The sequence below is a fragment of the Salvelinus namaycush genome, chromosome 12 (assembly GCF_016432855.1).
Source record: "Salvelinus namaycush isolate Seneca chromosome 12, SaNama_1.0, whole genome shotgun sequence".
Classification (NCBI taxonomy): Eukaryota; Metazoa; Chordata; class Actinopteri; order Salmoniformes; family Salmonidae; genus Salvelinus; species Salvelinus namaycush.
The window spans coordinates 48,726,168-48,870,346 of NC_052318.1; the positions used below are offsets into that span (position 1 = coordinate 48,726,168).

General features: G+C 41.0%; 1 protein-coding gene across 1 annotated transcript; it reads left to right on the top strand.

The window, feature by feature from the left end:
- The first annotated feature begins 11,640 nt into the window (after positions 1 to 11,640).
- Positions 11,641 to 113,703, top strand: bco2a (beta-carotene oxygenase 2a). The gene is made up of 12 exons (XM_039005962.1): positions 11,641 to 11,783; positions 38,285 to 38,501; positions 39,782 to 39,993; positions 51,702 to 51,817; positions 52,035 to 52,137; positions 70,847 to 70,975; positions 76,894 to 77,054; positions 79,744 to 79,911; positions 86,815 to 86,952; positions 91,680 to 91,862; positions 109,993 to 110,103; positions 112,210 to 113,703. Exons 1-12 carry the CDS (start codon positions 11,756 to 11,758, stop codon positions 112,342 to 112,344), a joined length of 1,701 nt encoding a protein of 566 aa, XP_038861890.1. The 5' UTR covers positions 11,641 to 11,755; the 3' UTR covers positions 112,345 to 113,703.
- Positions 113,704 to 144,179: the final 30,476 nt, after the last annotated feature.

A 144,179-nucleotide genomic window follows, 5' to 3' on the forward strand; every position in this document is an offset into this window, starting at 1 on the left:
TGTTGCAGATTCAAAGTCAGATTACATCATTGCCGAATGTATCCATAATCATGAATGAATAAGCCTATTTATTTGACAAGAATGCACCTACTCACTCATCAATCAAGTCAAAATCAAACAATTTGATTGTTTTAAATAAATCAAAATAGTAAACAATACAGACGTATGCCTTTCATACATAACATATAAACATCTGACTTTAAGTATAGATTAAATTATTTATTCATCAATGCCACAAACCTGGGACATCGAAGAGCACCATATGAACAGTCGACTGGTCGATTGTTTGGTCGATAGGCTGCTGGTCGACCAAGATGTTTTTTTGTTAAGCAGTAGCAAATATACATAGGGTGTATTTTTTTATGGCACACGACACACCTGTCTGATTCACGCCCATCTCAGTGAACTAATCCATTGCAGAGGTCGTGTGGATGGCACAGTCCAAGAAGAAGGGGATATGGCTCAAATGCATGTCTTTCTCCAAAATGTGCTCTCCTGCCAATTTGTGCACATTCATTGTTTCATGACTTCCTTGTGTGAATTGTTTGCTTTTATTATTAGTGTCTATCAATTCCCCATTACATCACCAGTGGTACATTTACCATTAATTCCTATAATTTCTAATCTACAATGTTTGTTTGGTTATGGCAATTCCTGTTAATGCATTCAATATATTATTATTCCAGTCTTTTAACGTTCTCATTGTCAGAGTGGACAGGTTGTTTGTAGAGCGCACAACCTATGCTACACTCGTGAGAAACAAGTCTTGGTTTATTTCATTCCATTCACAATTTTTATCAATTTAGTCATTCTCTTTTGCTTGGAGCACTACTGTCAATGTCTAGCTCTTTCCCTTTCCATGACCACCTAGCGTGAAGGGAAAAATGTAATGCTCTGATCCTGTGGAAATGTCATAAAACAGGCCTACCTGATGAGTTCTTATCCCAAATAGCCTACAGCTGTGTCTGTCCCAAGCTCACTGGCACAGGAAACTGAGGGCTCAGAATATTTGATACAATGTTTCAAGTTCGTTGGAGACATGCCATGCGTAGCCAATGTGATTTATAGGATATGTATTTTTTATCAGGATATGTTCTACCTGCAGGCTGCAATGTTATTTGTTGGCTTTGTAGGCAATGTTTTTATATACAGTAGTTGGCAATGGCAATAGAAGTTACTTTATAGGTTTGTATAATTTTCATTTAGATTTTGAGATACAGAGACGTTATTATAAATGAAATTAAACTGTTCCACAAAATGTGCATATGAAAACCATAACTAGCATGCAGATACTGTATGTAGAAATTGTAAGATTATTTGTCATTCCACATGAGAAAGGTTGCATACTCCTCATCCTCATACTCCTAGCCTATTACCAGCAACTTCAGGCAGGTAATGGTAGAATTTGCTAAAGCCTGCGGGAGCAGGAGGATGGTCGGGTTGGGTTAAGTTTTTTTTTTTTTATATTTGGTTATCTTGATCTCTGACTCCCTTTTCAGTAATTTGGGTCTTATTTAATGAAACAGTTTGCTTAATCAATTGGCCGAAGGAACAGACGCCTTTTGGTCAACCCGAGATTGTTTTTGGCAGCTGTTTTTTTTTTTTGGCAGCTGTAGGTCCATTTGAGTGTGTTTGGTCACAGGCCTGTACATCAACCAGAACTGGGACCATTGGAGACTTGGAATGCTTGCTCTCAAAGCGCTGCTTGAATGTCTTCCTGTCCATTTCTATAAAGGTTAAGTACAAAATGGAGAAATGTAACATTCTCTGGCTTAGATTGAATTTAAAGTTGACACAAATGATACTGTAAACCAATTAACACGATGCAACGGACTACTACACATGAAAGACTGTACTACACAGGCCTCTACAACAGCCTACACATGGAGAGGAACCTAAAGGCACATACAGCACCCACCAATACTACTCAACCAACAGACAGGGCAGGTGTGGACCAGTGCTGCCTTGGCTGCAGTCTTCTTATTAGCAGCCCCCACCTTTTAACTTCTTATGGCTGCAAGGGGCAGTATTGAGTAGCCAGTTAAATTGTGCCCATTTCAAACGGCCTCGTACTCAATTCTTGCTCGTACAATATGCATATTATTATTACTATTGGATAGAAAACACTCTCTAGTTTCTAAAACCGTTTGAATTATTTCTCTGAGTGAAACAGAAGTCATTCTGCAGCACACTTCCTGACCAGGAAGTGGAATGTCAGAAATCGATGCTCTGTTCAACTTCATGCCTATACATGGGCATGATACGTAAGAGTCTACATACACTTCATAGACCTTCCCCTGGTTGTCAAGAGGCGGTGAGAGAAAAAATGTCGTGTTTATCTTGGTCTGAGGTGGAATTAAAGCTCTTTGTTTGACGTGACCGTCCACTTCCTGTTTCTGGAGCGCGCGAAAGAGGACATGGATTTGGCTTCTGTTTTGCTCTCGTTATGGACGACTAACATCTCCGTCTTAGATTTTATTTGATACATGTGACCATATCATCGTAAAGTATGTTTTTTCAATATAGTTTAATCAGATTATTGAAATTTTTTCGGGAGTTTTGCCGTGTTCCGTTCTCTGACTTTGTTTACGTTGGAGAGATCCGTGCCACTTGGCAAGTGCGCTTCCTAAATCGAGAGGGAAAATGAAGGTTCTAAATCCAAACACCGACTGTTCTGGACAAAGGACACCTTGTCCAACATTCTGATGAAAGATCAGCAAAAGTAAGAAACATTTTATGATGCTATTTCATATATCTGTCGAACTGTGTACTAGTCGTGGGCGGCCAACGTTTTGGCTACTCTAAGCTATACCGAAGCTGCATAACGTAATGAAGTTATTTTTAGAATTCTAACACTGTGATTCCATTAATAACTAATGGATCTATCATTTCCTATACAACATGTATTTTTTAGTTATGTTTATGAATAGCTATTTGGTCAGAATATGTGTGTCAGAAAAAGTGTCAGTAAAATATCCGAACGTTGTGGGAAATAGTAGCTACGTTAGCATAATGGGTAACCACTGATTTCAGCTCTAAATATGCACATTTTTGAACAAAACATAAGTGTATGTATAACCTGATGTTATAGGACTGTCACCTGAGGAAGAAAATCAAGGTTAGTCAAAAATTATATCTTTTGCCTGTTTGTTACGATCGCTTACTTTTGCTACTGGGAAATTGCTTGTGTTTTTGGCTATTGTGGCTACGCTAATATAACGCTATATTGTGTTTTCGCTGTAAAACACTTGATAAATCGGAAATATTGTCTGGAATCACAAGATGCCTGTCTTTCAATTGCTGTACACTATGTATTTTTCAGAAATGTTTTATGATGAGTAATTAGTTATTTGACGTTGGTGTCTGTAAATATTATGGCTGCTTTCGGTGCAATTTCTGACTGTAGCTGCAATGTAAACTATGATTTATACCTGAAATATGCACATTTTTCTAAGAAAACATATGCTATACAATAAATATGTTATCAGACTGTCATCTGATGAAGTTGTTTCTTGGTTAGTGGCTATTTATATCTTTATTTGGTCGAATTTGTGATAGCTACTGATGGAGTAAAAAACTGATGGAGTAAGAAAAGTGGTGTCTTTTGCTAACGTGGTTAGCTAATAGATTTACATATTTTGTCTTCCCTGTAAAACATTTTAAAAATCGGACATGTTGGCTTGATTCACAAGATGTGTACCTTTCATATGCTGTATTGGACTTGTTAATGTGTGAAAGTTAAATATTTAAAAAAAATATCTTTTGAATTTCGCGCCCTGCACTTTGAGCTGGCTGTTGTCATAAGTGTACCGACGTCGGGCTTGCACGCCAAACAGGTTAATCAGTCAACAAGTTCAACTTTAACTTGAGAGTGGAGCCTGTGTTATACACTGATACACACTTGCTCTTTCCATTTCTTATTCTTATTATTTTTGTACCTTTTATTTTATCAGGGAGTCATACTGAGACTAAGGTCTCTTTTACAGATGAGCCCTGAATTACAAACAACACACATCAAAATATACATTTAAAATGCAAGCAGAAAGAAAAACACAGTAAAAAAAAAAAACACATTCATCAATAATAAGGTGCTCAATCAGCTTTCTGAATTGCCCTAGAGGCACCAAATCAATAAGTGTGCGGACATTTTGAAGATTGTTCCACAAGTAAGGTGCAGCAAAACTAAAAGCTGATTTACCTAACTCAGAAGAGACCAAAGGAATTTCTAGAGTTAGCCATCCCTGAGACCGGGTGTGGTAACTCGTATCTAAAAAGTTTGGTAATGTACAGTGAGACTTTTTGTGAAATGACTTTATAAATGAAAACACAGCAATGTATCTGTTAGGGGTGTGTACGGAGGCGAAGTCAGGTGCAGGAGATCAGAGTGAAGTAAACAGGCGCACTTTAATTCCGGTCCAAAAACGACAGCACATAAAAACACGCACGTGCCAAAAACACGGAATATAACAGAAGTATAGCGCCTGACAATATCCACATAACAATAAACAATTACACACAAAGACATGGAGGGGAACAGAGGACTAAATACATGTAGTGTGATTATGGAATGAATGGAACAAGACATGGAACAAGACAAAACAAATGGACATATGAGAAATGGAGCGGCGATGGCTAGAAAGCCGGTGACGTCGATCGCCGAACGCCGCCCGAACAAGGAGAGGAGCCGACTTCGGCGGAAGTCGTAACAGTATCAACCTGTGACATCAAAGCGGGCCAACCAACTTTCTGGTAGAGAATGCAGTGATACAAACATTTTACAAAAATTGTCTCCCGTAATAAAGCAAAGTGCACTATGATAGACTGGAACAGTCAGGTGGAACAGAGTAAATAGGCATTTTAACGTCATAGATTTACCCAGTGGTAACTTAGATTTAGCCTGGGATAACTTGTAGATTTGACACCGGCTGGAATGCGCTTTTAACCAATAGATATCCTACGCACATACATACACACGACCCCTTCTATCCATCAAACTGGTATTCACATCACCACAGATGGATCATGGCTAATTTAGTGATAATTTCCTGTAATCTGATGGCTTTAAATGAGCCAAATAAGCAAATTAAATGTTTTGATTTCTTACATAGGAACAAAGTTGACATTTCTCTATTGCAAGAGACACATCTTTCAAAGGATGATGTCCATACACTTCAAAAGAAGTGCTACAAACTGGCAGCTGCTTCCTGCTTCATATCTAAATCTAAAGGGGTGATTTTTCTACATAAACACAATCTACCCCTTCAATTGAAAAAAGTGGATATGATAAACAGGGCAGATTTAGTTACATACAGTGCCTTCAGAAAGTATTCAGTATTTTGTTACGTTACAGACTTATTCTAAAATGGATTAAATACAAAAAATATCCTCAGCAATCTACACACAATACCCAATATTGACAAAGCGAAAACAGGTTTGTAGAAATTTGTAGAAAGAACACTGTGGACTCCATAATTTTAAAATGGTTTTGAACCACGAAGACTCTTCCTAGAGCTGTCCCCCTGGCCAAACTGAGCAATCAGGGGAGAAGGGCATTGGTCAGGGAGGTGACCAAGAACCCCTCTGTGGAGATGTGAGAACATTCCAGAAGTACAGCCATCTCTGCAGCACTCCACCAATCAGGCCTTTGTGGTAGAGTGGCCAGATGGAAGCCACACCTCAGTAAAAGGCATATGACAGCCCGCTTGGTTTGCCAAAAGGCACCTAAAGACTCTCCGACCATCAGAAAAAATATTTTCTGGTCTGATGAAACCGAGATATAACTCTTTGGCCTGAATGCCAAGCGTCCCGTCTGGAGGAAACCAGGTACCATCCCTACGTTGAAGCATGGTGGTGGCAGCATCATGCTGTGGGAATGTTTTTCAGTGGCAGGGACTGGGAGACTAGTCAGGATCGAGGGAACGATGAACGGATTAAAGTGCAGAGAGATCCTTGATGAAAAGCTGCTCCAGGGCTCTCAGGACCTCAGAATGGGGCGAAGGTTCACCTTCTAACAGGACAACGACCATAAGCACACACCCAAGACAACGCAGGAGGGGCTTCGGGACGAGTCTCTGAATGTCATTGAGTGGCCCAGCCAGAGCCCGAACTTGAACCCGATCGAACATCTCTGGAGAGACCTGAAAATAGCTGTCCAGCAACGCTCCACATCCAACCTGACAGCTTGAGAGTATATGAGGAGAAGAATGGGAGAAACTCCAAATACAGGTGTGTCAAGATTGTTGCGTCATATCCAAAAAGACTTGAGGCTGTAATCGCTGCCAATGGTGCTTCAACCAAGGACTGAGTAAAGGGTCTGAATGCTTATGTAAATGTTTTATTTCAGTTTTTTAAATATGCTAAAATGTCTAAAAACCTGTTTTTGCTTTGTCATTATGTGGTATTGTGTGAAGATTGATGTGGGAAAAAACAATTTCATACATTTTAGAAATTAAAAATCTTATCACCTGAATTTTCTGAAGACCTGGTTAAACCCAGAGGCCTTTGTTCCTTGGCGTGCTTATAGAAGAGTCAATCGTTCTCCAATTAGATTTACTATTTTCTTGATTTACTCCCAAAAAAATTGCATTATTCTTTGGACCCATTATAGCATACTTAGTAAATGCGTTGAAAACTACAGAGAAGCATATGAGATCTAATCTTAAATGGCATTCATACTCTCCAATATGGCATAATAAAGAATTCTCAGTGTGTAAGAAACCATGTATATCAGATTCTTGGTTTAAGGAGGGTATTTATACTTTCAAAGACATATTCAATGTGAATGGACTCCTCAGTTTCCAGGAAATCCGCCAGTGTCCTTAATGTTGTCTTTACCTTCAAATTTGCCTATCCATGCAAGCCTATGCGGTCCCCCGGGGAGCAGGGGCAGATGCCCCTCAAAAATAGTTGTTTCTGATATCTATAGTCAATTAATACTAGCAGCACAAAAACGATGAACTCTATCCACTGTATGGGAAAAAGATTTTACACTTGCTAACAGACAAATAGATTGCGAGACAGTATGGAAAATATATATTTGGATCATCTAGATCCAATCACCAAATAATCACCAAATAATTCATAAAAAATGTGCCACAGAACCTATCCAACACCTCAAAAAAGACATCTCATGAGTATTTAGTCCATCGCCATTATGTGAGTTCTGAACCACAAGGGATCTTGGTACTTTTCAGCATGTTCTGTGGAATTTCCCGGGGTGGTGAATTCTGGGGGTAAATCAAGGATGTAATCTCTGTACTTACAGATAAAGTAATGCAATTAGATCCAATAGTGATGTTGCTTTGTGATGACTCTGATTTGCACTTGTCAGAGCGCCAACAGAGAGTGTGGTTGGCAGGAACCAATGAGTTTACAAAGGTGGATTCCACCTCATCAGTTACCATTGCACCAATGGCTGCTGACATTAAGGAAATTGTACTTATGGAGCTCTCCATGGCCAGGATCCACAGGGCCAAGGTGTCCACTCTGGACACATGGAGCAGACATTTCTGAGCTCTTAACCAACGGGCCAAACATCCATGAATGTGTATGAATAATTTGTCACTATTTCTGAGGCTATATGATATATTGTTCAGTAGATTTACTATGTCAAATTCATTTATTTGTTATCTCATTATTTATTTTACATGCTATCAGATTGTCGGTGGGGGATGGGGGGATCTTTAAAACTTTATAAATGTATTGTATGAATCCTATACATTGAAATAATAAAAACTTGATGTAAAAATAATCTGCTTGGCCTTCCGAGTGGCGCAGAGGTCTAAGGCACTGCATCGCAGTGCTTGAGGCGTCACTACAAACCCGGTATCGATCCCAGGCTGTGTCACAACTGGTCATGACCGGGAGTCCCATAGGGTGGCGCACAATTGGCCCAGCGTCGTCCGGGTCAGGGGAGGGCTTTACTTGGCTCATCGCGCTCTAGCGACTCCTTGTGGCGGGCCGGACACCTGCAGGCTAACTTCGGTCTTCAGTTGAATGATGTTTCCTCCGACACATTGGTGCAGCTGGCTTCCGGGTTAAGTAGGTGTTAAGGACTGCAGTTTGGCGGGTCATGTTTCGGAGGACACATGACTCGACCATCGCCTCTCCCGAGCCTATTGGGGAGTTGCAGCGATGAGACAAGATCGTAATTGGATCGCAATTGGATATCACAAATTTGGGGAGAAAAAGGGGGTAAAATACAACAACAACAAACAAAATATCTGCTTAATCAACATTTAATATATATTACCTTTTTTACTTAAAGATAGACTCATCAATATTGACCTCAAAAGACCAGCTTTACTTAATACTGGACTCGTCATTACCTCATGCGCAGACAACAGTATCCTTGATGGTGCTGATGAGTGCATTCTCTTTTCACACTGTCGACAATGTCTTTGGATTCACTGCTGCTCACGCTCATCATCCTGCTCACATCTTTCTGTTTACGTTTGATATGTTTGCATATGTTGTTTGTTCCATGCTTTTTGAAGCACTGAGATTTGTTGAGATTTGTTCGGAGTATCTGTGATGGTGCTGACGAGTGCATCCTCTTGCCTCACATTCTCTGGCACACTGGTGCTCATCATCAAGTCACATTGCTGAGTCTCATTTGAAAAATGATTTCTGATTGCCTGTGAACGTGGTGCCGCTGAGTCTCTACTTTCTCTGAGGTAGGCCTAGCTAATATCTCCCTTTCTGCTGTGTTGTTTGCAGCTGCTGCTGGTTCCAAGGCTGCGTCCCTGCACTGGACAGGTGAGAGTGTTGTGAGCCCACTGCTGCTAGTCGTTTCACTTTCCACCTACATGCACCCTGGGCCAGTGCTGGACTACTTTATGGCAGCTGCCCTCACCCTCCATGGACACTGGTAAGGTGGCTCTACTATGGCCTGAAAAGGGCTTTGGGCTGAATATCAGGGTTGGGATCAATTCAGTCAATTCAAGGTAGACTTGAATCTGAAAACTGAAATTACATTCCAAGGAAAAGTAGAAATGGAATTTCAGTTGACTTCCCAAATTGAAATGTCGCCAGTTGACCCCATCCCAGAATAATATAGTGTAACGTTCATGCAGTGGGCTTTATTGACCCGTATAGAACAGCTCTGTGCATCACAGGGGCATTGCTGACATACTATGTCCAAGGTGACCTGAAGATAAAACTGGTAAAGTCTGGCCTATTCACCACGTCCATGGGGACCGTTTGCCTTTTCAGCTACCATGATGTGAGGATCCGCAAGGCCGTTGCTATGCTGTGGGGGATATAGACCACACTGAAGGTACAGACACTGAACAGGGACCATATCATTCAGTGTACGTTTTGCCACATATGTCTGGACAATTTCATCTTTGATATCAGGAACTTAATAAACAAAGTCAGCCTACCGCGCCAATAGGTCCACAGACGACGCAATCGCAATCACACTGCACACTGCCCTAACCCATCTGGACAAGAGAAATACCTATGTAAGAATGCTGTTCATTGACTACAGCTCAGCATTTAACACCATAGTACCCTCCAAACTCGTCATTAGTCATCAGACCCTGGGTCTCGACCCTGACCTGTGTAACTGGGTCTTGGACTTCCTGACGGGCCGCCCCCAGGTGGTGAGGGTAGGTAACAACATCTCCACCCCGCTGATCCTCAACACTGGGGCCCCACAAGGGTGCATTCTCAGCCCTCTCCTGTACTCCCTGTTCACCCATGACTGCGTGGCCATGCACACCTCCAACTCAATCATCAAGTTTGCAGATGACACTACAGTGGTAGGCTTGATTACCAACAACGACGAGACAGCCTACAGGGAGGAGGTGAGGGCCCTCAGAGTGTGGTGTCAGGAAAATAACCTCACACTCAATGTCAACAAAACAAAGGAGATGATCGTGGACTTCAGGAAACAGCAGAACGAGCAGCCCCCTATCCACATCGATGGGACAGTGGTGGAGATGGTGGAAAGTTTTAAGTTCCTCGGCGTACACATCACGGACAAACTGAAAGGGTCCACCCACACAGACAGCGTGGTGAAGAAGGAGCAACAGCAGCGCCTCTTCAACCTCAGGTGGCTGAAGAAATGTGGCTTGTCACCAAAAACACTCACAAAGTTTTACAGATGCACAATCGAGAGCATCCTGTTGGGCTGTATCACTAGCCACTTTAAACAATGCCACCTTATATAATGTTTACATACCATACATTACTCATCTCATATGTATATACTGTACTCTATACCATCTACTGCATCTTGCCTATGCCGTTCGGCCATCGCTCATTCATATATTATTTACTTATTACTTATTTTCCACCATAATTTGCAAATAAATTCATTAAAAATCCTACAATGTGACTTTCTGGATTTTTTTTTCTAATTTTGTCTGTCATAGTTGAAGTGTACCTATGATGAAAATTACAGGCCTCTCTCTTTTTAAGTGGGAGAACTTGCACAATTGGTGGCTGACTAAATACTTTTTTGCCCCACTGTATAAGAGCATCTGCTAGGGTAAATTAACAAACTAGGCATGCATAGCTCGCCGCATGATCCTCAAACAAAAACTGACCAAAAGTGTGTTTCTAAAACTGAATTCAAAGGCCGTGTAGAATGACTGTATAGCCTAATAAGGGATTTTTCTTTTCATTATTTCATTCTAAGTAATATTTTTATTTATTTGTGCATTGGTTTTCAAGGAGTAGTAATAAATGTCCCAAGGTTCTACTGTACTACACTATGTAGCCATCATCTGAATAGCCACACGGGGGAGTTGTATGCTAGTATATCAGAGATGATCTGAACGTGTAACAGGTTTACACTGTCTTTGCGTGTAGCCTTTAGCCCATACACAGTATATGTCCGGCCATATATGTTTGACCCACTGACTGAACCGGGGAAAGTGAAGACCCCCAGAGCACATTGACTGCCACCAGTCTATTCTCTATGTCCATTTTCTTATTTTATTACAAAAGTATTTATGTTTTTCAGATATCCATAATTTGAACAGGCCAGCATCCTTCCAGTTGATTAAAAAAATACACAATATATTGGTTTAAATGTCCAGTGGATATATAGATACAGAGAACTATTATGCATTTTTCATTATAGTGCCATTAGAGAAGAGTTGAATACTAATAGTAGAGGTGTGTCTGTGTGTGTGGGATGAAAGCAATGAAACTCATTTGACCCTTGCCCCTGTGAGGTAAGCTGTACAAATAACCCAAATGTGGTCATAATCACTTCCCACCACAAGATGACTTAGCCTAAAGGTTCAAGTTCAAGCCTAAAAGCACTACACAACAACATGCAAAAGAAAATCAAAAAATGCTTAAAACTACAAGAATTGCCTGTGAGAAGCAGTCATTACATTCAATTCAGGAAGTAAACAAAAAAAGTACTACAGTGAAACAGGACCTATCACAATGGTTCTCTGCCTCTATACATTGAAATTAACCCCCGACCCTGGTGTGAAGGTCAGAAAAGAGACTGTTCTATAACTGTCCCTGTATTCTCCTCCCTGAATGATGCTGGCTCTCTTTCCACTCTCTCCACCCCTCCCTGTCCCATTGTTCCTCAGCAATGGGTTATATGCCAGGATTATATAATGCACCGCCTCCATATTGACTGCCAGTACAGTGTGTAGCTCACTAGCGTGCAGTGTAGAGAGCAACCAGCAAAAAAAGCTTTCTCTAAAAAAGGACAGTAGACCACTGTAGCTAACTGAATTCAACACACTGAATTATTCACAAAGCAGCAGCAGTGTTCTAAGCCATGCCACCAATAAAGCTTGAGGTATCAGGTAAGGTTATTCTCCTCTTTAAAGGTTAATCCTATATCTTGTTATTCTCTTTATCTATAACCTACAGCTACATATTACTTTTGTATCCTAGGCTACAGCTGAATATGACAGTTTTTCCCTAGGCTCCAGCTGTTGGCATATTAGTTGTTTCATAATCTACATATTACTGCGTATTATAGCTGCATGTGATTGCTGTTTCCTAGGCTACATATTACTGCATATTATAGCTGCATTTTACGGTTGTTTCCTAGGCTACATTTTACAGCATACAGCTGCATATTACTGTTGTTTCCTAGGCTACATATTAATGCTTATTATATCCGCATTTTACGGTTGTTTCCTAGGCTACATTTTACAGCATATAGCTGCATATTACTGTTGTTTCCTAGGCTACATATTAATGCTTATTATATCCGCATTTTACTGTTGTTTCCTATGCTACATTACTGCATATTATAGCTGCACGTGACTGTTGTTGCCCTCGGTGTGGGTGTGTATCCCGTCCTTACTAAAAACAGGTGGCAAATACAAATGGTAGTCTGGAATAGCCTGTTTGACTGAAATATAAGACATGTTGGTCATAGAGACTATAATAATGCTGGCTGAAAAAGTATGTTTACTTTCTTGTTTGCAATGGGAACATACAGTGCCTTCAGAAAGTATTTATTTTTCCACATTTTGTTGATTTACAGCCTGCATTTTAAATTGATTAAATTGAATTTGTGTGTCACTGGCCTACACACAATAGCCCACAATGTCAAAGTGGAATTATGTTTTTCTTCTTTCTTTTTTTTACAAATTCATTAACAACGAAAAGCTGAAATGTCTTGAGTCAATAAGTATTCAACCACTTTGTTTTGACAAAGTCAAAAATGTGATTAGCAAGTCGCATAAGTTGCATGGACTCATTCTGTGTGCAATAATTGTTTTTAACATGATTTCTGAATGACTTCCTCATCTCTGTACCCCACACATACAATTATCTGTAAGTTCCCTCAGTCGAGCAGTGAATTTCACACACAGATTCAACCACAAAGACCAGGGAGGTGTTCCAATGCCTCACAAAGAAGGGCACCTAGTGGTAGAAGAGTATGAATAAAAAAGTATACCTTGAATATCCCTTTGAGCATGGTGAAGTTTTTTAATTACACTTTGGATGGTGTATCAAAACACCCAGTCACTACAAAGATACAGGCATCCTTCCTAACTCAGTTGCTGGAAAGGAAGGAAATCACGCAGGGATTTCACCATGAGGCCAATGGTGACTTTAAAACAGTTACAAAGTTTAATGGCTGTGATAGGAGAAAACTGAGAATGGATCAACAACATGGTAGTTACTCCACAATATTAACCTAATTGACAGAGTGAAAAGAAGGAAGCCTGTACAAAATACAAATATTCCAAAACATGCATCCTGTTTGCAACAAGGCACTAAAATAATACTGCATAAAATGTGGCAAAGCAAATCAATTGTCCTAAATACAAAGTGTTAGGTTTGGGGCAAATTCAATACAACACATTACTGAGTTCCACTCTCCATATTTTCAAGCATAGTGGTTGCTGCATCATGTTATGGGTACGCTTGTAATCGTTAAGGACTGAGGAGTTTTTCAGGATGAAAAATATAAGGAATGGAGCTAAGCACAAGCAAAATCCTAGAGGAAAACCTGGTTCAGTCTGCTTTCCACCAGACACTGGGAGATGAATTCACCTTTCAGCTGGTCAATAACCTAAAACACAAGTCCAAATCTACACTGGAGTTGTTTACCAAGAAGACAGTGAATGTACCGGAGTGGCCGAGTTACTGTTTTGACCTCAATCTGCTTGAAAATGGCTGTCTAGCAATTATCAACAACCAACTTGAAAAATATAGTACAATGCAGGTTTGTAAATCTCTTAGAGACTTACCCAGGAAGACCCAGAATTGTAAACGCTGCCAAATGTGATTCTAACATGTATTTACTCAGGGATGTGAATACTTATGTTAATTAGATATATCTGTATTTAGTTTTCAATAAATGTGCATAACATTTCTAAAAACCTGTTTTCACTTTGTCATAATGGGGTATTATGTGTACATGTGATTTTTTAATTTTTTTAATCTATTCGGAATTCAGGCTGTAATGCAAAAACATATATGGAATAAGTCAAGGGGTATGAATACCGTCTGAAGGATATGTTGTAAACACTGTCTTACGGTATGCTTTAATGCAGAAACATCTGCTGATAGAATACGTTATAGGAATATTAGAATATCGGAATGGACATTGGTATTCGAAAACTTGTGTGAGAATTCATTTTTGTGCAAAAATAGTGGTTCTGTGGGTGTCACCAAGTAGGCTGATACTTTATACCCTATTTCATAGCTTAGGCTGTAAAGTCCAATATGTATGTTAAATACATAAAATAGGCTGAATGCTTAAAGTGGTTAATTTCGCACTGGTTTTTAGATTCCCAAAATAAGAGCTAAGACGCTAATATTTGTGTAAAATCAAATCAAATCTTATTTGTCACGTGCCAAATACAACAGTGAAATGCTTACCTACAAGCCCTTAACCATCAATGCAGTTTTAAGAAAATAGCCCCCAAAAATGTAAGAGTGCACTGGTGTCGAGGTAATTGAGCTAATAGGTACATATAGGTAGAGTTATTAAAGTGACAATGCATAGATAACAACGAAGAGTAGCAGCAGCGTAGAAGAGGAAAACTGCAAATAGTCTGGGTAGCCATTTGATTAGCTGTTCAGGAGTCTTATGGCTTGGGGGTAGAAGCTGTTTAGAAGCCTCTTGGACCTAGACTTGGCGCTCCGCTACCGCTTGCCGTGCGGTAGCAGAGAGAACAGTCTACGACTAGGATGGCTGGAGTCTTTGACAACTTTTAAGGCATTCCTCTGACACCGCCTGGTATAGAGGTCCTGGATGGCAAGAAGCTTGGCCTCTGTGATGTACTGGGCCATACGCACTACTCTCTGTACTTCCTTTCCGGTAGGAGGCAAAGCAGTTACCATACCAGGCAGTGTTGCAACCCGTCAGGATGCTCTCGATGGTGCAGCTGTAAAACATTTTGAGGATCTGAGGACCCATGCCAAAACTTTTCAGTCTCCTGAGGGGGAATAGGTTTTATCGAGCACTCTTCACAACTGTCTTGGTGTGCTTGGACCATGTTAGTTTGTTGGTGATGTGGACGCCAAGGAACTTGAAGCTCTCAACCTGCTACACTACAGCTCGTCGATGAGAATGAGGGCGTGCTTGGTCCTCCTTTTCCTGTAGTGTACAATCATCTCCTTTGTCTTGATCACGTTGAGGGAGAGGTTGGTGTCCTTGCACTACACTGTCAGGTCTCTGACCTCCACCCTATAGGCTGTCTCATCATTGTCGTTGATCAGGCCTACCACTGTTGTGTCATCAGCTAACTTAATAATGGTGTTGGAATCGTGCCTGGCCGTGCAGTCATGAGTGAACAGGGAGTACAGAAGGGGACTGAGCACGAACCCCCGAGGGGCCCCTGTGTTGATGATCAGCATGGAGGATGTGTTGTTACCTACCCTTACCACCTGGGGGTCCCCCGTCAGGAAGTCCAGGATCCAGTTGCAGAGGGAGGTGTTTAGTCCCAGGGTCCTTAGCTTAGTGATGAGCTTTGAGGGCAATATGGTGTTGAACGCTAAGCTGTAATCAATGAACAGCATTCTCACATAGGTGTTCCTTTTGTCCAGGTGTGAAAGGGCAGTGTGGAGTGCAATAGAGATTGTATCATCTGTGGATCTGTTGGTGCGGTGTGCAAATTGAAATGGGTCTAGGGCATGGGTGTCAAACTCTGGCCAAATTTGGCCCGCGGGGTAATTATATTTGGCCCGCGAGACAATACCAAATTACTACTAGAGCTGGCCCGCCGGTATTATACAGCGCATTCACCGCTAATACTACGAATCCCATGATGCTCTGCTGTTGTTTTCGCGCGCCAATCAGGACAGGACCCAGAAACGCCCTCTCCTCTGTGACAGTAGTCATAGCAACATAGACGCTACAACTGTCAGCGCGCTATCCCTTCCCAAAAATGGCGAAAAGAAAGGCAGAAAACAGGAGCTTTCTGGACAAGTGGGAGGCAGAATATCTGTTTACATATGTAAAAGACAAACCTGTTTGTCTTGTTTGTGGAGTCAACGTGGCTGTAAGTAAGGAGTACAACATTAGACGACACTATGAAACGAAACACCATGACAAATACAAGGACCTGGACATGACTCAAAGGAGCCAGAAAGTAGAGGAGATGAAAAGAAGTTTGGTTTCACAACAGAATATGTTCAAAAAAGCCACATCACAAAGTGAGGCTGCTGTAAAGGCTAGTTATATAGTGGCAGCAGAGATCGCAAAATCAGCCCGGCCCTTTAATGAGGGAGAGTTCGTGAAAAAGTGCATGATGAAAGTTTGTGACCTCGTATGCCCAGAGAAAAAGCAAGCATTTTCAAACGTGAGCCTGAGCAGGAACACAGTAGCTGATCGCACATGTGATCTTGCCACCAATCTGTATGACCAGTTGATGGAAAAGGGAAAAGATTTCGTTGCGTTCTCCCTCGCTGTGGATGAGAGCTGCGACGCATCTGATACTGCTCAGCTGTCAGTCTTCATCCGTGGAGTGGACTCAAATCTGTGTGTTACGGAGGAGCTATTGGGATTCAAATCAATGCATGGCACAACCACAGGAAAGGAAATCTTTGAGGAGGTTTCCAAATGTGTAACTGAAATAAAGCTGCCGTGGGATAAACTCGGTGGATTAACGACAGATGGTGCGCCAGCGATGTGCGGTAAAAAGAGTGGACTGGTGGGCAGGGTTCGGGAGAAGATGCGGGAAGAGAACTGTGCAGGTGAGCTAACTGTTTACCACTGCATCATACATCAGGAATCACTGTGTGCCAAAGCCCTAAAGATGGAACATGTTATGACCACAGTAACACAGGTAGTTAACTTTATAAGAGCCAAAGGTCTGAATCACCGCCAGTTTAAATTTTTTCTAGAGGAGTGTGGTTCGGAATACGCAGACGTGCCGTATCACACAGAGGTGAGATGGCTAAGCAGAGGAAAAGTACTGAACAGATGTTTCGAGCTGCGTGAGGAAATATGTCAATTCCTGGAAACCAAAGGGAAGGATACAGCAGAGCTCCGGGAGCAAAAGTTTCTGTGTGAGCTGGCCTTTCTCTGTGACATCTCGAGCCATCTCGATGCGCTGAACCTGCAGCTTCAGGGGCGTGGGCGCATCATCACAGACATGTACGCTGCAGTGAGGGCCTTTAAAACTAAACTGTGCCTGTGGGAGAATCAGATGCTGCAAGGAAACCCTTGCCATTTTCCCTGCTGCCAAACCATAAAAGCGCAGATCTCTACCGCCGTGTTCCCATGCGCACAGTTTGCTGAAAAACTCAGTGTTCTCGCCGCTGAGTTTAGCCGGCGATTTGCCGACTTCGATGTCCAAAAATGTAGGTTTGAACTGCTTAGTAATCCCTTCGCAGTTGATGTGGAAAATGCACCAACCAACATCCAAATGGAGCTGATTGAACTCCAGTGCAACGACACGCTGAAGTCAAAGTATGATGCTGTGGGCGCCGCACAGTTTCCACGGTTCATCCCTGACACAATGCCTCAGCTCCGCACCCAAGCTGCTCAGATGCTCTCCATGTTCGGCAGCACTTATCTATGCGAGCAACTTTTCTCCTCGATGAAGATGACCAAAACAACTCACAGGAGACTGACTGACTGATGAACACCTTCGCTCGATACTGAGGATTTCTTCAGCTCAGAGCCTGAGCCCAGACATTGATGAACTAGCATCCAAGAAGAGATGCCAGGTATCTGGCTTGGGCACATCAGATTAGATCAGTGTGCAATAATTAACGTTTTCTTTGTGCACTTTTTCTTGCTACAAGGCATGGGCTTGAATGGTTGATTAATTTATTATCATTTTATTTGTAAAATTATTAGCCAGTGGAAAAAGTTTATTTTGGTATTTAAATCAGAAGGCTGCAAATAGAAAAGAGGCATACGATTTTTATTTAAATTTTATTTATTTAATAAATGAATGCCATTGATGTGTTTTTTCATTTGAAATTCGATTTTGCATGTCTCCACTATTAAATTATATATTGTATGGTAATAAGCGATGCTTGTTCCATATTCAATGTTAAAGCAAAACTTGTTTGGGTCCATATTAAAAGGTTAATTTGTTCAATGTTGGCCCGCGACTTTGTTCAGGTTTTACATTTTGGCCCACTGGGTATTTGAGTTTGACACCCCTGGTCTAGGGTTTCTGGGATAATGGTGTTGATGTGAGCCACTACCAGCCTTTCAAAACATTTCATGGCTACAGACGTGAGTGCTATGGGTCGGTAGTCATTTAGGTAGGTTACCTTAGTGTTCTTTGGCACAGGGACTATGGTGGTCTGCTTGAAACATGTTGGTATTACAGACTCAGACAGGGAGAGGTTGAAAATGTCAGTGAAGACACTTACCAGTTGGTCAGCGCATGCGCGAAGTACACGTCCTGGTATTTTGTCTGGTCCTGCGGCATTGTGAATGTTGACCTGTTTAAAGGTCTTACTCACATCGGCTGCGGAGAGCGTGATCACACAGTCGTCCGGAACAGCTGATGCTCTCATGCATGTTTCAGTGTTACTTGCCTCAAAGCGAGCATAGAAGATATTTAGCTTGTCTGGTAGGCTCGTGTCACAGGGCAGCTCTCGACTGTGCTTCTCTTCATAGTCTGTAATAGTTTGCAAGCCCGGTCACATCCGACGAGCGTTGGAGCCGGTGTAGTGCGATTTGATCTTAGTCCTGTATTGATGCTTGCCTGTTTGATGGTTCATCGGAGGGCATGGCGGGATTGCTTATAAGCTTCTGGGTTAGAGTCCCGCTCCTTGAAAGTGGCAGCTCTAGCCTTTAGCTCAGTGCGAATGTTGCCTGTAATCCATGGCCTCTGGTTGGGATATGTACGTACAGTCACTGAGGGGACAACTTCCTCAATGCACTTATTGATAAAGCCAGTGACTGATGTGCTGTACTCCTCAATGCCATTGGAAGAATCCCGGAACATTTTCCAGTCTGTGCTAGCAAAACAGTCCTGTAGTTTAGCATCTGCTTCATCTGACCAGTTTTTTTATAGACAGAGTCACTGGTGTTCCAGCTTTAATTGCTTGTAAGCAGGAATCAGGAGGATAGAATTATGGTCAGAATTGCCAAATGGAAGGCGAGGGAGAGCTTTGTATGTGTCTCTGTGTGTTGAGTAAAGGTGGTCTTGAATTATTTTTCCTCTGATTGCACATGCTGATAGAAATTAGGTAAAACTGATTTAAGTTTCCCTGCATTAAAGTCCCCGGATGCTATGAGTGCCGCTTCTAGATGAGCGTTTTCCTGTTTGTTTATGGTGGTATACAGCTCATTGAGTGCGGTTTTAGTGCCAGCATTGATCTGTGGTGGTATGTAGACAGCTATGAAAAATACAAATAAACTCTCTAGGTAGATAGTATGGTCTACAGCTTATCATGAGATAATCTACCTCAGGCGAGCAAAACCTCGAGACTTCCTTAGATAGTGCACCAGCTGTTACATATATGCATAGGCCCCCAACCCGTGTCTTACCAGAGGTTGCTGTTCTATCCTGCTGATAGAGTGTATAACCAGCCAACTGTATGCTCTTAATGTCGTCGTTCAGCCACGACTCGGTGAAACATAAGATATTACAGTTTTTAATGTCCCGTTGGTTGGATATACGTGCTTTCAGTTCATCCCAAATACCCAAAAGAAAGACCCAAAACATCCACATCAAATGCAATGTTTTTCTTGACTAAGTAACATAGAAAACGAGCACTTTTTGTGGAGTATTATTTTACCATCCTTACAAAACACTTAGTACTTTACTTTGATAATCTGAATCAGCTGTATAGTGTTACAGCAAAAAACTAAATGTGCACTCCTTGGAGTCCTGAGTTTGGGAAACGCTGGTCTAGGCTTATATGTTCAGGACTATTTTCTAAGTAAGAGAATATCAAAACTTTTTAAACATTTAACCTGTCTTCTCTTGAGATTAAAGTATTTTACTGGAAGACATGAATTGCCACAATTGTTTGTTTTTAAAATTGTATTTTATTAAAAAAGAAAATAAGTATATTGCCCAAATTATCTTGAAGAAATGAATTTAAGGTTACAAAACAAATTGTGTGATGGGCACTTATTCAAATGGAACATAGGTCTCTAAAATAAACAACAGATGCTCATTTAAGTTCTGGGTCCATTCCTGTTAAGACGTCATAGAACCACATCAGTTAACTTCTTATGGCTGCAAGCCCGAGGTCGGTACACCTATGACAACATCCAGCTCAAAGTGCAGGGCGCGAAATTCAAAAAAATATATTTTTTAAATATTTAACTTTCACACATTAACAAGTCCAATACAGCATATGAAAGGTACACATCTTGTGAATCAAGCCAACATGTCCGATTTTTAAAATGTTTTAGAGGGAAGACAAAATATGTAAATCTATTAGCTAACCACGTTAGCAAAAGACACCACTTTTCTAACTCCATCAGTTTCTTACTCCATCAGGTGCTATCACAAATTCGACCAAATAAAGATATAAATAGCCACTAACCAAGAAAAAACTTCATCAGATGCCAGTCTGATAACATATTTATTGTATAGCATAGGTTTTGTTAGAAAAATGTGCATATTTCAGGTATAAATCATAGTTTGCCATTGCAGCCACCATCACAAATCTCACCAAAGCGACTAGAATTACTACAGAGAGCAACGTGTATTACCAATTTACTCATCATAAAACATTTCTTAAAAATACACAGCTCATAGCAATGGAAAGACACAGATCTTGTGAATTCAGACAACATTTCAGATTTTCTAAGTGTTTTACAGCGAAAACACAATACATCGTTATATTAGCATACCACATGTGCAAACGTTACCCGAGCATTGATTCAAGCCAAAGAGAGCGATAACGTTATCATCATATCACGTTTTCAATTATCTTTGTGAATTGCAGTATGTCATTTATTTATAAAGAAAACTCGAAAGGATCGTACTTTTTTTTTTCTCGCCTCAAATGACATACCCAAATCTAACTGCCTGTAGCTCTGGACCTGAAGCAAGGATATGCATATTCTTGATACCATTTGAAAGAAAACTCTTTGAAGTTTGTGGAAATGTGAAATTAATGTTGTAGAATGTAACACATTAGATCTGGTAAAAGACAATACAAACAAAAAAACATGGGTTCAAATCTGTGTGCAAAGCTATTATCAAGACAAAGGGTGGGTACTTTGAAGAATGTAAAATATATTTTGATTTGTTTAAAACTTGTTTGTTTACTATATGATTCCATATGTGTTATTTCATAGTTTTGATGTCTTCACTATTATTCTACAATGTAGAAAATAGTAAAACATTAAGAAAAACCCTTGAATGAGTAGGCGTGTCCAAACTTTTGACTGGTATTGTATATCAGGTTTATAACCAAAATTTTAACATTTATCTAAAAGTGAAGCTAGGTAATGGCTGCAAGGGTTAGTTGTAAAAACTTGTGAGAAAATGTTACAACTAACCCAGAGTAAAACTGGATGTTTTTGGTACATGCTTTCTTTTACTTTCAGCATTCCTACAATCCAGTGGTGTGAAGTACTTAAGTAAGAATAATTGAAAGTACTACTTAAGTAGATTTTTGGGGTACTTGACTTAACTTTACTATTTATATTTTGGAAAACTTTTACTTTTACTTCACTACATTCCTGAAGAAAATGATACACTCCATACATTTCCCCTGACACCCAAAAGTACTCATTACATTTTGAATGCTTAGCAGGACAATAAAATGGTCTAATTTACATACTCATCAAAGGAACATCCATGGCCATCCCTACAGCCTTTTATCTGTTGGACTCACTAAACACATGCATCGTTTGTAAATGATGTCTGAGTGTTGGAGCGTGCCCATGGCTATCCGTAAATAAATAAAAAACAAGAAAATTACTGTATGCCGTCTGGTTTGCTTAATATAAAGACTTTGCAATGATTTATACTTTGACTTTTGATTCTTAGGTATATTTGATCAATTAGATTTACTTTTGATACATAATTTAAATCCAAATACTTTTAGACTTTTACTCAAGTAGAATTTTACTTGAGTCATTGTCTATTAAGGTATCTTTACTTTTACTCAAGATCATGGAAAAGAAAGACATATAGGGAATTACTTCTCCACACGTTGAAGAGCGTCAAATTATGTAGCAGAGCAGGGGAAGTCAATCAGATTGGTTGCAAAGTTGTATGGTATATGTCATGTGACTCTGTACTTATTCTGCAAAGAGAGAAAGAAGCTACTGGAGAAGGGGTTGAGAGAGCTTCCTCATGTAGGCTACCGTAGTGGAAACAGGGTCTTCATGGATGAGCAGAAGTTGTCAGTATCTCTTGAGGGCATCTGATTTATCCACTGTGCCCGCTGCTATCCATCCCACCTCTCCAGCTGCCTCCCAGGCCACCTCTCTAGCTGCCTCCCAGGCCACCTCTCCAGCTGCCTCCCAGGCCACCTCTCCAGCTGCCTCCCAGGCCACCTCTCCAGCTGCCTCCCAAGCCACCTCTCCAGCTGCCTCCCAGGCCACCTCTCCAGCTGCCTCCCAGCCCACCTCTCCAGCTGCCTCCCAGCCCACCTCTCTAGCTGCCTCCCAGGCCACCTCTCCAGCGGCCTCCCAGCCCACCTCTCCAGCTGCCTCCCAGCCCACCTCTCTAGCTGCCTCCCAGGCCACCTCTCCAGCTCCCTCCCAGGCCACCTCTCTAGCTGCCTCCCAGGCCACCTTTCCAGCTCCCTCCCAGGCCACCTCTCTAGCTGCCTCCCAGGCCACCTTTCCAGCTGCTTCCCAGGCCACCTCTCTAGCTGCCTCCCAGGCCACCTCTCCAGCTGCCTCCCAGGCCAGCTTTCCAGCTCCCTCCCAGGCCACCTTTCCAGCTCCCTCCCAGGCCACCTTTCCAGCTCCCTCCCAGGCCACCTTTCCAGCTCCCTCCCAGGCCACCTCTCCAGCTCCCTCCCAGGCCACCTTTCCAGCTCCCTCCCAGGCCACCTTTCCAGCTCCCTCCCAGGCCACCTTTCCAGCTGCCTCCCAGGCCACCTCTCCAGCTGCCTCCCAGGTCACACCTCCAGCTGCCTCCCAGGCCACCTCTCCAGCTGCCTCCCAGGAAACCTCTCCAGCTGCCTCCCAGGAAACCTCTCCAGCTGCCTCCCAGGCCACCCCTCCAGCTGCCTCCCAGGCCACCTCTCCAGCTGCCTCCCAGGAAACCTCTCCAGCTGCCTCCCAGGAAACCTATCCAGTCACTTCACATGTATCAGGCTGTGGCTGGGAAACACCTCATTACTCTTCTGATTTCAACCCAGTTGAAATTACAGCAAGGAGTAGGAAGAGGAGAAAATGGATAAACCCATCAAGGAGGCACTGGAAGAAGAGCTTAAAAAGTCAAGCATTCAGAAGGCAAAAATGTACATTGCCCTGCCTAAGAAGCAAGCCAAGACAAACCACTCTGAACAACAACTGTCCTGCCTAAGAAAAAATCCAAAACAAAGTACATTGAACCAGAAGATTCAGATTACTCCAACAAGGAAAACTTTACCTATTCAAGTCCAAGGAGGTCTGGGTGCAGTGCTGCGAATGCAAGTTATGGGCCCACCAAGCCTGTGCCACATGACAGCCATACCACTGTCACAACGGTGATTAATTGAACATGTTCAACATTCAGTCACAAAGGCACACACACAGACACACACAACATAAATGTTCAGGTGTTTAGCCTAGTTTTAGTTTGGTTGAGAAATACCATTTAGTGGAGGGGAAAATAATAAGCATTTTATTATTTATATTTATTATTATTTCTGTGAAACAAAATGTAAACAAGACAATGTTGCTCTCATGGTCTCAATAAAGGTGTTCAATAATTAGTGATTTATCATTTAATAATTAGTGATCTATGATCTATGATTGATGCACCTTTTCAATATGTTACAATTCACCCCAAACACTGTTACAATTAATCCAGACCATGGAGTAAATTGTAACACTTCAAATGAAATCAAATTGTATTGGCGAGTGTAGCGAAATGCTTGTGCTTCTAGTTCCGTCAGTGCAGTAATATCTAACAAGTAATCAAACAATTCCCCAACATCTACCTAATACACACAAATCTAAAAGGGGTGAATGAGAATATGTACATATAAATATATGGATGAGCGTTGGCCGAGCGGCATAGGCAAGGTATAAGATGGTATAGAATACAGTATATACACATGATATGAGTAATGTAACCATTATTAAAGTGGCCTTATTTAAAGTGACTAGTGATCAACTTATTAAAGTGGCCAGTGATTGGGTCTCTATGTAAGCAACAGCCTCTCTGAGTTAGTGATTGCTGTTTAGCAGTCTGATGTCCTTGAGATAGAAGCTGTTTTTCAGTCTCTTGGTCCCAGCTTTGATGCACTTTGATGTACTGACCTCACCTTCTGGATGGTAGCGGTGTGAACAGGCAGTGGCTCGGATGGTTGTTGTTATTGATTATCTTTTTGGTCTTCCTGTGACATCGGGTGCTATAGGTGTTATGGAGGGCAGGTAGTTTGCCCCCGGTGACGCGTTGTGCAGACCGCACGCCTTGCGGTTGAGGACGGTTGCACTGTATTATGCTCAAAGATGGCAACGAAGGTGTTTAGTTTGTCTGGAAGCGTGACATCGGTGTCCGTGACGTGGCTGGTTCTCTTTTTGTAGTCCGTGATTTCCAGTAGACCCTGCCACATAAGTCTCGTGTATGAGCCGTTGAATTGTGACTCCATTGTGTCCCTGTACTGGCATTTCGCTTGTTTGAATGCATTGCGGAGGGAATAGCTACACTGTTCATATTCAGCCATATTCCCAGACATTTTTCATGGTTAAATGCGGTGGTTCGCAGTTTTAGTTTTGTGCGAATGCCGCCATCCATCCATGGTTTCTGGTTAGAGTAGGTTTTAATAGTCACAGTGGGTACAACATCTCCAATGCACTTCTTAACCTCTCTAGGGTACGTGAGACGGTAGCATCCCACCTCTTCAACAGCCAGTGAAACTGCAGGGCGCCAAATTTAAAACAACAGAAATCCCAAAATACAATTTACAGGAATACTCATAATAAACATTGCTAAAAGATACAAGTGTTATGCATGGAATTTTAGATGCACTTCTCCTTAAACCTTTTATGGCTGCCATCCCGCTACCGGGATGATATGACAACAGCGAGTGAAAGTGCAGGGCGCCAAATACAAAAAGCAGAAATCTCATAATTAAAATTCCTCAAACATACATGTGTCTTATATCATTTTAAAGGTAATCTTGTTGTTAATCCCACCAAAGTGTCCGATTTCAAATATGCTTTTCAGCGAAAGCACTACAAACGATTATGTTAGGTCACCACAAAACCACAGTAAGCACAGCCATTTTTCCAGCGAAAGATAGCTTTCACAAAAACCAGAAATAGAGAAGATTAATCACTAACCTTTCATGATCTTCATCAGATGGCACTCATAGGACTTCATGTTACACAATACATGTATGTTTTGTTAGAAGAAGTTCATATTTATATCCAAAAATCTCAGTTTACATTGGCGCATTATGTTTAGAAATGCATTGTCTCAAACAAACATCCAGTGAAAGTGCAGAGAGCCGCATCAAATTACAGAAATACTCATCATAAACATTGATAAACGATACAAGTGTTAAACACACGAATAAACATAAACTTCTCCTTAATGCAACCGCTGTGTCAGATTTCAAAAAGGCTTTACGGCGAAAGCACACTTTGCGATTATGTTAGGTCAGCACCTAGTCACAGAAACCCATACAGCCATTTTCCAGCCAAGGAGAATGTCACAAGTCAGAAATAGCATTAAAATTAATCACTTACCTTTGATGATCTTCATCTGGTGGCACTCCCAGGTCTCCATGTTAGACAATAAATGTTTGTTTTCTTCAATAATGTCCCTCTTTATGAGCAAAAACCTCCTTTTTGTTAGCGCGTTTTCTCCAGTAATCCGAATGCTTAAGGCGCGTGCAATAAGTCCAGATGAAAAGTTTTTTAAAAGTACAATAAAAATTTGTAGAAACATGCCAAACAATGTTTAAAATCAATCCTCCAGTTGTTTTGGTCATAATATTAAATAATATTTAAACCGAACAAAAGCTTCGTCAATAGGAAAGGAGAAACAAGAAAGGCGCGTTCCCGATCAGGCGCATGGCTGATGTCTGGAATTTTCCACTGGCCTCTGATTGAAAGTGCTGTATCTCCCTCATTTTTCAGAGTAAAAGCTTGAAACAATGCCTAAAGACTGGCCACATGTAGAGGAAGCCACAGAGCCCGTGAGCTGGGTCCTAAGTCTTTGTATGGTGGATAGGCTTTCAATGGAAAAACAGCCTTTTAAAATAATAGTACTTCCTGGTTGAATTTTCCTCTGGTTTTCGCCTGCCATATCAGTTCTGTTATAACTCACAGACATTATTTTAAGAGTTTCAGAAACTTTAGAGCGTATTTCTATCCAAATCTACTAATTATATGCATATCCTATCTTCTGGGCCTGAGTAGCAGGCAGTTTAATTTGGGCACGCTTTTCATCCAAAATTCTGAATGCTGCCCCCTACCCCAGTGAAGTTAGTCATGAAGCAAGCACCCCCATCCTTCCTCTTCCCAGAGAGGTGTTTATCTCTGTCGGCGCAATGCATGGAGAAGCCCGGTGAGAGAGCCATGTTGCTGTTAAACAGATCCCAAGAGAGCCATGTTGCTGTTAAACAGAGAATGTTACAATCTCTGATGTCTCTCTGGAAGGCAACCTTTGCTCAAATTTCGTCTTGTTGTCAAGAGACTGGACATTTGCGACGTGCACGTTTACAGAGCCTGACCAGGAGGCCGCTCCGTCTGCCCCTTCTGCGGCGCCATTGTTTTGGTCGGCTTCTGGGATTAGATCCATTGTCCTGAGTGGTGGTCTACACCTTGTATTTAAGACACCATGCACACCATGCATTTGCAGTTTGATTTACAAATAACAATTTGTAAAGGACAGATGTAGGTTGTTTGTATCAAGTTTTGAACACTCGATCTCTGAGAAACTGACGAAAAAGTGAAACGTTTTACCATCATCCCCAGTCTCCCCTATATTTTATTTGGTACATGGGAATTTAACATCAAAATGTATTTGTATGTGTATTATGCCATCACGCACAGCCTTTTATCTGCAATAAGTCAATTTGATGGAAACACCTGTCTGGTGGGAAAATGAACATTGTTTTTATGCAGATTTTTTTATATTTGCATGAAAATCTATCACCAATTGGATGGAAACATAGCTACTAGGCAGGTTTACATTGACCCAGGTTTATTAGACAATAGCAAAAAATCATTGTGATATCTGTAGTGAAAACATCATATAGCCTATATGAGACATTTTCCAAAGATCAACAACATTTTTAGCAGTTAAGAGGGTGAATTTTATTTTGGCAAACTTTCTTTGGCTGTGGTACATGCTGTCTTTCACTGGCTACTTGAGACATGAAACAGATAGGTGGGAAGGAAAAACAGGCTGTCGCCAATTTAATCATGCACAATTTTAAATGAGTAATGGAAAACATTTTTATTCAACGGTGTAGACCAGAAAGCACTGGACAAGTTGATGAAAACATAGCAACTGTCTGGCAAGTCGAAAATACAAACAATATCTTTAGTTTACTTGTCCCGATGCGATACCATGACATATAACTACGTTGTATGATTTATGAATGGCAAGGATATATGTCATTGATTTTATTCTGTCAGGTGAGTAAGCCACAGTAAGCCTATGCGCCAGCACTTTGTAGCTGCATATTCCAGAAATGTGACAGAAAACAACCCAGTGGGCATACAACATGATAAAGATGTATTTTACTGGTTGAAATCTGGCCGGTACGCCGTGTAACCAGATCACAACCAGATTAAGACAACTTCTTCATAAATAATGTTTTACTTATTTTGCTTGATATCTAGTTTTGGTTGAAATCAAATCAAAATCAAATTTTATTTGTCACATGCGCCGAAATAAACAGGTGTAGACCTTACCGTGAAATGCTTACTTGCAAGCCCTTGACCAAAAATGCAATTTTAAGAAAAATAAGAGTAATTTACTAAATAAACAAAATTATAAAAAAGTAACACAATAAAAAAACTATAACTATCAGTCTAATTTATTTATAAAGCCCTTTTTACATCAGCCGATGTCACAAAGCGCTATACAGAAACCCATCCTAAAACCCCAAACAGCAAGTAATGCAGATGTAGAAGCACGGTGGCTAGGAAAAACTCCATAGAAAGGCAGGAACCTAGGAAGAAACCTAGAGAGGTACCAGGCTCTGAGGGGTGGCCAGTCCTCTTCTGGCTGTGCCGGGTGGAGATTATAACAGTACATGGCCAAAATGTTCAAATGTTCATAGATGACCAGCAGGGTCAAATAATACTAATCACAGTGGAGCAGCAGCACAACCAGGTGGACTGGGGACAGCAAGGAGTCATCAGGCCAGGTAGTCCTGAGGCATGGTCCTAGGGCTCAGGTCCTCCGAGAGAAGAGAAAGAGAGAAAGAGAGAGAATTAGAGGGAGCATACTTAAATTCACAAAGGACCGGATAATAAAGGAGGCCCTAGCCCCCCGACACAAACTACTGCAGCATTATTACTGGAGGCTGAGACAGGAGGGGTCGGGAGACACTGTGGCCCCGCCCGACTATAGTCCCGGACCGGGCCAACCAGGCAGGATATAACCCCACCCACTTTGCCAAAGCACAGCCCCCACACCACTAGAGGGATATCTTCAACCACCAACTTACTACCCTGAGACAAGGCCGAGTATAGCCCACGAAGATCTCCCCCATGGCACGAACCCAAGGGGGGCCCCAACCCAGACAGGAAGATCACGTCAGAGACTCAACCCACTCAAGTGACACACCCTTCCTAGGGATGGCATAGAAGAGCACCAGTAAGCCAGTGCCCCTAATAGGGTTAGAGGCAGAGAATCCCAGTGGAGAGAGGGGAACCGGCCAGGCAGAGACAGCAAGGGTAATTTGTCGCGCCAGTGCCTTTCCGTTCACCTTCACACCCCTGTCTCTGACCATTTATCTAAATGCTACTCAAAAAATACAAACAAATCTATATAAACGTGTGCAAAGTGTTTCTGTGCTTTGCTACCATTGCGTGTAAGACACTAGAACCATTACAGTTATACAAATTGGAGTAATGTTATTTTTCAGCAGGGATTGCAGGATTCAGCTTAGCATACTTGGCAAACAACTGCTGGCAGAGCACACCAAAGCAGTGTAGGGTCTTGCGTCATACTGTACCCAGTCAACACACTGGGCTCGAGCATTTTCCTTTTGAGACCCGGGTGACTCAGACTCGGCATGGGGCTTCATGCAGGCCGAGCTCTTCCTGAATACATTTGATATATTTCACCTCCAAGTCATCGAATTTACTAGGTCATTAAAACCTCAAATTTGTGACAGTCACTGTGGTCCTATAGCTATCAGAGATGGTCCCGAATTTGGACTTCATGTTACACAATACATATATGTTTTGTTCGATAAAGTTCATATTTATATCCAAAAACCTCTGTTTATATTATCGCCATGTTCAGAAATGCCTCCAAAATATCCGTAGAAATTGCAGAGAGGCACATCAAATAACAGAAATACTCATCATAAACTTTGATGAAAGATACATGTTTTACATAGAATTAAAGATAAACTTGTTCTTAATGCAACCGCTGTGTCAGATTTCAAAAAAGCTTTACGGCAAAAGAACAATATTCAATAATCTGAGAACAGCGTTCAGCCACAAAGGGAAGCCATACAGTTACCCGCCAAATTGTGGAGTCAACAAAAGTCATAAATAGCATTATAAATCTTCACTTACCTTTGCTGATCTTCGTCGGAATGCACTCCCAGGACTCACACTTCCACAAGAAATGTTAGTTTTGTTCGGTAATGTCCATCATTTATGTGCAAATAGCTACTTTTGTTAGCCTGTTTGGTAAACAAATCCAAAGTCACGAAGCGCGTTCGCTAAAAGCAGACGAAATGTCAAAAAGTTCCGTAACAGTCAGTAGAAACATGTCAAACGATGTATTGAATCAATCTTTAGGATGTTTTTAACATAAATCTTCAATAATGTTCCAACTGGAGAATTCCATTGTCTTCAGAAGTGCGATGGAACAGAGCTCCCTCTCATGTGAACGCGCATGGTTCGAGCATGGTCAGCTCATGGCAGACCTTACTCATTCCTCACTCCTTCGGCCCCACTTCATAGTAGAAGCATCAGACAAAGTTCTAAGGACTGTTGACATCTAGTGGAAGCCGCAGGAAGTGCAGACTGACCCATATCCCACTGTGTATTTGATAGGAGATAAGTTGAAAACCTACAAACCTCAGATTTCCCACTTCCTGGTTGGATTTTTTTCTCAGGTTTTTGCCTGCCATAGGAGTTCTGTTATACTCAGACATCATTCAAACAGTTTTAGAAACTTCAGAGTGTTTTCTATCCAATACTAATAATAATATGCATATATTAGCAACTGGGACTGAGGAGCAGGCAGTTTACTCTGGGCACCTCTGGGCATCTTTTCATCCAAGCTACTCAATACTGCCCCTGCAGCCATAAGAAGTTAACATGCATGAAACCAAGGCTTTTACGGTTACAGAAGTCAACAAATGAGAGCGCCTGGGAAATGGAAGTGGAGCTAGGCACTGCAGGGCCTGGATTAACCTCTACATCACCAGAGGAGGAGTAGGATAAAGGTACGGCTAAAGGCTACAAGAACTGGTCATCTAGTGCATTCGGAACAGAGAGTAAAAGGAGCAGGTTTCTTGTTGCGGAAGAATAGATTCAAGGCATAATGTACAGACAAAGGTATGGTAGGATGTGAATACAGTGGAGTGAAACCTAGGCATTGAGTGACGATGAGAGAGGTTGTCTCTAGAGACACCATTTAAACCAGGTGAGGTCACCGCATGTGTGGGAGGTGGAACAAAAGGGCTAGCTAAGGCATATTGAGCAGGGCTGGAGGCTCTACAGTGAAATAAGACAATAATGACTAACCAAAACAGCAATGGACAAGGAATATTGACTTTAGGGAGAGGCCTAGCCTATAGTAAGCTGATGGAATCCTCTTCTTTTTAATCAAGGCAATCGGTCTGTTTTCTCACACAATTGCAAAGCCTAGAGAAATGTTGCGCCACATGAGCTCATGGGCTCTCATGAAGTGTTTGATTCGATTTTTGATCACATTTGCAATGATGTCAGGGTGATTAGAGGGACAATAGAGTGCTGAGTACCAGGCAGTTAGCAAGTTTGGTAGGCTACTAATGACCATCAGCAGCATCAGAGCTTGGAGAGGCCTAATTTACCATGACTAAACAGTCACATGGAATTTGACTGCCTTCATGACTCGTGACTGCCGGTGTGGCAGTAATATAGTCACCGTAACAGCCCTACCCCTTGATAGTGTGCATCTAAAGCAGAGAATAGCTTTACTCACACATTGTTTACATTTGTCAGCTATATGTTCAAATTAAAAACAATACCAGTCGACAATGTATGAAGCTAATCATTATAATATATTTTGTACATTACTTGTGCTGACACTAAATTGTTCAGTACAAATCCAACCCTTGTAACTTAGGTGGTGAAATGTCTGGAAAGAGGAGATAATGGGATCCTTAGCTTATTAAAACATACAACTACTACTACCAAGACTACCACAACAATGACATTGTCTATGCTAAATGTGTAAACCTTGTAAAAGAAAGACAATAGTTGGGCTATAAGAAATACTTTTTATTCAATGGGGCTAGGCAAAGCAGAGATGACAACATACTTTTCATTTCACCCATACAACAATGTAGCCTATTATTAAAGTACAGTATGTTTACAATATCAACAATAGTATTTTACAAGTTCCAAATTACATTGTATATATTCATACAGTTTAAGGGGGCACTTTTGTCTTGACACCAAGGTGAAGGTAATCTCTACTTAAATGGCACAACAGAACCATTCAGATCGTCCAAAGTACAGCATATGACAACCATCTCATATAACTGAGGGATGTCTCCTTTCATATCTGGAAAAGGACAGATAAGTAGAAGTAGAAACTGATGCTGTTGCAGCATTGGTCATCTTCACAGTGGGAATCCAGTTGACATGGGTGTCTTGAAATGAGAAGCACACTGGATGTTAGAATATCACTTCTTCAGGTTACCTATATCATCAGGGCTTTGAAGTCCTTGGTTGTTTTTAATTCATTCAGGTGTTTTATTGTCATATAAATATTAAATATATTGTTGGGCAGGAACAACCAATAGTCAACACATCAAGTTGTCCTATCCCATTGAGGCCTTTGTCGTATAATGTCATGTCCTTACATTTTCCCTCTTATGAATAGAATTCTCAAAAAGTATAATTGAGTTATCATATGAATGTATGATAACCACTGGAGTTTTTTTTGGGACAATAATATCCATCCACCAGGCTACTGTATGTAGACATCATATTGTACAATTTGTGTCTCCCCTTTTCATGGTCATGGCTAGAAGGGATCCAGCTTTTGTAAAATGAACATAATGTTTGACATTTCATAGCAGATTAGGAAAATGTAAACAGCAGGATAGGAGAATTAAGTTAAGGGTTAGTTAGGTTAGCTCAAATGCAAAAAATAACTGTTTACATTCATTTGACAAAAGCTGGATCCCTTTTAGTCAGGACCCCTTTTCGGCCTAGAGCACATGGTTGCTTTCAAGACAAGGTCACTTTTATTTATCTGTTGTCAGTGTCAGAAGAGTAGGCCTGTACAAACATCGTATTTAAAAATAATCTGCTAATGTCATATAAAGTGTAGTAGAATTGCATGAAAGGTTAATCAAAGGCCACATTCTTCCCCGAAACTTGAAACTCAAGTAACACATGCTAATAACTAGACTACAAGCTATCAAGCTAGCTAGCTCATTTTGGCTAATTTAGGGTAGGTGTTTAACACCTGGTTAGCATAACGGTTAAATTAAACTTGGAATTGATCAGACTTGACTTACCAGTGATGAAATAAACGTGGCAAACCCTGTATTGACAGCTGTCTGGGTTCAGGTCTTGACGGGCAAAAAGGTTTCTTAGCTTTTCTGACCGTTCTTGAGTCTTATCTCATTGGTGTCACCAATGGTGTTTCATGATCATGGGACATCTGCAAATGTATATTTTTTCCTGTTTTCTTTCCTGCGTTGTTAGAGCAGCCAAATACACCACAGAAAATGACCGTGGTGATGAATCAACTAGTTTTAGTCACTGTTATCATGCAGTTGGGGTAGCTCCTCGGCTGTTGTCAGAATATTTAATGTGGTGGTCTTCCAACATGGCCGCCATGAAGCCATAAAACCTTAACAAAGAAGAACCAGAAGTTCCAGCTAAAACACTAGGCTCGTCAGTTAAGAACAAATTCTTATTTACAATGATGGCCTACCCAGGCCAAACCCGAACGACGCTGGGCCAATTGTGCGCCGCCCTATGGGACTCCCTATCATGGCCGGTTGTGATACAGCCTGGAATCAAATCAGGGTCTGTAGTGACAACTCTAGCACTGAGATGAAGTGCCGTAGATCACTGCGCCACTCGGGAGCCCTATATGCAAATAGATAATTTGTATATATGGATCTGTGACATTTACTTTGAACAGGACTGTGTTTACAGCTGTGATCATGAGTAGATGCGCTTGTTTTGAGATCAAAGAGCTGCATGTCGCCCAGTGTGCACATGTTGTTCATATCCTTTGCTAGTTAGTGAGTTATTAGACCGTGTGTAGTCAGCAATAAGGGAGTGATTGCTTCCTACAAGAGCACAAAATGTGTACATTTCTAGACATTGTTGAAAAGCAAGTCAGGTAGAAGTTTTTTTTCTTAAAGGGCCAGTGTTGTATTTTGAGATGGGCTTGAATAGGCTAAGTAGCCAATAGGCAGAGGGTAGCATAATTTGTCTGATTCTCTGCAATAATGGTATGGGAATAATAATGCTTTTTATTTTGTAAAGTGGTTTCTTGCAACATACACTTTTTTTCCAGTCACCTCTATCAGGTTTGAAGGTAAGACCCAGATGCAGACCACGTTGAATAAACAATAGTTTAATATTCCAACAGGGGCAGGCAATAGACAGGCAGGGGTCAGTAAACCAGAGGTGGGGCAACAGTACCGGGCGGCAGGCAGGCTCAGGCAGAGGTCGGTAATCCAGAGGGGGGAAAAGGTAGAGGTCGGCAGGGTCAGGGGCAGGCAGCGTGGTCAGGCAGGCGGGCTCGGAGTTGGGACAGGCAAGGGTCGAAACCAGGAGGGCGAGAAAAGAGAGACTGGAAAAAGAAGGAGCTGAGACACAAAATGCTGGTTGACTTGAACAAACAAGACGAACTGGCAACAAACAGAGAACACAGGTATAAATACACAGGGGATAATGGGGAAATGTTAGGTTAGATTACTCGATTATTACTGCATTGTCGGAACTAGAAGCACAAGCATTTCACTACAGTCGCATTAACATCTGATAACCATGTGTATGTGACAAATAACATTTGATTTGATTTGAAGATAGCTGACACCTGGACGGGGGTGGAGACAATCACAGACAGGTGAAACAGATCAGGGTGTGACAACCTCCTTGTTTGAAGGACAAGTGGATAAACAGGTTAATGTCAAGCCCTGCATGTTTCCCCCCCCCCAAAGTCTAATGGAATATAGGCCTACATTGAACTCCACACATTGGCTGCTACTGTAGGCTGAATGATAGAACAGCTATTTCCATGTTATTAAAATGTTATGCATTTTCTCCATCGTTTTCGATGGTATACCACTCTGTTAGGTCTACATTATGATCAAATAGCCATAGTAACTTACTTGGTCACTGTTAAAATTAACTTATCTTTTTCTTCCTCTCTACTGCAACCACAGCCTACATAACACACACACAGGTACCGGGAGGCGGGACAGACAGTTTCCCTGTGATCGTTAACTTTGTGACTGACAGGCGCCTGTCCTGTCAATAGATCACTAGGAGATGCATATTGTTCATTCTAGCGCAGGGATGGGCAACTCCAGTCCTCAGGGGCCGGAGTGGTGTCACACTTTTTTCTCATCCCTAGCAAACACAGCTGATAAAACTAATTGCATTCTAAACTGAAGATCATGATTAGTTGATTATTGAATTCTGGTGTGTTAGCTGGGGCCCTAAGGACTGGAGTTGCCAATCCCTGTTCGAGTGGTAGAGGGCTTGGCTAACTTTATCTCTGACTTGCGAATTAAAATGTAGCCTAATTAATTAAAGTGGAAAAAAATAGGCTACACGGCTGAAAATGAGTGTGTAACCTGCTGTATAGCAGACAGAAAGCGCTAGTGGGAAACACTCGTTAACACAAATATTAGCGTCTTAGTTCTTATTGTGGGACTCTGAAAACAAGTGTGAAGTCAGCAGCATTAAGCATTCAGCCTATTATATGCATTGAACGTACATATTGGACTGTACAGTCTACGCTAAAGATTGTGCACCCATGAAATGGGGTATCAGCCTGCCCAGTGACATCCACAGCACACAACTATGTAGAGTTTACACATATTAGCGTCTTAGCTCTTACTAGAGAACTTTAGCTGGGGGAAATCAGCTCACCATACAGCCTACTGAACATAGATATTTGACTGTACAGACTAAGCTAGAGATTGTGCACCCAGGAAATTAAGTATCAGCCTACTCAGTAATACCTATAGAACACAACTGTGAAGAGTTTTCTCAAATATTAGCTTCATAGCACTTATTGTGGGACTTTGAAACTGTTGTGAAATGAGTCACATTCAGCTCATAAGTCAGTCTACTATGCATTGAAAATGCATATTGCAATGTGCAGCCTTAGGTATGGATCTTGGATCCATGAAATGTGGGTATCAGTCTACTCAGTGACATCCACATATTACAATTCTGAAGGGTTTACACAAATATTAGCATCGTAGCTCATAATAGGGAACTTGAACTATGGGAAATCCCCTCACTATAGACCTATTGTGCGTATTGACAGTCATATTGCAATGTAGAACCTTACCTATGTATCTTGGGTCCATGGAATGGAGTATCAGCCTACTGTTCATGCCGGAACCAATGGGGTGCTCAGGGGGGATTCATGCAGGTGCCAATGTGATGCTCGAGGGGGGGGGGGTATTCAAGAGGAACGAAAGTGAGATCAATCTCAGTCATTTAAGTTTATTGCAAGGCAAGCATGAGGCCCCAACAGGATTTGTGAAAGTATTTTGTGGTGGTGATTTTTCTGGTGGTAAGACTATGCATCTGCTTGGTGTATAAACAGTTCACTGTGACTGAGGCCTTGTGTGGAGAATTAAGACGTATTTACTGATGTTAATCAGAGCAAAAATCTCTTGCCAAGTCCAAACAGTCTTCATAATTACATTTTATAATTAAGCAATAAAGCACGAGGGGGAGTGGTATATAGCCAATATTCCACAGCTAAGGGCTGTTCTTATGCATGACGCAACGCGGTGTGCCTGGATATAGCCCTTAGCAGTGGTAGAATATATAGGATATATCTAGAATATATAGGTGTCAAGGCTCAGAAGAAGACCCAGATGCATACAGTTTCGAAGTAACACAATTTTATTACAAAAACAGGGGGGCAGGCAAACGACAGGTCAATGGCAGACAGAGGTCAGTAATCCAGAGCAGAGTCCGAAAGGTACAGAACGGCAGGCAGGCTCAGGGTAAGGGCAGGCAGAGGTCAGTAATCCAGGGTGGTGTGACAAGGTACAGAACGGCAGGCAGGCTCAGGGCAGGCAGAATGGTCAAAACCGGGAGAAGTAGAAAACAGGAACCCTGCAAAATGACCTCCAGCAGGCCACAAATGTGCATGTGTCTGCTCAAACGGTCAGAAACAGACTCCATGAGGGTGGAATGAGGGCCCGACGTCCACAGGTGGAGGTTGTGCTTACAGCCCAACACCGTGCAGGACGTTTGGCATTTGCCAGAGAACACCAAGATTGGCAAATTCGCCACTGGCGCCCTGTGCTCTTCACAGATGAAAGCAGGTTCACACTGAGCACATGAGCACATGTGACAGACGTGACAGAGTCTGGAGACGCCGTGGAGAACGTTCTGCTGCCTGCAACATCCTCCAGCATGACCGGTTTGGCGGTGGGTCAGTCATGGTGTGGGGTGGCATTTCTTTGTGGGGCCGCACAGCCCTCCATGTGCTCGCCAGAGGTAGCCTGACTGCCATTAGGTACCGAGATGAGATCCTCAGAGCCCTTGTGAGACCATATGCTGACACATGCACATTTGTGGCCTGCTGGAGGTCATTTTGCAGGGCTCTGGCAGTGCTCTACCTTGCACAAAGGCGGAGGTAGCGCTCCTGCTGCTGGGTTGTTGCCCTCCTACGGCCTCCTCCACGTCTCCTGATGTACCGGCCTGTCTCCTGGTAGCGCCTCCATGCTCTGGACACTACGCTGACAGACACAGCAAACCTTCTTGCCACAGCTCGCATTGATGTGCCATCCTGGATGAGCTGCACTACCTGAGCCACTTGTGTGGGTTGTAGACTCCGTCTCATGCTACCACTAGAGTGAGAGCACCGCCAGCATTCAAAAGTGACCAAAACATCAGCCAGGAAGCATAGGAACTGAGAAGTGGTCTGTGGTCACCACCTGCAGAATCTCTCCTTTATTGGGGGTGTCTTGCTAATTGCCTATAATTTCCACCTTTTGTCTATTCCATTTGCACAACAGCATGTGAAATTTATTGTCAATCAGTGTTGCTTCCTTAAGTGGACAGTTTGATTTCACAGAAGTGTGATTGACTTGGAGTTACATTGTGTTGTTTAAGTGTTCCCTTTATTTTTTTGAGCAGTGTATTTTGATTTGTTTAACACTTTTTTGGTTACTACATGATTCCATACGTGTTATTTCATAGTTTTGATGTCTTCACTATCATTCTACAATGTAGAAAATAGTAAAAATAAAGAAAAACCCTGGAATGAGTAGGTGTGTCCAAACCTTTGACTGGTACTGTATCTACTGTATGTACAGTATGTATAGTGTAGGGCAGATATGTAGTTAATGGGCTATTAGGCTTTGCCTTTACCTATATACTGGATAAAACAACATCCGAAACCACAGCTGTTTGTAAAAACAGGATACATCTAACCATGAATGAAAAGTTTGACATTTCCAAAGTTCATATTCATGACCTATTTTCAAAAAACAGAATGTTTCTTCATGGTTTGTATGAGCATGGTCTGGTCTACAACCAGCCTACTGCAGGTCACTGAATGTTTAGGTTTGGTTTGTGTGTCGTGGGACTCACAGCATCTTAGAGGTTCAAGAGATACACAAATAAAAGTATCTCTTTTTTTTGCAGATGCGACCACCACACCGTCTAGTGATGCCAAACCAAAGGAGCTCAATAAGTGTAGCCAGCTAGAGCTGAAGGGTCTGGAGTCTATCGCCCCTCTGGTGCGGTCCGTGGAGGAGACCCCAGAGCCCATCGCCACAGAGGTGCGTGGGACCATCCCAACCTGGATCCGAGGCAGCCTCCTCCGCAACGGCCCAGGGAAGTTTGAGTTCGGAAACCAACAGTGAGTCACACCTTTAGCCACATTTTTTGGAACAACTTAGACCTGCAGCCATTAGACCAGTAGAATAAAACAAAAATAAGCACAAGTAGGCTACACATTGGAATAACAAGGATGGGGTTCAGAGACATACATCAACACATATCCTTTATAGCATTTCACCACCAAACTATTTTACATTTAACCAAAAAAATAGAAGGATGTTAGGCTGTTCCCAGACCTGTTTGTGCTGTCTTGCCAACTCCTGTAGTGCTATGGACAACAACCGTAGGAGTTGGCAAGACAATCCAAACAGATCTAGAACCACGCTATACGGATGCATGATGAATCCACCTCCACTTTATTCATGACTAATCTAATCTATCTTCACTGTCCTTTTCTATCCACTAACCCTGAACCTATCCCTAACCTTTAACCCATAAGAGGCTAAGCCATGTCTAGGGGGGTTGCTACTAAGCTATATGGAATTGTTTTATGACGGTCGTACCAGGATCATTTTGTTATTTGATTTTGAATTTTAAGACCCCTTGAAGACCCCCTGTTATTAGCCCACATGAACACATTGAATAACACAGTCACTACATGGAACAACAGAGTGTCCCCCCAAAAAATCTAAACGAAGATTGTCTGTACTATATCTGAGAGATGTTTATTTATTTTTCTATTTCCCGAAACCCTTTTTTTTTCACTAAACAGACTCCATATATCCTTCCATACATTTTTGGGATGCGTAATTGGGGACCTTCAGACAAGTCTTGAGGCCTGTGTGCGTTCTAATGCAAAACAACCGACATGTTCGTGAGAGTCTCACCTTTACACCGAGGGATCATATTAGTTTGTAGTCCAAACAGTTCGGACACCATAGACAGAAGTTGGTAGATCAGCTGTACCGACTTCAGACTAGTCCCACATCAGACGAAGTGTAGAGCAAAACAGAGAACACCATAATGTTCATAAGAGTCTCATCTTCCCATAGGGGTGTCATACTAGTTCATGGGCTAAACAATTCGGATGCTACAAACGATTTTGTGAGAAAAATGACAAACACTGATCTAGAGCTGTCCCCTTTCTATTTTATTCAATCTTTATATAACTAAGCAGATGTGGTGGATTGAGACGCATGCAACGCAAAAAAACAGATGTCTCTAGCTTAAATTGACAGATTTTTATGGGGATATTTGTATTATGCTAATTCGATTTACTCAGGGGCGCAGACATCAATCTTAGTTTTTTTTAACACTTTCCCTTGCCCTTACCTATCCCTACTGTCCTTTATTCTTCAGCTACAACCACTGGTTTGATGGGATGGCCATGCTGCACCAGTTTAAGATTCAGGATGGCAAGGTGACCTATAGGAGTCGCTTCCTGCAGAGTGATGCCTACAAGAAGAACAGCGAGAGGGACCGCATCATGGTGTCAGAGTTCGGCACGGTGGCCATGCCCGACCCCTGCAAGAACTTCTTCATGCGTTTCCTCTCTCGCTTCGAGATGATAGGTGAGTCACAGTCACAGAGAGAGTGGAGAGGGGGTGGATATAAACCAAGCAGCTTTACGAATGATATTTTGAGCAACACTTTACACTTGCACCTAGTAACTTTAATTAGTACGATAACTGCATTGTCATTATACATTTCATCATAGTTTTGCAATTGCATAGTAGTTGACTGGTTCCTGATTTCCTCAAACATTCTAGCTTTTAGACAAAGACATAACATACTCAGTGCTTTGTTGTACCATTCAGTGTCTATGTCTTCACTCCTAAAGTAAATGTAGGCTATTACAATTATTCATCTAGTGTTCTGCGCAGTGCGCACCGCATATTAAGAAATAAAAATATCAATACATAATAGTAGATACGGTTATCCAAGCAATAACAATTTCCCTCAAGCAGCAAAAATAAGTAAATACTGATGAATAAATACAAATAAATGAAACGGAAGAAGGCATTTAAACCCGGTTGGGCCAAAAGAGAGGATTGAAGTGTGAAAGAAAGGTCTACCTACATGCAAACAATCTATACGTACGTGTTCTTTTGTGTCTGGAGTTAAAAATTACATGACAGATAGAACACAATGTATATCTACTGAACCTGTTCAAATCAGGTTTCCTTTACATTAAGAATATCGACATGTCTGTCCATTTGTTTTTACCTGCACTTGTATGCCGACGATACTGTTGTGTATGACTTCGCCCCCACGGTTGACCAGGCTCTATCTGAACTACAAAAATTCAGCCTTCATTGTATTGAAGAATAACATTATTGACCTGAAAAATAGCACGGAATGCAGGTAAAACTAAGCACATGTTGTTCTCTACAGCGCATAAAAAAAAGTCTGATGATTTAAGCATATGTACTTTGGATGTTGTCCATATTGATCGTGACTGTGCTATAAATATCTGGGCACTTGCATAGTTAAAAAGCATATTGATGAGTTAGTTAAGAAAGTGGTGAAGAAAAGGGCTTCTTCTATAGAAATAGGTCCTGCTTCTCACTAAATAGTAGAAAGGAGATTATTCAGTCAACGGTCCTAGACTGTTAAAAATAAAGAAAAACCCTTGAATGAGTAGGTGTGTCCAAACGTTTGACGTGTACTGTATATATATAGAGACATACATACATACATACATACATACATACATACATACATACATACATACATACATACATACATACATACATACATACATACATACATACACATAAATATATATACACACAAACTCAGCAAAAAAAGTAATGTCCCTTTTTCAGGACCCTGTCTTTAAAAGATAATAAAAAATAAAAAAATAGCTTCACAGATCTTCATTGTAAAGGGTTTAAACACTGTTTCCCATGCTTGTTCAATGAACCATACAATTAATGAACATGCACCTGTGGAACGGTCGATAAGACACTAACAGCTTACAGACAGTAGGCAATTAAGGTCACAGTTATGAAAACTACTGACTCTGGAAAACACCAAAAGAAAGATGACCAGGGTCACTGCTCATCTGCGTGAACGTGCCTTAGGCATGCAGCAAGGAGGCATGAGGACTGCAGATGTGGCCAGGGTAATAAATTGCAATGTCCTTACTGTGAGACGCCTAAGACAGCGCTACAGGGAGACTGGACACTCTTTTGCTATCTACAACCTACAGTTGAAGTTGGAAGTTTACATACACTTAGGTTGGAGTCATTAAAACTCGTTTTTCAACCACTCCACACATTTCTTGTTAACAAACTATAGTTTTGGCAAGTTGGTTTGGACATCTACTTTGTGTATGAGAGAGACAAGTAATTTTTCCAAAAATTGTTTACAGACAGATTATTTCACTTATCTTACTTACTGTATCATAATTCCAGTGGGTCAGAAGTTTACCTACACTAAGTTGACTGTGCCTTTAAACAGCTTGGAAAATTCCAGAAGATGATGTCATGGCTTTAGAAGCTTCTGATAGGCTTATTGACGTCATTTGAGTCAATTGGAGGTGTACCTGTGGATGTATTTCAAAGCCTACCTTCAAACTCAGTGCTTCTTTGCTTGACATCATGGGAAAATCAAAAGAAATCAGACATGACCTCAGAAAAAATATTGTAGACCTCCACAAGTTTCCAAAGGCCTGAAGGTACCACGTTTATCTGTACAAACAATAGTACGCAAGTATAAACACCATGGGACCACGCAGCGTCATACCGCTCAGGAAAGAGACACGTTCTATCTCCTAGAGATGAGCGTACTTTGGTGCGAAAAGTGAAAATCAATCCCAGAACAACAGCAAAGGACCTTGTGAAGATGCTGGAGGAAACAGGTACAAAAGTCTCTATATGCACAGTAAAACGAGTACCATACTAACCTAACCTGAAAGGCCTTCAGCAAGGAAGAAGCCACTGCTCCATAACCACCATAAAAAAAGCCAGACTACGGTTTGCAACTGCACATGGGGACAAAGATCGTACTTTTTGGAGAAATGTTTTCTGGTCTGATGAAACAAAAATAGAACTGTTTGGCCATAATGAACATCGTTATGTTTGGAGGAAAAAAGGGGAGGCTTGCAAGCCGAAGAACACCATCCCAATCGTGAAGCACGGGAGTGGCAGCATCATGTTGTCAGGGTGCTTTGCTGCAGGAGGGAATGGTGCACTTCACAAAATAGATGGCATCACGAGGAAGAAAAATTATGTGGATATATTGAAGCAACATCTCAAGACATCAGTCAGGAAATTAAAGCTTGGTCGCAAATGTGTCTTCCAAATGGACAATGACCCCAAGCATACTTCCAAAGTTGTAGCAAAATGGCTTAAGGACAACAAAGTCAAGTTATTGGGGTGGCCAGCACAAAGCCCTGACCATAACATTTTTGGGCAGAACTGAAAAAGCGTGTGCAAGCAAGAAGGCCTACAAACCTGACTCAGTTACACGAGCTCTGTCAGGAGGAATGGGCCAAAATTCACCCAACTTATTGTGGGAGGCTACCCAAAACTTTTGACCCAAGTTAAACAATTTAAAGGCAATGCTACCAAATACTAATTGAGTGTATGTAAACTTCTGACCCATTGGGAATGTGATGAAAGAAATAACATCTGAAATAAATCATTCTCTCTACTATTACTCTGACATTTCACATTCTTAAAATGAAGTGGTGATCCTAACTGACATAAGACAAGGGATTTTTACTATGATTAGATGTCAGGAACTGTGAAAAACTGAGTTTAAATGTATTTGGCTGAGGTGTATGTAAACTTCCGAATTCAACTGTATATATACACATATACACATACATATGCAGTGGGGAGAACAAGTATTTGATACACTGCCGATTTTGCAGGTTTTCCTACTTACAAAGCATGTAGAGGTCTGTAATTTTTATCATAGGTACACTTCAACCCAGCGACAGCCCCGAAACCTGAAGGATCTGGAGAAGGTCTGTATGGAGGAGTGGGCCAAAATCTCTGCTGCAGTGTGTGCAAACCTGGTCAAGAACTACAGGAAACGTATGATCTCTGTAATTGCAAACAAAGGTTTATGTACCAAATATTAAGTTCTGCTTTTCTGATGTATCAAATACTTATGTCATGCAATAAAATGCAAATTAATTACTTAAAAATCATACAATGTGATTTTCTGGATTTCTGTTTTAGAATCCGTCTCTCACAGTTGAACTGTACCTATGATAAAAATTACAGACCTCTACATGCTTTGTAAGTAGAAAAACCTGCAAAATCGGCAGTGTGTCAAATACTTGTTCTCCCCACTGTACGTACAGTACATACATTCATGCATATACATACACATACATATCTTTTTTATTTTTTATCCTTTATTATTTTCCACCCCTCCTCGAATTGGACTAAACTAATGATTAACAACACTTAGGCTTCTACTTCCAGCTTATACATACCGTATATATTTTACGGACACAATCCGTTTTACAATAGTTATATTTTGTTTGTTTTTAGTCTTGTCCTTCCTCTATCCTCAACCTCTCTAATCTATTTCTGATGTCCATCCAGTTTGATTTATATTTGCCGTATATTTTTAACTGTGTTGTTTTTCAAAAGTTCTGAACCTATATACATTTTACGGACACAGTATATTTTACATGAGTTCTCTTGTCGTTATTAGTACCACCCTTCAGCTCTATTCAACCCCTCCCATCTATCTCTTAACACCGTCCATTTTGTATTTCTATTTGCCATGTATTTTTCAAATGTGCTGTGATGTTTCACAAAAGATCTGAACCTTTCTATTCTCATAGTTTCTACAGATTGTAATTAAAGATTGACTATGACTTTTCAAATCAACCAGTGGTGCTGCAGTATCTGCAATTCTTCAGCCATTCCTGGACCTGTGACCAAAAACAAGCCACATCAAATCAAATGTTATTGGTCACATACACATGGTTAGCAGATGTTAATGCGAGTGTAGCGAAATGCTTGTTCTTCTAGTTCCGACCATGCAGTAATATCTAACAAGTAATCTAACAATTTCACAACAACTACCTTTTACACACAAGTGTAAAGGAATGAATAAGAATATGTACATATAAATATATGGATGAGCGATGGTCGAACGGCATAGGCAAGATCGTATAGAGTACAGTATATACATGTGAGATGAGTAATGTAGGGTATGTAAACATTATATAAAGTGGCATTGCTGAAAGTGATTAGTGATACATTTATTACATCCAACTTTTAAATATTAAAGTGGATAGAGACTTGAGTCAGTATGTTGGCAGCAACCACTCAATGTTAGTGATGGCTGTTTAACAGTCTGATGGCCTTGAAATAGAAGCTGTTTTTCAGTCTCTCGGTCCCAGCATTGATGCACCTGTACTGACCTCGCCTTCTGGATGATAGCGGGGTGAACAGGCAGTGGCTCGGGTGGTTGTTGTCCTTGATGATCTTTTTGGCCTTTCTGTGACATCGGGTGGTGTAGGTGTCCTGGAGGGCAGGTAGTTTGCCCCCGGTAATGAGTTGTGCAGACCTCACTACCCTCTGGAGAGCCTTGCGGTTGTGGGCGGAGCAGTTGCTGTACCAGGCGGTGATACAGCCCGACAGGATGCTCTCAATTATGCATCTGTAAAAGTTTGTGAGTGTTTTAGGTGACAAGCCACATTTTGTTAGCCTCCTGAGGTTGAAGAGGCGCTGTTGCGCCATCTTCACCATGCTGTCTGTGTGGGTGGACCATTTCAGTTTGTCCGTGATGTGTACGCCGAGGAACTTAAAACTTTCCACCTTTTCTACTATTGTCCCATCGATGTGGATAGGGGGGTGCTCCCTCTGCTGTTTCCTGAAGTCCACGATAATCTCCTTTGTTTTGTTAACGTTGAGTGTGAGGTTTCCTGACACCACACTCCGAGGGCCCTCACCTCCTCCCTGTAGGCCGTCTTGTCGTTGTTGGTAATCAAGCCTACCACTGTAGTGTCGTCTGCAAACTTGATGATTGAGTTGGAGGCGTGCATGGCCACGCAGTCATGGGTGAACAGGGAGTACAGGAGAGTGCTGAGAACGCACCCTTATGGGGCCCCTGGGTTGAGGATCAGCGAGGTGGAGATGTTGTTTCCTACCCTCACCACCTGGCGGCGGCCTGTCAGAAAATCCAGGACCCAGTTGCACAGGTCGGGGTCGAGACCCAGGGTCGATAGTCGTTTAGCTCAGTTACCTTAGCTTTCTTGGGAACAGGAATGGTGGCCCTCTTGAAGCATGTGGGAACAGCAGACTGGGAAAGGGATTGATTGAATATGTCCGTAAACACACCAGCCAGCTGGTCTGCGCATGCTCTGAGGATGCAGCTAGTTAACACGTTTAAACGTTGGCTGCGGTGAAGGAGAGTCCGCAGGTTTTGGTAGTGGGCCGTGTCAGTGGCACTGTATTGTCCTCCAAGCGAGCAAAGAAGTTGTTTAGTTTGTCTGGGAGCAAGACATCGGGACCCGCGACGGGGCTGGTTTGGACAGTACTTAAATAAATGATCTAACGACTCTGTCTCTTCGCAGCAAGAACCACGCTATAGATGGGAAGGTTGTATCCCTCATATATATAACATTCTATTGTTTGCAAGAATTTTGTATAATAATTTACATTGAATTCTCAGTTTTGAATCCGGCGTTGTTTTGCGTATCAGTTCATAAACCATGTGCCATGAAATCAGTATATCGAAATTATCTTCCCAACTATTTTGCAATCTGTATATCACAGCTGTACATTTTTTTATCCTTAAATGAAACTGGTATACTTTTTTATATATCACAATTTTCTTTAACCAATTTTGGTCTTTAATGCAGGGCCGAAAGACATGTTCCTTACTTTTTCCCCCTTCCACTTGCCTCTTTCATTTTTGCGGTAATGCTGTGATTAGTTGGTTGTGATTTTGGGTAGAGCAGACATTTCCAATACGTAATATAGTACATCTATCATAATTTTGTTCTAATCCAGAGAGACTAGAAAAAGTATCTAGATCCTGTATGAGGTTTTGGAGCGATCGAAATTTTACATCAGTGTACAATGACACCTTTGTTTTTAAAGCCCTGGATTTCGAACCCCTTGATATTATTGTTGGATCTGATTTTAACAGCTATCAAACTAGCTATGTTTCCATTAACGTGTCCAGTGATTTTTTGACGATGTTCATAACCTGTTTAGGCAAATTGAGCATTAATAAATTGGCGACAGCCTGTTTGCCCTCCCACCTATCCGTTTAATTTTTCAGGAGCCTGCGAAAGCCAGCATAGATAGAATCCTGTAATTGACAAATATTTGCCATATTCTAATAATTAACATGTGCCAACGTATCGGCACGGTCCGTTCCATGGTGAAACTTACACTCCTGTAGATCTGAAATAATTTGATGGTGAAACTTGCCAGCCAACCGGAAAAGGAAGGCGAAGCAATTCAAGCTTTCTTGAAAGTCAGGACAATCCTTGTCTTGCAAATAAACATAATTTTTATCGTTGAAAAAATAGATTTAGCAAGCAGTAGACATTTCGATTTCAATGTGGAGTGGGGCATTATTTTTATGCGGTGACGTCACATGCCCCTGCGTACCTTCAAAATGAGTCGGCAATCATCATTTATAAAAAAAACACAGTTTCCATCATTTGTCGCAAAAAAGAAAGTTTGACAAAAGAAAAATCGACCCGTGTTGAACGGATACAAATGTTGTTTAGAGAATATTCTTTAAATAATTTATTCTATACTGAACAAAAATATAAACGCAACATTGCAACGATTTTACTGAGTTACAGTTCATATAAGGACATCAATCAATTAAAATGAATTCATTAGTCCCTAATCTATGGATTTTACCTGACTGGGCAGGGGTGCAGCCAAAAGCCCACACACTTGGGAGCCAGGCCCAGCCAATCAGAATGAGTTCTACCCCACAAAAGGGCTTTATTACAGACATAAATACTCCTCACTTTCATCAGCTGTCTGGGTGGCTGGTTTCAGATGATCCCGCAGGTGAAGAAGCTGGATATGGAGGTCCTGGAATGGCATGGTTACACGTGGTCTGCGATTGTGAGGCCGGTTGGACCTAAATTCTCTCAAACAAAGTTGGAGTTGACTTATGGTAGAGAAATTATCTGGCAACAGCTCTGGTGGACATTCCTGCAGTGAGCATGTCAATTGCACTCTCCCTCAAAACTTGAAACATCTGTGGCATTGTGTTGTGTGACACAATTGCACATTTTAAAGTGGAATTCTATTGCCCCCAGCACAAGGTGCACCTGTGTAATGATCATACTGTTTAATCAGCTTCTTAATATGCCACACCTGTCAGGTGAATGTATTATCTTGGCAAAGTAGAAATGCTCACTAACAGGGATGTAAACAAATCTGTGCATAACATTTGAGAGAAATAAGCTATTTGTGCATATGGAACCTTTCTGGGATCTTTTATTTCAGCTCATGAAACATGGGACCAGCCCCTTACATGTTGCGTTAATATTTTTGTTCAATATATATCTGCCATTTCCATTACACATGTCGCAAATATATTTTCCGTGACATTGCATTGAGTAAATCTGGAGCAATGTAAAGCTGCCTATTGTCAATGTTGCAGTGCTATTTCATGGTGTAATCTCAAAATGATCCCTGTGGAAATGTTGGAGTCAGTTCCAGTGTGGTTTCTAGATTCTGCTGATCTTTTTCTGTTTAACAGTGAGGAATGTGACAAAGAAAGGTGTCACGTTCTGACCATAGTTCTTGTGTGTTTTACTTGTTTTAGTGTTGGTCAGGACGTGAGCTGGGTGGGCATTCTATGTTGTGTGTCTAGTTTGTCTGTTTCTATGTTTGGCCTAATATGGTTCTCAATCAGAGGCAGGTGTTTTGTGTTGTCTCTGATTGGGAATCATATTTAGGTGGCTTGTTTTGTGTTGGGGTTTGTGGGTGATGGTTCCTGTCTTTGTGTTCGTTTCACCAGAGAGGACTGTTTCGGTTTGCCACGTTTGTTATTTTTGTATTTTGTAAGTGTTCACATGTATCGTCTTAATTAAATATGTTGAGCACAAACTACGCTGCGTCTTGGTCCGATCCCTGCTACACCTCCTCTTCAGACGAAGAGGAGGAAGGCTGCCGTTACAGAACCACCCACCAAACTCGGACCAAGCAGCGTAGTAACGGGCAGCAGCGACAGCAGCAACAGCGGCCCATTACACAGGACTCCTGGACATGGGAGGAAATTCTGGAGGGTAAGGGACACTGGGCTAAGATTGGAGAATATCGCCGCTCTCGTGAAGAGCTGGAGGCAGCTAAAGCCGAGGAGCGGTGGTATGAGGAGGCAGCACGGAAGCGTGGCTGGAAGCCCGAGAAGAAACCCCCAAAATTTCTTGGGGGGGGGGCTAAAGTGGAGTGTGGCGAAGTCAGGTAGGAGACCTGCGCCCACTTCCTGTGCTTACCGTAGAGAGCGAGAGTACGGGCAGACACCGTATTATGCGGAAGAGCGCACGGTGTCTCCTTTACGGGTGCATAGCCCGGTGCGATACATTCCAGCTCCACGTATCGGCCGGGCTAGATTGAGCATTGAGCCAGGTGCCATGAAGCCGGCTCAACGCATCTGGTCTCCAGTGCATCTCCTCTGGCCGGTGTACATGGCACCAGCCTTACGTATGGTGTCCCCGGTTCGCCAGCACAGCCCAGTGCGGGTTATTCCACCTCCCCGCACTGGTCGGGCTACGGGGAGCATTCAACAGGTAAGGTTGGACAGGCTCGGTGCTCAAGGGAGCCAGTACGCCGCCACGGTCCGGTATATCCGGTGCCACCTCCTCGCTCCAGTCCAGTACCACCAGTGCCAACACCACGCACCAGGCTTCCTGTGCGTCTCCAGAACTCTGTTCCTCCTCCACGCACTCTCCCTGTGGTGCGTGTCTCCAGCCCGGTACCACCAGTTCCGGCACCACGCACCAAGCTTACTGTGCGTATCCAGAGCCCTGTATGCACTGTTGTTTCTCCCCGCACTAGCCTTGAGGTGCGTAGCTACAGCCCGGTACCACCAGTTCCGGCACCACGCACCAGGCCTATAGTGCGCCTTGAGAGTCCAGTGTGCCCTGTTCCTGCTCCCCGCACTCGCCTAGTGGTGCGTGTCTCCAGTCCGGTACCACCAGTTCCGGGACCACACACCAGGCCTACTGTGCGCCTCAGCAGGTCAGAGTCGGCCGTCTGCCCAGCGCCGCCTGCGCTGCCCATCTGCCCAGCGCCGCCTGTGCTGCCCGTCTTCCCAGCGCCGCCCAGCGCCGCCTGCGCTGCCCGTCTGCCCAGCGCCACCTGCGCTGCCCGTCTGTCCAGCGCCGCCTGCGCTGCCCGTCTGTCCAGCGCCGCCTGCGCTGCCCGTCTGCCCAGCGCCCTCTGAGCTGCCTGTCTGCCCAGCACCGTCTGAGCTGCCCGTCTGCCCAGCACCGTCTGAGCTGCCCGCCTGCCCAGCGCCATCTGAGCTGCCCGCCTGCCCAGCGCCATCTGAGCTGCCCGCCTGCCCAGCGCCATCTGAGCCGCCCGTCTGTCCCGAGCCGTCAGAGCCGCCCGTCTGTCCCGAGCCGTTAGAGCCGTCCGTCAGTCAGGAGCCGCCAGAGCCTTCCGTCAGTCAGGAGCCGTCAGAGCCGCCCGCCAGTCAGGAGCCGCCAGAGCCGCCCGCCAGTCAGGAGCCGCCAGAGCCGCCCGCCAGTCAGGAGCGGCCAGAGCCGCCCGCTAGTCATGAGCTGCCCTCCAGTCATGAGCCGCCCTCCAGTCATGACCCGCCCTCCAGTCATGAGCCGCCCTCCAGTCATGAGCCGCCCTCCAGTCATGAGCCGCCCTCCAGTCATGAGCCGCCCTCCAGTCATGAGCCGCCCTCCAGTCCGGAGCCGCCCTTCAGTCCGGAGCCGCCATTCAGTCCGGAGCCGCCATTAGTCCGGAACCGCCCTTCAGTCCAGAGCTGCCTCTCTGTCCGGAGCTGCCTCTCTGTCCGGAGCTGCCTCTCTGTCCGGAGCTGCCTCTCTGTCCAGAGCTACCTCTCTGTCCAGAGCTACCTCTCTGTTTTAAGCTACCTCTCTGTCTTAAGCTACCTCTCTGTCATGAGCTACCTCTCTGTCATGAGCTGTCCCTCAGTCCGGAGGAGTTTCCTCAGTCTAGTGGTGACCTTTGTGAAGGTTCCTAGGCCAAGGTCGGCGGCGAGGGTCGTCACTCAAAGGACGCTAAGGAGGGGGACAAAGATAATGGTGGAGTGGGATCCTCGTCCAGCGTCGGAGCCGCCACCGCGGACAGATGCCCACCCAGACCCTCCCCTAGAGTTTTAGGTGGTGCGTTCGGAGTCCGCACCTCAGGAGGGGGGTACTGTCACGTTCTGACCATAGTTCTTGTGTGTTTTACTTGTTTTAGTGTTGGTCAGGACGTGAGCTGGGTGGGCATTCTATGTTGTGTGTCTAGTTTGTCTGTTTCTATGTTTGGCCTAATATGGTTCTCAATCAGAGGCAGGTGTTTTGTGTTGTCTCTGATTGGGAATCATATTTAGGTGGCTTGTTTTGTGTTGGGGTTTGTGGGTGGTTGTTTCCTGTCTTTGTGTTCGTTTCACCAGAGGACTGTTTCAGTTTGCCACGTTTGTTATTTTTGTATTTTGTAAGTGTTCACATTTATCGTCTTAATTAAATATGTTGAGCACGAACTACGCTGCGTCTTGGTCCGATCCCTGCTACACCTCCTCTTCAGACGAAGAGGAGGAAGGCTACCATTACAAAAGGACTTTATTCAAGATCTGGTTTTTATAAGACTATTTCAGAGAAAGTAAACCCAATGCAATGAGATGTGCCTCTCTTCAAACTGTAACTCAAGCTGGTCTGCTGCCCGGGAAACTGGGTTGAGGCCTCAGGGGCTTGGCTACAGTCGAAGGTTATGTAACATTTAAACAGGGGGATTGGAGGGAAGAAGAAGGGAGGCTTTTCCTCTCCTCAAGTGTTTGCAAGCCGCAACAGGACTCTTTGCAAGCAGCACAATTTTGCAAGAACTATAACTCTGCCAGAAATATGACAAGCAACTTTAATCTTTAATTGACCATGCAAACCATACACAGGCTATAGTCATTTACCAAGGTTTATAAAGAGTTTGTCCAAAAATCAAAGAAGTTATTCACTCATTCCTTTTGTGCACTTCTAAATTAGAAAAGAAAATGAAGAAGTATCAGCAGCAACAAGATGCAATTGCCCCCATCGAAATAGAGTGATCAATATCTACATTCGATTTCTGTTTTCTCCCTGCAGAGGCAACAGACAATGCCAGTGTTAGCTTTGTTAAGTACAAGGGAGACTGCTTTGTCAGCACTGAGACCAACTACATGTACAGGGTGGACCCAGAGAGCCTGGAGACACAGGATAAGGTACAGTGATGACATAATAATAGGAGATAAGAGGCAGCCAAAAAAAAAACATTGTGAGCAGACACATTTTACATTCATACCCTTGCACAAATGTACTGACTTACGTAAATGATGCCCTGTTTTAAATTTACATTGATTATTGTGAGTTCCCAGACACCTGACCTGACATATATTGGTAACAGCTGTGTACTTTATCTGACCTGTTCTTCTACTACAGGTGGACTGGACAAAGTTTATTGCTGTGAATATGGCCACTGCGCATCCCCACACTGAACCAGACGGCACTACGTACAACATGGGAAACTCTTATGGCAGAAAAGGTCAGTCTACATAGAAGCTCCACTGGGCCCACATGCTCCTAAATTGAAAAATGTAGGAGCACAAACAAATGTAGGAGCACAATGAAAAATATGAATCATATTAAATGGTTATAGGGTTAAGGAGTACCATGAAATTGTATTTTTGAGATTGAGATGTAGCCTACATCTGGCCTATATATCATATATATATATATATATTATCATCTCCTAGAGAAGCTCTCCCTTTTCCTTTCTTTCTTTTCTCTTACTGATAAAACTGGTTTCTATCAAACAGTTGTGGCCAATTTGCCGCAAGCTCATATTTTCACATGGAAATGAGTTAAATTAGGCAAACTTTGGCGGTAATTTTGCGGCAACTTGTCAACTTCTGCCAAACAATTCTGGGAAACTTGTGATCAACATTCTGTTAACTGCAAACTCAGTGGCAATATGAAAATGAAATTAGGTTTTTGGTTACTGTGTGATAAACCGCATTGACATTTATCTACATAAACCAAACAACAACTTTAAATGAAATTACTTCAGAGAAAAAAAACTGAACATACTAAATGTAGTAAATATGCTATACAACAAGTATTCAATGTCTTTAACAGATCAAAATAAATCCAATACAACTTGAAATCATCAGCATGGTGATGAAGAAAATAGCAATGACTGGATATTTCCAGAATAAATTGTTTGAGCTTCTTATGTAGCTACAACATTTACGAGAGAAATGTGAATACTATGGGGATGTTGTCCTTAGGATGTTTAAAAGGACAACTACAAAATTATTTACATAAGCCAAGTGATAACTGAAATAATTAACACTTTAATAATACAAAAAAACTCAAACTAAATCAAACCCAGTTCATTCAGAACTACTGTCTTTTTGAGTGGACTTTGGAGATGACGACCCTGTGGAAATCTTTCGTCCGAACTTTGTTGAATGCATGCACTGAAACAATTAGGATACTCAAAACTATTTCTATTTTGGCATCTGAAAAGGTAGAAATCGGGTTATGACTTTTCCTAAATGAATTATTGTTACTCCAAAAAATGCTGGGTTAAAAATAACCCAATTGGTGTACTTTCTACAACCCAGCGCTGGGTCAATATTGATATTGGACAAACACAGCATTGGGTTAACCTTGTCACATATGACGTCAAAAGATCTCTAACGGTCAGAACGGTATGACTTTTTTATGCACGTGATGTCAGAATGTGCTCACTGTTCCAAAATGTGAACATTACGCAACAGGACAGTTAATCCGTGCAGCCCTCAAACTAAGGCATGCTGCCTGCTTTTGTTTATAGGCTGTTTTAACTTGTCAATTTCAAATGATTTTCTAACAAGTTTTATTTTCTAACAGTTTGAATTGAGGTGTGTTCCACCTCATTAATTCACATAAAATTAGGCCATTTCACTTTTGAGGACAATTTATTTTTTAGGCATTATTGAGCCAGACAAACTTCCCCAAGCACTTCCCCCTTGTTTCTGCAGATCAAGTATGCAGACACTTGCCCATCTCCAGTCAGAACAGAACCTGCACAAACTTTTTCACATTTTCTGGCTGGTGCCAGGTTCGCCTTCATTGTTGTTTTCATTACTACATGATAATAACTTTGATAGAAACACACAAATGTCCAAAGTAAGTGCCTTGTTACGTTATAATACTTTATGTATGTCGTGTTATGTTGTTTCTACTGTAGCTCACTGTATGTATGGAGCATAATATATTTGTGTATATTCCTCGCGGACATGCGAGGTAACGTTAGTAATTACTAGATGAAAAAAAACAGCAAGAAAAGACTGACAACTTGTGAATATTCATAACCCATAGTCATGCATAACCCTTTTCACATGTACCAACAAACGGGTGTGATCATTCTACAGTGGTCCCTGCAGTGCACGCTCAAACCGGTGTGATTTATTTAGAACATACAGTTTCGATTAACGCAACAATCAGCATTTGAGCTGGCCACACCGTTTTTTCACAGAAACATTTTGCACAAACACAGTCCTTACAAAGTTATGCCCTGAATGTGAACAGTTTAATTTTGGATGCAATGTTCAGACATTCACAGAAGTAACTACAGCATAACACAATCATCCAAACCGGAAAATGTAGGCTGTGTTTGTTCTAGCACTAATTGAGGAAAAAATTGATGTAACACAAGCGATCATATTTAGATAACTGTCGGCTGACAGAAACTACAATATGAACTAGCTAATAACAATTAGTATTTAAAATCAATCACATCACGAGTGAGCTCACCATTGATCAAAATAATTCAGTTAAATACTTTCTAGAAATTGAAAGATATCCGAAGATGGGAAGTTTGTTCTTACCGCCATGTTTGTTTTTTCACTTCAACCAAAGATAATAAGAGGAGACAAGATTAGTTTGGTCTGTTTGCAGTATGCATGTTGAAGGGGGTGTGTCGTCTACCTTCATTCCCATCCCATCATTCACTTCCAGAAGTTTACTCTGTGAACCCTCCCTCACCACATTTTGTTATAAAATCTTTGTCCGACAGACGTTTACGTGAAACCCAGAATACATTGTATGTCAACAAACATGGCTCCACACATAGCTGGAATTAGCTTAGCTCATCATAATCAGTACAACCTTCAAAAAAATATGCATGATTTGTCACCAGTACTTGAAAACATATGAATAAAACAGTAAAACAATAAAGAATTACCACACAAAGGATTTTCTGATAGTGATTTATTGATAGAAGTGGTGCGTGCCAGAAGACAATCACGTAACCTCTGACTCCCACTCTGAGCCATTCAGTGTTGTTGTTTATGTAAGGTTGATGTCGGAAGTTTACATACACTAAGTATTAAGTATTGTATTTCAACCACTCCACAAATTTCTTGTTAACAAACTATAGTTTTTGCAAGTCGGTTAGGACATCTACTTTGTGCATGACACAAGTAATTTTTCCAACAATTGTTTACAGACAGATTATTTCACTTATAATACTGTATCACAATCCCAGTGGGTCAGAAGTTTACATACACTAAGTTGACTGTGCCTTTAAACAGCGTGGAAAATTCCAGAAAATGATGTCATGGCTTTAGAAGCTTCTGACAGGCTTATTGACATCTTTTGAGTCAATTGGAGGTGTACCTGTGAATGTATTTCAAGGCCTATCTTCAAACGCAGTGCCTCTTTGCTTGACATCATGATAAAATCAAAAGAAATCAGAAAAAAAATTGTGGACCTCCACAAGTCTGGTTCATGCTTGGGAGCAATTTCCAAACGCCTGAAGGTACCACGTTCATCTGCACAAACAATATTACGCAAGTATAAACACCATGGGACCACGCAGCTGTCATGCTGCTCAGCAAGGAGACGTGTTCTGTCTCCTAGAGATGAATGTACTTTGGTGCGAAAAGTGAAAATCAATCCCAGAACAACAGCAAAGGACCTTGTGAAGATGCTGGAGGAAACAGGTACAAAGGTATTTATATCCACAGTAAAACAAGTCCTATATCAACTTGAAAGGCCGCTCAGCAAGGAAGAAGCCACTGCTCCAAAACCGCCATAAAAAAGCCAGATGATTCTGTGCTTCCAACTTAGTGGTAACAGGGAGTGAGGAAAGAGCAAAATGAATAGGGGAAGCAGTAGCTTCGGGGTTAGAAAGGCAGGTTGATATCCGAACCCCCGAGCTACTTGTGGAGAAATCTGCAGGGAGTGATCCGTCACTCGGAAGGTTACCAGCTACAATATCTCTGTATACTACATACTGCTCTTGTGCGCTTGAGTGCCCATTAGCTGCTTCCAGCCTATGATGTGTGTTTTGTGTCAGGTTGGTCACTATGACAGAATACCTGTGCAAATTACCAATAAAGCAAGTATGGTAAAAATGAAGGCCAGACTATCTATGGTAGTGTCTGAGTGTCTGCATGGTTCTAAGAGGCTCTGGTGAAGTTAAGGTTTTCAAGTTTCCAATAAGGTTGTACTATTGATTATCGATGACAATGTGGAAGACGTAGATGCTGCTTTACGAAGCTGCAAACGAATCACTGCAGCTTCGCACTGCAGACTAATCAACATTGCACATGAATTAGAGCAAATCACTACTCTGTCTGACTTGACTTCCTCCACCCACTGCAAAGCCAACATTATGGCCATTGGCTCAGCTAGCAAAACTAACTTGGCTACATAAAATTTAAGGTAAACAAATGTGCATCCATCCTCCTCTACTTCACAAGTCTGACAAAATCTGCCACTGTCAGAAACTATTGAAACCCAGTACAGTAATAATAGTGTAGCACCCCGTATTATCGGCATATTCAACAGCGTTTAAGAAATACATTACCTTCAACAGTGTTACCTGGTGATCAAGCCATCAACGTTTTGTCATTATTGGTGTCGTAAAAATGTTAGCTAACGGGTTAGCAATTAGTATATTTGACATTTCAGTGGAATTACTATCAGCTTTTTGATAAGCGGTTCAGCAAACAATATACGTCCCGTATTGTCGGCATACGGTCCCCAGTTTTGGGCCACATTACTATTTTGTTCAATTACAAGGTATATCCATTTAATTTTGTTCAAAAAAGAGACACCACCCTCGTATCCGAAGTGTTTACTAGACAGTTGACTCGTTGGCTAGCCTTCTAATATAAAAAAAAGACATGCCTGTCAACTTTTCATTGCGTAGCCCGGTGCGCACGCATGTAGACTCTTAAAAATGGTTCTTCACCAACATCAGTGTTGAAACCAAATAATGTCTCATTATTTGTTTTAAATATTAATCTTATGTTTTGAGAAAGTAAATGACAGTTTACTACTAACATGTATGAATAATTTAGGTAAAAAGTTGGATTTTAAATTATGTGTGGTCTATCGCGCAGTCAAATTTTACAATATACAGCGTGTATGTATATAAATATAACTTTTTTGAAAACTTTCATAACCTAACTTAATTTACATAACTGCAATGAAAATCAGTGTTCAGCTATTTAGAAGGGTGTTTTTAGTCGCAAAACGTACTGGTATTTTCCAGTCCATTTAAATGTTGAGCTCGAGGTGATTTAATCCTCCAACTGTTAGAGAGTGTCTGAAGTTAGGGGTGTCCGATGTTGGGGGAAAATTAGCTAACTAAATCAATCACCATGCAAGCATGAGATAAGCCTGACAAATAGATAGATAGAGAATAAGTCAATACTAGCTAATGTGACTTATCTAGCCAGCTAACTTAGCTAACATTAGCTAACGAGAGAAACAGTGTCTGACATTCCAGACAGTGTCAGACTTAGCTAGCGATGTAGCTAGATAGCTAACTTTAGCTAGCCACACTTAGACACTGACATAGCTAGCTAGTAAACATCTACAAAACATTTACATTTAGTTATATTCCGTGACAACTCTTCTGTAAACTAGCGTTGTGACCTTGGTCGTGAGGCTAACGTTAGTGTAACCGGTGCTGTACTGCACCGCTGTAACTCTGCGTTGTGTGCCAATTGTCGCCTCTTTCCACAACATAGACGCACAATACAAACGACTGGGATCAGTCGAGGAGCTAGCCATCGTCCCCACATACAATTCCTTAGCTAGCTAGTAACCACATTTGAATTCAGAATGTTAATATCATCCTAAAAAGTGCAATTACAATTGCATCTTGACAATACCATCCACTTATGAGTAAACTCTAAATATAAATTCACAAAGTATTTACAACTGTTACATTCACCCCTCCTGAATTTCACCAATCTTTTAAAACTAAACAAAATAATCTACAAAACTCAAGGCATAATTCTGAATTCAAATCAAATCAAATGTATTTATATAGCCCTTCTTAGATCAGCTGATATCTCAAAGTGCTGTACAGAAACCCAGCCTAAAACCCCAAACAGCAAGCAATGCAGGTGTAGAAGCACGGTGTCTAGGAAAAACTCCCTAGAAAGGCCAAAACCTAAGAAGAAACCTAGAGAGGAACCAGGCTATGAGGGGTGGCGAGTCCTCTTCTGGCTGTGCCGGGTGTAGATTATAACAGAACATGGCCAAGATGTTCAAATGGCCATGTTCTGTTATAATCTCCACCCGGCACAGCCAGAAGAGGACTGGCCACCCCTCATAGCCTCAAAGCTACCCATAGGGTTCAGGGCAAGTGAAGGTTGGTTAGGCCTTCAACTGCCCCTAGATGCTTAGTGCCTCTTACACTATATATACCTTCTTAGCCGTAAAGAATGATGTACTATGTAAAGTAATTCTGTACTATGTCTCCGTACTATGTTAAACTTGCACATTCTGGGGGATTGACTCAATTAGTCTTTTGACTGGTTTAACTACACTCCCTCCCCGCCCTTGTGTGACCTGCCACTGGGCTGCTTTCATCAGGTGCATTACAGTGGACTGGGCTAGGGGCCATGGTGACAAATAATGGTTCTGGCCTTAGATCAGTGATCAGAGGAGGGTTTGCCCCTGCAGCATCACTGTCATTGAAGTGCTCTGAATCATTGATTTCAAATGGCAAAAAGTTCACCTGTAGCAGTAGATTTCTGTGAACCACCTTCTCTCTGCCGCCGCAGTCTTGGATTCTGTACATGTGAGTTCATGGATTGACTGAAGTCACTGTGAAAATCTCGGGATTCCACTTTTCAGCCTTGTTAGCAATGAGGACACGATCCCCCATGGATAAACTGATGCCTCTAACCCGCTTGTCGTAGAATGGAGCATAGGCCTTGTCGTCTCTGTTGCTTATCAGTGTGCCTTTCGGCAACACTCATAGCTTCATTCAGCCCAGTGATCAGAATCTCAACGTACTTGTTGAAATCCACAACACTGGAGTCGTCCAAGACATTGTGGAACATCACATCCACTGGGAGCTGAGGGACCCTACCAAACATGAGAAAGAATGGAGCATAGCCCATAGTCTCCTGAACAGTGGCATTGTAGGCGAATGTCAATGACTAGATTTGTTAAGGCCAATGTTCTTTGGTTTTCCGGGGTAGACTCCTGAGCATGCTGCCTAAAGTCCTGTTGAAGCGTTCAGTCGCTCCATTCCCCATTGGGTGATACGCCGTGGTTCTTGACTTTTGGACACCAGAGAGCTTAAACAGTTCTGCTATTAGCTCGCTGTCGAAATTCACACCCGGATCAGTATGGATCCTTGCAGCAAATCCGTAGACACAGAAGACATGATCCCACAGTTTACGAACTACTTGCTTGGCTGTCTGGTTTCTGCATAGCCATGCATGGGCAAGTTTAGTGAAGTGGCCGGTCACCACTAGAACGTCAACTGAGCTCTCCTTACTGTCTTCCGATGTCCAAAAATCCAAACACACCAACTCCATGGGAGAGCAGGTTTTGATGCTCTCTAATGGAGCTCTAGCCACTGGCTCTGGAGTCTTTGCTAAAATTCATCTCTGGCAGAAGCGCACATACTCCTTGATGTCTCTCTCCATTGCAGGCCAGAAAAACCTCTGTCTGTCCAGGGCTAGAGTTCTAGCTTGGCCTTGATGTCCTGCAAGGACGTGAATGCCGGTCATTGCTTTGAGTCTCAACACCTCTGGTAAGACATACTGGACCTATCTCTGGCTTTTGTGACTCTCCTTAACCTCTCTTGGGCACGTGAGACGGTATCGTCCCACCACTTCAACAGCCAGTGAAACTGCTGGGCGCCAAATTCAAATACAGAAATACACATTATAAAAATTCAGAAAACAAAACATATTTTACATAAGTTTAAAGGTTAACTTCTTGTGAATCCAACCACGGTGTCAGATTTAAAAAATGCTTTACGGCGAAAGCATACATTACGATTATGAGAACATGCCCACAAGACAAATCATTACAAACAGTAGCCAGCCAGATAGAACAGTTACACAATTTAGAAATAGAGATAAAATTAATCCCTTACCTTTGATGATATTCATATGGTTGCACTCAGCAGACATTCATTTACTCAATAAATGTTCCTCTTGTTCGATAAAGTCTCTTTATACCCAAAAACCTTAGTTTTGTTTGCGTTTTCTTCAGTAATCCACAGGCTCAAACGCAGTCAAAACAGGAAGACAAAAAAATCCAAATTGTATCCGTAAAGTTCATAGAAACATGTCAAACGATGTTTATATTCAAACCTCAGGTTGTTTTTAGCCTAAATAATCGATACTATTTCAACCGGACAATAACGTCGTCAATATAAAATGTAAACAAGAAACGCACTCTCTCGGTTGTGCTCAAGAAAAAGCTCCTTCAGACTGCTCTTACTTCCTCATTTTTCAGAATACCAGACTGAAACACTTTCTAAATACTGTTGACATCTAGTGGAAGGCATAGAAACTGCAAGTTGAGTCCTAAGTCAAGGGATACTGTAATGGCATTGAATAGAAAACTACTTCCTGAATGGATTTTTCTCAGGTTTTCGCCTGCCAAATCAGTTCTGTTAAACTCACAGACACTATTTTAACAGTTTTGGAAACTTTAGAGTGTTTTCTATCCGAATCTACCAGTTATATGCATATCATATCTTCTGGGCCCGAGAAACAGGCCGTTTAATTTGGGCATGCATTTCATCCAACATTCCGAATGCTGCCCCCTACCCTAGAGAAGTTAATGACATGATACAGAACTCCGCTTGGGATCCCACTGCTTCATCAGCAACAACAATTTAGAAGAAACAGCATATCGGTCTCGCCTGGTGGGCCGTTTCTTATTGAAGATGGAAGGGATGACCTTGGAAATCACAGTCTTCCAGCTGGAGATCCCAAAGATCCTCATACAAAAGTTCAGGCAAAGTGCCAATACCAGGAGAAAGCAGCTGGTGGATCCAAGATGGATTGCTTGCATCTCCGTTGAACAGTCTCAGTCGATATGGAGCTGACATATGGCTTTCACTTCAGCAGTGGTCAAGGAGGTTATCTCCTGGGGATAGAAGCCCACAGGAAGGCATCTTGGACACATCATCATTTAGAGTCCCAACAGCCTCAGACAGGCGTGCTTGGTAGGACTCCCTCATCAGTCTCTGCGCGACAGTCACTGCAAGGGGTCACGGCTCAGTGCATATTCTGCTGTCTGGGAAATGCTTCAATTCGAAGTTGTACTGTGCCAGCTTGGCAACCCATCTTTGCTCACAAGCGTCCAGCTTAGGTTTTGTCATGATGTACGTTAACAGGTTACTATCTGTCCAGAACGTGAACTCATGCCCCTTAAGCCAGTGACTAAATTTCTCACACACGCTCCATTTCAGCGCTAGAAATTCAAGTCTGTGTGCCGGATACCTTCTCTGCAACTTACTCAAGGTCTTGCTCACGAATGCTATGGGCTTTGCTTTATCTGCACCTTCAGGCACTTGACAAAGCACAGCCCCGAGACCATCCAAAGAAGCGTCAGTGAAGAGAATGAACAGCCTCTCAAAATCAGGGTGAGCCAGCACAACACAATTCAGAAGAACATCCTTCAGCTTCTGGAATGCAATGACACACTCCTCAGTCCAATCGGACATCGCCATTTCTTGGGTGCTAGTTTGAGGTTGTTGGCACTAAGATGGCTAAACACAACTTCAAGTCACTGCAGAGCCAGTTCCTCGGTGGGTGCAAAGACCAACAAGTCATCCAGGTAACAAAGGAGATTTGAGAAATGTATGTCCCCAAATATGCTTAACATAATTCTCAGGAAAGAGGCTGGGAGGCTACTCATAAAGTCCCATCAGTTTGGTAAAGGCTGTGTACTTCTTGTCCTCTTCATGAACTGGGATGTTATACAATCCTGAGATTAAGTCCATGGTGCTGAAAAATGCACTGCCACCAAGGGCTGCGAGACAATCTGCTTGATGAGGAAGGGGATGAGCGTCCTCCCCCGTTCGTGCATTCATCCACCTGAAGTCAATCCATAACCTCAGACTCCCGTCTTTCTTCCATACCATGACTAAAGGGGAGGCATACTCACTAACCGACTTGCATATAAGAACTACTTCCTCCATATCTGTTAACACCTTCCTCAGCTTCATGTAATGAGCAGGCGGAACCCTTCTTTATGGTAGGCAGAAGGGTCTGTCATCAACCAGGTAGATACGGTGAACATAACCCCTGGCTCCTCCGCAGTCCAGATTATGTCTTGAGAAGATGTTTTCATATTTTGTGATGGCATTCACAAGTTTCTCCTTCCACTGGTCAGTCACTTGGCATCCATCAATGTCTATGTCGGTGCGACGGTGGCACTGTATTATCCTCAAAGCGGGCAAAGAAGGTGTTTAGTTTTCCTGGAAGCATGACTTCGGTATCCGTGACGTGGCTGTTTTTGATTTTGTAGTCCGTGATTTCCTGTAGACCCTGCCACATATGTCTCGTGTCTGAGCCGTTGAATTGCAACTCCACCTTGTCCCTGTACCAGCATTTTGCTTGTTTAACTTCTACTTAGTACTCATCCCGGATCCGGGAGCACCCCCCACAGTAAAAAAGCTGACTAGCATAGCCTAGCATAGCGTCACAAGTAAATACTAGCATCTAAATATCATTAAATCACAAGTCCAAGGCACCAGATGAAAGATACAGATCTTGTGAATCCAGCCATCATTTCTGATTTTTAAAATGTTTTACAGGGAAGACACAATATGTAAATCTATTAGCTAACCACGATAGCAAAATACACAACTTTTTTTTCCCACCATTTTTTTCCTGCATGGGTAGCTATCACAATTTCGACCAAATAAAGATATATATAGCCACTAACCAAGAAACAACTTCATAAGATGACAGTCTGATAACATATTTATTGTATAGCATATGTTTTTTTAGAAAAATGTGCATATTTCAGGTATAAATCACAGTTCTACATTGCAGCTGCAATCTGAAATAGTGCCGAAGCTGCCAGAATAATTACAGAGACCAACGTCAAATACCTAATTACTCATCTTAAAACATTTCTGAAAAATACACAGCGTACAGCAAATGAAAGCCCAACATCTTGTGAATCCAGCCAATATGTCAGATTTTTTAAGTGTTTTACAGCGAAAACACAATATAGCATTATATTAGCTTAGCACAATAGCCAGAAACACAAGCAATTTACCAGCAGCACAGGTTAGCGATCGTAACAATACAGCAAAAGATATATAATTTTTGACTAACCTTGATATACTTCGTCAGATGACAGTCCTGTAACATCATATTACACAATGCATATAGGTTTTGTTCGAAAATGTGCATATTTAGCAGCACAAATCGTGGTTATACAATGTGATCAGTGGCAACAGGTCATGCATTCTGGCCGGCGCCATCTTGGAAAGGCACCTAAGTTTACGATTATTTATCGATTAGATTGACAAAAAAATACAGGTTGGACAGCAAATGAAAGATGCATTAGTTATTAATGCAACCGCTGAGTTAGATTTTTAAAATTAACGTTACTAGACATACAGTGTGCGTTACAGCCAGACTAGTGCCGCAATAATGGCGGACAAATGCGTTTACATTTTTCCACATAAATACGGAATAACATCATAAATAGCTCTTACTTTTGGACGAGCTTCCATCAGAATCTTGGGCAAGTGGTCCTTTGTCCAAAAGAATCGTTGCTTGGTTGTAAAACGTCGTCTTCAACTTCGGAATTAGCAGCTAACAATAGCTATGTGGCCACAACATGCCCAAATGTTCAAAGCGCAATACTAAGGAAATTCCGAAAATAGCAATATACTCGCATAAACTGATATAACTCGGTTTAAAATAACTTCGTTATGATGTTTCTAACACCTATATCGAATTAAATTACAGACGGATATAGCTAAGGCCGATAACTGAGCGTTTCAAAATGCCATCCTGAGATCTTGCTTTGCGCAATGACGAACGTCGAAAAGAGAGCTCCCTTCGTTCCTTGGCCTTTTATAAGCTCTGAGAACTACGTAGACACTCCATTCCACTTCTCATTGGTTACTGACATCCAGGGGAAGGCGGGTGCAGTTCATGTCGACCCATAGGATACATACAGAGCTTTAAACTGATCTGAGAACAGAGCCTCGTTTTCAGACCTTCGCAGTTCCTGTCATGGATTTCGCTGCAGAAAGAGTTCTGGTTCACCCACAGACATAATTCAAACGGTTTTAGAAACTAGAGATTGTTTTCTATCCAATAGTAATAATAATATGCATATTGTACGAGCAAGAATTGAGTATGAGGCAGTTTAATTTGGAGACGATATTTTCCAAAGTGGAAACAGCACCCCCTAGATTGAGAAAAGGTTAATTGCCTTGCGGAGGGAATAACTACACTGCTTATATTCAGCCAAATCGTCAGACCCCTTTCCATGGTTAAATCAGTGGATCGCGATATCAGTTTTTCGCGAATCCCGCCATCCATCCACGGTTTCTGGTTAGGGTAGGTTTTAATAGTCACAATGGTTATGACATCGCCAATGCACTTATTTATAAACGCACTCACCGAATCAGCGTATAGATCAGTGTCATTCTCTGAGGCTGACTGGAACATATAATCTTGGAGCATGGCTTCCGATTGGTCAGTCCAACGTTGAATGGTTCTCGTCACTGGTATACATCCTGTTTGAGTTCCTGCCTATAATCCGGGACGAGCAAGATGGTGTCGTGGTCGGATTTGCCAAAGGGAGGAAGGGGGAGGGCTTCGTATGCATCGCGGAAGTTAGAGTAGCAGTGGTCGAGAGTATTAGCCCTACGTGTCATGCAATCAATATGCTGACAAAATTTAGGTACCATTGATCTCAAATTTGCTTTGTTAAAATCCCCAGCTACAATGAATGCAGCCTCCGGGTATATAGTTTCCAGTTTACATAGAGTCCAGTGAAGTTCCTTGAGGGCCGTCTTGGTGTTCGCTTGAGGGGGGATGTACACAGCTGTGACTATAACTGACAATAATTATTTTGGTAGGTAGAATGGCCGGCATTTGATTGTAAGGAATTCAAGGTCCGGTGAGCAGAAGGACCTGCGTTCCTGTGTGTTGTTATGATCACACCATGAGTTGTTAATCATAAAGCATACACCCCCGCACTTCCTCTTCCCAGAGAGGTGTTTATCTCTGTCGGCGTGATGTATGGAGAAGCCTGGTGGCTGGACCGATTCCGAGAACATATCCCGAGAGAGCCATGTTTCTTTGAAACAGAGAATGTTACAGTCTCTGATGTCTCTCTGGAAGGCAACTCTTGTTCAGATTTTGTCTACCTTGTTGTCAAGAGACTAGACATTGGCAACTAGAATACTCAGGAGTGAGCGATGTTTCCGTTTACGAAGCCTGACCAGAAGACCGTCCAAAGAGAGGATCTGCTTCGGGAAAGTCGTATTCCTGGTCATAATGTTCGTAAGTTGACTTTGCTCTTATATCCAATAGTTCTTCCCGGCTATATGTAATAAGACGTAAGATTTCCTATAAGAAGTAATACATAAAAAAAGAAATACTGCATAGTTTCCTAAGAACGCGAAGCGAGGTGACCATCTCTGTCGGCGGCATCATAATCTCTGCTCTCACGCTGTCATGAGCATAATAACTCTACCCACAAGTATGTTTCTGGGCATGACCTTTGACCTGGTAGGCTCGACTATTACAGTGCTGCCTGGAGACAATGCCACATTTTTTGGAAATTTACCCCAAACTACGTGTTCAGTCTTGGGAAAAATAGTCACAGCTTGAGTGAGCTTCACGATCTAAATCTTGCCATCAACTTCCTGTCCCTTCCATCTTGTGACACACCTCTGGTCAGTGAGTCTGGTCATCAATGTTGTTGACTAGCTTCCAGTATTTGTCTGTGCCCTTCATCTAATGCAATATATGCTTGATGACATTCAATCCCAGTAGAAGTTCATCACGCTGTCCAGGGACAAATAGGGTGGACACTTTAACATCAATCCCATTGGTTAGGCCTTCTTCCCCCTACAACCCACTAATACTAACTCTGTAGGAGGCTGATAATGCTGAGGAAGGGCACCTGCTTCCAAAAGTATCTGCTCAGCATGTTCATTCAATGTACAGGCCATAAACCCAGTGTCAAGCATGCCCTTAAGCTGCACTCCCATGTACAGACACAGAGGTGTAAAACACATTTGAAAAAGCCTCAACCTCTTGTGAACATCACATAACAATTTTCTCTCCTTTCGCATCAGAGCACAAAATCTCATATGTTTTCTCGAGATCATCAGATTCTTTCTTAGGGACAGACAGTTGAACACCCACATTCCCCCCCTTCACCTGTAGGTGTGTCAGTTTAACGGTTGCTGATGTGGTGGGTTTCTCTGCTGCTGTGTTGGGTGTCTCTCACCGCCAGGATTGGCATAGCGTTCCCCCTGTTTTGGACAATTTGACTTCCAATGATCTGGGGAAAGCAACAGTGGCACAGGTTATCATGTCTACAGTGCATCACAGTGGAGTGATCTGTTGAGCCACAAACCCTCCATTCCCTACGCCTGAAGAGCTGAGAGGGGAAAGATGGCACCTTCCTCTTCAAGTACATTCTCATCAACTCATCCCATTCATGAATGGAGAATTTGTCTGTACCATCTCTGAGTAAACTCTAAATATACAACATTATTCATGAACAAAACACTGTGTGTCATGACTTTATGCTTAAAGGAATCTAACTTTTCTGAAGACGACAGAAAAAGGGTGCCTACCTCATAGTGCATCAAAATTATTTGAGCACGAGCACGCAGGACAAAATTCAAGTACACACTCCCCTATTGCCAGGACGCAGGCATGAATAATAACACATCAACATGCTATAATAATACATGAACCTGGTGAAATTCACAAAGTATTTTAACAACTGTTACATTAGCTAGCTAGCTAACGTTACCACAGCCAGAGATATTAGTACAGAAAATGGTTAGCTAGCTACCATAACTATGATTGGACAAAATAAAGTTAGCTGTTTTCACTGGTCAGTCACTCAGTCGCACTAGAACTAGAATACTAGCAAATATTCATAACCCAACCTAATAACCCAGCACCAACAACCCAACCTTTCTGTATTTGCAGAAAACAACCCAACAATTGACCCAATGCTTGCAACCAAGCATTCGGGTCATCCAAACAACCCAACATGTTTTACATGTACCTTACATCTCAAATCTATGCATGGAAGAAGTCTTGACTTGTCTGGTGTACACATTTCTCTGTCCTCAGTTTGATTGAAGGCCTCAATCTGTATGTTTGCCTTGTAGCTAACCAATTGCAAACTAGAAAGAGTGAGGGAACAACACACGATTAAAATAAGCTAGCTACTAGTTTAAAACAATAAAATATCTAATTGTTACAAACAATGAATGTAAGGGCTACATTTATGAGAATACATGGATTTAATTACCTTATCAATCTTGAAGACATTCATCACGCAAAAAATGTTTATGAGTGAGTTTACCTCAAACATATTTCCAGGGTGTTGATGCATTCTCCTCCCAATACAGCCTCTTCCAACACCACAGGAAGGGTATCCATCTGCTAAAGTAATGTTTTGCTTTGATGTCAAATATACTCATATTGTTGCTAGCTAGCTAGCTGTTGTGCAAGCTAACATGCAACGGAAGGATGACTACCATATTGACATGCATCATTGCAAAAATATGATATAAATATATAAATATAATATCAAAACAAAAACACACACACATACAGTTGAAGTCGGAAGTTTACATACACCTTAGCCAAATACATTTAAACTCAGTTTTTTACAATTCCTGACATTTAATCCTAGTAAAAATTCCCTGTCTTAGGTCCGTTAGGATCACCACTTTATTTTAAGAATGTGAAATGTCAGATTAATAGCAGGAAGAATGATTTATTTCAGCTGTTATTTCTTTCATCACATTCCCAGTGTGTCAGAAGTTTAGATACACTCAATTAGTATTTGGTAGCATTGCCTTTAAATTGTTTAACTTGGGTCAAACATTTCGGGTAGCGTTCCACAAGCTTCCCACAATAAGTTGGGTGAATTTTGGCCCATTCCTCCTGACAGAGCTGGTGTAACTGAGTCAGGTTTGTAGGCCTCCTTGCTCGCACATGGTTTTTCAGTTCTGCCCACACATTTTCTATGGGATTGAGGTCAGGGCTTTGTGCTGGCCACTCCAATACCTTAACTTTAAGCCATTTTGCCACAACTTTGGAAGTATGCTTGGGGTCATTGTCCATTTGGAAGACCCACTTGCGACCAAGCTTTAACTTCCTGACTGATGTCTTGAGATGTTGCTTCAATATATCCACATAATTTTATTTTCTCATGATGCCATCTATTTTGTAAAGTGCTCGAGTCCCTTCTGCAGAAAACACTCCCACAATATGATGCTGCCACCCCCGTGCTTCACGGTTGGGATGGTGTTCTTCGGCTTGCAAGCATCCCCCTTTTTCCTCCAAACATAACAATGGTCATTATGGACAAACAGTTCTGTTTTTGTTTCATCAGACCAGAGGACATTTCTCCAAAAAGTATTATCTTTGTCCCCATGTGCATTTGCAAACTGTAGTCTGGCTTTTTTTATGGCGGTTTTGGAGTAGTGGCTTCTTCCTTGCTGAACGGCCTTTCAGGTTATGTCGATATAGGACTTTTTTTACTGTGGATATGGATACTTTTGTACCTGTTTCCTCCAGCCCGTTCACAAGGTCCTTTGCTGTTGTTCTGGGATTGATTTGCACTTTTTGCACCAAAGTGCATTCATCTCTAGGAGACAGAACTTCATCTCCTTCCTGAGCGGTATGATGGCTGCATGGTCCCATGGTGTTTATACTTGCATACTATTGTTTATACAGATGAATGTGGTACCTTCAGGAGTTTGGAAATTACTCCCAAGGATGAACCAGACTTGTGGAGGTCTACAATTTTTTTTTCTGAGATCTTGGCTGATTTCTTTTGATTTTCCTATGATGTCAAGCAAAGAGGCACTGAGTTTGAAGCTAGGCCTTGAAATACATCCACAGGTACACCTCCACTTGGCTCAAATGATGTCAATTAGCCTATCAGAAGCTTCTAAAGCCATGACATCATTTTCTGTAATTTTCCAAGTTGTTTAAAGGCAGTCAACTTAGTCTATGTAAACTTCTGACCCACTTGAATTGTGATACAGCGAATTTTAAGTGAAATAATCTGTTTGTAAACAATTTTTGGAAAAATTACTTGTGTCATGCACAAAGTAGAGATCCTAACCGACTTGCCAAAACTTTAGTTTGTTAACAAGAAATTTGTGGAGTGGTTGAAAAACAAGTTTTAATGACTCCAACCTAAGTGTATGTAAACTTCCGACTTCAACTGTACATACACATCCATAACAACTATCAATAATAACATTTAAATGAAACTAAATCAGCCTGCTTTTCTTACAACATTTTAATCAGATCCCTACACAGGCGCAGAAGGATCTTGTGAGGTTGGGACATTTTCTGGCGACAGTTGTTCTTGCAGTGCTTCTGCCATGTCTTGTAGTTTTGGAGGCCCAAAAACTTCTTGGCTGCAGATATAATGATGTCCAGCTTCTTGGACACTTGTGTAATACAATGAATAACTGTGGCTATAAATGCAAAAAAATCCATCTTCTTCACAATAAGTGTGTCCAGACGTATAACATTTGCAACTGGTTGCGGTGCATCCACCGCCATGTCATCTTCAGCACTGTGGCCCCTTTCCCCTTCAACTCAACTCTCTTCACCGCCTTCAATTCTCTTCACCGCCTTCAACTCTCTTCAACTCTCTGCATCGCCTCCAACTCTCTTCACCGCCTGATGTGATCACCGGAAACGGCTTCTGGTAAACATAGTGGCAGTAAATGTTGTTGCCACATGTTTGCCACATTTACAAATATAATCTTTAAAGAAATGTCTGCCAGACAAAAATCACTGGTGAACTGTTTGCAACTAGAGGCAATAAACATTATAGCAGATTCACGACTAGTGGCAAAAGTTGGCAAACTTATTTTGTGGCACACTATTTAGTTAGCAGCAAATTTCCCACAAACTTGTGGGAAGTTTCCAGCAACAAATACATGTTTGTGAAGGAGCTACTAAATGTTGTGTGATTTTTTTTCTATTTGCACTGGTGCTCCAGGTAGCACAGCAAAATATTTAGGAGCATATGCGACCAAAATGGTAGCACTGTAGAGCCGGGATGGGGTTTTCAAGCTCACTGTAAGGGGAACTTCACCACTTTTTTACTTTGACAACATAGGAGGTCATTTTCTTAGGATCTTTTCTTCAGAATGTAGAAAATTACTGTTTTCACGTATGTAGAAACTGGTATGGTGCAGGAGACATAAAATGTTGAAGTGTCCCTTTAATGAAAATATTGTAATATACATAAGGCTAATATTGCACCTTAAACCTCAGTGCGACCTGAGACAGAATTAAGTGTGGATTTAAACCGGTAAGATATATTTTAAAAGCTTTATTTACGTTTAGCCAATCTCAAATGGGTGAGGGGGTAACTATCTTCCTCAAACATACCAAGCTGTCATGGCAACCCCATAGACAACAGTGGTTTTCGTTGAACAATGAGCACACTGGGTCTTAATTTTCGACAACTTATTATTTACTGTAATCTCTGTGAGTTACTTATATACAATAAATTAACTGTATTTATATACAAGTATTTCTTGTTTAAATACAAGTGTGTGTGTTTTACGTGGCTCTGACACAATATCACAGGGTGACAGGTTGTGTAGAAAGTGTTCCTGTGAGTTTAGGTGATTATTTATTGCATACACCAGTGTTGTGACACAGTATTACAACACTGTGAGAGGTTGTGTACTAACTGTGTCCCTGTCATTTTAGGTGCCTTGTATAACATAATCAAAGTGCCCCCTATGAAGAACAACCCTGAGGAAACCCTGGAGGGGGCCAAAGTGCTGTGCTCTATTGTCCCTGCAGACAAGGCCAGGCCCTCCTACTACCACAGCTTCGGTAAACCTACCAAACACTTCATGCAATACCTATGCAATAAGAGCCAAAACAAAATCATGGTTGTGTCCCAAATAGCACCCGTGTCCCTTTTATAGTGCACTTATTTTGACAAGGGCTGCAATTCAGGATGCAACCATTACTTACTGTCACTGTACGTCTCTATCATATCTGTAAGGAATAATATGTACCCTGACATTAGTGTCTCATTTTAACTTGTGAGGGGGGGGGGGGGGGGGGGGGTGATGCTATTTTATTTAGAATTTTAGGATCCTGTTAGGTATCAAAATAAAATATATATTTTTAAAAGGCCATAGAAATGCATTGAATAATACCTTCATAAATGTCAAAAAGGACAGTAAAAAATAAATAAATAAGAAACAAGGTTTTGAAGTGTCTGTCCTAAATCTAGGAGATATAAAATAAAACTTTGTAAATATATGTATACATTTTTTTGACACTTATTTAACCCCTTTTTTGGGGAAAACACAAAACTACCTTCATGCTCCACCGGTTACCTTCAGATGAGTTCTGTGACATTTATGGGGGTCGTAGTGCAAGACGAAGAACACCATCATGTTCATGAGAATCTCCCCTTTCCACAGTGGGTTCCCAGTAGTTTGTAGCCCAAATGGTCCAAACGTTTGCAAACAGAAGTTGGCACATCAACGGTACCGACTTCAGACATGCCCCCTGACACTTGTGTTCATGAGAGTCTCCTTTCCATAGAGTAGTCATAATAGGTTCCAGGTCAAACCGATTGGACGCTAAAGACATTTTCAGAATACTGATTTTCGGGGTGTCTCATGGTCTGACAAACACAGCTGTAGCTCAGCAGCCTTTCACTGGAAGTGCGAGTCTGGCGGATGTGGTGGTTTGAGATGCATCCACTGCAAAAAAAACATACAGTACCAGTCAAAAGTTCAGATTTTTCTACTCATATCTACTAACCACTTGTTTGGTTACTAGATGATTCCATATGTGTTATGTTATAGTTTGGATGTCTTCACTATTATCTTAGAATGTAGAAAATAGTAAAAAATTCAGAAAAACCTTTGAATGAGTAGGTGTGTTCAAATTTTGGACTGGTACTGTATCTCTAGTTTAAACTGACGGATTTTGATGGGGATTTTTTGTTGTTATGTAATTTAGATTGACATATCGACTCTAGGGGGGCCCTTAACCCTTTGACCTGTATGATCACATATTTGTGATCATTGTTGTGTGGTCCCTGCAGCGTACCATCACAAATATGTGATTGGAACAGCAGCAACAGAACTTATGACGCAAAAAACGCGACTTAACAGCATTGTTGTCTGAACAGCATTTACATTTTTTTTGTACTGATGGAAAATAAAGGTCTTAAACTGTATTACTCAGTTTTACCCCTTATTGTAAAAGATAAATGTGAACTTCATCACCCAAGCATTACACGGAACACATCCACAGCCATGTTTGACAAGTGAAAAACGTCCTAATCCCAGAATGCCATTTACTATAATGCCGCGTTCAAAACAACTGGGAACTCTGACATTTTTTTTGCTCCGACTGGGAATAATTGATTTGAGCGGTCAACCAACTCGGAATTCCAACTCGGGAACTCAGGACTCTTTATAGAGCTCCGACTTTCCGACCTGAAGATCACTGATGTCATTATTTGACCTTCTATTTTTCAGAATTCCCAGTTGTTTTGAACGCGGCATAAGATGCAAATAAACAAAGTCAAAGATGGCTGAGTCCATTGCCCAAAAAATATCAACTTACTTTGGTCACTTTTCAGCATGCTACAAATCTGCATGTGATTGTTACAGTGTATACAAGAACCGGAGCACATGACTTGACAAGTTGTTTACAGTTTAAACAGCAAATAAAATGTTATCGCCTCACAGATCATCACCCAAATACAAGCCTACTGCCTAGCCTAAACGTAGGGCAAACAGGTTGCCAGATTTGGTTGAAAACATTTTAGGGGTGTTTGTGGGGGGGTTTCAAGTGCATGGGGGGTGGAAATGGGGGAAGGTATCATGGGGGGATATGATGGAGGAAATATTACTATGATGGGGAATTCATCTATAAATGGGGGTCTGGAAAGGGGTCTGAACTGGCAACCCAGGGTAAACAGTTACGATCTGTCTTGAAAGAAAAATGTAACTCTTGATAGACACTGATAGCCATTGATTATAGAGATAATGTCCGATTTCAAAAGGAAACGCCTCACTGAAGAGGAGATACAATAAATATGTTGTCATTCTGATGACGAATCTGTGTATGAGAGTGAGTCAGATCAATCAGATAGTGACGAGGAATATTTGCCCTCCCAACCTTCTGGACTGTGAGATGTCTGAGGAAAATGGTGCCCACCTCTACCTTGCATGCAATAAGCATCCCTCACCTCCCCAAGATGCTGGTGCTGCTGCCAATCTTGTAGGCTGCAAGGGAGAAGAGGTTAAAGTTAAGGAGGAATATCCCTGATGCTTGAGATCCTGTCTCTTCACACCATCAGAGATAGACTTCAATGACACCCTGTCTGGCGTACAAAGCACCCTGCCTACCCCGTCAGAGTGTTTTAAACTGTTCCTTGATGAGCAATTGGTGGAGAGTGTGGTGCAGGAAACCAACAGTTTGCCCATTATCATATAACAGAAAAACCCAAGGCTCTCTTCAAATGAATCCAAATTCAGAATGCCTTTAGCCTACTAAATATGCATATTTGTTTGCAGGCATTCTCATGAACTGAAAGAGAAGACATGCCCCTAGCATAACAGGGAAGCTCTCAAAATGGGTTACACTACTATCAGTGTAATGTATACCGTCCTGGTCACGGTGCTGCTGATGGGGCTGATGAAAAAGGGCTCTGTGAGGGACTAATGGACCTCTGACCCCATGCTGCAGACCCGTTGTTTCCCAACCTTTTTCTCCCAGGACCACTTCCTTGTCTTGCTGAGAGTGCTCCACTTTGAGAACAATGCCACTGCCAACCTTGCTGACCCCCATCACAAAATTAGGAATGTCCTGGGCAGGTTCACCAGGGCATTTAGAAGAGTGTTTGTGCCTCACAGTGCATTGATTAGTCTCTCATGGCTTGGAAAGAAAGACTTTCATTACGCCAATACATCCCATCAAAGCCCCACAGATTTTGGAGTCAAGTTCTTTGTTTTATGTGACCGTCTGACGGGATATGAACAGGACCTGATCATCTACACCTGCACCACCACAGACAAGCCATTTTGAGGGTCTTGGCATATCTGGATCAGTGGTGATCACCACGCTGCAGCCTTACCTCAGAAAGGGGCACACTGTATTTGTGGACGACTTGTACAGCAGCCCTACACTTTTACGGTTCCTTTTGAGGGAGAACACAGGGGCCTGTGGCACAGTGAGATCCAACAGGAAGGGGATTCCACTATTCAAAAAGAAAATGAGCAAGGGGGAGGTGACGTTCCAAATGAATGGGGAGATGGTGGCAGTGAAAGGGCATGACAAACGCGATGTCCATGTTCTGTCCACTGTGCAGACCTCCAAAATGTCGAACACAGGAAAACTGAACTATGTCACCTGAGAGAGGAAAATTAAGCCAGACTGTGTCTTGGAGTACAACAAGAAGATGGGAGCAGTTGACAAAGTGGACATGCAGAAGTGTTTTGTTGATTGTGCCAGAAAATACCTAAAAAAGTACAAGAAGGTATTTTTCCACCTAATAGACATAGCCCTACTCAACAGCTACATTGTCCACTGGCAGGTCACAGAACAGGTGTTCTCATACCAGCTGTACAACACTCCTCGTTGTCCGTCTGCTGGGGGCCGGCCTGCCTGTGACAATCCTCTACGCCTCACTGAACACCACTTTCCTAGTGATGTCCCTCAGACCACCCTGCAAGGAAAAAGCACAAGGAGGCATTGCAAGGTCTGTCTAACATCAACCCGATGACAGAAACAAAGGAAGTTGACCAAGTACATGTCTGAGCCATGTGACACAGCCTTGCGTGCAGTTCCTTGCTTTGTCGAGTACCACACCCTGAAGCACTACTAAGCGGAAAGTAGGTTTATAGTGGCTGATCAATTGTTGTTTAATGCTGATATTTACAAATATATTATTGTAAAATGTATTGCAATGTATGACTTGAGGTGTTTGACAGGGAGGATTGGGGAAATGTTCCCAAAAAATAGATATGTTTGTTTACCGTTAACATATGTTTGTTTAGCTGAACTGAAATATTTTGTTGGACTCCTGCGTTCTATTTCTGAAATAAAACAGAACAACAAAAGTATGTAATCAACAATTGTGAAATGTATTGAAATGTATGACTTTGTGCGTTTGATGTGTAGTGGGTGAGAGGGATTGGAGAAATGTTCTTAAAAAAAGATATAATTGTAACATTTTATTTTGTTTACTTTGTTTGACTCCTGGGCTCCAGTTCTGAAATAAAACAGAAACAGAAAAGTACGTAATCGGCTTTTCTTATTCCTTGATTTGTAAATGCATTCTCGCAATTATGTTTTATCATTTTGCCAAATAGTTGTTGGCTAGGGAAAATAATGATTTGATTATTTCAATCAAATAATATCTTCCCTAGCTAACAACCTTTAGCCTAACCTGTAGACTAAAGAGAATGATTTGAGTTGTTACATTACATCGAGTTGTCCTAGAAATATACTGTATAGTTAGTAATACTTGAAGTTTTTACAAATGTAACCACGTTTTGGAAGGAGAGCGATAACTGATTCAGCCCATAGATGGCGCCAAAGCATAAACCTAGATAATCCTGTTAAGCGCCATAGTTTAATATATCTACAACATCGCTTCCCTCATGCCAAGGTCTCTGCATACAATATAGCAGATTACACACACGCACCATTCAATCTGCTCACTCGCACAAACTATTTCACTTTGTTGTTTACATGACTTTGTCCACCACCCTGTCCTCATTCTCCTCCGTCTCGACCAGTCTAAAACCTATCCAAGCCATAATACTCATCGCATTTGATGAGAAATATCTTCCTTGCTTGGTGACAAGGCAGGCATCTGTAGGCTACATGTCCAGTGGTGATAATACGTTGACATGGTTACAAAATGAAGCCACCGCTGTAGACTATTTTTTCCAGGGGAGAATAAATGAAATACAATTTTTTTTTATTAACAAAAAGTTTTTAGGATCCCAGCGTTTCCCAGCCTTAGCCATGGTCGGCATATGTAATATATGCTCATACCCTGCTTTCACTTTGTTTTTTCGCCACTATTGTATCAAATACACCAGATTTAGCACCTCAGGTTTCCCACCCTATCTCACATGCGCAGCCCCTCAGACAGGCTAATACTAGGGCCTCTTTCAGATAATAATACATGTAATATAGATGATAATAATTATAAACTAGGTGGTTCGAGCCCTAAATGCTGATTGGCTGACAGCCATGGTATATCAGACCGTATACCACGGGTATGACTAAACATGTATTTGTACTGCTCTAATTACATTGGTAACCAGTTTATAATAGTAATAAGGCATCTTTGGGGTTTGTGGAGTGTAGAGAATGGTGTCAAAATTCAACAATCTAATTCTAGAACAGCAGCATAGAATTCTGGAAACGCGTGCAAAAAGAACTCATGATGTAAGGGTCGTTATTAACATTTAGAACTTAAGCGTTAAAAAGGTTAACTCTCCCTGTACCCATGTACACACAATCTCACAATGTCACTACACAACCGTATCTCAGCAACGACAATCATTGTGAAAAGGCCTTGTGTGTTTACAGGCATATGTACTGTATCTCTCCCTCTCTTTCTGTAGCAAAAATAAATAAAATCTATGAAAGTCAATTCAGGAAGTGATTTGAATAGAACATTTTTAAAAACCTTCAATTCAAATTGACCCCAACCCTAATGAAAACAATGTATTTGACATATGTTTCCCTTCTTCCTGTAGCCATGTCAGAGAACTATGTGGTATTCATAGAGCAGCCTATCAAGATGGACCTACTGAAGATTGTCACAGCCAAGCTGAGGGGAAAGGGGATCAGTGAGGGGGTCTACTGGGACCCCAAACAAGATACTGTCTTCCACCTGGTAGACAAACACACGGGACAGGTGAGAGGTGGACAGGACAAGGCTTTTAAAGGCCTTTATAATGCAAATAAATCACTCACGTGGTTCTATTACGAAGCCCTGAAGCCCAAAGCAAAAAATATATATAAAAATATAATATCTCGTTTGAACATCTTAGTATCTCGTTTGAACGATTTAGTTCAACAAAACAAAAGTCACAATTCCTAAGTCGTTTCAACTACTTATCTCATTTGAACTACTTAATTGTTCTTTTGTCTAATTAGGCCTCATTCGTTATGCAGCTTGTCAGACCGTGCAAAGTTGCTGCACCCATTCATTCACTAATTCCATCTATTGATATGATTATTCCTTGTCTTTTTTGATAGCCTAAAGCAGGGCTGCTTTTGAATGCCAGAGCATGTAAGTGGGTGAGTGTGGAGTGAGGAGCAGAGCATAAATCGAGCATTTAAAAAAAAGTGTCGGCCTTCTCTATCGCTCCACTTTTGCTCTAGTAAAACTCATCTATAAGCTCTGGTCGTGCTCTGCCTAGCTATTTTCCTTTCCGTTCCTCACTATTCTTTTTCTTACTCTGAACCCCCCCCTTGTGGCTGAGCAGTACCAGAGTGAAATTGGAGCAGGAGAGAAGGCTGACACCATTTTTAAATCTGCTTGAATTATGCTCTGCTCATCTCTACACACTCGTCCACTTGCATGCTCTGGTGCTCAAAAGCAGCCCTGCTTTAGGCTATCAAAGAACTGTCAATGACTAATCATTTCAATGGATGGAATCAGTGAATGAATGGCTGCATCAACAATTACACGGCCTGACAAAGCTGCATAACGAATTAGGCCTAATTAGACAAAGGAACGATTACAGTACTGTGAAACAGTATTTACCCCCTTTCTAATTTTCTCTACTTTTGCATATTTTTGATACTGAATGTCATCAGTTCTTCAACCGAAACCTGATATTAGATGAAGGGAACCTGAGTGAACAAATAAACAACATACTTATATAATTTATTTCATAAAAATAGTTATGCAACACCCAATGCCCCTCTATGACAAATAATTGCCCCCTTACACTCAATCACACTACCACCCCCATGCTTGACCGTTGTTGTAAGGTTCTTACTGTGGAGTGCAGTGTTTGGTTTTTGCCAGGCATAATGGGACCCATGACATCCAAAAAGTTATACTTTTGACTTATCTGTCCATAGAACATTATTCCAAGAGTCTTGATGATCATCCAGGTGCATCCTGGCAAACTTTGGTCAACTTTTTGGATGAGATGGGCCCCCAGAACCTCATACCAACGGTCAAGCATGGTGCTGATAGTGTGATGGTTCGGGGATGCTTTGCTGCCTCAGGACCTGGACAACTTGCCTTAATAAAAGGAATCATGAATTCAGCTCTGTATCAGATAATTCTACAGGAGAATGTCAGGCCATTCATCTGTGAGCTGAAGCTGAAGCACAGCTGGATGATGCATCAAGACAATGATCCAAAACACACAATCAAGTCGACATGAAAATGGTTAAAAAGCAACAAATGTGAAGTTTTGGAATGGCCCAGTCATTAGTCCAGATCTAATACCAATTGAGATGTGGCAGGACTTGAAATGAGCAGTTCATGCTTGAAAACACACATATCACTGAGTTAAAGGAGTTCCGCACGCAAGAGTGGGACAAAATTTCTCCACAGCGTTGTGAGAGACTGATCTCTTGTAGGGGTGGCAGGTAACCTAGTGGCTAGAGCATTGGACTAGCAACCAAAAGGCTGCTAGATCGAATCCCTGAGCTGACAAGGTAAAAGTCTGTTGTTCTGTCCCTGAACAAGGCTGTCATTGTAAATAATAAATTGTTCTTAACTGACTTGCCTGGTTAAATAAAATAAAAATCTACAACTACATTCCAACTAAAGGTGGCACAACCAGTTATTGGGTGTAAGGGGCAATTACTTATTCACACAGGAGAATTGGGTGTTGTATAACTTTGTGAATTAAATAAGTAATAAAAGCATCCATTATTTTTTGTTGTTATTTGTAAACTCAAGTTCCCATGATCTAATATATGGTTTTGGTTGAAGATCTGATAACATTCAGTATCAAACACATGCAAAAATAGAGAAAATCTGAAAAAGGTGAAGTACTTTTTCACGGCACTGTAAGTCGCTCAAACAAGATAATAAGTAATTCAAACAACTTAGCATCTTGTTTGATTGACTTGTTTGAACGACTTGAACGACATTTGAACGATTTTGAATGACATTTGTATTTTTACTAAGCCTTTAAAACGAGATACTAAGTCGTTCAAATGAGATACTATGTCATTTGAAAGAGACACTAATTCGTTCAAACAAGATACAAAGTCGTTCAAACGAGATAATTCCAAGAGTCTGCATTTCTTTTATTTTTTGGCCTTGGGCTTTGGTATTTTTCATATGAAAAGATAATTGCTTCACTGTATGGGAAGTACAAAAGTGCTAATCTTTGATACTGTATCATAATTTGTCTAATCTATCATAAAAGTAGCACATATAGCAGTCATGTTCACCAGTGAGTAATACACTGAATCAGTGATACAGTAGTAACTAAGCTACTTACTAAATTGCTAAATGACCAGTAAATTATCTATTTATTTTATCTAAACTTTGTCCCACGTTCTATTATCTCCTCTAGACCAACTCAGTGAAGTAATTTGTCCTGCTCTCTCTCCTCTGTCTTCTCTAGACCAGCTCAGTAAAGTTCCACACCAAGGCTCTGTCAGTGTTCCACCAGATCAATGCTTTTGAGGAAGACGGCTTCCTGATGCTGGACATGTGTTGCTCTGATAACGGAGAGGCCATCAACAACTACCTCATCCAGAACCTACGCAAGTCAGGGGAGGCTCTCGATCAGGTCAGCATGGAAATACAGTGCCTTAAAACCTGTTTGGGCTGAAGGGGCAGTATTGAGTAGCCAGATAAAAGGTGCCCATTTCAAATGGCCTCGTACTCAATTCTTGCTCGTACAATATGCATATTATTATTACTATTGGATAGAAAACACTCTCTAGTTTCTAAAACCGTTTGAATTATATCTGTGAGTGAAACAGAACTCATTCTGCAGCAAACTTCCTGACAGGAAGTGGAAAGTCTGAAATTGAGGCTCTGTTCCAGGGGCTGCCTATTCAAGTCCATGTTATTTATTAGTTTAGATGCACTTCATACGTCTTCCACTAGATGTCGACAAGGAGTGAAAGAAGAAATGGACTGTGTAACTTGATCTGGACTCGAATTACAGCTTCTGGAATGACGTGTCCTCCATTTCCTGTTTTCAGGCAGGCGCGAAGAGGGACATGGATTTGCCTTTTGAAAAGCTGTCGTTATAGGCGACTAATATCTCCGGCTTTGATTTTATTTGATACATGTGACCATATCATCGTAAAGTATGTTTTTTCAATATAGTTTCATCAGATTATTGAAAATTTTTCGGGAGTTTTGCCGTGTTCCGTTCTCTTCCGTTTGTTGACATGGAGAGCGTCGTGCCACTTGGCTAGTGCGCCTGCTAAATCGAGAGGGAAAATGGACGTTCTAAATCCAAACAACGATTGTTCTTGACAAAGACACCTTGTCCAACATTCTGATGAAAGATCAGCAAAAGTAAGAAACATTTTATGATGCTATTTCATATATCTGTCGTACATGTGAACTAGTCGCCGACGCCCAACGTTTGGATACTCTAGCTATACCGAAGCTGCATATCGTAATGAAGTTATTTTTAGAATTCTAACACTGCGATTTCATTAAGAACTAATGGATCTATCATTTCCTATACAACATGTATTTTTTAGTTATGTTTATGAATAGCTATTTGGTCAGAATATGTGTGTCAGAAAAAGTGTCAGAAAAATATCCGGGCGTTGTGGGAAAAGTAGCTAAGTTAGCAGAATGTATAACCATTGATTTCAGCTCTAAATATGCACATTTTCAAACAAAACATAAGTGTATGTATAACCTGATGTTATAGGACTGTCATCTGATGGAGAAAATCAAGGATAGTCAAAAATTATATATCTTTTACTGGTTTGTTACGATCGCTAACCTTTTGCTACTGGGAAATGGCATGTGTTTCTGGCTATTGTGGTAAGCTAATATAACGCTATATTGTGTTTTCGCTGTAAAACACTTGATAAATCGGAAATATTGTCTGGAATCACAAGATGCCTGTCTTTCATTTGCTGTACACTATGTATTTTTCAGAAATGTTTTATGATGAGTATTTAGTTATTTGGCGTTGGTGTCTGTAATTATTCTGTCTGCTTTCGGTGCAATTTCTGATTGTAGCTGCAATGTAAACTATGATTTATACCTGAAATATGCACATTTTTCGAACAAAACATAGATTTATTGAATAACATGTTATAAGACTGTCATCTGATGAAGTTGTTTGTTGGTTAGTTTGGTTGGTTCTTGGTTAGTTAGGTTGGCTTTGTGCATGCTACCTGTGCTGTGAAAAATGTCTGTCCTTTTTTGTATTTGGTGGTGAGCTAACATAAATATACATGGTGTTTTCGCTGTAAAACATTTTAAAAATCGGACATGTTGGCTGGATTCACAAGATGTGTACCTTTCATATGCTGTATTGGACTTGTTAATGTGTGAAAGTTACATATTTAAAAAAAATATATTTTGAATTTCGCGCCCTGCACTTGAAGTGGCTGTTGTCATATTGTGGGCGGCCTCGGGCTTGCAGCCAGAAGAAGTTAAGAAAGTATTCACATCCCTTGACTTTTTGTTGTTACAGCCTGAATTTAAAATGTATTAAATTGATATGCTTTGTTACAGGCTTACATACAATACCCCATAATGTCAAAGTGGATTTAATTTTAGATATTTTTTTTTACAAATTAATAAAAAAGTATTCAACCCCTTTGTTATGGCAGGCATAAAAAGTTGGAGTAAAGTCACAAAATAAGATGAATGGACTCTATGTGCAAGAAGGGCACCTATTGGAAGGGCACATATTGGTAGTTGGGTAAACATGTAAAACATGTTAAAAAAAAGCAGACATTGAATATCCCTTTGAACATGGTGAAGTTATTAAATACACTTTAGATGGAGTATCAAGTATCAATACACCAGTCGCTACAAATATACAGGCGTCCTTCCTAACTCAGTTTCCGGAGAGGAAGGAAACTGCTCAGGGATACCACGAGGCCAATGGTGACTTTAAAACAGAGTGTAATGGATGTGATAGGAGAAAACTGAGGATAGATCAACAACATTGTAGTTACTCCACCATACTAACCTAATTGACAGAGTGAGAATAAGGAATCCTGTAAGCAGTTATTCCCAAACTGGGGTACTACGCTCAATGCTGTCGGGCGTACGCCAAATAAAAATGTGATTCACATTTTTCACATTTTCCAACAGTACATATATATTTTCCAACAGGGCTACACATTTGGGTGGTAGTTTTCTCACCTGAGTATCCTCGTTTCACTGCCAAAAATAATATTAAACCATCTACTGTAGCTGACCATGTAAGACATTCCCTGGGTGCCCAGCGAAATAACAACACAATGTCAAATACAGTTAGCCTAGTCAAATAATTAACATCCAATCACATTAACCGTTACTCTCTCGATGGGAAACCTTCACTCTTGCGCAGACATTTAGAAGCGAAACATGACCATTTGAAAAATAAGCCACGGGAGTTTTTTGAGCGAGAATAAAGACAACTTTCGAGTAGTAAGACATGTATAAAAGCAACAGATACCATTAATTAGTGTCTTATATGGTGGCTAGTGGCTAGGACAGGCAAGCCCCATACTGTTGTGGAGGACTTAATTCTTCCTGCTGCTGTGGATATGGCTGGGACAATGCTGGGGGAAAATGCCCAAAAAAACTATACAGACAATGCCTTCATGAAACAACACTGTTTCACGACGCATTAGTGACATGGCAGGAGATGTTTTGAATCAATTACTGCTTCGCATACAAGCCAGCGATTTATATGCTTTACAGCTGGATGAGTCAACAGCTCCTGGTATATGTCCGTTACGTTTATGGGGGGTCAATTAAGGAAGACATCCTCTTCTGCAAACCACTGGAAACCAGGACAACATGAGAGGATATTTTTAAAGTACTGGACAGCTTTGTGACATCAAATGGACTTTGGTGGTCAAGATATGTTGGTATCTGTACTGAGGGTGCAAAAGCAATGACAGGGAGACATAGTGGAGGGGTAACGTGTGTGCAAGCAGTTGCTCCCGACGCCACTTGGGTACACTGCAGCATCCACCGAGAGGCTCTTGCTGCCAAGGGAATGCCTGACAGCTTGAAAGATGTTTTGGACATTACAGTGAAAATGGTTAACTTTGATAAAGCAAGGCCCCTGAACTCTTGTGTATTTTCTGCATTATGCAATGATACTGGCAGTGACCATGTAACGCTTTTACAACATACAGAAGTGTGCCGGCTATCAAGGGGCAAAGTATTGACACATTTTTTTAAATTGAGAGACAAGCTTAAAGTTTTCTTCTGACAATAATTTTCACTTGTCTGACCGCTTGCATGATGACGAGTTTCTCACACTACTGGTCTATCAGGGTGATGTTTTTTCTCACCTGAATGATCTGAATCTAGGATTACAGGGACTCTCCACAACTATATTCAATGTGCGGGACAAAATTGAGGCTATGATTAAGAAGTTGGAGCTCTTTTCTGACTGCATTAACAAGGACAACACACAGGTCTTTCCATCATTCTATGATTTTTGTATGCAAATGAACGCAAGCTTACGGACAATGTCAAATTATATATTATGAAGCACCTGAGTGAGCTGGGTGCATAATTGCGCAGGTACTTTCCCGAAACGGACGACACAAACAACTTGTTATCCCTTTCATGCCCTGCCTCCAGTCCACTTACCGATATCTGAACAAGAGAGCATCATCGAAATTGCAACAAGCGGTTCTGTGAAAATTGCATTTAATTAGAAGCCACTGCCAGATTTCTGGATAGGGCTGGACTCAGAGTTTCTTGCCTTGGCAAATTGAGCTGTTAAGACACTGATGCCCTTTGCAACCACGTACTTATGTGAGACTGGATTCTCGGCCCTCACTAGCATGAAAACTAAATACAGGCACAGACTGTGTGTGGGAAATGATTTAAGACTGAGACTCTCTCCAATACAACCCATCCTTTTTGCTAAAGGTGCTAATGTAATACTGCAAAACGATAAACTTTTTGTCATGAATACAAGGTGTTATGTTTGGGGCAAATCCAATAAAACACATTACTGAGTACCACTCTCCATATTTTCAAGCATAGTGGTGGCTGCATCATGTTATGGGTATGCTTGTAATCAGTGGTGGTTCTAGCTTGTATGGCTCCCTGGGCCAAACCCCCTTCAGCGCCCTCTCCCCATCCCGTCCTCAAAAAAAGCACCATTCTGCACTAACTGTAATTTTTATTCAGACATTTGGAACAAAGCAAATAAACAATCATAACATTTAAAACTATATAAATATAAAGATATATACAAAAATAAGACTCAGAAGTATAAAAAATAAGTAACAAAGACAAATAGAAACAAATTGTAGTTTATAAATACAAATAAAAAATGTAATCAAATGATTACACTATTACCCCATTGCTAACAAAAAACACACAAATAAAACTAAATTGCACAAATCCTATCACACAATACACAAATAGAATAACACACTTATAAAGAAGATAACCTGATTATTACACTATTGCACTTGAAACAAGAAACACACAAACTAAATTGCACAACTATTTGCATTACTAATTGCATTAGTACTGTACAAAGTTAGATGTGAGCTATTTGATAGATTCCCCCTCTCCACCTACCTCGGGCTTCCAGTGGGGTGACCTGAGATCAACCTACCCCCGCCCCCATCCCCATCTCACACTTCTGAGTGGGAGACCTTCCCAGGCAGTAGCCTGCCTAGCTCACAAACTAGAATCAGGGCACCCACTCGGAAAAGGTTAATTGACCCACAGTCCCACACGGTCACATGACATCATTGACGTGACGTGCAAATGAGCGATAGAAAACCGATCGCAGAAATGTCCCCATTTCATTCAAATTTTTGGTGTGGGCGCCCCGTACCGCCCCCGGCAAGATGCTGCCCTGGGCGGCTGCCCATGTCGCCTATACCTAAATCCGCCACTGCTTGTAATCGTTAAGGACAGTTATTTATTTTTTGCACAGGCAAAATCCTAGAGGCAAACCTGGTTCAGTGTGCTTTCCACCAGACACTGGGAGATTAATTCACCTTTTCAGCAGAACAATAACCTAAAACACATGGCCAAATCTACACTGGAGTTGCTTATCAAGAAGACAGTGAATGTTCCTTAATGTCCGAGTTACAGTTTTGACTTAAATCTGCTTGGAAATCTATGGCAAGACCTTAAAATGGTTGTCTAGCACTGAGCAACAACCAATTTGACAGAGCTTGAATCATTTTGAAATAAGCTCTTAGAGACTTACCCAGAAAGACTCACAGCTTCAATCGCTCCCAAAGGTACTTCTACAAAGTATTCACCCAGGGGTGTGAATACTTACATAAATTGGTTATTTCTATACATTTGCAAAACATTCAAAAAACATGTCTTCACTTGGTATTGTGTGTAGATGGGTGAGAGAAAAATAATATATTTTGAATTCAGGCTGTAACACAACAAACTGTGGATTAAGTCAAGGGGTATGAATACTTTCTGAAGGCACTGTATACAGCACACACACAAGTAAACACACACAAACACATGCACAAATACATTCACTCTTAGAAAAAAGTGTTCCAAAAGGATTCTTCAGCTGTCCCCATAGGATAATCGTTTTTGGTTTCTATGTGGAACCAAAAAGGGTTCTACCTTGAACCAAAACTATTGTACACTGAACAAAAATATAAAACGCAACATGCAACAATTTCAACGATTATACTGGGTTACAGTTTATAAAAGGACATCAGTCATTTGAAATGAATTCATTCGGCCCTAATCTATGGATTTCACATGACTGGGAATACAGATATGCATCCATTGGTCACAGATACCTTAAAAAAGGGTAGGGGTGCAGATCAGAAAACCAGTCGGTATCTGGTGTGACCACCATTTGCCTCATGCAGCACAATACATCTCTTTTGCATGGAGTTGATCAGGCTGTTGATTATGACCTGTGGAATGTTGTCCCACTCCTCTTCAATGGCTGTGCGAAGTTGCTGGATTTTGTTTGGACCTGGAACACGCTGTCATACACGTCGATACAAAGCATTCCAAACGTGCTCAATGGGTGACATGTCTGGTGAGTATGCAGGTAATGGAAGAGCTGGGACATTTTCAGCTTCCAGGAATTGTGTACAGATCCTTATGACATGGGGCAGTGCATTATCATGCTGAAACATGAGGTGATGGCGGCGGATGAATGGCACGACAATGAGCCTCAGGATCTCGTCACGGTATCTCTGTGCAATCACATTTCTATCGATAAAATGCAATTGTGTTTGTTATCCGTAGCTTATGCCTGCCCATACCATAACACCACAGCCCCCATGGGGCACTGTGTTCACAACTGTTCTGCTATGGGGACAGTCGAAGAACCCTTTTAGGTTCTAGATAGCACCTTTTTCTCGAAGAGAACCAACGCATGCATGCACGAACACATGCAAACACACACAGCACACAGAAACCTAAACACAGAAACTTAACACACACCCATTGATACCACACATTTATACTGTGACATTGTGATGTGTTGATGTTCACGTGCTCTGTATTTGTTCCTCAGGTCTACAACACCACGTACAGAGCGTTCCCCCGGCGCTTTGTTCTGCCCCTCAATGTGACCGACGACACACCGACAGGTGTGAACCTCAACACACGTCCCGCCAGCTCTGCCACTTCTTTCAAAACAGCCATAGATAAGGTATGCCGGAAATGTGCAAGTTTCTGTTATCTGTATGTGTTGATGTTAGTGATATTTTGGTAGGTTGGAAATGTGCATGTTTCTGTACTCTGTGTCCTTGTTTTTCTGTGTTCTTTGTGTGAGAAAGACATGGCCAGGGGGGGATGAGTTTTCATCACCTTTTGTTCATGTGTGAGAACGATCAGGGTGGGGCGGAGTTACTGTACTTAACTGTCAACGTATTTTATTTTTCTTATACGTTTTCGACCTTCTCAAGTGTGACAACAAAATAAGTGTTTGTGGAGAGTTCCAGTGTACTTGTTATCGTACTGTGGTGATTGTAGTGCAACCTATCTACATGCTCTGGAACCTTTCCCCTGCCAAGTCTGGTTGTTGACAGTTTTTTGCAACATGATAGTGGTTCTCAACATTACAGTTGAAAGATTGGACTTATTCCAAGTACTATAGCTCCATAACATATATGACCTACAGACAAACAAATATATACAGTACCAGTCAAAATTTTGGACACACATACTCATTCAAGGGTTTTTCTTTATTTTTACAGATTTCTTCATTGTAGAATAATAATGAAAACATGAAAAACTATAAAAGAATACATATGGAATCATGTAGTAACCAAAAAAGTGTTAAACAAAGATAATATATTTTTGATTTTAGATTCTTCAAAGTAGCCACCCTTTGCCTTGATGACAGCTTTGCACACTCTTGCCTGTTACCACCCCTTAGTAAACTTATGGAAAAATAGTGTTTGACCAGATACAATGCTATTTCACAGTAAACAAATTGAGAACATACTTTCAGCATGCATATAGGGAAGGACACTCAACAAGCACGGCACTTACACAAATGACTGATGATTGGCTGAGAGAAATTGATGACAAAATGATTGTGGGGGCTGTCTTGTTAGACTTCAGTGCAGCTTTGACATTATCGAACATAGTCTGCTGCTGGAAAAACGTACGTGTTGTGGCTTTACTTGTCACGATCGTTGTAATATGAATCGGACCAAAATGCAGCGTGGTATGGTTCCATCCTCTTTATTTGGAAGTGAAACACACAGAAAACAATAAAGCGCCAAACGAAACGTGACGCAAATGTAGTGCTTGCAGGCAACTAGACATAGACAAGATCCCACAAAGAACAATGGGGAAATGGCTGCCTAAATATGATCCCCAATCAGAGACAACGATAAACAGCTGCCTCTGATTGGGAACCATACCAGGCCAACATAGATATATAATAACCTAGATAGCCCACCCTAGTCACACCCCGACCTAACCAACATAGAGAATAAAAAGCTCTCTATGGTCAGGGCATGAGATTACTTGGGTAATGTCAGAGGGTGTTCTATAATGGAAGCCTCTCATTCATATTCCAGATTGAAAGGTTATGGGTCTGAATAAATAAATGATATAGCCTTCCGCCATCGCGCGTTCACTCTTTCAAATTACCTATGATTTCTATTGGGCTACTGTTTTTAACATTCAGCAAAAAAAGAGCTTGCATCCCTCTTCGCATAGTCTTTTGGTATAAGAAAGGACCGTTTTCTAAGTAGAGGCCTGAGGAGCACAGGTGTTATAATAATTTATTATAATAACTTGTTATAATTTACCTGTTTCTCTGAGTTATTTATCCCGGGAAAAGGGAGTGTTTTGGGCGGTAAATCCCGGTAAATCTCGGTAACCAGGTTCCTGCCATTCAACCCTAGTGTGGAGACAGTTATGATATACAGGTAACTGCCAAAATAAAGGATACATCAATATAACGTTTCTTAAATGGGGTGTTGGGCCACCACGAGCCGCCAGAACATCTTCAATGCACCTTGGTATAGATGTGTCCGGAACTCTATTGAAGGGATACAACACCATTCTTTCAAGATTAATTGCCACATTTGGTGTTTTGCTGAGGGTGGTGGAAAACACTGTCTCAGGTGCCACTCCAGAATCTCCCATAAAGTGTTCAATTGGGTTGAGATCAGATCCCAACACTGTGAATCAGGTTTGAGGAGTTAGCACGGTAACTTTTGTCAACTCTTGAGTACAACTTGGGATACTGGTACCACAAAAGTTGCTCACCTTTTAGCCAGGTACATTTCTATGGCAACGAAACCTTCGGAACTAACCTGCTTCGGGTAGGATAACTCAAGGCTAACTCCATTTATCCTGAATGAAGTGACTGAGTTGAGGACCAATTATATCAGATACCCTCCCTCTCGCAAAGATTGTGTCATCATACCCTTAATTTGAGGATGACGACTGATTAATAAAATATTTAAAATCACATGTTTTTTGGTGTGTAAAATAATAGTAATGTTAAAATAACTATCACTTTACACATTTAGTATAATAACGGCATTTGCTTTCCAAGCAGTACATTTTTCCAACGATTGTATTTAGAAATCTGTGAAAGGCAAAACTGACAACCGTAACCAACCATAGCCATACACTGAGTATGTTTACATGCACACTAATCATTTTATAATAAACTAAATTATGGCAGTAGGCTGAGTATGGCAATAGTCATGTAAATACTTAACTCTGTTTATCTTAATCGGTTTAAATTCAAAATTGAAGTAAGCACACGTCGATTTAAACACCTCATTTTCTTTCAAATTATTAGTACATGTAAACAGCTTAATTGGCGTTCCAGTGGTGTATTTGATTTGCATATCTGCCAGCACCAGTAGCACAAGCCTCCTTATGTGCGGGCTTATGCATATTAGAAATAATTTTCACATAGAAACTTTATATGTCTGAACTCAGAATAAAAAATACTTTGCAAAAATAGCATAGTCGCTGTGGCAGAAAGGGTATTTTGATTGGTGATTTTCTGCATTTATTTAAGTCCCATCAGGTTGCCTGTTTTCAGATGTGAGCATGTAAACAGGGCTATTATGTAAATCGTTCTTCTTGCAAAGCATTTAAACATTTTAAACTAACTATTATATTAATCTGACTATCCACAATATTCATATTATTGTGTGCATGTAACTGTACTCACTGAGTGACCAAACATTAGGAACACCTTCTCTTTTCATGACAGACTGGCCAGGTGAATGCTATGATCCCTTATTGATGTCACCTGTTAAATCCACTTCAATCGGTGTGGATGAAGGGGAGGAGACAGATTAAAGAAGAGTTTTTAAGCCTTGAGACATGGATTGTGTATGTGTGCCATTCAGAGAGTGAATGGGCAAGACAAAATATTGTGCTTTTGAACAGGGTGTGGTAGCAGGTGCCAAGCGTACTGGTTTGTGTGTGTCAAGAACTGCAATGCTACTGGTTTTTTCACACTCAACAGTTTCCCATTTGTATCAACATTGGTCCACCACCCAAAGGACATCCAGCCAACTTGACACAAAGAATTGAGGCTGTTGTGGTCAAAAGGGGGTCCAACTCAATACTAGGAAGGTGTTCCTAATGTCTGTAAACACAGTTTATAATCCATAGATGGCAGTTCCCTTTCACGTCAAGACTTGCAGCCATTGCTAGTGTACAGTCAAATTGCCAGGGTGTCACAACCGATGCTGGAAGAAGACCAAAGTGCAGCGTGATGAGCATACATTATCCTTTATTTTGGAATGACGCCAACAAAACAAAAAACAACCGTGAATCTTACGGGGGCTAAGTGCCACAAACACAAGTCAACTACCCACCCTGAAAGGAGGGAAAAAGGGCTATCTAAGTATGGTTCCCAATCAGAGACAATGATAGACAGCTGTCCCTGATTGAGAACCATACCCGGCCAAAACATAGAAACACAAAATCATAGAAGTAAAGGACATAGAATGCACACCCAAATCACACCCTGACCAAACCAAAAAGAGACATAAAAAAGGCTCTCTAAGGTTAGGGCGTGACACAGGGTTAGAGTTTCCAAAACCCTTCTATGGATTATATGTCTATGGCCACAACACAAAAAGCTGTTCCACAAATAGAAGGAGAATTAGGGGGGAAAAAAGGTGCTTGCGCATCAAAGACTGCATTAATGATACGCAATAAAATAAAGACGAAACATCTAAAAGCTTATTTCACACCATAGCCTGCTGAATTTGCAAAAATATGGCACTGACTCACCCATGGATTAATTGTCTCAATGAAGAGTCTGGCGTTCGACTAGCCATGTGTGACATGCACGCGCAGTTACAAGCCTGCTAGAGTTAGTGGCAGGCGGGCGAGCAATATCCACTGTCGTAATGCGGATGAAGCCTGACCTGGAATGTGAAGCTAACTGAAGTGGTCTAGCTTTATAAAAGCCTGAGTAGATTTAGCTTGCTCGTAGTACACAACTCTGGTGACTGAGACACACACGCTTTAAACCCCCTGTTCTGATTATGTCAGCAGGCAGATTATACAATAGTAATGTAAACACCTTACTCTGCTTATCTTAAACAGCGTAAGGTCAAAATCAAAGTAAGCATACACCGATTAAAACATCTGGTTTTCTGAGCAATCTTTCAAATTATTTGGACATGTAAACACCTTAATGGGCGTTCCAGTGATGTATTTGGTCTGATCATTTACTCAAGTGTTTCCTTTATTTTGACAATTACCATTACAGTACATGTACACTTCTGTGGGAACCGTAAATAGCCACTCAATCACTGATGAAGGAGCTTGTGTTGAAAAGTGTCAGCTTTCTTTAAATTATTGAAGGGAATTAAGTTGCCGGCTTTTACCTTTTATCAACTCTTGTTCAGCTTGATCTCTTTGTGTCCTGGTCAGGTGGTGTGCCAGTTTGAGGATCTCCATGGAGAGGACCTTTATGAGTACGGAGGTCTGGAGTTCCCCCAGATCAACTACAGCAAGTTCAACACGCGGCCCTATCGCTACTTCTACGGCTGTGGCTTCAGGCACCTGGTGGGAGACTCACTCCTCAAGATTGACCTGAAGGGAAAGAAAGTCAAGGTGAGTTTTGTAACAAAAGTAATGCTACTCTGTCACAGAGAGAGTTTCTTTTGGACAAATTCAGGTATGTTTATCCCCGTTTTGTTCCGTTCACTTCTGTTTAAGAAATGTTTTTCAACAGAATTGGCGGAATGAATATACCTCTGATCACCCGAAACAGTTTAGTTTCATAGCAGCCAATTTGTATACGTTATGCACCCTCCTCCTTTCACCTCTTCCCTTCACTTGTGGAGTTCAATGCACAACACATCAGCTGTATGTGACCAGGCAAAAAAAAACTTTCCAAGCCAAACTCCTACACACAGCTTACATCGCTGTTATCATAGTCAGCATAGCTAATAGAACTAACGTGTTAGTAAACCGACTACAATCATGCTTTAACGTTATTACTTGATTGTTTCAGTCAAAACATTAATTGGCATCTGAGGCACCAACAGCACGGTCATTTCAAACTGTACCTGCACTTCGAAGAGAAGATCTTGGGCTTGCTTCTCTCAGTTTTTTGTCCTTGAAGACCATGATCCAGTTATCAGTGAGTTTCCCCAAGCAGTCCGGGTTTGAAATGTAAAAGTTCTGAGCAATCTGTAGTAAAGCAGACAAACAATGAATTAAATATTTAACAATCAAAAACATAATTGACAAAAACAATAGACGACTTAGCATTTACCAACATTAATGCCATCACACTTGCTCAGATCCACATGTTCCCACCGTATCCACACATAATCATTTTTCTAATGTTTTGAGACTCTGCCCCACATGACTTCAAATTGTGTTATGTTATAGCCAGACAAACAAGTACTTTTCCATTGCAGTTAATCAATGGTTTGGCTAACACCTAACTCTTGAAGTCCTCCTGACTTACAGTGCCTTTGGAAAGTATTCAGACCCCTTGACTTTTTCCACATTTTGTTATGTTACATCCATATTCTAAAATTGATTAACCTGTTTGGGGTGCAGCCCGACACCGGTACACTTATGACAACATCCAGCTCAAGTGCAGGGCGCGAAATTCAAAAGATATTTTTTTTAAATATTTAACTTTCACACATTAACAAGTCCAAGACACCAGATGAAAGGTACACATCTTGTGAATCAAGCCAACATGTCCGATTTTTAAAATGTTTTACAGGGAAGACACAATATGTAAATCTATTAGCTAACCACGTTAGCAAAAGACACCACTATTCTTACTCCATCAGTTTTTTACTCCATCAGTAGCTATCACAAATTCGACCAAATAAAGATATAAATAGCCACTAACCAAGAAACAACTTCATCAGATGAGTCTGATAACATATTTATTGTATAGCATATGTTTTGCTATACATAGTGTACAGCAATACATAGTGTACAGCAATTGAAAGACAGGCATCTTGTGATTCCAGACAATATTTCCGATTTATTAAATGTTTTACAGCGAAAACAAAATGTAGCGTTATATTAGCATAGCCACAATAGCCAGAAACACTTGGGCGCCGACGGCCAGTTCACATGCACGACAGATATTAGAAATAGCATCATAAAATGTTTCTTACTTTTGGTGATCTTCTGTCAGAATGTTGGACAAGGTGTCCTTTGTCCAGAACAGTCGTTGTTTGGATCTGGAACGGCAAATTTCCCTCTTCATTTAGCATGGGCACTTGCCAAGTGCTACAGATCTCTCCAACGTCAACAAAGTCAGAGAACGGAACACGGCAAAACTCCCGAAAAAATTTCAATAATCTGATTAAACTATATTGAAAAAACATACGTTACGATGATATGGTCACATGTATCAAATAAAATCTAAGACGGAGATGTTAGTCGTCCATAACGAGAGCAAAACAGAAGCCAAATCCATGTCCTCTTTCGCGCGCTCCAGAAACAGGAAGTGGATGGTCACGTCAAACAAAGAGCTTTAATTCCACCTCAGACCAAGATAAACACGAAATGTTTTCTCTCACCGCCTCTTGACAACCAGGGGAAGGTGTATGAAGTGTATGTAGACTCTTACGTATCACGCCCATGTATAGGCATGAAGTTGAACAGAGCATCGATTTCTGACATTCCACTTCCTGGTCAGGAAGTGTGCTGCAGAATGACTTCTGTTTCACTCAGAGAAATAATTCAAACGGTTTTAGAAACTAGAGAGTGTTTTCTATCCAATAGTAATAATAATATGCATATTGTACGAGCAAGAATTGAGTACGAGGCCGTTTGAAATGGGCACGATTTAACTGGCTACTCAATACTGCCCCTTGCAGCCATAACAGGTTAAATTGCTTTTTTCCCTCATCAATCTACACACAATACCCCATAAACAGGTTTTTAGAAATGTTTGCAAAAGCATTAAAATAAAAAACAAAAAATTTACATAAGTCTTCAGACCCTTTACTCAGTACTTTGTTGAAGCACATTTGGCAGCGATTACAGCATCGAGCCTTCTTAGGTATGAAGCTACAAGCTTGGCACACCTGTATTTGGGGAGTTTCCCCCATTCTTCTCTGCAGATCCTCTCAAGCTCTGTCAGGTTGGATGGGGAGCGTTGCTGCACAGCTATTTTCAGGTCTCTCCAGAGATGTTCGATTGGGTTCAAGTCCGGCCTCTGGCTGGGCCACTCAAGGACTTTCAGAGACTTTTTCCGAAGCCACTCCTGCATTGTCTTAGCTGTGTGCTTAGGGTTGTTGTCTTGTTGGAAGGTGAACCTTAGCCCCAGTCTGAGGTGCTGAGTGCTCTGGAACAGGTTTTCATAAGGGATCTCTCTGTACTTTGCTCTGTTCATCTTTCCCTCGATCCGTACTAGTTTCCCAGTCCCTGCCATTGAAAAACATATCATGATTCTCCCACCACCATGCTTCACGGTAGGGATGGTGCCAGGTTTGCTCCAGACGTGATGCTTGGCATTCAGGCCAAGGAGTTCAATCTTGGTTTCATCAGACCAGATAATATAATTTTTCATGGTCTGAGAGTCCAATAGGTGCCTTTTGGCAAACTCCAAGCAGGCTGTCATGTGCCTTTTTACTGAGACGTGGCTTCCGTCTGGCAACTAATATAAAGGCCTGATTGGTGGTGCTGCAGAGATGGTTGTCCTTCTGGAAGGTTCTCCCATCTCCACAGATGAACTCGGGAGCTCTTTCAGAGTGACCATCGGGTTCTTGGTCACCTCCTTGACCAAGGCCCTTCTCCCTCTATTGCTCAGTTTGACTGGGCGGCCAGCTCTAGGAAGAATCTTGGTGGTTCTAAAATTCTTCCATTTAAGAATGATGGAGGAAACTGTGTTCTTTGAGACTTTCAATGCTGCAGACATTTTATGGTACCCTTCCGCAGATCTGTGCCTCGACACAATCCTGTCTCGGAGCTCTACGGACAATTCCTTCGACTTCATGGTTTGGGTATTGCTCTGACATGCACTGTCAACTGTGGGACCTTATATTGACAGGTGTATGTCTTTTCAAATCATGTCAAATCAATTGAATTTACCAGGTGGATTTACAGGTGGACTCCAATCAAGTTGTAGAAAACTCTCAAGGATGATCAATGGAAACAGGATGCACCTGAGCTCAATTTGGAGTTTCATAGCAAACCAAATCAAATTTTATTGGTCACATACACATGGTTATCAGATGTTATTGCGAGTGTAGCGATATGCATGTGCTTCTAGTTCCGAGAATGCAGCAATATCTAACATGTAATCTAACAATTCCACAACTACCTAATACACACAAATCTAAGTAAAGGAATGGAATAAGAATATATACATATAAATATATGGATGAGCAATGACAGAGCGGCATAGGCAAGATGCAACAGATGCAGTATATATAGTACATATGAGATGAGTGATGCAAGATATGTAAACATTATTAAAGTGGCCAATGATTTCTAGTCTGTATGTAGGCAGCAGCCTCTCTGTTTTAGTGATGGCTGTTTAACGGTCTGATGGCCTTGAGATAGAAGCTGTTTTTCAGTCTCTCGGTCTCAGCTTTGATGCACCTGTACTGACCTCGCCTTTTGGATGGTAGCGGGGTGAACAGGCAGTGGCTCAGGTGGTTGTTGTCCTTGATCTTTTTAGCCTTACTGTGACATTGGGTGCTGTAGGTTTCCTGGAGGGAAGGTAGTTTGCCCCTGGTGATGTGTTGTGCAGACCGCACCACCCTCTGCAGAGCCTTGCGGTTGTGGAAGGTGCAGTTGCTGTACCAGGCGGTGATACAGCCCGACAGGATGCTCACAATTGTGCATCTGTAAACATTTTTGAGGGTTTTAGGTGACAAGCCAAATTTCTAAAGCCTCCTGAGGTTGAAGAGGCGCTGTTGCACCACTGTCTGTGTGGGTGGACCATTTCAGTTTGTCCAGCATATGTACACCGAGGAACTTAACTTTCCACCTTCTCCACTGCTGTCCCATCGGTGTGGATAGGGGGGTGCTCCCTCTGCTGTTTCCTGAAGTCCACGATCATCTCCTTTGTTTTATTGACGTTGAGTGAGAGGTTGTTTTCCTGACACCACTCTCCGAAGGCCCTCACCTCCTCCCTGTAGGCTGTTTTGTCGTTATTGGTAATCAAGCCTACTACTGTTGTGTCGTCTGCAAACTTGATGATTGAGTTGGAGGCGTGCATGGCCACTCAGTCATGGGTGAACAGGGAGTACAGGAGGGGGCTGAGCACGCACCCTTGTGGGGCCCCAGTGTTGAGGATCAGCGAAGTGGAGATGTTGTTTCCTTCCTTCACCACCTGGGGGTGGCCGTCAGGAAGTCCATGATCCAGTTGCACGGGGCGGGGTCAAGACCCAGGGTCTCGATCTTAATGACAAATTTGGAGGGTACTATGCTGAGCTGTTTCAATAACCGCATCATCATTTGCTGTAACTTTTCTTTGGAAACAACTGCCGTTTTTCACCACTACCCCAACAAGTTAGACAAAAAGTTAAAGGGAATGAAATCTTCCCCTACTTCTCTGCTTTTCAAATCCGAAAATGGATTAGGAATAATGTTTACCAATCAGTAGATAGAGCTGTTTTAGTAACCCATCAACTGCTCTCTTTCTAGCTGCAGTAAGTCATGTCAAAAGCTCAGATATTAATTATTTACCAACAACAGCTGCAAATTCTAATAAAACTACATAATGTTTTGAAGTTAACTTTCCTTGCTTTGTCTAACACCCCTATCATGTAAGTTCTGTGGGTCAGAGTGCAGTATTTAGTTAGTATTAAAGCATAAACGTACTGTATGTTAGCAAACATCTGGCCCACATCTGGCCTGATTCCGGCATTCCAGATCTAAAACTGCTGGCCCGGGTCTGGCTGCTGAATCAGGCCCGAGTCAGGTAGTAATATTATATTAAATGTAGGTAGTAATATTGCAGCTATCAACTGAACCATGAGCAACAAAAGACATGACATTTTCTCATTTTAAACTTTTATTTAAATAGATGAAATAGATTTTGTGTCTGTGTCATCCCTCAACAGTAGAATGGATGTATCCAAATAAATGTCACTAGAAAACAGCTTAAACAAATACAAATGCTGCAACTTTGATATTCTACAGTGCATTCGGAAAGTATTCAGATCCCTTGACTTTTTACACATTTTGTTACGTTACAGCCTTATTCTATAATGTATTTAAAAAAAAAAATTTCCCTCATTAATCTAAATTTTGCAAATTTAGATAAAATAACAAAACATATGCCATAGGTATTCAGACCCTTTGCTATGAAGCTTGAAATTAAGCTCGGGTGCATCCTTTTTCCATTGACAATCATTGAGATGTTAGTAAAACTTGATTGGAGTCTTCCTGTGGTAAAATCAATTGATTGGACATGATTTGGAAAGACACAAACCTGTCTATATAAAGGTCCCACAGTTGACAATGCATGTCAGAGCAAAACCAAGCCACGAGGTCGAAGGAATTGTCCATAGAGTTCTGAGACAGGATTGTGTCGAGGCACAGATTTTTGGGAAGGGTACTTCAAAATGTCTGCAGAATTGAAGGTCCCCAAGAACACAGCCGTCTCCCCAAGTACACAGTTTGAAACCACCAATACTCTTCCTAGAGCTGGCCGCCCGGCCAAACTGAGCAATTGAGGGAGAAGAGCCTTGGTCAGGGAGGTGACCAAGAACCAGATGGTCACTCTGACAGAGTTCCAAAGTTCCTCTGTGGAGATGGGAGAGCCTTCCAGAAGGACAACCAATTCTGCAGCACTCCACCAATCAGGCCTTTATGGTAAAGTGGCCAGATGGAAGCCACTCCTCAGTAAAAGGCACATGACAGCCTGCTTGAGTTTGCCAAAAGACTCAGACCATCAGAAACTAGATTCTATGGTCTGATTGAACTCTTTGGCCTGAACACCAAGCGTTACATCTGGAGGAAACCTGGAACCATCCCTACGGTGAAGCATGGTGGTGGCAGCATCATGGTGTGGGAATATTTTCAGCAGGAGGGACTGGGAGACTAGTCAGGATCAAGGCAAAGATTAACGGAGCAAAGTACATGAAAACCTGCTCCAGAGGGCTCAGGACCTCAGACTGGAGCGAAGGTTCACCTTCCAACAGGACAACGACCCTAAGCACACAGCCAAGACAGGAGTGACTTCGGGTCAAGTCTCTGAATGTCCTTGAGTGGCCCTGCTAGATCCCAGACTTGAACCTGATCAAACAGCTACGGAAAGACCTGAAAATAGCTGTGCAGTGACACTCCCCATCCAACCTGATAGAGTTTGAGAGGATCTGCATTCATGAATGGTTGAAATTCCCCAAATTCAGGTGCGCTATGCTTGTAATGTTATACTCAAGGCTGTAATCGCTGCCAAAGAACTGCAACAAAGTACTGAGTAAAGGGTCTGAATAGTTGCGTAAATGTGATGTATAAAACAACTGAAATATATACATTTGCAAAAATTCCCCAAAACCTGTTATTGCTTTGTCATTATTGGGTATTGTGTGTAGATTGATGATAAAAATTCAAATTTTATAAATTTAGAATAAGGCTGTAATGTAAAAAAATGTGGAAAAAGTCAAGGTGTCTGAATACTTTCCGAATGCACTGTATCTGCAGCGTTGACTTGACTGTATCAGCCACAGATGGCTAGCTAGCAAGCAAGGGATAAGAACATTGCCAGGCTGCATAGCAATCAAACAAATAAAATTAACAATAAGTCCACTTCTCTAGCAACTTAACTGATAGAACTAACAACCAGGTGAGAGTGGAAGGATGAAATGGTATCAATTTGTTTCTCCTGACAGCACCTTTTGAATAACAGAAAAAAGACCAAAATAAGTTGTTGCAACAATCATTCAGATTTTGACACCACACAAAAATCATAGGAATCACAATCCAGACCTCAAATGGGAAGCACATCAACACATCACAATAACCAGAGGTTTTCAATTTCAGCACTGAGTCAAACAGATCCAAAGAGATAAATATGTGCCTGTTGTAGCGCCACCGTGTGGTCAATCTAAATCTGCATGCATATGTTGAGTCTTGACAGGGTTAAGAACATGTTTACCAAGTTTGGTTACAATACAAATGTCTGTCTGATTTATGTGCCAGACCATGCCACATTAATGGTTATTGGTCAGTTGTTTGACATACTAGTCTGGAAAATATTGCATTGAAAGACATTTAGCCATAGATGCTATATATCAAGTTTCATCCAGATCGGCCCTGTGGCTCCGAAGGAGATGTGTTTTTCAGAAATTCAAATGGGCAGAAAATCCATCATGGCAGACTTTGTGGGTCCTTGAGGCAAATGTGTTCCTTGTGCGAAGAGGGAACTATGCACAGAATTTCACAATTCTAGGTCAGGGATGGGCAACTCTGGGCCACAAAGGCCTGGGATCAATTTCCCTCGGAATATAACTATTTTCTGTGATCTATTGTCAGGCTATGTCATAGAATTATTATTCCTAATTCTATGGCCAGGCCACTGTCTCTCTCACACCAGACTCTCATCTTGTGCCCCTGCCCAGTATTCATGGACACAGATCTCAGAAAATAAACATACGGTCCATGCTATTCAGCATCCTTTGGACGTCCCTACCCCATTGTTAAAATGTTTAAGGTTAGGTAAGGGATTTGGTTATGTGTAAGATTACGGTAAGAGTTAAGGTTAGGGTTATCGTTTAGGGTAGGGATGTCCCAAGGATCTGTGTTAGCACTGACCATTAACATATAGGAGCTATGGATGCAAGGACTTAAAGTTTGAAACATGTTTTGAGTCTATACAGTGTTTTCAGTTAAACAGGCCTATATTTGGTTCTGATAAGGAAGAACAGTTAAACTAAGCTCGACAAGAATGTATAACTTATTTTCTTCAAGAATCAATGGCCTAGTGAAAGTCTACACACCCTTAAACAGCTTTCACATTTGAGATTGACTCCTTTACTGTCCGGCCACACCAGCTCAGGTTCAGGGTGCCAGCCTTCAGATTCACATTGAGTATGTCACGTAGAGTATGCCAGAAGGCTAAACTGGAAAACCTAACCTCTATCAAAATAAAAAGATGGCGGAGCCACAAAAGTTCTTCAGTGCAAGGGTGTTTATTTACAAAGTGATTCCGGAACAAAAACAACAGTACTGCCATCAAACATATACCTTATGGGCCAGCTAAAAACAATGCTACCCCATCCACAGCTCAATCCAAAATGCCTCCCCATGAACTGAAAGAGAGGCTCCTTTTGTAGGGCTAGCCCCTCCCCTCAGAACAATTAACACTAATTAATTAAGCAATTACCTATACAAACCTACATTTTCCCTTTAACTAAACATACTAATTGCAACAGGGTTTTGAAACAATATCACAACATAACATTTACAAAATGACATCACTACTGACAGTGTCTTTCAATAAGCCCATTTACATTAATGAGCCATTTGGGACAGGCACTACAAAGTCAGCCCATTCCCTTAGCTCGGGTCCTTATCCAGCATACCCGGAAGCTACAGAGATGGAGAGAGAGAGGAACAGAACAAACAAACAAAGCGCTCATCCACAACATCGATAAATATAATAAATATTGCATATATTAAATATGAACACTGACATAAGTGTGACATGTATGTAGTAAGACATTGAAGTTAACTTGTGTGTCGACCCACATTAACTTATCTGATAACGGAGCAGGGAGGAGTGATGAATGTGTGCGTGCGTTAAAGTACCAAATGCTGCCCGCGGCCAGTGACGGACTTCTACGTCAGAGTATTTGGCGCACAGTGGTGGAAGGAGACAGTCCATCAGAGTGGCTGATGTTGGAGAGACAGAATCAGCTCTTAGAGGGGAAAACAAGAAGACATACAATACCGGTCAAAGTTTTTAGAACAGCTACTCATTCAAGGGTTTTTCTTTATTTTTATAATTTTCTACATTGTAAATACATTTATTTTATATTTGAGATTCTTCAAATAGACACCCTTTAACTTGATGACAGCTTTGCACACTCTTGACATTCTCTCAACCAGCTTCATGAGGTAGTCACCTGGAATGCATTTCAATTAACAGGTGTGCCTTCTTAAAAGTTAATTTGTGGAATTTCTTAACTTCTTAATGGGTTTGAGCCAATCAGTTGTGTTGTAACAGGGTAGGGGGGTATACAGAAGATAGCCCTATTTGGTAAAAGACCAAGTCCATATTATGGCAAGAACAGCTCAACTGGGCAAAGAGAAACGACAGTCCATCATTACTTTAAGACATGAAGGTCAGTCAATATGGAACATTTCAAGAACAATTAAAGTTTCTTCAAGTTTAGTCGCAAAAACCATCAAGCGCTATGATGAAACTGGCTCACATGAGGACCGCCACAGGAATGGAAAACCTAGTTACCTCTACTGCAAAGGATAAGTTCATTAGTTACCAGCCTCAGAAATCGAAGCCCAAATAAATGATTCACATAGTTCAACTGTTCAGATGAGACTGTGTGAATCAGGCCTTCATGGTCGAATTGCTGCAAAGAAACCACTACCAAAGGACCACAATAATAAGAAGAGACTTGCTTGGGCCAAGAAACATGAGCAATAGACATTATACCGGTGGAAATTTGTCCGTTGGTCTGGAGTCCAAATTGGAGATTTTTGGTTCCTTTGTGAGATGCGGTGTGCGTGAACAGGTGATCTCTGCATATGTATTTCCCACTGTAAAGCATGCAAAACGCCATCCCATCTGGTTTGTGCTTAGTGGGACTATAATTTGTTTTTCAACTGGACAATGACCCAACACCCCTCCAGGCTGTGTAAAGGCTATTTTACCAAGAAGGAGAGTGATGGAGTGCTGCATTAGATGACCTGGCCTCTACAATCCCCCGACCTCAACCAAATTGAGATGGTTTGGGATGAATCGGACCGCAAAGTGAAGGAAAAGCAGCCAACAAGTGCTCAGAATATGTGGGAACTCCTTCAAGACTGTTGGAAAATTAAAAAAAATACATACTGTTGGAACAAGGCAGTTAACCCACTAGCCTAGTTAAATAAAGGTAAAAAAAAGACTATAGGATATTTTACATTATTATTAGTGGAAAGTTAAAATGTATTTTAAATTAGAATGGATGGACTGTAATTGTTGTTCAACAAATAATATGTTAGTATGAGTGGTAACTGTTGTCACAGATACGTTTCTGTCTGTGAACAGTAAGTATTTAGGGCATGGTGGTGGAAGGTGGATACAGTCCGTCAGAGAGGCTGAGGGAGGGTGGGGATAGTCTGCTGGCAAGAAGACATGTATTGTCGAGCACATTGCTTTACATGGGGTTCAGGTAAGGAATGGGATCAGCTGGAAACTAAACATTCAACCTATAGAATGTTGTTTTACATTATACTTAAAAAATGTATAGATTTGCTTTTCAATGAAAGAAGACAGATTGACCCATTGACTGTATAGGGTCAACCATGAATAGTTTCGCAAAACTAACTATATCCAAATAATGCAGGTAGCTAACGTTACACAGAGCCACTGGGACCGTATATAAAAAAGAGCTTCCATTGTACACATGAAATACACCATCATCGCATCTTGGAGCGCTCTTTGCCATCTCCACTCGAGACCAGTTGGCTTCGCGCGAGTCCTTTGTGACTACTGGACATAGCTAGCTAACGTTAGCTAGATAGCATAGCTAACTGGGACTGTTAGCTAGCTAGCTTTGCTAACTGGATGCTTTCTTGCCTAGTCTTAGCTAGACTACCAATGTTTTACAAACAAAAACACTAGATTATCTACCTAATATCACATAGGATAGAAACTAAACATATTGACTTAGCTAGCTACCTCTGCTCTAGCAGTTAGCTGAGATAGCTAACGTTAATGGTAGCTAGCTGACATTAATGGAGAAACTTTGACACAACCATGACCAGTCCAGAAATTAAGCTACCTAGAATATCAAACTAATTAGTGACTGTGACGAAATATACTACTACAAATACAATAGCTACAATTACCTTTTTCTGGTATCTCCTCCGGCTGGCCTCGACTGTTATTAACCAACTGACTGACTCTCACAACGACCGTTGGAAAGTCAGTCCAGCTCGAGCTTCAAAGCAGATGAATCGAGCAGCAGAGGCCACTGCTGCTGGATCATGTGTTTTTGGTATCTTCCGAGGTAATGTTAGCTCCCTATTAAGAATACTTCAGAAAGCATTGATGTTGTCAATTGACGATACATGTACTGTATGCTGCTATTTGTAATGTTGAAAATTACAATCACAGATTTATAAAACAGACAGGACATAGTAGCCTATTTTTGACTTGATGTGCGTTCTCAATCTTGAAATAGACTTTGTCTATGTTTAGGTTCAGCAAAAATTTGGCGTGCATCCTTGTGTTATGACAAAGAAACACTATGACAAAGTTACACAGTTGGTCATGCAATTCATAACTTACCTGCTTTAGATACGCTGTTATATTTTCTCCTGTCTTCTCAGAATGTGCAGGCAGCACATAGCTACTGTCAAAATTGTCAATGTCTCACAAATATGAGGTGTGCAAAAATAATACATGTGACATTAAGCAGACGCTTTTGTCCAAAGCGACAGTAAACATGCATTGTTTCTGTTCGTAGCCCCGGAAATCGAACCCAATCATGACCTGTCGAGAACCATGATTTTTCCCATTGCCTGTCAGGGTCATTATTTATTTAGCTATTTTAATAGGCAACAGACAAAATTTGTACCAGTTTAATAGGCTATTGCATTAATTCAACATTCATGGTTGTAGGCTGCATCACTCCTTCAGCCAGGATTTGCCGTGGGACTAACATTATTAGAATTAGTGTGAGTGGGGTTCCAAAGAAAATCAGTAGTCAAATCTAGTTCATTTTTAGCATAGATTCTCTAGGGTCCTTCTCCATCTAATAGCCTGATAGTTCGAGTTTTAATTGCAAATTCGAGGTGAAATTATTACACACATTTATTTTTTTCATCACCTGCAGAATAAAAACATCATATGGTCCTACTTCTGAAAAAGTTAATCGGGTCAGATATGCTGAGGTGGACTCGGCCCGAGTACCATTAGCCAGAACCCAGAGTAATATGATTCTGCCGTACTTTGGAAGAGCTTGGCCCGTATGAAGCCCCCCGAGTCCGAGTCGATTCCAAGTCCCCGGAGTCTCAAACGGAATAGGCCCGAACCCAGCTTGTTGACTGGGATGTTTCTCACACTTGAATTTAGCCATAAAGGAGCAGTGTTGCCAAGGCTACTGTTGCTTAGCAGCGTTTGACTCGCAGGAGATAATAGCTATGTTCGAATACCCATATTAACATATTGTATACTACATACTTAATGAGTATATACTATATACTAGAAGTTCATTTTAGTATACTGTAAACGAACATATCATTTCAGTTGAGCATACGCCTGTAGTTACGCCTGTAGTTAGTATGAGTATTCGAACACAGTGTCTTCCTAATGTCTTCCTAGCTTCACAAATTCCCATGATTTGTGAATCTGTTTCTAACTGAACAACAATCGCCAAGATTTTGAATGCTTCCCCGGTCTGGGCGACCTAGAATGATAAAGAGAATATTTCTAATGCTCACTAGGTTTGTCCGCCTTCTCAGTATCATACTCAGTGCTTTAAATAACTCAACTGGCTAGTTTGTCTCTCTTTAAAGAGGGCAGGCTGTACCCCACTGATTGGATGAAGCGGATTAGGAATGTCTTCTACCAATAAAAAGTTACTGCTGTTTGTCAGAGTTTAGAGTGACAAAAAATGGCTAACTAATGTATTCTAACAGCTCTGTGTCATCATTGGGCAGCCCAAACGGAGCCTTTGCTAAGGGTACTCACAGACGCAAGAGAGCAAAAATTATGACACGGGTGAAGAGGGACCACAATTACTGACCACAACCACACAACTGAACCACACAACTACAGACCACAACTACTGACCACAACCACACAACTACTGACATCACAATTACTGACCACAACCACACAACTACTGAACAAAACTGCTGACCACAATTATTGACCAAACCACACAACTTCTAACCACACAACTACCGACCATTCAACTACTGACCACAACGACTGACCACAAAACAGCTGGCCGCTACTGACCACAACCACACAACTTCTGACTACTCAACTAATGACCACTCAACTACTGACCACAACCACACAACTTCTGACTACTCAACTAATGACCACTCAACTACTGACCACAACCACACAACTTCTGACCACATCCACAAAACTGCTGAAAACATCTAGTGACCACAACCACACAACTTCTGACCACACATCAAATCACCACAACTACTGACCACTGCTGAAGATAACTACAGACCACAACTACTGATCACAACCACACAACTACTGCTCTGGTCTGCCCAAGCTCTGGTTCAGCTCAGGTACTGGGTGTAGCTAGCTACATTAGCTCTGGCTCGCACTAGCTCTGGTCTAGCTCTGGTCTGTGCTATAACTTATAACTACTCAAATATGCATGAGTTTGCATATAATAGCAACAATAATTTATCCTTTCAAACTTTCACAGGTTCATGCTATCCTAACTTCAAATTCTTTAAAACGTTGATAAACTATAGTATAACTATATCAATCAAATGTATTTATAAAGCCCTTTTTACATCAGCATTCATGAATGGCAAAAGGGACATTCAAAAATAAATCATAAGAAACAAAGATTTGAAGTGTCTGTCCTAAATTAAGGAAATATAAAAAAAAACTCAGGAAATATATACATACACTACCGTTCAAAAGTTTGGGGTCACTTAGAAATGTCCTTGTTTTCCATGAAAGCATACGTGAAATTAGTTGCAGAATGACTAGGAAATATAGTCAAGACATTGACAAGGTTATAAATAATGATTTTTAATTGAAATAATAAGTGTGTGTCAGGTTTTGGCCAAGACTGTTCGGGTTTTGGTCACTAGATGTCCCCATTGCACCTTTTTTGTACCTTTTTGTTTTTCTTGCTCTAATTATTGTTTGCACCTGTAGGTCATTCCCTTGTTAGTATTTAAACCCTGTGTGTTCCTCAGTTCCTTGCTCAGTGTTTGTAAGTTAGCACCCAGCCCCAGCCCAAGCCTTGTTTTATACAGATATTTCTCTTGTTGGTTTTTCCAGAGGTTCTCTGGTTTAGTTCTTGTGTATTATTTGAGTAGTCTTTTGAGGTTTGTTTTTCCCTGCTGTTTTTTACCACTTTGTGGAGTTTCTTTTGTATTTTGGAGGATTTCCATTTTGTGCCTCTTGGCTTTATTTTTGGACATTGTGGATTTAGTTTCTTTGCCTGAAGATTTTGTTCTTTTATTAAACCACCATCTCTAGTACTGCTGTGTCTGCCTCATCTTCTGGGTTCTGACGATTATTAGTGACTGTTTCTCGCACCGGGTCCTGACATTGTGTCCTTCAAACTTTGCTTTCGTCATAGAATCCTCCATTTGCAGCAATTACAGCTTGCAGACCTTTGGCATTCTAGTTCAAATCAAATCAAATGTATTTATGAAGCCCTTCTTACATCAGCTGATGTCACAAAGTGCTGTACAGAAACCCAGCCTAAAACCCCAAACAGCAAGCAATGCAGGTGTAGAAGCATAGTGGCTAGGAAAAACTCCCTAAAATGGCCAGAACCTAGGAAGAAACCGAGAGAGGAACCAGGCTATGAAGCCAGTCCTCTTCTGGCTGTGCCGGATGGAGATTATAACAGAACATGGCCAAGATGTTCAAATGTTCATAGATGACCAGCAGGGTCAAATAATAATAATCACAGTGGTTGTTGAGGGTGCAACAGGTCAGCACCTCAGGAGTAAATGTCAGTTGGCTTTTCATAGACGATCATTCAGAGTATCTCTACTGCTCCTGCTGTCTCTAGAGAGTTGAAAACAGCAGGTCTGGGACAGGTAGCACGTCTGGTGAACAGGTCAGTGTTCAATAGCCGCAGGCAGAATGGTTGAAACTGGAGCAGCAGCACGGCCAGGTGGACTGGGGACAGCAAGGAGTCATCAAGCCAGGTAGTCCTGAGGCATGGTCCTTGGGCTCAGGTCCTACAAGAGAGAGAAAGAAAGAGATAAAAAGAGAGAATATACTTAAATTCACACAGGACACCGGATAAGACAGGAGAAATACTCCAAATATAACAGACTGACCCTAGCCCCCCAACACATAAACTACTGCAGCATAAATACTGGAGGCTGAGACAGGAGGGGTCGGGAGACACCATCTGACGATACCCCCTGACAGGGCCAAACAGGCAGGATATAACCCCACCCACTTTGCCAAAGCACAGCCCCCACACCACTAGAGGGATATCTCCAACCACCAACTTACCATCCTGAGACAAGGCCGAGTATAGCCCACAAAGATCTCTGCCACGGCACAACCCAGGGGGGCGCCAACCCAGACAGGAAGATCACGTCAGTGACTCAACCCACTCAAGTGACGCACCCCTCCTAGGGACGGCATGGAAGAGCACCAGTAAGCCAGTGACTCAGCCCCTATAATAGGGTTAGAGGCAGAGAATCCCAGTGGAGAGAGGGGAACCGGCCAGGCAGAGACAGCAAGAGCGGTTCGTTGCTCCAGTGCCTTTCCGTTCACCTTCACACTCCTGGGCCAGACTACACTCAATCATAGGACCTACTGAAGAGATGAGTCTTCAATAAAGACTTAAAGGTTGAGACCGAGTCTGCATCTCTCACATGGGTAGGCAGACCATTCCATAAAAATGGAGCTCTATAGGAGAAAGCCCTGCCTCCACCATACGTCAAGCTGCTCCCACAACAGCTCAATAGGGTTGAGATCCGGTGACTGTGCTGACCACTCTATTATAGACAGAATACCAGCTGACTGCTTCTTCCCTAAATAGTTATTGCATAGTTTGGAGCTATGCTTTGGGTCATTGTCCTTTTTGTAGGAGGAAATTGGCTCCAATTAAGCGCCAAAGGGCATGGCGTTGCAAAATGGAGTGATAGCCTTCTTTCTTCAAGATCATGTTTACCCTGTACAAATCTCCCACTTTAACACCACCAAAGCACCCCCAGACCATCACATTGCCTCCACCATGCTTGACAGATGGCATCAAGCACTCATCTAGCATTTTTTCATTTTTTCTGCGTCTCACGAATGTTCTTCTTTGTGATCCGAACACTTCAAACTTAGATTCGTCTGTCCATAACACTGTTTTCCAATCTTCCTCTGTCCAGTGTCCCTGTTCTTTTGCCCATCGTAATCTTTTCTTTTTATTGGCCAGTCTGAGCTATGGCTTTTTCTTTGCAACTTTACCTAGAAGGCCAGCAACCCAAAGTCGCCTCTTCACTGTTGACGTTGAGACTGGTGTTTTGCAGGTACTATTTACTGAAGCTGCCATTTGAGGACTTGTGAGGCGTCTGTATCTCAAACTAGACACTCTAATCCTCTTGCTCAGTTGTGCACCGGGGCCTCCCACTCCTCTTTCTATTATGGTTAGCGCCTGTTTGCGCTGTTCTGTGAAGGGAGTATACACTGTAAATACAGTACCTGTATTTCTGATCAATTTTATGTTATTTTAATGGACACAAAATGTGCTTTTCTTTCAAAACAAGGACCCCAAAGTGACCCCAAACTTTTGAACAGTAGTGTATATATACACAGTACCAGTCAAAAGTTTGGACACTCATTCAAGGATTTGTCTTGAATTTTTACAATTTTCTACATTGTAGAATAATAGTGAAGCCATCAAAACTATGAAATAACAATGGGCCCTTTACTTCTTCTGTATTAGCGGACCGATATAGCAGTATATAGCACGGGATATAAATCAATGCGTGTGAGAGTGTAAAGGTCAAATACGTGTCTCACGCCCAGTGTGTGAGAGTTAGCAGCACTGCTTTCTGAAATCAGTTGATGATAGATCTTAGACAAATGTAAATGCAACAAGTACTAATATTGTATTATATAATAGCATTCACAGCTTTTCAAGAAAAAAAATCTGAGACATTTATGGTATGTTTACATGTTTTTTAGAGGCAATTTATACAGGAAATGTGTATAAAACCCATATAAACTGACTTTAAAATCAAATTACATTTTTTACGTTAACTATAATTCTAATACACAATTTCTGATACATCACATGCCTTACTTTTATTTTCCTGCATAAGTAAAAGCAGGAAATGCATCACATATGCGTTACTGCCATACATTAGATTCGTTTTTGGATTTCTCTATGACCAAGATGGCTGCCATTTTAGCCCCATTATTGAACTTTGAGGGTTTATGACTAATCCCCTCTTGTAATTTTAATTTGATCTCTAAGGTTTAAGCATTGTTGTGGACTTAGAACATCCAATTTGGTTTTGTTTCTATTAAAAATGTGTGATTACGAGAGTGAAAATCAGAAAAAAATCCCAAACCTGGAAAAACAAAACCGACAAAAAGTAATTTGGCAACAAAAAAAAGATGTGATTGTGCCTTATGTATTCCTCTCTGGGAAGACTGAGATTATCGTTGCATGTCATGATAAACCTTAAACGCAGACCAAAGAGCCCAACTCCCCCGTTCCCCGGGACACTATTTTCTCTGTCTATTGTGTTTTGGGAAGTTAGGAGATTAATAAAATGTATATTATGTACTTGTTGTTCTCTGAAGAAAAAAATTATTATCTTTCACTTTTCAAAGATTGCCCATGTTTACCTTTTGGGGTCCCAGTTTGCATCTCTGCTCTCTCTCTGTCTCAAGGTGTGGTACCAGAAGGGTTTGTTCCCCTCAGAGCCTGTGTTCGTCCCCTCGCCGGACGCCGTGGAGGAGGACGATGGGGTCATCCTGTCCGTGGTGGTCACGCCCACTGAGGTAAAGGTCATGGGTCATTATATCGCACACATGACTAGCGAAATGATAAAATATGATCTTACAGTGTTAGGCTTTCACAAGGAAATTCAGAGAAGCAGATCGTAATTTTGGTGTGCATAGAATGGAGTCATGAGTGCATTCTGATGTGTGGTCCGTAGCAAATTTTCCTCACAATAAAACAAACAGGCTGTTCTGTTCAGGACAACCCAGGGTATAACATCATGTCATCTTGTAACTGTACATGAAAGGTAGTGATCATAAACGTTACATGAGTTTTATGATATTGAAATGTGAAATGCACATTTGGACTCATGCTTGTATCATCAAATCTGTATTTATTATAATCCTCGACATCTTATCTTCCAAAATGCACAGTCCTTGTAATTTACAGCATTTTCCTCACTCAGACAACAAAATTCAGTCCAACCGATATGGGATTTTAGGGAGGCAAAAGTCACCAATTACCAATATATCTACTGATTTTATATAACTTTTTTTAGAAATGGAATGAGACACAAACCGTCTTTATTACACAATGTGCTCAAAATGATCATTTATTAACTATCTATTCAAATTTTTATTTATCAAGGTGGTGGCTGCATCATGTTATGGGAATGATTATCATCAGCAAGGACTAGGGACAATTTCAGGATAAAAATAAAAGGAATAGAGCTACGCACAGACAAAATCCTAGAGGATATTCCTGGTTCAGTCTGCTTTCCAACAGACACTGGGAGACAAATTCACCTTTCAGCAGGACCATAACCTAAAACACAATGACAAATATACACTGGAGTTGCTTACCAAGATGACATTGAATGTTCCTGAGTGGCCTAGTTACAATATTGACTTAAATTGGCTCGAAAATCTAACCAACTTGACAGAGCTTGAAGAATTAAAAAATTTCTAATATGCAAATATTGTACAATCCAGGTGTGCAAAGCTCTTAGAGACTTGCCGATAAAGACTCACCTTTGTAATCGCTGCCAAAGCTGATTCTAACATGTATTGACTCACGGGTGTGAATACATATGTAAATTAGATGTCTTTATTTAATATAATACATTTGCAAAAATGTCTAACAAAACATGCTTTAATTTTGTCATTATGGGGTATTGTGTGTAGATGGGTGAGATCTATTCAATCCATTTTTAATTGAAGCTGTAACAATACAATGTGGAATAAGAATTCACTTCATATATAAATACAAAAAACACTTGTTCAGTTTACCTTCTTAGACACATTTTTAAGTTGTACCTATTTTTGGCAGTGGATAAGAATGCATAAGTGTTGATGCTGAAGCACCACAAGCACACTAATAAACAAGAAGGGCTGAATTAATTAAACTTTGTCTCAAAGTAAATCTGAAACTGCACCAAATTCAAACTATGCAGTAACATGCAGTTCCTACTGTCACCACTAGATGTCCGCATCATCATTTTTATTGAGTAGATTCACTACTGTGTTTTACAACAGTCATGTAAAGAAACACTTTATGGCAACCTTGCAACAACAGCTTATGACAAGCACAGGCTAACTCTTCATTGTGAAAACATTTTCACAAACTGAAATCATAGTGTAAATTACACTGTTATTCAATACAAAATGTATTGGCTATATATTTCATATATATAATGCTGTGAAGCGAGACTCTGAGCTCTAACATCAGGTTAAGCATGTTACTGTACAGCCGCTGCGTTCATTTTAGGTGCTTTTCAGTGTCCATATCTACCATTATTTTTATCCTTATACGGGTACAAGTGTAAATGGCTACAGAAAATGTGAAAAAAGTTTAAACAGTGTGGTTTTGACTACCATTGTCAACGTAAAAATAAAAATGGAACTTGTCATCAATAATATTCACACAACGAGCCTGTTCAGGTTGTTCACCTTTCTCATCCACTCATTAGGGTCAAATGGCGATATTCACTGGGTAGCAACCTCAGTTATTTTAGACACAAGTTACAGCATTTCAGAAGCGTGCATTACGGATATGGTATTAAGAGAGATTAATTTGGAATGTTTTAGAGTGTTGATAGAGGTTAATCTAGAATGTTCTACAGTGTTGATGTAGATTAATCTAGAAGCTTCTATCTCTCTGTGCAGGATAAGAGTACATTCCTCCTGGTTCTGGATGCCAAGACATGGGAGGAGCTGGGGAGAGCCGAGGTGCCTGTCAATATTCCCTACGGTTTCCATGGTACCTTCAACCCCACTGCCAAATCAGCATTACTGACCTAACAATCACCCATCCCTTTCTCCCTCCCTCCCTCAGATTATTTTGTGCCCAATAGAAATTAATGGTAAATAATGTATTGTGTCATTATGGAGTCACTTTTATTGTAAATAAGAATAGAATATGTTTACAATCACTTCTAAATTATACTTTAAAATGTGGATGCTACCATGATTACAGATAATCCTGAATGAATTGTGAATAATGATGAGTGAGAAAGTTAGATGCAGAAATAGCATACCCCCCCCAAAAAAATTATAACCTCCTCTGTTATTGTAATGGTGAGAGGTTAGCATGTCTTTTGTGTGTCTGTAACTTGCTCACTTGTCATTATTTACGATTCATTCAGGATTTCCCATATTCATGGTAGCATCCACAATAATGTACAATGGAAGTGTTTAGAAATATTCTATTCTTTTTTCCAATAAAAGTGACTCCAAAATGACAATGCATTACTTACCATTCAAGTCAAGGGGTCTGAATACGCTGTTTACACACATTTTACATATACATTTTACACACGTGGTACTTTTATATAGAGCAATCACATAATAATAATAATACATTACCAAACACAAGCTCTTTAATCACACATGAATTTTGAACCTTTCTAATCGCATATTATCAACAGATTTTAAGCTAAAGATTAAAACCTTCCCTATGATTATTCTTGTATTATTGATTGACAATGGCTTTCCAAATTGCCCAACACTGCTCTTTGTAAGGTTAATGTTAAGTCAATGTTGTGATTGAAAACAAGCTACTGTACATAGGGGCAATACCACAATAAATGATCTCTTCGCAGAAAAATCTACAGTGCTGAGATTGTTGTATGCCCTATATATATAGCATGAAATTGGTGGCAAGAATTTTGTATCATAATTTTAATTGAAAAAGTCGGTCTTGAATCAAATTTTGTTTTTTGTATCAGTTCATATACCATGTTTCATGGAATCGGTACATCGAAAATCTCTTCCCATTTATTTTGCAACCTGTATGGCGTAGCGGTCAACATTTTTGCCCTCAAATGAAACTGGTATATTTTTCTATTCGTGCCAATCATTTTCAGCCAATTTTATATCTTTAGTATCTGGCAGACAAACAAGTTCCAAACATTCTCCCTCTTCCCCTTGCCCTTGGTATTGCTGCAATCAATTGGTTGTAACTTTGGATTGAGCAGATATTCCCATATATTTTTGATAGCTGCATATGTTACTTAACTCCAGTTTTTCTATTCATAATATCAATAATACATATAATACAATTTTTTAAAACATTTTTTCCATAAATAACATTTTTTTATTAATCAGTATTTGAGTTTAACCATAATATTTGTTCTGTCTTTTCTGGAAGGTAAAATTGAAATTGTAACCAGCTTTGTATGGCTTGTTTATGAAAGGGCGATACTTTAAACAAAGTTTCATTTTCAATTAGTCGGAAATGAGAAGTTGTATTCTGTATAAAGGCAATTTTTGAACAAAGGATTAACCTTTCTTAATAATCTACTGGAGAACCATTTTGGTTTTACGTATAATCTATGTATAAGTGAAGCTTTAAGTGAGAGGTTTAATGCTTTAATATTTAATATTTTTTGCCCCCAAAACGCATATTAATTCTTTTGTCTGGTTTAGCGTTCCAAATTAAGTGAAATATTTTTTGCTCATATGATTTAAAAAAACAAGTCGTCTGGAGTAGGCAATGCCATTAGTAAGTAAACTGTGATAGGACCAAAGAGTTAATAAATGTGATTTTTCCATAAAGAGACAAGTATTTACCTCTTCATGGTTGCAGAATCGTATCTATTTTTGCTAACTTTCTATTGAAATTGGTTGTGGTAAGTTCATTTTTATTTTTCGAGATATGCATACCAAGTATGTCTACTTCACCTTCCGCCCATTTTATTGGTAAACTACAAGGTAGTGTAAACACTGACTTTTAACGATCCAATACGTAATATGGTACACTTGTCCTAATTAGATTTTAGTCCAGAGAGGCTAGAAAAGTGATCAAGATCTTCAATGAGACTGTGCAGGGATCCTGATTGCGGACTTAAGAAAAAACTTCAGTCATCGGCATACATTGACAAATTTTTGTTTTTAACCCCTGGATTTCTAACCCCTTGATGTTCTTGTTGGATCAAATTTTAATAGCTAGCATTTCGATGGCCATAATAAATATATAGGGAGACAATGGACAGCCTTTTACTCCTCTTAAAAGCTCAATAGTTTCTAAGTAACCATTATTTACTATTTTACACCTGGGGTTGCTGTACATAACTTTAACCCATTGTACAAGAGATTCACCGAAATTTAAGTCATCCTTGCATTTATATATAAATTCTAATTGTACTTTATCAAACTCCTTTTCGAAATCTGCTATGAGAGAGACTGTAAGTGTGTACATTCACGACAACAAATATCCATGTTCAAGTAACTTCAATCGTTATAGATCAGAATACATCATGCAATTTAGTTTCAAAAAGATCATAAAACATTAAACAGTTAAGTATTTACAACTTAAGAAGACCAGATGGGTGGTGATGTCACTTTATTACTTTAAGTATTGAACACTGAAATACTCTGAGTTAGGTTACTCAAATGGTTCTAGGCAACTGGTTTCCACATAAAATAATTGTTAGCAGAACTAATTACTTTTTACAGTGCAGAATCTGATGCCTTACTTTACATTAAGTTACGCATGCATATCCCAAGGGTGCATCTTTAACCAGTAACAATCTTTTGTATTTTTTGTAACTTTTATACAAATTGTTTTACTATGTTCTGTGGTACATTTTTAATAAAAAGTGATACTATAAAAGTTTCTCATTTGTTTTCTGACCTTTATCAGTCATTGATATTATTGATATATAAATTGAATTAAATGCAGTTGATAGTAAAGCCACCAGTGGCCTGGGGTGGTCTAGCCGCTCTAACGGTCTAAGCTGCTTCCTCCAGAACGCTATGTACCACTGCGAGTCTTAGAGCATGAAGTGAAATCTGACCAAGGGTCTTTCAGGACACTCTTCTTGCCTCTCCTGTCTCTCTGTTTCCAATCAAATAAACATACAAACTCCGTTTTCAGTCATCCTATGTTCCTACCTTGAGTTCCAGTGGGTGTATTATTGTACAGTGCTGAATGTTCTGCCAATCAACCTACATGCATGTCCTATGTAAATAAAAGTAATCATATTTCTTCCAGGCTTCTCAGGTATTATGAGAAGCCTCGAGGGAGTGTTAGTGGTCCAGGTGTAACAGGGTTATAAATGTCCCTGTAAGTTGTGACATTCTCCAAAATGATTTGTTTTTCATGTTACTCATGTGTTATGAGTGATCTCTTCTGGCGTAATGTGGTACTGCAGTTCGGTGGTTACAAAGACCAGGATGTCATCTCCAGATAAAATGCTCTGCATGATCAATCCAATGTCTGAAGTGGCCATACAGAATTTACTGCGAAAAAGCCTCCGCAGACATCAGGGCTTTCATACGAAGTCTCCGACCACATTTTCGGAACAAGCATAAATTGACTTGTAATTTAATTTACCATAGAACCCCACAGTGGATGCATCATAATACCCATAAAACCTAGCAGTCAAACATGTAAATGGTCCCAATTATTTTTCATACATTTTTCTCAAAGGGGATATTAAAACCACTTCATACAAGGTGTGTGTTTCGTGTAGGCTTTCCTTGGCGTTATATTTTGATAACTGTGTTAATCTCTCTCGGACAAGGAGACTTTTATCGATATATTCGGCTCTACAGTGGATTGCGAAAGTATTCACCCCCCTTGGCATTTTTTCTATTTTGTTGCCTTACAACCTGGAATTAAAGTAGATTTCTTGGGGGGGGTTGTATATTTGATTTACACAACATGCCTACCACTTTTAACTTCTACTTGGTACTCATCCCGGATCCACAAGTAAATACTAGCATCTAAATATCATGAAATCACAAGTCCAAGACACCAGATGAAAGATACACATCTTGTGAATCCAGCCATCATTTCTGATTTTTAAAATGTTTTACAGGGAAGACACTATGTATTTCTATTAGCTAACCACGATAGCAAAAGACCCAACTTATTTTTCCCACCATTTTTTTACTGCATAGGTAGCTATCACAAATTCGACCAAATAAAGATATAAATAGTCACTAACCAAGAAACAACTTCATCAGATGACAGTCTTATAACAGGTTTATTGTATAGCATATGTTTTGTTAGAAAAATGTGCATATTTCAGGTATAAATCATAGTTTTACATTGCAGCCACCATCACAACTCTCACCAAAGCAACTAGAATAACTACAGAGAGCAACGTGAATTACCTAAATACTCATCATAAAACATTTATGAAAAATACACAGTGTACAGCAAATGAAAGACAAACATCTTGTGAATCCAGCTAATATTTCAGATTTTTTAAGTGTTTTACAGCGAAAACACAATATAGCATTATATTAGCTTACTACAATAGCCTACCACACAGCCCCATTCATTCAACATAACGTTGGCGATAGCGAATAATCCAGCAAAAGATATTAATTTTTTCACTAACCTTCTCAAACTCCATCAGATGACAGTCCTATAACATCATATTACACAATACATATATGGTTTGTTCGAAAATGTGCATATTTAGCGGTACAATTCGTGGTTGAACAACGTGAATACTAGCCAAACTGCAAACAAAATGTCGGGAGAAATCTTGGGAGAGGCACCTAATCTAATCAATAACTAATCATAAACTTGACTAAAAAATACAGGTTGGACAGCAAATTAAAGATACATTAGTTCTTAATGCAACCGCTGTGTTAGATTTTTTAAATTAACGTTACTACGACATACAGCGTACGTTAAAGCGAGACCGCGCCGAAATTAATGGCGGAATAATAGTTTAACATTTGACAGAAAAACGAATTAACATCATAAATAGTTCTTACTATTTGATGAGCTTCCATCAGAATCTTGTACAAGTTGTCCTTTGTCCAGAATGATCGTTGCTCGGTTGTAGAATGTCGTCTTCAACTGTGGAATTAGCAGCAAACGTTAGCCATGTGGCACAGACGTGTCCAAATCCCCAGAACGCAGCACAAAGAAAATACCTAAAATCGCAATATACTGATATAAACTGATATAACTCGGTTTAAAATAACTACATTATGATATTTTTAACACATATATCAAATTAAATCAGAGCCGGAGATATCTAACTTATAAAACGAAAGCTTTTCAGAGCGCAATGCAAGACGTCCATCTTGCGTCAGGCCAGACGATGAAAAGACCAGTCCTTCCGTTCCAACATGTCTTGTTCCGCCTCAGATCTAGCTAGACACCCCATTCCAACTCTCACTGCTTACTGACATCTAGGGGAAGGCGTATGCAGTGCATGTAGACCCATAGATTCCATGCAAATTAATAAACTGACCCTGGAACAGAGCCCCCGATTTCAGATTTCTCAGCTCCTGACAGGAAGTTTGCTGCAAAATGAGTTCTGTTTTACTCACAGATATAATTCAAACGGTTTTAGAAACTAGAGAGTGTTTTCTATCCAATAGTAATAATAATATGCATATTGTACGAGCAAGAATTGAGTACGAGGCAGTTTAATTTGGGAACGAATTTTTACAAAGTGAAAACAGCTGATATTGAGAAAAGTTAAGATGCAAAATATTTTTTATTGTGAAACAACAAAAAAATAAGACAAAACAACAGAACTTGAGAGTGCATAACTATTCAGCTCCTTCAAGTTGGATTGGTTCCGTTGGTGTACAGCAAGTCATACCACATATTCTCAATTGGATTGAGGTCTGGGCTTTGACTAGGCCATTCCAAGAAATGTAAATGTTCCCCCTTAAACCACTCGAGTGTTGCTTTTGCAGTATGCTTAGGGTCATTATCCTGCTGGAAGGTGAACATCCGTCCCAGTCTCAAATCTCTGGAAGACTGAAACAGGTTTCCCTCAAGAATTTCCCTATATTTAGCGCCGTCCATCATTCCTTCAATTCTGACCAGTTTCCCAGTCCCTGCCGATGAAAAACATCCCCACAGCATGATGCTGCCACCACCATGCTTCACTGAGGGGATGGTATTCTCGGGGTGATGGGAGGTACAGTGCGCCTCGGCAGTACAGAGCGTCCGGCGACAGTACCCAGTCCAGAGCGTCCGGCGACAGTACCCAGTCCAGAGCGTCCGGCGACAGTTCACAGACCGGAACCTCCAACAACAGGCCACAGTCCGGAACCTCCAACGACGGGCCACAGTCCGGAGTTATTCTGTCTCTCACTGTTCAAATAAACCTACCATTAAAATTATAGGCTGATCATTTCTTTGTCAGTGGGCAAACCTCACTGTATCAAAATATATTTTATATTAGAGATTCTTCAAAGTATCCACCCTTTGCCTTGATGACAGCTTTGCACACTCTTGGCTTTCTCTCAACCAGCTTCATGAGGTAGTCGCCTGGAATGCATTTCAATTAACAGGTGTGCCTTAAAAGTTCATTTGTTGAATTTCTTTCCTTCGTAATGTGTTTGAGCCAATCAGTTGTGTTGTGACAAGGTAGGGGTGGTTTAAGACCTAGTCCATACTATGGCAAGAACAGCTCAAATAAGCAGATAGAAACGACAGTCCATCATTACTTTAACTTCTCTAGGGTAGGGGGCAGCATTCGGAATTTCGGATGAAAAGCATGCCCATATAAAACTGCCTGCTACTCGGGCCCAGAAGATATGATATGAATATAACTGGTAGATTTGGATAGAAAACACTGTAAAGTTTCCAAAACTGTTGAAATAGTGTCTGTGAGTATAACAGAACTTTTTTGAAAGGCGAAAACCTGAGAAAAATCCATTCAGGAAGTAGTTTTCTATTCAATGCCATTACAGTGTCCATTGACTTAGGACTCAAATTGCAGTTCCTATGCCTTCCACTAGATGTCAACAGTCTTTAGAAATTGTTTCAGGCTTGTATTCTGAAAAATTTGGGAATAAGAGCAGTCGGAATGACTGGACCCTAAAGTGTCACAGAGCTTTTTCATGCGCACGACCGAGAGAGTGCCTTTCTTGTTTATACCTTTTATATTGACGACGTTATTGTCCGGTTTAAATATTATCGATTATTTAGGCTAAAAACAACCTGAGGGTTGAATATAAACATCGTTTGACGTGTTTCTGTGAACTTTACGGATACAATTTGGAATTTTTTTGTCTGCCTGTTTTGACTGCGTTTGAGACTGTGATTTACTGAAGAAAACGTGCGAACAAAACGGAGGTTTTTGGATATAAAGAGACTTTATCGAACAAAAGGAACATTTATTGAGTAAATGAATGTCTGCTGAGTGCAACCATATGAAGATCATCAAAGGTAAGGGATTAATTTTATCTCTTTCTGTAACTCTTCTACTTGGCTGGTTACTGTTTGTAATGATTTGTCTGCTGGGCTATGTTCTCAAATAATCGTAAGGTATGCTTTCGCCGCAAAGCATTTTTTAAATCTGACACCGTGGTTGGATTCACAAGAAGTTCATCTTTAAACCTATGTAAAATATGTTTTGTTGTTATAATGAGTATTTCTGTATTTGAATTTGGCGCCCTGGAGTTTCACTGGCTGTTGAAGAGGTGGGACGCTACCGTCTCACATACCCTAGAGAGGTTAAGACATGAAGGTCTGTCAATCTGGAAAATGTCAAGAACTTTGAAAGTTTCTTCAAGTGCAGTCTCAAAAACCATCAAGCGCTATGATGAAACCTACTCTCATGAGGACCGCCACAGGAAAGGAAGACCCAGAGTTACCTCTGTTGCAGAGGATAAGTTCATTATAGTTAGTAGCCTCAGTAATTGCAGCCCAAATAAATGCTTTACAGAGTTCAACTACAAGACACATCTCAACATCAACTGTTCAGAGGAGACTGTGTGAATCAGGCCTACATGGTTGAATTGCTGCAAAGGAACAATTACGAAAGGACGCCAATAATAATAAGAGACTTGTTTGGGGAAAGAAACATGGGCAATGGACATTAGCCCAGTGGAAATCTGTCCTTTGGTCTGACGAGTCCAAATTTTCGATTTTTGTTTCCAACCCCCCTCTGTTTGTGAGACGCAGAGTAGGTGAACGGATGATCTCTGCATGTGTGGTTCCCACCATGAAGCATGGATGAGGAAGTGTGATCGTGTGGGGGTGCTTTGCTGGTGACACTGTCAGTGATTTATTTAGAATTCAAGGCATACTTAACCAGCATGGCTATCCCAGCATTCTGCAGCGATACGCCATCCCATCTGGTTTGCGCTTAGTGGGCCTATCATTTGTTTTCAACAAGACAATGACCCAGCACACCTCCAGGGTGTGTAAGGGCTATTTGACCAAGAAGGAGAATGATTGAGTGCTGCATCAGATGACCTGGCCTCCACAATCACCCGACCTCAACCCAATTGAGATGGTTTGGGATGAGTTGGACCACAGAGTGAAGGAAAAGCAGCAAACAAGTGCTCAGCATAAGTGGGAACTCCTTCAAGACTGTTGGAAAAGCATTCCAGGTGAAGCTGGTATAGGACTGCAAAGAGTGTGCAAAGATGTCATCAAGGCAAAGGCTGGCTACTTTTTAAACACTTTTTTGGTTACTACATGATTCCATATGTGTAATTTCATAGTTTTGGTGTCTTCGCTAATATTCTACAATGTAGAAAATAGTAAAATAAAGAAAAACTGTATAAATTTTAAAGTATATTTTTCTTTATTATTTTCCCATAACGCTACCACACCTCCCCTAATTGGAGTAAACTTATGGAGAACAACACTTAGGCTTATACTTCTGTTTTATACATACAATATACAGACACAGTGTATTTCACAATAGTTATCTTTAGTTTGTTTTTAATCCCATAATTCAGCTACCCTCAACCATCTATCTCTGACGACCATCCAATTTGATTTCTCTTTGCCCTATATTTTTAACTGTTCTGTTTAACAAAAGTTCTGAAACTTTATACATTTTACGGACACAGTATATTTTACGTTAGTTATCTTGTTGTTTTAGTCCCAACCTTCAACCCCACTCAACTACCATCTATCACTTCACACCATCCATTTTCTTATTCTATTTGCCGTATATTTTTCAACTGTGCTGATGTTTCACAAAATCTGAACATTTCTATTCCCATAGTTTCTACAGATTGTAAATGAAAGATTAAAAAAATTGCTAAAACTATTATTATATTATTGATCGATTGACTACGACTTTTCAAATCACCCAGCACTGCTATTTTCAGAGTTGGCTCCAGGTAAACGTTGCAATTCTTCAGCCATTCCTGGACCTGTGACCAAAAACAAGCTAAATATGGACAGTACCAAAACAAATGATCCACTGATTCTGTGTCTTCGCAGCAAAATCTGCAGCACTGGGATGGTTGTATCCAGCACAAAAATATCATTCTATTGTTCGCAAGAATGTTTTGAATCCGGTGTCGTCGTCAGTTCATTAACCATGTGCCATGGAATCGGTACATCAAAAATCTCTTCCCAACTATTTTGCAAGCTATAAGGCACATCTGTCAATTTTTTGGTTCTTAAGTTAAACAGGATACTTTTTTTATTTATCACAATTTTCTTTATCCAATTTTGGTCTTTAATGCAGGGCCGACAGACAAGTTCCTTACTTTTTCCGGTTACAACTTGCTCCTATTTTTACGATAATGATGCAATTGGTTGGTTGTTATTTTGGGTAGAACAGACATTTCAATATATTTTTGTTAACTGCATGTGTCAGATCATTTCATTCTTTCGGGATATTAATACTGAGTATGTCCACATCACTGTTAGACCACTGTAAATCAAATCGTATTTTATTTGTCACGTACACATATTAATGTGAGTGTAGTAAAATGCTTGTGCTTCTAGTTCCGACAGTGCAGTAATGTCTAATAAGTAATCCAACAATTCCCCAACAACTACCTAATACATACAAATCTAAAGGGGTGAATGAGAATATGTACAAGTAAGTCTATGAATGAGCGATGGCCGAGCGGCATAGGCAAGGTGCAAAAGATGGTATAAAGTATATACAGTTGAAGTCGGAAGTTTACATTCACCTTAGCCAAATACATTTAAACTCAGTTTTTCACTATTCCTGACATTTAATCCTAGTTAAAATCCCCTGTCTTAGGTCAGTTAGGCTCACCACTTTATTTTAAGAATGTGAAATGTCAGAATAATAGTAGAGAGAGTGATTTATTTCAGCTTTTTTTTCTTTCATCACATTCCCAGTGGGTCAGAAGTTTACATATACTCAATTAGTATTTGGTAGCATTGCCTTTGAAGTTTTTAACTTCAAAGGCCTTCCACAAGCCTTCCACAAGCTTCCCACAATAAGTTGAGTGAAGTTTGGCCCATTCCTCATGACAGAGCTGGTGTAACTGAGTCAGGTTTGTAGGCCTCCTTGCTCGCACACGCTTTGTCAGTTCTGCCCATACATTTTCTACAGGATTGAGGTCAGGGCTTTGTGATGGCTACTCAAATACCTTGACTTTGTTGTCCATAAGCCATTTTGCCACAACTTTGGAAGTATGCTTGGGGTCATTGTCCATTTGGAAGACTAATTTGCGACCAAGCTTTAACTTCTTGACTGATGTCTTGAGATGTTGCTTCAATATATCCACGTAATTTTCCTGCCTCATGATGCCATCTATTTTGTGAAGTGCACCAGTCCCTCATGCAGCAAAGCACCCCCACAACATTATGCTGTCACCCCTGTGCTTCACGGTTGGGATGGGGTTCTTCGGCTTGCAAGCATCCCCCCTTTTCCTCCAAACATAACGATGGTCATTATGGCCAAACAGTTCTATTTTTGTTTCATCAGACCAGAGGACATTTCTCCAAAAAGTGCAAGCGTTGTCCCTATGTGCAGTTGCAAACCATAGTCTGTCTTTTTTATGGCGATTTTGGAGCAGTGGCTTCTTCCTTTCTGAGCGGCCTTTCAGGTTGTGTCGATATAGGACTCGTTTTACAGTGGATATAGATACTTTGCACCTGTTTCCTCCAGAATCTTCATGAGATCCTTTGCTGTTGTTCTGGGATTGATTTGCACTTTTTGCACCAAAGTACATTCATCTCTAGGAGACAGAATGCATCTCCTTCCTGGGCGATATGATGGCTGTGTGGTCCCATGGTGGTCATACTTGCATACTATTGTTTGTACAGATGAACGTGGTACTTTCAGGCATTTGGAAATTGCTCTCAAGGATGAACCAGACTTGTGGAGGTCTACACTTTTTTTTCTGAGGTCTTGGCTGATTTCTTTTTATCAGAAGCTTCTAAAGCCATGACATAATTTTCTGGAATTTTCCAAGCTGTTTAAAGGCACAGTCAACTTAGTGTATGTAAACTTCTGACCCACTGGAATTGTGATACAGTGAATTATAAGTGAAATAATCTATCTGTAAACAATTGTTGGAAGAATTACTTGTCATGCACAAAGTAGATGTCCTAACCGACCTGCCAAAACTATAGTTTGTTATCAAGAAATTTGTGGAGTGGTTGAAAAACGAGTTTTAATAATAACTCCAACCTAAGTGTATGTAAACTTCCGACTTCAACTGTACCTGTATTTTAGCACATACAGTGCCTGTAGAAAGTCTACACCTTCACATTTTGCTGCTATAAATTCAATCTAAAATGAAATGACATGTTTTTCCCTTACAGATCTATAGAAGCTACTCCACATTTTTAAAGTGAAAGAAAGGTATAGAAATCTTCCAAATTAAGAACAAATAAAAACAACTTAAATATCATAATTGGATAAGTCTACACTCCCCAGAGTTAATACTTGGTGGATGCACCTTTTGTCGCCATTACAGCTGTGAATTATTTTCATTAAGATTCTTCCAACGTTGCACAACTCTTAGGCAAACGTGTATATTGTTTTTGTCAAATTTGCTCAGGCTCAGTAAATTTGGTTTTGGATCATTGATGGACAGAAAATTTAAGTCAGGACTGAGACTAGACCACTCAGGAACACTCAACTCCTCTTGGAAAGCCATTGTGGTGAGTCTTTGACATTAAAATGTGTGTAATTGTCTTGATGGAAAAGAAAATCTCCGGGTTTGGTTTTCAGAAGACTGAGGTGGGTTTTCATATTTTTACCTGGGCTTTGGTTCTTTCATATTTCTTTTGATCCTGACAAACTCCCCAGTCCCTGCCGATGACAAGCATACCCATAATGTAACGGGTGTCTAGATCTTCCTCCTCCTCGGACGAGGAGAGGAGAGAAGGATCGGAGGACCAAAATGCAGCGGGTTGTGAATACATAATGATTTATTAAAGTAAACGACGAAACACGAAAACAAACACTTGGAAGGATTACAAAATAACAAAAACGAACGTAGACTGACCTAAACCATGAGAACTTACATATAACACGAAGAACGTAGGAACAGGTACAGACTATAACAAACGAACGAACAAACGCTACAGTCCCGTGTGGTGCGCAGACACAGACACGGAAGACAATCACCCACAAACAAACAGTGTGAACAGCCAACCTATATATGGTTCTCAATCAGATGAAACGTCAAACACCTGTCTCTGATTGAGAACCATATAAGGCTGATTACAAGTGACCTAAACATAGAAACACAAAACATAGAATGCCCACCCCAACTCACGCCCTGACCAACTAAACACATACAAAAATAACATAAAACAGGTCAGGAACGTGACACATAACATGACATGTTAAAAAATCCACTCCAAGTCATTCATTCTGTTTGCAACAAGGCTGTTAAGTAATATTGCAACACAACACGGCAAATACATGTACTTTTGGCCTAAATTAAAAACTAAAGGGTTGGGCCAAATCCAATACAACAGAACACAGAGTGAACATGTCACCACAATACTTGCAAATAGAGACTGTTGTATTGGATTTGGCCCAACCCTGTAGTTTTTAATTTAGGCCAAAAGGTACAGCCGTGTTGTCTTGCAGTATTACTGAACAGCCTTGCTGCAAACAGAATGAATGATTTGGAGTGGATTTTTTTATACGGGCTACTTTATTTTCACTTTGTCATACAGGCCAATAATATGGAGGGAATGAAATGTTGTTGATCCCTTTGTATTTTGATCTCTTTGTTCCTACAGGTACACTCGCAATGGCTGCCAGTCCACCCATTATGGCACTATCGACTTGAATGGGGACGCCCGTTCTATTCATTCTATTTCTATGGCAGCACAAGCAGCCAGGAGTGGAGGAGAGAAGAAAATGTGCTATTCCAACTTTTATTATGGTGACCGCGGTCATTTGGCTGGCCAATTACCGTCATCCAAAATTCCATGACCATCACAGCCCTACCTTGATAGCTATACGATCACACAGAAGTTTTGTATTTTATTTTGGGGTTTTGATTTTTGTAAAACTATACGAATCACATCGTAACTTGTAGCCTTCTGAAAGTATTCACACCCCTTGACTTTTTCCACATTTTGTTGTGTTACAGCCTGTATTTAAAATGGATTACATTGAGATTTGTGTCACTGGACTACACACAATACCCCATAATGTCAAAGAGGACTTTTTTATTTGTCGTTAGTGCTATTAGCCCATACAAACGCAATGAATAACAGATTCATTGCATGGAACAACAGCTAGTCTCCCCCAAAAAATCTAAAGGAAGTTTGTTCTTAAGTGTCTATATCTGAGAGATATAAGAAAGATCAGGAAACATTCTTAATATAAATATTTTTTTTATGTGTATTTAACCTCTTATTTTTGTCAATAAACAGTCTCCATGTATACTTCCATAAAAAAACATTTAGACTGGTACCGGGAGACCTTCAGACGAGTCTTCGTGAGCGTCTCACCTTTACACAGAGGGGTCATATTAGTGTATAGCTAAAACTGTTTGGACGCTAGAGACAGAAGTTGTCAGATCACCTATACCGACTTCAGTTGAGAACTCAATTGTGAACTCAATTGTGTTCGTGAGAGCCTCCTGTTTTCATCGAGGGGTCATAATTGTTTGTAGGCCAAACCGTTCGGACACTACAGCTGATTTTGTGAGAAGACCTATTTTCAGAGTGTGTCATGGTCTGACAAATACCACTCTAGCTCTGTCACCTTTCACAACAGATGCGGAAGTGTTGCATAGGCAGATGCGGTTGATTGAGATGCATCCAATGGGGATTTTTGTATTATGCTAATTCGATGTCCGTGGGGGCGTGGACATCGACCTTAGGGGGTGAAAATTCAAAATCAAATAGCAAAATTAGCCTTGGTATGACCTTCTTAAAACAATTCCATATAGTTTAGTAGTACCCCACTCTCACTGGCTTCGACAGGGCTTAGATTATTATTGGTTAAAGTCACCTGAGTCGTTTCCTTCCTCTTTGGCAAATGAGTTAAGAAGGATGCCTGCATCTTTGTAGTGACTGGGTGTATTGATACACCATCCAAAGTGTAATTAACAACTTCACCATGCTCTAAGGGATATTCAATGTCTGCTATCTACCAATAGGTGCCTTTCTTTGCAAGGCATTGGAATACCTCCCTGGTCTTTGTGGTTGAATCTGTGTTTGAAAGTCACTGCTCAACTGAGAAACTTACAGATAATTGTATGTGTAGGGTACAGGGATGAGGTCATTCAGAAATAATTTATTGCATAAAGAGTGAGTCCATGCAACTTACTTTGTGACTTGTTAAAACAGTTACAGAGTTGAATTGCTGTGATAGGAGAAAACTAAGGATGGACCAACAATATTGTACATACTCCACAATACTAAACTAGGTGACAAAAAGAAAAGAAGGAAGCCTGTACAGAATATAAAACATTAAAAAATATATATTAAAAGAATTGTGGGGAATAAAATAAATGGAATAGCTAAGCACAGGCAAAATCCTAGAGGAAAACCTGGTTCAGTATGAATACTTTCTGAAGGCACTGCATATTAAATTGTAACTTATGTTATGGTTTTGAGAACAATGTCATAGGTTTACTATTGTATCTCATAGATAAAGCTTAGTTTATTTTACTATTGCTGGAGATCCTGTACAGAACTGCAGTTACCAAGAGCATTTCAACAAGACACTATTAGATGTTCAATGTTTATTTTGATAAAATATTTTTAAAGGAATAGTTTCGCCAGATTAAAACGATAGGGTTGACCTTAAAATGAGGGACAGACTCATTAAATGAATCACTAATATGAAATAAATAATCTTCAGGAATTACTTTGTCAAAACAACAAAATAACTTGGGGTTTACAATGATGGTAAAAACTGTAGGGGTTCAGTGCACAAAATTTTGCCACTTTAGCAAGTCTTTATTCAGACCACAGGCTGAAATATAAATGTTGCATCTGCCTATCAATTTTGAGATTTGTTGGTATTTTGGTCTATTAATATTAGTCTTTCCAAACATTAAATATAAAAAATTAAAATGTAAAAACTTGATAATTTTTTTTTTTTTATTCTTTAGTTTAGCATTTACATTTTTATTTTATTTTAATTTATCCGTTATTTTACCAGGTAAGTTGACTGAGAACACGTTCTCATTTACAGCAACGACCTGGGGAATAGTTACAGGGGAGAGGAGGGGAATGAATGAGCCAATTGTAAACTGGGGATTATTAGGTGACCGTGATGGTTTGAAAGCCAGATTGGGTATTTAGCCATCATACTACGGTCATCAACATTTTAATGAATTTGAACCTCTTTAAAATGGACATACATCAATAATTTCAAAGCTCACTACATAAAATTGCACATAATTTAAAAGCCAATTTCATAGTGTTACATACTAAACTATATTTAGTAACTTAATTTTAAAAGATGGTGATTGGGTCTAAATATGCATTTGTGGTTTGGTAGTCTAAATTCAGTGTACTTGTCTTTAATTCCATTTCCCGAAAGTCAGAATCTTCCACACACCAACTCATTTTTCTCAGCTTCAGAAGCATCTGCATTCACCAAATGTTGTGTTGTCTTAACAAAATGTAACCAAAATATTTAGGCTGACTTCAACCAGTCCTGAAAAATGGATTTGTGCAATTTGCAAATATGGGCATATTTAATATAATAATTTTTTTATAAAAACATTTCTGATATATGTTATACACATATGTAAATGAGGCAATAACATATTTCAGCATAATTTTTGATAAAAAAATATTATAATTGTGTTTACATTAAACTAGTAAAAGGAGATTGTGATTTGATTAAGGGGGGGGGGGGACAATGAGGTTGTGGTGCCTGGTCTTATTTTAACAGTCTTTTGAAATTCAATATTGGTGCACAATTTCTACTTAAAATATCAAAGGCACTCTTTTCGTGGAATGACCCAGGACTGAAGAGTCAGTCTCCTCTATTCTGTATTTGTTCATCCATTTCTACACAGTGCTTCTTTTTTTCACCTGGTTATTTTGAGTTCTCACTGTCACCCATATATCAGAATGCAGGCTACAAACACAGACAGACAGACAAACAGACACAGAGTGTTGGGATGAGTCAGAACTGAGCCTTGGTCACACACATCTATCTACATCATCAAAGATAGACAGAGTGACAGACAGACAGAGACAGAAAGGTGCTGTTGTTGACGACGGGCAAAAACGTTGCCTATCTACATTCACAACTTCCATACTCAATCAACACATTATAAATACCAATCAAAGACTCCAGTAACCCTAGTCATTGATTGTTCTCTCTGCTACCGCATGGCAAGATATACCGAAGAGCCAAGTCTAGGTCCAAGAGGCTTCTAAACAGCTTCTCCCCCAAGCCATAAGACTCCTGAACATCTAATCAAATGGCTACCCAGACTATTTGCATTGCCCCCCCTTCCCCTTTACATTGCTGCTATTCTCTGTTTTTATCTATGCATAGTCACTTTAATAACTCTATCTACATGTACATATTACCTCAATTACCTCGACTAACTGGTGCCGCAGCACATTGACTCTGTACCGGTGTCCCCTGTATATAGCCTCACTATTAGTATTTTACTGCTGCTCTTGAATTATTTGTTACTTTTAATTCTTATTCTTAATGTTGTTTATTTGTTTTATTTTTAATTCTAATTTGTTATTTTGTATATATTTTTTAAAAACTACATTGTTGGTTAGGGCTTGTAAGTAAGCATTTCACTGTAAGGTCTACCTACAACTGTTGTATTCGGCACATGTGACAAATAAAATGTGATTTCATTTGATTTTGATTTGAAAAACACTCATAGCAACTCATTACTTCATGAAACCTGCTTATATCTGTGCTAACATGCGTCCTTTGTCCTGATCCACATTCTGATTGTGCTCACATTTTTGTACACAGTCAGAATGTGGACAAAATCAAGACAAAAGACCCATGTTAGCACCAGTTATAAATGGGGCTATGGATAAGTTCTCCGTGAAAACCGACTTGAATCTAAGCTCAGGATCCTACTGTAAAAAATATGAATTACCACAGTGTGATTCACTGTATAGCCAGTAGAGGTCAGGGTGGGTGAGCAGATGTGCAGGGTTGATGTCCGTAGGTGTGGAGAAGATCAGTCAGTGCCTGTAAGACTGGCTATAAAGTATGAAACTTAATTCTCTTATGTATGAGAAAAAAAGTTGATAAAGAAAGTAGCCTCAACGTACAGATGCCCCGTACTAGATGGTGTTGAGAGAGAGAGAGAGAGAGAGAGAGAGAGATAATTAAATAGTTCATCATAAAAGGAAGCAGCATAGCAGAATGAGGTTCATGATCTGGCGGTAAAGCATGGAGGAGGTGAGGCGGGAGGTAACCACAGCTGTGTGTGTGTTTGTGCCCTTCAAATCCCCCCCAAACACCTGCACTGGGAGCCCACCCTGCTGTCTTACCACCACCACACACACACACACACACACACACACACACACACACACACACACACACACACACACACACACACACACACACACAGGACAGAAGCACATGTCCACAGAGGAGAGAACAAAAGAAGAGAGAAAAAGGATTGAACGATTTCTCTCGTTTTCCTCACCGCTAGTTTCAGCTCTGGAACGCAACCACTTAAGAAGCTAAGCTCTAAATCTAGCTAATAACGCTGGCTGCATCATTTCTGCCAAATAAGCACATTCACTGTTATCTGCCATTCAAACTTTGGGGAGTGCTATAGAAATGTGCCAATACTGTAGCTTCTTAGAACAGAGCACACACATTGGTATGACTGTTATTACAAATAATAAACATGTATTCTTTGTTTAGAGTGATTATATTGCTGTTATGCTACTATATGATTTTATTACACATACAGTAAGTATACTGGCATACAAAGAATTTCTAGCAAGCTGAATAATGTACAACATTTGTAACGTAATTGTACAAGTACATATAGTCCTGTTCTGTATATGGGGAAGGAATAGTCAGGTGATCTTACTGAGACAGGCACATGTGACCTCATGGCCTTGACCCTGATCCCTAACATTCTACCCTTGACCTTTCAGACAGTGAAAGCTGTATCTGTCTCACATAAGGTGTGTTGCCATGGTGATGCTTAGGTGGACAAAACACACAAAACGACTTAGGAGTAATAGGAGTACATCTACACTCTTGGGGGGAAAAAAGGTATATCTAGAACCTAAAAGGTTCCAGAACCCTTTCCATAGAGGGTTCTACATGGAACCAAAGAAGGTTCTTTAAAGGGTTATCCTATTGGCACAGCCAAATAACCCTTTTAGGAACCCTTTTTCTAAGGACGCATGTCTCTCTGTAAGAGGGTAGCTTTGGGAATGAGCAGCACTCACTCCAAGGTCAATATCACTATCATTATGTAACTTTACGAAAATCAAGTTGGGAAAAATAGAACAGGACCAGCTTGATGAGAGTTATATAAAAATGGCAATAAAATGCTTCTTAGACGCTGTAAGTAGAGGAGGGATCTGTAATATACACACAGGCAGTCTCATGTATTTTCAAACTGCAAACAGGGCTTGATGAGTACATTTACACTTACAACTCTTAAGTTTAAAAAAGGATACAAGTCTGTGATATATTGTTACTATCCAGGCCTTAGTGACAGACAAGGTTGAGAGTGAGGTCTTCATCACACTGAGAGCTGTAGCCTACCAACTTGTCTTGTCGCCAGTTGGCCCTGAGGTGTATTCTGTTGGAAGGAATTGTCCATGGACATAGACCAGAGCTGAGCTACCCAGAGGGATGTGGATGTGGGCTCAGAGACGAAGGTGCCAAACCCAAAGAACTTTGAGTATAAATGGAACTTTTCTAAATAAGGTTGATGAATAATCAAGGAAGTATTTCGACCCCATGTGCCTCCTTTCTCGTTTTAGGCAAAAGGAATCTGGACATGGCCATGCGGCGCTGTCAGTGCGATGACACGAAAAATATAATTACTCACAAAGCACATGATCTCCTAATGCTCATGATTTGACATCTGTGTCTCTTTGTGCAGCAGAGACTCACGACTAAGCTCATGTGAAGTTCCCAGCCATGACACAGTATAGTAGTGTGTGTGTGTGTAGGCGTGCGTGCCTGCGGTGCATGTATGTGTGTATCAGCCTTCGTGTGCCTACATGTGTTAGCTCTTTTGGAAGTACATAAACCCAGGTTCTCCACAAGCACTCGGGAACACGGACAGACATCCAAACACACCTACACTTACAAACTGTAGACACACACATATGTACATCCATAGGCCAAGGCACACTGTACATACATGCATGCACTCCTAAAACATCCCATGCATACGTTTGCATGTACCCACACACACACACACACACACACACCATCCCTCCCTACCGCAGTCTTTCCAATACATCTAGTCTCTGATTCACTATAACACATAAAACATGTCTGACATATTAATCAGGTCTGCATGTGCGGGCTGCTCTGCTCCACTGTCCTACTGATGCTGGGGAAGGCTCTCATTGGGCCGTCGAACGCTTCCTGGTGGCCAATGAGAGAAGGCTGCGCCTCTCCTCTCCTAGCAACAATAATCCTTTTCTCTGCAAGTGGTGCAGTGAGCAAACCGACACCCATAATATTACCACATGAATAATGGCAACTTAACAGCTTTGTAGCGGGGGGCAGGGAAGGAATGAGCTTCTCTTTTTCCTCCCTCCCTCCCCTACTGGACTCTCTCTGTCTCTCTCTCTCAATCGCTCTTCCTCTCTCTCTCTCTCCATCTTGGCTGCCTCTGTGTCTCAGTCCAAGTGCATTCAGTTGACTCCTGTTTCAGCGTCTTAAAGGAGAAGCACTGCATATTCAAATTTAGCCTGCGCCAGAGGTAATGGGTAACTTGTGGGTAATGGTCTGCACTCGTTGACCCGATGGTGCTGCACCGCCATGGGGCCTCTCTCGGAAGGAGGAGGGGAAGACGGGGAGGAGGAGGGAAGGAGAGAGGGAAGAGGGTGGAAGGAGGAATGCTGAAACGCGGCGCAGGGAAGGCTACCACTTCCCTGAGATACCGTATGGCCAGACAGCCAGCACTGCTGGAGAAGGAGGGAGGAGGGCAGTAGGCACTCTCTCAATACACAGTTAACATTACAGGCTCCTTCCACTTCTCATGCAGGGTTGTATGATTTGTAATATTGACCTCAAAACATGCCCTGATGGATAAACACACTGTAAACCCAAAGGCATTTAACTCAAATACTTCTAGTAAGTTGAACTCAAAGTCAATGAAAAGTCATCTTGAATGATAGGGCATAAACAATAACTGGTACAATTGCATAGTTTTAGAAAGGTCTAGAACTCACCTGTTTGGTAAAAGTAGTTGCTGAGGTGTACTCACTTTTGAGGACACAAGCTCAAACATAGTGTGTTATTCAATGTGTTTCTATGGGCTATAGTATTAAAGGCCACATTTAACGGCTTAGACTTTTAGAGGTTAATGAAATGGTTGTTCCACGGTTCTAACCCTGGCAGTCATTATTAATGCAGGTTGTGGGTGAATAAAAATTACACATTACTTTGCAAAACTCACTTGCAAATTACCAGGTTTTCCTGGGAAGATTCCTTTTCCTTGGAAGATTTCCTTGGAAGATTTCTGGAAATCATTCTGAACATTTTGCTAAAGTTACTGGAATTGTTCAACCCTACTTGCAGGCCTAATGTGGCCTGTAAACCATGAGTTTAAGGCTACTCCAAATAAGGTCTTGTGAGATATGTTTAAGAGGAGTTTAATTATAATGATAACCTTTCTAGCCCCGGGGTTCCGCTAGCGGAACCCCCCCCACATTCCACTGAAAAGGCAGCGCGCGAAATTCAATTTTTTTTTTTTTTTATATTTAACTTTCACACATTAACAAGTCCAATACAGCAAATGAAAGATAAACATCTTGTGAATCCAGCCAACAAGTCCGATTTTTTAAATGTTTTACAGCGAAAACACCACGTATATTTATGTTAGCTCACCACCAAATACAAAAAAGCACAGACATTTCTTTCACAGCACAGGTAGCTTGCACAAAACCCCCAAATAGAGATAGAATTAGTCACTAACCAAGAAACAACTTCATCAGATTACAGTCTTATAACATATTATACAATACATTTATGTTTTGTTCGAAAAATGTGCATATTTCAGGTATAAATCATAGTTTTACATTGCAGCTACAATCACAAATAGCACCGAATCAGCAAGAATAACTACAGAGAGCAACGTGAAATACCTAAATACTCATCATAAAACATTTATGAAAAATACATGGTGTACAGCAAATGAAAGATAAACATCTTGTGAATCCAGCCAATATTTCAGATTTTTTAAGTGTTTTACAGCGAAAACACAATATAGCATTATATTAGCGTACCACAATAGCCAACCACACAACCGCATTCATTCACCGCAAAGGTAGCGATCGCAAAGAAACAGCAAAAGATATACAATTATTCACTAACCTTGACAAACTTCATCAGATGACAGTCCTATAACATCATGTTACACAATACATATATGTTTTGTTCGAAAATGTGCATATTTAGCGGTACAAATCGTGGTTTTACAATGTGAATACGTAGCCAAACTGCACAAAATTATCCGGATATATTTCTGACACTCACCTAATCTAATCAAATAACTCATCATAAACTTTACTAAAAAATACACGTTGTACAGCAAATGAAAGATACACTAGTTCTTAATGCAATCGCCGTGTTAGAATTCTAAAAATAACTTTAGTACGACATACAGCTTACGTTATAGCGAGACAGCGCCTGCAATGAGGGCGGAAAATAGTACTAAACATTTTCCACAGAAATACGAAATAACATCATAAATGGTTCCTACTTTTGCTGAGCTTCCATCAGAATCTTGTACAAGGAGTCCTTTGTCCAGAATAAATCGTTGTTTGGTTTTAGAATGTCCTCTTCTCCTGTCGAATTAGCAACCAAAGCTAGCCAAGTGGCGCGAAGTTGTCCATCTTCACCAAACGCAGAGAACGGAAAACGCCAAAACTCCCGATAAACGTTCAATAATCTGATAAAACTATATTGAAAAAACATACTTTACGATGATATTATCACATGTATCAAATAAAATCAAAGCCGGAGATATTAGCCGTCTATACCGAAAGCTTTTCAGAAGGCAATCCAGGGTTCCTTCCCGCGCCTTGCTGGACAAAGGAAATTTGGGGTCACGTCATTCCAAGAGCTCTTGTTCGACCTCAGATCAAGCCCCATTCCACCTCCCACTGCCTGTTGACATCTAGTGGAAGGCGTATGAAGTGCATGTATATCCATAGATTTCAAGCAAATGAATAGGAAGGCCCTGGAACAGAGCCTCGATTTCAGATTTTTCACTTCCTAACAGGAAGTTTGCTGCAAAATGAGTTCTGTTTTACTCACAGATATAATTCAAACGGTTTTAGAAACTTGAGAGTGTTTTCTATCCAATAGTAATAATAATATGCATATTGTACGATCTAGAATAGAGTACGAGGCCGTTTAAATTGGGCACGATTTTTTCCCAAAGTGAAAATAGCGCCCCCTACACAGTAATAGGATAACATTCACCTAGGAACTCACTTGGTTAAGGCCATGTCTCTGTTGCTAACAAATACAGTCATGGTGGTAACTACAATTCACTTGAAAAGGCATACTGGAACATTATATTGTAGCCATGGCTTCGTGGGGGGCGTTACTCAACATTTTCAAGCTGATACAACTCAAATATGGACCCCCTACAGCAGGGATGGGCAACTCCAGTCCTCGGGGGCCGGAGTGGTGTCACACTTTTTCTCCATCCCAAGCAAACACAGCTGATTAAACAAATTGTTCAATCGGGGGTTCAAGTCCGGGCTCTAGCTGTGCCACTCAAGGACATTCAGAGACTTGTCACGAAGCCACTCCTGCATTGTCTTGGCTGTGTGCTTAGGGTTGTTGTCCTGTTAGAAGGTGAACTTTAGCCCCAGTCTGAGGCCCTGAGGGCTCTGGAGCAGGTTTTCATCAAAGATCTCTCTGTACTTTCCTCAGTTCATCTTTCCCTCAATCCTGACTAGTCTCCCAGTCCCTGCTGCTGGAAAACATCCCCACAGCATGATGCTGCCACCACCATGATGCTGCCACCACCACATGTCACACTTGGCATTCAGGCCAAAGAGTTCAATCTTTGTTTCATTAGACCACAGAATCTTGTTTCTCATGGTCTGAGAGTCTTGGTGGTTTTAAACTACTTACTTTTAAGAATGATGGAGGTCACTGTGTTCTTGGGGACCTTCAATGCTGCAGAAATATTTTGGTACCCTTCACCAAATCTGTGCCTCGACACAATCCTGTCTCGGAGCTCTTGGACAATTCCTTCGACCTCATGACTTGGTTTTTGCTCTGACATGCACTGTCAACTGTGGAACCTTATATAGACAGGTGTGTGCCTTTCCAAATCATGTCCAGTCAATTGAATTCAACACAAGGATGATCAATGGAAACAGGATGCACCTGAGCCCAATTTCGAGTCTCATAGCAAAAGGTTTGAATACTTATGTAAATAAGGTATTTCTGTTCTTTATTTTCAATACATTTGCAAAAAAATTAAAAACCTGTTTCCACTTTGTCATTATGGGGTATTGTGTGTTGATTGATGAGGAAAAAACATATTTAATCAATTTTAGAATAAGGCTGTAACGTAACAATGTGTGTAAAAAGTCAAGGGGTCTGAATACTTTCCGAATGCGCTGTGTATTTAGGGTTTTACACTGCAAGGGAAAATAAGTCTGGTTATATTTTTATGACAGAAGTTTTTTTCTGCTTTCGCATGAATCAGAACTGGTGTCTAATTTTTCACAGTAGCTGTTCTTCTGAAAGACTCCCTGTCCGTCCATCTGTCCACCTGCACATCTGCCTGCCTGCCCGTCTCCCTCTGTGACTGGGGAGAGTTATACTCTTGTTGGAGGCCTGCCTTGGCCTATAGTACCAGGGGTCTGTCATGTCTTTTGGCTGGTAAGTCAACTAGCACCAATCGCTGTTAATGTGTCAGCACTCAGCAAGTCCTTGTCACCTCTTTCATGCCCCTGTGCGTGAAGCTGTGTTGTATTCCATGAGTCTCATACTGTACTGTACTGTGAACTGCCAAACACCCCACAGGGCCAGAGACAAGCTATCCCTCACATGCAGTCACAACCCCCACTCTAGGCTAGCTTTTCTGCTGGTGGGATCTCTGCTGGTGCTTTGCTGTTTGCACTACAATACTACCATGTGGTACTATCTGGCTCTGCTAATACACGTACTGTATACTGTACTGTATACAATATATGTATATTGCTATACTGTAAATGTAGTATAAAACTATCTGTGTTTTGAGAATGGACACAGTGTAACTTACATACAGTGAGAAGTTGAACTTGGTGTTTGCTGAGCTCTGACCCTCAGTGTCAATGAGGATTTATGGGTACAAAGACTGCATTGAGGGGCCAGTCTTATTGGCCTGGAATAAGAGCACACTGTAGTCTTATAGACGTCTGACAAAGCCTCATACACTAGACATCAGTAAGTCACCTCTGTCCCCCATACCCACTATTGTCTGTGCTTTCACCTCTGCTCTCCCTCTTTCTTCTCCCCCGTTCTTTCTCTGATTAGTGGACATGCCCGAATGCCCATACTAGCGTCCTAAATAGTAGGCTGTTTGAGTATATGAAGAAAAAAAAATGATAGTATGTGACATTTTGATAATCAAGTATACTTTAAATGCCCGGATGTCATACCCATTTCAGCTTTGACAACAGCTGATAAATTAGATATGGGGATGACATTTCCGAAATAAACAAAAAGTGGAAAACAACGCAATCACCCATGACAGTATGCGAAAATAGAACGTTTACTAGTATGCAACATTTCAAAAATCGAGTATGGTTAAAATGCCAGGATGTTATACTCATTTCGGATCTTTAGCTAATAGTTTTCGACAATGCATTGGAAGAGGTGCGATAGGCTCTAGTTCTCTTCAAGTAGCCAAACAACAAAATTAGGCTACTTAATTGGGAAGATGCCCAAAGCTTCTGTGGTGGTGTTCAAATCACAGGAGGTTGGTGGCAGCATAATTGGGGAGGATGGGCTCATGGTAATGGTAGGAGCGGAATCAGTGGAATGGTATCAAATACATCATGCATATGGTATCCATTCCAGACAATATTATGAGCCATTCTCCCCTCAGTAGCCTCCACTGGTTCAAATGTAGGCTAAATAGTTTCTGTTTTCCTTAAAATTATCACGAGTATTGCATTATATGCTACATCATATGCTACAGGACAACCACCTCTCCCTCAATGTGAGCAAGACAAAGGAGCTGATCGTGGACAACAGGAAAAGTCGGGCCAAACAGGCCCCCATTAACATCAGTGGGGCTGTAGTTGAGCGGGTTGAGAGTTTCAAGTTCCTTGGTGTCCACATCACCAATGAACTATCATGGTCCAAACACACCCAGACATTCGTGAAGAGGGCACGACAATGCCGTATCCCCCTCAGGAGAGACTGCTGAACAATTAATAAAATGGCCACCGGACTATTTACATTGACCTCCCCTCCCTCCATTTGTTTTGTACATAGCTGCTACTCGCTGTTCATTATCTATGCATAGTTTTTATTTTTTACTTTCGTTTATTTGGTAAATATTTTCTGAACTCTTCTTGAACTGCACTGTTCGTTAAAGGGGCTTGTAAGTAAGCATTTCACGTTAAGGTTCACATTAAGGCTTGTTGTATTTGGCGCATGTGACAAATAAAGTTTGATTAGATTTTGATCTGTCACATCTGTTTCACCTGTCTTTGTGCTTGTCTCCACCGCCCTCCAGGTGTCGCCCATCTTCCCCATTGTCCCCAGTGTACTTATAACTGTGTTCTCGTTCGTTTTGTTTTGTCAAGTCTACCAGCGTTTTCACTGTGCTCCTGTCTTTCTCTAGTTTCTGTTTTCTAGCTTTCCCGGGAACTACAGACGGATCTCGACTCGCTCATTGCCATGACCATCCGGATCGATCAGCGGCTTTGGGAACGTAGGAAGGAGAAGAGGTCCGATTCCACTTGCCCGCCCAAGGATTCCAAGGATTCTACCCAAGTTCCCCCGATTGTCTCCGAAGTCTGCCGATTCACGTCGTCCCGAGCAGATGCAACTAGGCAGAGCTAGGCTGTCCCCAGCCGAACGTCTACACCGGCTTCTCACAAAGAGTTGCCTGTGTTGTGGAACTGCTGGTCATTTTGTGTCCTCCTGTCCACTCAAAGACCAGGCTCACGGGTAGTGGCGAGTACTCTGGTGGGCAATACAGAACTTTTCCTCTCCCCTTTCTCACACCCCTTTTCATGCCATCCTACTGTGGGGGAACCAGTCGAAATTTCTCTGGGTTTCCAAGCTGGGCATCCCAACTCAGCCCCTCTCCATTCCAATGGACATTAGAGTGCTGGACGGGTGCTCTATAGGCCGGGTCACCCACAATATCACTCCCATCAAACTATGAGTGTCGGTAAACATTGTGTTTGTTTATTATGTTGCTGTCCAGCGGTTTTGAATTTGCAATTCCCACTACTCACCATTTTTCTATGCAATAGACTTTTGATTTGAGCATTTGAAAAGTTTTGGTATGTGTACTAGGCTATTGGATTCAATTTTATAGATGTTACAACACTTTGGTTTCACTAATAAATATGTTGAAATAGAACCAAATTATATATTTCTGTCTTCAGTCCTTTTTAAATAGGATAGATGGGCTATATGGTCTACAGCCTATTACACCATTCTTATTATTTTCAGAGTTTAGAGAAATTAATCATATTGGAAATTAGCTATGAGGCTGGTTAATGCGATGTCTGGTTAATGCAATGTCTAAATTGTTTTTAATTCACCCGCACTCGGCCCCGCCCCACCTACTCAGCCAATCAGGAGCCACTACTGCGTTGCGGCTGTGGCATATTGCATACTTTTTACTAAATGACATGTGCTAAATAGTATGTGACAAGGAGTAAATAGTATGCAGTTTAAGTATGTAGTACACGAGTATGGGTATCCGGAAACTGACATTGGTGACACCACCTTGAGAATGAGTCACTCACTCCATCTGTCACACTACCTGCCCTGTGAAAACAAGGAGAGAGGAAGGATAGAACTAGCAGGTTTAACAGGTTTAAAATGAATCAGGATGTATATCTTGTGACTGGGACACTTTTGTGGTAGCATGCAGAAATAGTTTGGGAAGTGGAATCCAGTGAATCTGGGTTATCAACTGAAGGAACAAAATTATTAAAACACAAGGCTAATTTAGTTCTAGTCTAGTGCCAGTGAGTCAAGACAAGTAAGAAGATATATTGTCTTTAATGTGCGTTCCCTTCCTCCTCCCTCACCTAGCCCCCCCTCCCTGTCTCTTCACCTTGCCACGCCTTTCCTCCCTCTCACCTTACCCCTCCTCCCTCCATCACATCTCCTCCCTCCTCCCTTTCTCCTCACCCCTCCTCCCGCTCTCCTTACCTTGCCTCGCCTTTTGTCCATTGCAGTATGCCTGGCCTGCCCGCCGCCCGCCGCTCAACCTTAGCTGACTCCCAGCCTCTCAACCTTCCTCTCCCCTCCCTGCCCGTGCTCTGCCCGTGCTCTGCCCTCCTCCAACCTCTGGAGGAATTCTGCCGTTGGGGTTTTGAATATTCCACGGCCCTGTGTGCCCTCAGATTTGGCTGCGCGGCGTTAACACAAGCTGACACCACAGATTAGCCGCAGACATCAGGAATGCCGCGTCCCTTTTGTGCTACGTGGAGCCAGGCCAAAAGAACCCCGGGTCGGTTGGACGGAGCGCAGCGCAGAAGACCTCAGAACAAATACAGCCCTCCTTAACCAGCACCAGGGAGGGTCTCTTTTGGGCCATGGTCAAAAGTAATGCACTAAATAGGGAATAGGGTGCCATTTGGGAAGCAATCCCGGTGAATGCCAGACTGACTACACCCTCCACTGGTGAAGCCATAATACAGTCATTTTACATTAAGGCAAGAGGGAAACTAAGTCTGGTATATACACAGGACAAGGTGTTCAAGTTCATGGAAGTATCTTGAGAAGGCACAATCTTCTACCCGACAATGCTTTTACCCCACATCAACCATGGCGGTATGGTCAGACTTCAGACTACATTTTTTCTCAAAATGCAGACATTTCTCCATCTGCATGTTTCTCTGCCCAGAGTGGTGTGAAAATGTGGTCGAGTGGCGTACCCTGTTCTGTCTCTAATCCCTGATCTAGGGAGGGCAGGGGAGGCTTACAGGGGTATGGGGCAGCATGGGAACCCCTTCATTGAAGGGTGGGAAACCCCGCTGGGCCTGAAGCATGGAACTCAGACACCTGGCATTCTGTTGGTGGTCAGGGTTGCCGTGGTTACTCAGAAAACTTACCTTGATCCCTCAACCACTGGATTCTTGGCTGTTGCTGGAATACGTGACTGGGCGGTAGCGTGGGTGTGTGTATGTGTGTGAAAAAACGGTTGGCTGGTATGCCCTCACTCGTCTGAGTGGTCGGCTGTGAATGCCTTCACCTGCTAGTACACTTATGCTGACTTTGACTTGGGTTCTGACCCTACAAGATGTCCGATAAGAACAAGGTGGATGCTTCTCCTTTCAGGGTTTTTATTCCCCCCCCAATAATAAACCCACTGCAATTTACAGTTAGATGTGCCTTCAGAAAGTATTCACACCCTTTGACTTTTTCCACATTTTGTTGCGTTAGCCTGAATTTTAACCTGATTACATTTTGATTTTGTCACTGGCCTACACTCAATACCCGATAATGTCAAAGTGGAATTATGTTTTTAGAAATGTTTACATATTAATAAAACATTTAAAGCTGAAATGTCTTGAGTCAAGTATTCCACCCCTTTGTTATGTTAAGCCTAAATAAGTTCAGGAGTAAAAATTGGCTTCACAAGTTGCATAATACATTGCATGGACTCTGTGTGCAATTCTAGTGTTTAAAAAACATAGTTTTTGAGTGATTATCTCATCTCTGTACCCCACAAATACAATTATCTGCAAGGTCCCTCAGTCTAGCAGTGAATTTCAAACACAGATTCAACCACAAAGACCAGGGAGGTTTTCCAATGCCTCGCAAAGAGGGGCACCTATTGGTAGATTGTCGGAGAGGAAGGAAACTCAGGGATTTTAGCATGAGGTGAATGGTGACTTTAAAACAGTTACAGAGTTTAATGGCTTTGATAGAAGAAAACGGAGAATGGATCAACAACATTGTAGTTACTCTACAATAGTAACCTAAATGACAGAGTGAAAAGAAGGATATATTCCACAACATGCCAAAACACACATCCTGTTTGCAATAAGGCACCAGACTACAACTGCTATAAGTGTGGCAAAGAAATTAACTTTATGTCCTGAATAGAAAGTGTTGTGTTTGGGGCAAATCCAACACAAAATAATAATGTGCAAATATTGTACAATCTAGAAGTGCAAACCTTCGAGACTTACACAGAAAGACTCAAAGCTGTAATCGCTGCCAAAGGTGATTCTAACATATATTGACTCAGGGGTGGGAATACTGATGTAAATTAGATAGTTCCTCATTTTATTTTCAATGCATTTGTAAACTTTTCTAAAAACATGTTTTTACTTTGTCATTATGGGGTATTGTGTGTAGATGGGTGAAAGAAACATAATATTGAATACATTTTGAATTGGCTGTAACTAAACAAAATATGGAATAAGTCAAGGGGTATGAATAGTTTCTGGAGGCACTGTATGTGTGTAAAATACTTTTTTGAAGGTTTTACTGATTATGATGAGTTAATACTAAGTTCATTGCCAGCTATGTGTGAAGCCATATTTGTTGACATCATACAACACTTTCTGGGTGTCACGTAAACATTTGTCTGACCAAATATGTTATAACAAAACAAGAATGAAGGATGTTTCACTAGTCTTTCGAGTAAACTTCCGGAAGTGAAGGACGGGAAGTGAATAATGGTAGATGACACAGCCCCTTCAACATGCACACTTGCAAACAGACCCAACTCATCTTGTCTCCTTTTATTATCTTTGGTTGATGCAGACAAACAATCATGGCGGTGCCCACAAACTACCCACTGTCGGATTACTTTCAACTTTTAGAAAGTGTTTTACTCAATTATTTTTATCACTGGTGAGCTCACCCATGACGTGATGAATTATAAATAGTATTTGCTATTAGCTAATTCATATTATGTTTTCTGTCACCCGAGAGTTGGCTAAATATGACTGCTTGTGTTAGCTCACTTTACTCCATTAGCGCTAGAACTAATGTAGCCTTCCTTTACGATTTGGATGAGAATTGTGTTGCTACTGTGGTTGTCTGAACATTGCATTGAGGACATAGCGTGGTAAAGAATATGTTTGTGCAAAAAAACAGTGTGGGGAGCTCAAATACTGTCGGTTGCATATGCTGCAGTGACCACTGTGGAATGATCACACCAGTGTGCTCATACACATGAAAGGATTAACATACAGTGTTTCAGCTAACATATTTGATTACATTGTGTATGTTTAACAGTCATTATTATTCAGCAAATCCTCACTTGGGATTTGAACTCACAAACTCTTGGTTCGCAACATTCAGATCGTCCTGCTACTCCACTATGTCTGTGTTAATGATTGATTTCACCTTTATTCCTACACTTTGCACTTCAAAGTGACTCTCAACACTGTTGAAAGTGCAGAGATGTATCATAGGTAATGAATGTGTTGGGGATTTCAGAGAATGCTGCAGATTTTGTGGCATAGTGGAAAGATCAATGTACTCCAGATCTAGAGGTTGTGAGTTCAAGTCCCAAGTGAGGACATGTTGAATAATAATAGCTGTATGAACATATACAATGTAATCATATATGTAAGCTGAAACACTATGTTAAAGGTTTTTACACTATTTCAGATGACCAGCTTAACAGTTACCTTAAAACCTGTTATGGCTGCAAGGGGCAGTATTGAGTAGCCAGTTAAATCGTGCCCATTTCAAACGGCCTCGTACTCAATTCTTGCTCGTACAATATGCATATTATTATTACTATTGGATAGAAAACACTCTCTAGTTTCTAAAACCGTTTGAATTATTTCTCTGAGTGAAACAGAACTCATTCTGCAGCACATTTCCTGACCAGGAAGTGGAATGTCAGAAATCGATGCTCTGTTCAACTTCCTGCCTATACATGGGCATGATACGTAAGAGTCTACGTACACTTCATACACCTTCCCCTGGTTGTCAAGAGGCGGTGAGAGAAGAAATTTCATGTTTATCTTGGTCTGAGGTGGAATTAAAGGTCTTTGTATGACGTGACCGTCCATTTCCTGTTTCTGGAGCGCGCGAAAGGGGACATGGATTTGCCTTCTGTTTAGCTGTCGTTATGGACGACTAACATCTCCGGTTTAG

Bases quoted from the DNA above. Each gene is read 5' to 3' on its own strand.
- bco2a (XM_039005962.1), top strand. From the start codon at position 11,756: ATGCCACCAATAAAGCTTGAGGTATCAG. The intron at 39,994-51,701 runs GTGAGTCACAGT...TTCTCCCTGCAG, and splicing joins CTCTCGCTTCGAGATGATAG to AGGCAACAGACAATGCCAGT. The intron at 52,138-70,846 runs GTCAGTCTACAT...CTGTCATTTTAG, and splicing joins AAACTCTTATGGCAGAAAAG to GTGCCTTGTATAACATAATC.